Here is a 137,673-nt window from a genome sequence, read left to right as displayed (position 1 = left end):
CAGAATCTCAAAGGAACGTTTCCAACATCTTGTGGAATCCATGCCATGAAGAATTGAGGCTATTTTGAGAGCAAAGTCAGGCCCTAACCAGCTTTAGTATAGCGTTCCTAATAAAGTGTTCAGTGAGTGTATTTCTATGCCTCCTCCACTAGGTGGTGAAATCAGTGGTTCAATGATTGTAGGATTTCTGTGGAATTATCATCGTAAACTGCAGATAAACTGATTAGATTGTAGAATTGATCCAAACAGAGTCAATATAACAGCAAGGTCAAATTTGCAGTGAAAGAACTCAAGTGTCCTGCACAGAACCATGACCTCAACCCCACTGAACACCTTTGGGATGACCTGAATCCCCACAACCACACTCCAAAATCCTTCCCAGAAGAGTGGAGGTTATTATAACAGCAAAAGGTGGACTAAATCTAGAATGGGATGTTCAGAAGCTGATATGGGTGTGATGTTCAGGTGTCCACAAACATTTGGTCGTATAGTATATGTTTTCATTTTCATTTTTATATTACTTCATCACATATTTATTACATTAATCTCACTTATAAACAATGTATTTCTGCCACAGAACTGCTGCTCACCGTGTTTTTTTTTTTTATGTTTGTTTGTCTCACCAATCTGTGAAAAATACTAAAGACTGTTGTGCATGAAAATCCCAGGAGATTAGGAATTTATGAAATACTCAAACCAGCCTGTCTGGCACCATCAACATTGCCAAAAAATGTCAAAAGCACTGAGATCACATATTCCCCCACTCCGATGTTTGATGTGAACATTATCTAAAGCTCTTGGCCTGTTTCTGCATGATTTTATGCATTGCTCTGCTGCCAAATGATTGGCTGATTAATTGCGTGAATGAGCAGGTGTATATGTGTTCCTATTAAAGTGGCTAGTAAGTGTATATTTCTAATGTACAACACTTATAACACTATTAACCAAGCTGCATTATTACAATTTTGCTTTCATACAACTGGAGAATCCATGGGGGTTGATTGTGATAACAATTTTAAAATCATACTAGAAGGTTTTATGAGCTGAACCAGTCAAAAGACTTAGTCCTTTGACTTAGTATGTTGATGCTATTACATTCCAAGTGTTTGGAATGTAATAGTGTCAACATACCTATTGAAAGGAAAAGATGACGTGAATATGTCACACTGTTATTAATGCTAAAGTCCTGCATTATATAAGCATAGAACTACCACACTGAAAACAATATGAGAGGACTTTTCTGGCTAGTGCATACATGACTTTTTGTTGGTGTTACCCAACTTGATGTTTTATCCAAAATAAGTTCTAGTGAACTGTTTCTCAGGTCAGAAGGTCAGTATGTTTTCACTGCTGAATAAAATTTCAACATTCTGAATTGACATCGACTTAGCTATGTTTGGACAAAATGAAGCTGTTATCCTCAAACAAGTAATAAGTAGCCTAACAGTCACATGCCAGATGTCTTTCTTTGAGAATGAAAGTGTGTTTGCCTTTTAAACCACATTCACTGCAAAACGAAGCTTTTAAAAGCATTTTAACAGGTGCCAAGGTAAAGAACAAAATGGCGAGGTGGTTTGTGTATAAAACAGGTGTTACTGAAGCGCTTTAAGCAGTTAACGATCAAAGATGGTGTTTAAATGATTACTGATCTCAGGTGACCTTTCCTCCTCCTGCAATATCTTTCAGCCATGGGTTCCAGATGGTACTACACCTCCTGCATTTGATCAGATCATGATATACACTTTTAACATTTTAGAGACAAGGTCCAAAATGGCCTTTCCTTGTATCTATAATGCAGGAGGAGAAGTTCCTAGTCGTCAGTGTGCGAGGCTAGAAGTCCGTAAACAAGTACAGCATTATTCAAGCACACGCAAAATACAAAAAATAAACGAAAGAAATCCTTTCAATTCCTGAAGCCGATATTCTTAAGCAGCTGATAACTAAGGCTCCAGTTTCACTTGTGAAAACTTACACGTCTTAAAACACAATTTTCAGGCCTAATGGTCTGACGGTAAGATAACGGTTTCTCTTTGTCCTGCCTTGTAGTCTTCCTTGAATTTTACCTGGAACCTATACAAACTGATCTTTTTAATAAAAGTAGAAGTGGCTAATACCAAAACAGAACAGGAATTAAAACCTCAGAATAAACATACATAAATACAGAAATAAATACAGACAAATGTCAGTATTGCAGTATTAACTGCAATATATTTGTTGTATTTGTATGTATCAAAATACAAAATACCACTTTCAATTGAATGTTCTTTCAAATCAGTAACTAAGAAGTGTGTGTGTGTGTATGTGTATATATATATATATATATATATATATATATATATATATATATATATATATATATATATATATATATATATATATTCAGGAAAAAAATAAACACCCTCTCCCAAACAACTATTTTATTTATTTATGAGACATAAACTGAACAAGTTTTTGACAAACAGAAATTTCACTTATAATATATATATATATATTATACTACAATACTACCATATTGAATTGGGTACTACAAATATCATATATAGATATTAAATATAGTCTTTTTTTATATTAAATATCACATACATCAGCTGATCAAAGACTGAACTGAAAGCACCTTGTGTATCCTCTAATATCCTGTCACAAAGTCATAAACAATCATAATGTTTAAGAATTTTGACCAATAAATGTTACTAAAGCCCTACACTCTAGTTGGCAAAGGAAAGCAAAGTCAGGATAGAGTACAAGCGTAATACTGACTAGTTGAAGGATACGATTTTCCATAGAAATGTTTATCGTTGTAGTAGAGCCATAACTCTTTTTAATTATGTAAGCAGTAATTATCTACTTGATACTGAGTACACACATAATTCTTCTTGTCACTTATAAACACTGTCAAAGTGGAAGTTTGTACTATCCTCGTCTCTTTCAGCAAGCCTTCCCCCATAAATGATAGCATGTGGTTCTCTGAGCGGAAATGTGGCACAGCTATAGCTGTGGAAACTTAAACAACTGTTATCCCAACAAGAGAATAAGAACTCCGCACTTTGACAGCAATCCAAATGACATTTCCCATGATTGCATGTCTAACCTGGTACATGATGAATCCTTTTTCAGGTTATATTATACAGCATAAATATAAAGCATAATTTTTGGATATGTAAAAAGGAACATTTAGTTTTCCACCTTAAGCTAAGTATAATAATATTTGATAACCTGAATATACTCCATCATCACATCACCTGTCCCCATTGGAATTATGGGACTGAATCATGTCCAGTGTTCAATTTAAAAAAAAATATATATACAAATAATGTGGTATTTTTAATGTAGTATTTGAAGACAGCATTTTGGACATCCTAATCTTCCTTACAATATTGTCTCACTTTTTAAAATAGTAATCAAACTTTAGCAAAACATAACTATTAACGTCACTAAACCAAAGCCAACTGTATCCTCTAAGTAGTAGAAGATGAGGTCACAGATCAACAAGCTAACATATATATATATATATATATATATATATATATATATATATATATATATATATATATACCATGCACACACACCATGGACAATTTAGAGATGTCAATCAGCCTAAAACGCATGTCTTTGAACTGGGGAAGGAAGCCGGAGTACCCGGAGGAACCTAGCCCCCCCAACCCCCGCACCCCTGAAGCACAGGGAGAACATGCAAACTGGGAATGGAGATGGGAATGGAACCCCCAACCCAGGAGGTGTGAAGCAAATGTGCTAACCATTAATTCACCATGCCCCCCAGTCAAAAGTGTGTCAAAGCCAAATGAGACAAATAACTGGATTTAGAACAAAACAACCATAATGTTATAGTTAAAAAAAAAAAAAAAGCACTACAGAAACTGTTGTATTTCAATGGAACAACAACAACAAAAAACTGGCTTGTATGATTATTTTAAGCTTCAGATTTCTTGGTATTTTTTTCATATCTAGTTGACATAGAAACATCAGCTGGCAACATTCTCAAAGGCACAAGGACAGCGGGTGTGCAGTATTTGGAACAGTATTTTGGGTTCATAAGTGGACAGTGATGATCAGAAAATATCACTTCATATTTTTCTTTCTTGTATATGAAATTCTGTGCTATGGTGATCAACTGGTGCCACATCCATGGTGTAAAAAATGAATGAATATTTGTGCACTTATTGAAGAAATTGTGTGTGTGTGTGTGTGTGTGTGTGTGTGTGTGTGTAAAAACAACATTACAGTCACCTCAGTTATCACCATGATTTATAGAAACAACCGACAACTCTTTACATGCTTGTAGATCCAGGTGTGAGTGTAAATAATAGATGGAGGGAATGGGGCAAGAAAGAAAATTACCCTTTTTTTTCAAAGACTAATCATTTTAATACTTTTGCTTCACCTTTTTTTATGGTTATTACTTACGCAATCTGAAGACAAAAACGAAGTCTAATAGACAGCACGCTACTAATCAAGCACTAAATCTTATAATAGGCATTACATTACTGTCACCGTGCTAGTAATCCTGGTAGTATAAACAATATTAATACACACAGAGACACACACATACAGAATAGCACCTTTACTGATAAGTACCTGTCAGGAAGGTACTTGGTTAAATCATTAACCAAACGTGGGATCTTTTAGGGAATGAACACTTGTTGGCGGTTTGTCTGTGAAGGTCAGAATCAGGATCTGGAATGTTTGTAAAATGTCAGAAGACATGTTTTCTGAATTTTCAAAATGTGTAAGATGTTTATGATTCATGACAGAAGACTAGTTTAGGGTAAAAATAATTCAGTTCAACCTTTTATTAGTGTACTTTGTATAGTAGTATTTGTTGTTTTGATGTATCTGCTAACAATAATCCAAAGTCCATGGACCATATTCTACCGTTCATACCTTAATTCATCATCCTTACTGTAGTCATCCCTCATTAAAAAGGTTCTCATCTGGCATGTTTTTGCTGTGTATGTCTGTTTAAACAATAAAACCTACTATGTCAATGTACACTCTAGCATTCAGTCCATTAAAACCACAGCTCTGTGGAAAATGTTAATTAGATGGAATAACAACTTTGCGAAAGCCTTTAGTAACCACGATTTAATCGAGTTTATGGAAAAACCAAACATCGCCTCGATAAGATAAGACTTTATTACTCACATTACAATCAGAAGCCTAGTCAGAGTGTGTACATTCATTTCCTTTGGGGCATAACCAACAGATTATTAAGAGCATATGTACACTTTTATGACACAAGGCAGAAGCTTAAAAACTGAAGAACATACTGAATTTCACAGACAAAAAAAGAGAAATTAATAAAAATGTAGGTCTGTTTTAAATGGTAAACACTAGGACACGGTTCAGGACATTTACACAACACTGAATATAATTGTTCGCCAAATTTAGTTAGTAAACGTTTCTTTTGAATACGAATGTGATGTAAACGATGCCTGTGAGTTCAAGCATGGGTTTATTAACATTTCACTGTACAACAAAACAGGTTCCGTGCGCACACACACGTGTGTGTGTGTGTGTGTGGGTGTGGGTGTGTGGGTGTGTACACCACTAGTGAAAATGTACAATATATACATATTTAGTATTTTCAAATAACATCCAAACTTTTCAGTTCACGTCTACGGTGTTAAAGTAGCAATAAGCAATTTATACAAGTCAGTGTGGACACAAATGCGCACTGCGCGTGTTACTCTGATAAAAAAAATAGACTGAATGCTTTTATGTGTTAATTAAGAGCATGTGTGTGCTGATTGGCCACACGGGCCTCTTCACTGGAGGGAGTAGATCTAATTACAATATAGTAAGTGTTAATTCAATACTTTAACACTGCACGTTTGCATGCACACAGGACGCAGTAGCCAAACTGTATGCCTGTAATTTCGATCCTTGTGCATTATTTTACCTTTATGTCACAGCGAGCCATTAACTGTAGGGCTGGTGTCGCACTGAGCATTAAACAGAGACAGTCTGTACTGCTCGCGATCTACTACATTGAGTGGAATCACTGCCTGGCTGTCCTCGCGCTCTCCTTTACCACTACCGGAGAACGGGCGAATCTGGCAGCTGTTCGACATCGACGGAGAGGAAATCCTCCAAAACAAGTCTTTGAGCATTTTCCTAAACTCCCTTCTCGTGAGGCAGTACAAGACCGGATTTAAGCAACTGTTGGCGTGCGCCAGGCAAGACGCCACTGGGAAAATGTACGTCTGGACAAAGTAGTACGCACGGTCAAAGTTCACGACGTCCAGCTTTACCAGGACGCCCCAGAACGTCACGGCTTGGTTTGGCATCCAGCAGATGAAAAACGACAGCACGACGACTGTCACTGACCGAGTGACCCTTGATTTGCGCCTGAGAAGGTTGTTGTTCATGCTGCGGAGACTCAGGAAGCGCAGGAGCAGCACGTAGCAGACGCACACGATCAGCATGGGGAAAACGAAGCCGATTAAAATTTTCTGGAGGTGGTACAAACCGAGCAAGTGGTTGCTGGGGAAACTTATCAAGCACAGGTTATCACCGAACACTTTCTTTTGCGCGGAGAAGATGATGGTCGGTGTTGTGGCGATCGTGGCGAGGAGCCAAAGCAGCGCGCTGGCCCAGCGGCCTGGGCACGCACAGTGCCGACTGCGGTCCTTCAGTGCCGACGCGACGGCCGAGTAGCGCGTGATGCTCATGGCCGTGAGGAAGAACACGCTCGCGTACATGTTCATCACCGTGACTGATTGCACCACTTTGCACATGATGTGTCCGAACGGCCAGCTGAAATCACGCGCAATTTCCACGGCCCAGAATGGCATGACCAGCACGAACTGGAAGTCGGTAGCCGCTAGGTTCATGATGAACAGGTTGATCGTGGACGGCCTCCTTCCCTGACGCGACCTCATCAGGAAAAACACCAGCACGTTGCCCACCAGACCCAAGGCGCACACAAACGCGTAAATGAGCGAGATCAAGAAGCGCAGCGCCTGAGAGCCGCCCGAAGACCCGGAGTTCTCCTGCCTGGAAAAGTTGGAGAAGTTCGCGTTCATAAAGTCCTCCATCGTCTCCAACCGCGCCAGTCTGTGTACGAGTTACGTATCACCATAAAGACTGTAAATAAAAAGTAAGAAAACGAAATAAGTGTGAAGACCACGGTTTGGTTATCTTGGAAAACGCATCTGGACATCGCACATCTGGTTTCTTGTCGTGTCCCTCAGCGGCTGCATATTTCAGTCTACAGGTTTCCCCGCGGTCAAGTTGGTTTTATATTGGACAGTTGCTGGATATTCGGGCTTCTCTCTCTCTCTCTCTCTCTCTCTCTCTCTCTCTCTTGTGTGGCTGCTGCTTTGTTGCGCGCGACTCCTTAACGCGTGCGCGCGCCCGCGACATGCAGCAATCGGTCAAAAATCATTCGGCTCACGCGCGACAGCGACAGCAGCAGCAGCAGGGGTTGGAGGAGAAAAAGAAAACATTTCCTTTTATTGCAGTTTTCATGTCCCGTGTATAAGCAGAGCTCTGACTTTCTTATAACCCAGATGTACTTCGACCCTTACTGATTGAGGTGACCCACTAAAGAAACCCGCCCACTGTTTAATCATTGATTTCTTCACTACTTGTTTCTAGTTCAGTTACTATTCTGAAGACCAAAAAAAAAGGAAAGAAACATTCCTGGAACTGAGTGGCTCTCAAAGTGGGGTCTGTGAGGGTCCACAATGTTTTATTTTTGTTACAGTAGTGCAAAATGATCTAATTTTATCTTATTACAACAGCCTTTAGGGCGCATAGTGGTTTAGTGATTAGTACGTTCGCCTCACACGTAAAGGGTTGGGGGTTCGATTCCCACTGCGGCCCTGTGTGGTCAGAGTTAGCATGTTCTCCCCCTGCTGCGGGGGTTTCCTCCGGGTACTCCAGTTTCCTCCCCCAGTCATGGATGGTAGGCTGATTGTCATGTCCAAAGTGTCCATAGTGTGTGAATGTGTGTGTGATTGTGTCCTATGATGGATTGGCACCACGTCCATCCTGTAAGATAAGCGGCATAGAAAATGGATGGATGGATAACATCCTATAATATTGTAACACTATCTTATTATATTTAGTATTGATTTCTTATTAGTATATTTGACTAGTCAAATATACAAGCAAGCAAAGGGTTTAAGTCAAACCTCGAACTCAAAAACAAATAGACCTATAAATGTATGTCACTTTGGACCCTATGTGCTCTGTTAGAGAAAAGTTCAGGTATAAACAACTGTATGGCTCCACTGAATAGCCAGAATATTATTGTACAAATGTAAATAATGAGCCTAATAGAGTATATGAATAGATGAATTCCATCCATCCAGCCATTCTCTGTACCACTTATCCTACACAGGGTCATGGGGGAGCATGGAGCCTATCCCAGGGAACTTGGGGCACAAGGCGGGGGACACCCTGGACAGGATGCCAACCCATCACAGGACATAATAACACACCCGTTGACACTCTACAGACAATTTGGAAATGCCAATCAGCGTACAATGCATGTCTTTGGATTAGCGGAGGAAACCAGAGCACCCAGAGCACAGGGAGAACATGCAAACTCCACGCACACAAGGTGGAGGTGGGAATCAAACCCCCAACCCTTCAGATGTGAGGCAAATGTGTTAAACACTAAGCCACCGTGCCCCCCTGAATAGATTATTTATGTTCATAAAGTGAATAAGTGCTAAATGGGTCTGTTTATTTTAAATGGTTCCCTGATTTGCATAACTGACCGTAACTTTTCAGAGATGATGTAGACTGAAGACTGTATGGCCAAACTGACTAACAACCAAAGAGCATAGGGATCTCGTTTTTCATTTCATTTATATCACAATAATTAGCATGCTACATATCTGTAGGCGCCCTATAAAGATGTAGTGAATTAGGGTATCACAATGTAAATGACTACACATTGCATAGACTTTGTAGCTTATCATTATTATGACAGTTCAGTTCATTTCACTTAGCAACAGGGGGAAAATAACTTCATTATCTTATGCTGAAGATATATAGTATGCCACTGATTAGGTGTGATTCACTGATTTAGGAACATGGGCATGACAGGCAAATAACTACTAAGTAACTACTATGAATTATTCAGTAAATACCGTAAAAAATAATAAGAAAAGTATGTAGTTACAAGAGTAATGCAAGTCTGGTCCCTTTAATGGGTCCTGGGAGTTTAGTGTGTATATGATCTAAAGGATCAGATTCATGCATCAAAAGCCAAATGGAGAATAAGTGAGTTGAGAATAATGTATCTTCTCAACATATGCATTTAGGAAATATTCTCTAGTAATACATGGGCATGTAAAAATGAAATAAAGAACATTATTTTTTAAAAAATACTAGATTTCAAGATACAGATACTAAGTTCAAAGATATTGAAAGTATTCCTGTTTTACCTATTGAATTGTGAATTACATGGCAACACACTCTATCCAGCTGTGGCTTCTTGGGGAACTATTTTATTGATGGAGCAAAAATAACAAACAAAATATTTGGCCATATCGGGTATGAAATTGGGTCAGCCTCTCAATATAAATTTTTTGTTGTATAAAAACCAAATCACACTCCTCACAATCGTGTATTACCTACAGTCGAATTGATACACAGCCATGTTGATATTCACTACAACAGCACTCTTGCTTGTGTAATATCGCTTAATTATATTCATCCATCCATTTTCCATACCAGTTATCCTACACTGGGTTGCAGGGGAGCCTAGAGCCTGTCCCAGGGAGCTCGGGGAAGCGGGGACACCTTGGGAAGGGTACCAACCCTTTGCAGGGCACAATCGCACACACACTACAAAACATTTGGAAATGCCAATCAGCCTACAACAGCAGCACGAGGAGAATATGCAAGCTCCACACACACAGGGTGAAGGCGGAATTTGAACCCCCAACCCTGTAAGTGCAAGGTGAACGTGTTAACCACTAAGTTAACCACTCTTTATCAGTCTCTGGGATCTCCATGAGAGGCAGGGATTATGAATGGAAATGCACCGAACTATGGAGTTATAAAGGGATTTGGTGACCAGGAATGTAATGCAAGTAGAATGGAGACGTCTGGTGTGCACGGTTATGGGAATGGTGCTCATCACTGCTATTCATTGCCCAAGGGTTCATCATCTGTATCATGAATACTAAAAGGGTGTTTAAAAGGGATGACAGGGAATTTCATTTGCTTGCCTACTTCCTCATCTGTGAATTTATCAGCTGCCACAGAATCTACACTTGACTTAGAGTACCATGACAAATAGTCTGGTGAAGTGCATTTTTTAAAGAGACAGGCAATGGGCATGCTCACCTTGTCAAAGGTATTTTGGGGACAATATTGATACTAATGTCCTTTTAGTACTCTTAGTTCTCTTTACTACTCTTAATGTAGCTTCCCCTCCACTGATAACATTGCACAGCAGCATAAACAAGCTCTATTGCATCCCTCTCTAATTTCCAATTTATCTCAATTAGTTGAGGGCTGGTAATTTGTTGGAGTTTTCTGGTCCTTAGCAGACTATTAGTTTGTATGGGCGGATAAATGAATTTATTTTAGGGGCATTTGCTCATCCTTGCAAGCTAATTTAGTTTGTAAACTCTCATTCAACCCACGATGAAAGACAGTACTCATGATGGGTTAGCAGCTTTCCCTGTCTTGACTGATAATATCTGCTACCTGGCATCTCTTCCATAAAACAGGCTGATCAAACACTTCCCAGAATGCCCGTTCAAACTGTTGGAAGGATAGTTGTAGGATCCTGGGTATAATAAATGATGGTGGTTCAATCAAAAGCACTTCCAGTGAGTAGTGATATTGGTAAAGTTATTTTGTTGATGTCCCAGGTGTAGAGTGAGTAGGAGTTGGTGAACAGGAGCGAGAACCAAAGGAAGAACCCTATGTGTTCACCCAGGGCCCATTGTACTTTTCTGGTAGGGTTACGTGAGGCTTGGACACGTTGATTTCTGGGTTAGTTGCCTGTACTTGGTTACTCATGTTTGCCTTTAGAACTTAGGAGGGAGGAGCATTGCATTGACCAACGTGGATTAACTCCTCCAAGGAGATAAAAATATGCTGTAATTGTTGAGCATGAGCTCCCAGGCATAGACCTTGCGAGGCAATGGCAGACCATAACTCCTGAACATCTGCTGGATCCATGTGAAGTCTTCTGTAGTGAACCAGAATGTGGAGGTAGGTTAGGAGCCATGCGCAGAGAATTTTGGATTTATTTACAAATCCAAAACACAGCCCAATAATCAAAACTGCAGAACAGGCAAGGGTGAAAACATGATCAGGCATGAAATATCAACATGATGATGATCCAAGAGTTATATAGGCAAAGGGTCAGAACTTGCACAAGAATATTAGCAAGACTTTGTAATGAGTAGCTAAACTTGTAAGCTTAAACACATGAACAGGAAGTGAATGCCAGAGGTCTTGCCATTAAGGCTCTTCAAGTGCAAAGCTCAGAGATAATATGTGAAAAGATAGGATTATTAGGATGTAAAATAATAGGCCTGTGCATATGATGCAGAAGGTTACGTTATGAAGCAGGATTGATAATTAGCAAGCATATTCAGAGTTCAACTTAAGGTAGCTAAAAGTTCAGCAGAACAAAATAACCTAAGGCTTAGCTCAAGCCGTTTGCTAACCTATGAATGCACCTCAAACCTAAAGCACTTTTCCCGTGTTGCTATCTTGGTCTTTTCTCTAACTCACACACACTCAAATGGTGGAAAGTGGAAAATAGGCATGGGCATGTTTGTGTTAAGGGTTCAGAGTTATTGTCTGCCACTGGTGGAGTTGATTGTATTTGCAGAGCTGCGCAGTCATTATTCGATGGGGTTAGAATTGTTTCATAATTACAAATAAATAGATTATGATCCATAAATGAACGCAGTGAGATTTATAACATTTACAAATGCGTTGAATGAGATCCATAAATATATGTTAGTAGTTTCACAAAAAGAAATTAAATTGACAAATAAATCAAATGAGATTTTCAAATATATATATATACATTTTTTTTTACAAATATGTTTTTATGTCACAAACACAACTCTGCCCTGCATTCATTTGTGGATCGCGTCCTGTGCATTTGTGGATTTTGAAACATTTCTAGCGTCAAAATAGTGCACACAAATCCACAAATAGTTGGACTCCGCCCACCGTCTACTCAGGCCAGTCGTATAACGGCCACATTGCACTGACCAATCATAGCACGTTCTCACTCCAACCAATCACGTTTTGTTTTACAACAGGACAGGAACAAAGTCATACTGCACCCATCTCGCATACTATGAAGGCTCTCCGACATGGCCAATCAGGAGGAATGACGACAGGAGAGTGGATCTAACCATCTAACAGCATCACTGTAACAACATCTGAAAGAAAACCAGCACCGTTATGGGTCATAAATGCACTGTTATTATAGATGAGTGGTCTGATGGGTCAGTAATGATTGATTCACTGATTCAGTAAGGATTCGTTAGACTCATTCAACTCGGTAACTCCTAAAGTTAGACTCCTGTCGTGACTGTAAAACAAAACGTGATTGGTTGGAGTGAGAACGTGCTATGATTTGTCAGTGCAATGTGGCCCTTATCCGATTGGCTTGAATAGATGATGGTTGGAGTCCAACTATTTGTGGATTTGTGTGCACTTGACACTAGAAATGTTTCAAAATCCACAAATGCGTGCAGCGATCCACAGATCCACAGAGTTGTGTTTGTGACACAAAAACATATTTGTAAAAAAAATAAAAATAAAAATTGCGAATCTCATTTGATTTATTTGTCAATTGAATATATTTTTGTGAAATGACTAACATATATTTGTGGATCTCGTTCAACGTATTTGTGAATTTGTTTAATTTTTGTAAATCTCACTCCATTTATTTATGGATCGTAATCTATTTATTTGGAATTATGAAACAATTCTAAGCCCATATTATTCTTGTAAAACAACAGATACAAAAGGAGGACCTTTTAAACTGTGAGAAAATAATAGGAGATAGAAAGTATGTGCTATTTTTTTGTTCCTTGGTCAATACCATAGGAATTTTGCATGTGACAAGCAGTGATTATCAATCCCGGATGACTGACTAACCTCTCTGTCATTTTACTCACTTACTCTCCATGCTCTAAAAATATTACTCTTTCTGTCTCAGGCTTCTATTTATTCTTCGAAGTGACTCCTTGGCTAAGCAAAAACCCTTACATACAACTACCACACACAAACACACACACACACACACACACACACACATCCTAATCCCTTCTCTCTCAGACAGATGGAGACAGTGCTTATTCCTGTGCCATCATTGCATCTCGTTTCCCACGGAAAACAGATTAATGCACTAATATGACAACAATCAGGATTATTAGCCCTCACCCAACCTCCTGTTTACATACACAGAAAACAGATGAATGCTATTTTAATTCAATTTTCGTATGCTTTCACGCTAAGCATCAGTGGGTGATTGGAAACACAGGAGTGTTGGCTGTGAGATTTATTTTGACTAATGCACAATAACAAGTGCAAGTCCAGCAACCGTAATTCATTTTGAGTTGTTCTTCCCATCCGACATTTGTCACTGACCAAACCACATAAACAACTTTATACACTGCTGTTGAATACTGTTCTTTTTGTACATTTGGTACATTTGGCCCCTCACCTTTACAACAGAACTACAAATGTAGAAAGCCTCTTTTTATATAATGTCAAATGAGTAGTCATGCAGCTTTATCAAGCCTGGAGAAGATATGATTACAATATGTCAGGATCTAAATTTGTCCAAGTGTAGCTATTGAGAATGTGACCATTTATACAACACCTAGAGCTCCCCTCCCACAAGCACATAGAAACCACATTAGAAATGTGTTTATCTATAGAGCACTCAGGAGTCTGCTTGTTGAGCCATGCCCGGCTTATTTTTCACTTACTTACCTGCTTTGATTTCCTTTTAATGGACTCGAATAGGGTACATCTCCTATTATCCAGAGATCTTTGCCACTGGTTTTGCAGGAGCTGTCTTTAGTTAAGCTGGTAATGAAAGCTTCCCCTAGCTTTCACTGATGGAATAGGAGATATTCTAAAGACTAACATTTGCAGACACCTCTACAGGATGAGAAATAACTGGACTAGTGGTCAGTAAGAGTAGACCATTGAATGCATTGTGCAGAACGCAGCACTGCTCAAATGCAAATTCCTCCACAAATTGTGTCTCAGGCAAATTTAGAAGTTAGTCTTGTCTCCAGATATGGTGTGCATGTGAAACCACAATGAATCACAAAGTGATTGTTAATAATATTTAGGATATACAGTTATAATAGTATAATAGCTTATAATAGTATAATAGACACAATTTGTGGAGGAATTTTCATTTGAGCATTGCTGTGTTCTGCACAATGCATTCAATGATCTGCTCTTACTGACCATTAGTCCAGTTATTTCTCAGCCTGTAGAGGTGTCTGCAAATATTAGTCTTTAAAATATCTCCTATTCTGCAATTATGCAATGTAAGCATATGACCTCAACTGTAGGTGCAATTTATCTTAGCCAAACCATATACTGCCATGTTTTTAGGAGGTGGAAGGAAACTGGAAAGAGCAGAGGACATGTGGAGAACATGCACAGAAGCTCTACGCAGACAGTAACCCGAGCTCAGGACCAATCATATGCCCTGGACCTGTGAGGCAACAACACTGCGCCATTGCACAGTACTACAGATGTTTAGTCTGTTACTAAACATATTGATGTTTCTTAGATCTTGGAGAGAAAAAAATAAACGTTTGGCCTTTAGTATACAGAAGCCACGCAAGACTAATTTAGACACCAACCAGATATTAGAACAGTTGAAATTCTTTGAATGTTCTTCCACTAAATTCATCCCCTTTTATCACCACCTTTTTTGACTTTGTGTCACGATTCCCCCTTTAAGCAGCGTGCTCTAAGCGCGAATGTGCGAGCACCTGCTTTTCCGTTGTTGACCGTAATGACATCTGGACACGTGTGTTTTGTTTATGTTTCTGTCATGTCTCCTCCCTGTTCTGTCATTGGCTGGGATTTCACGTGGGTCTGTATTGCTCTCAGCTGCTAGCGGTTTAGACGCTGATTATGTCCGCATATATACCGCGCGCCTCCCAGCACACAACGCGGAAGATTAATACTTTAGAGTTAGTTTAGTTCGTAGCGTATTCATAGTCACGGTCCATGTTTAGAGTTAGTTTAGTTTGGATCATAGTCATAGTCACGGTCCATGTTTAGAGTTAGTTCGCGCTGGATTATCCGCTTCCAGTCCCTCGTCATAGTTCGTTTCTTGTTTTGTTTATCGACCTAGATTCCTGCCTTGCCCCGTGTATGCCTGTTTGCCAGTCGCCTGACCTCTTGCATGTTTGTGGATTACGTTTTGGATCACGTTTTGGATTTGTCTGCCTGTCTCTCTTTCTAATAAACAACTGTTCATCCGGCACTTGCATCCGTCCTATCTCTGCTCCGTCACGATTCGTGACAGAATCTTCCGCCAAAACATGGATGCAGCAGGAGAACGGAGGAGACGCAGAACCCGGAAGTCGACGCCAACCGTCCCCGCTATGGACTCCGTCCACTTCCCACAATGGACATTTATGGAGCTTCCTGATCCATTTGACGGATTTTTCGGTGCCCCTGAATATTTTCTGGTAGACTGTCAATACTATTTCGCCAGCCTGTTAGACCCTAAGCCAGAGGAGAAGCAATGGCTCTGATTCATGTGGTCCCGGTTCTTTGGACCGGCCTGTCAATGGGTGCAGCTCAAACTGGATAAGCACTGTAGGAACCTGGACGGTGTAGAACAGTTTGTGGGGGAATTCATGGTGCGATTCAGGAGTCCGGAGGCGAAGGACGAACTAGAATAACTTCTCAGGGGGGTAAGTCTGGCAGGCGAACCTGCCCCGCCGTTTACCTACTACTACAGGCAACTTCATGCAGAGCTCAACTCTGAAATCCAAGTCAAGTCTCAAGTCCCTGAGATCCAAGTCAAGTCTCAAGTCCCTGAGATCCAAGTCAAGTCTCCAGTCTCTGAGGTCCAAGTCAAGCCCCCAGTCTCTGAGGTCCAAGTCAAGCCCCCAGTCTCTGAGGTCCAAGTCAAGCCCCCAGTCTCTGAGGTCCAAGTCAAGCCCCCAGGCTCTGAAGTCCAAGTCAAGCCCCCAGGCTCTGAAGTCCAAGTCAAGCCCCCAGGCTCTGAAGTCCAAGTCAAGCCTCCAGGCTCTGAAGTCCAAGTCAAGCCTCAAGTCCCTGAGGTCCAAGTCAAGTCTCCAGTCCCTGAAATCCAAGTCAAGTCTCAAGTCCCTAAGGTCCAAGTCCCAGTCAAGTCTCAAATCCCTAAGGTCCAAGTCCAAGTCAAGCCTCACGTCCCTGAGGTCCAAGTCAAGCCTCACGTCCCTGAGGTCCAAGTCAAGTCTCCAGTCCCTGAAATCCAAGTCAAGTCTCAAGTCCCTAAGGTCCAAGTCCCAGTCAAGGCTCAAATCCCTAAGGTCCAAGTCCAAGTCAAGCCTCACGTCCCTGAGGTCCGAGCCAAGCCTCCCGTCCCTGAGGTCCGAGCCAAGCCTCCCGTCCCTGAGGTCCGAGCCAAGTCTCACATCCCTGAGCTCACGTCCAAGCCTGCTGATCCAGTTGACCAAGCTCTGCTAATATCTCAGCCTAATGACCAAATGCTGCTCACGCCCAAGTCTACCGACCCGGTCGCCCAAGTTCAGCCCACGCCCAAGACTACTGACACGCACAGCCAAGTTCCGCCCGCGCCCCAGTCTGCTGACACGCACAGCCAAGTTCCGCCCGCGCCACAGTCTGCTGACACGGCCAGCCAAGCTCCGCCCGCGCCACAGTCTGCTGACACGGCCAGCCAAGCTCCGCCCGCGCCCGAGTCTGCTGACACGGCCAGCCAAGCTCCGCCCATGCCCAAGGTTCACCTGGTGACCCCAGAGCCTCAGCCTCCCTGTTCAGCTGAGGACGTCGCTCAGCCCGCCTGTTCAGCTGAGGACGTCGCTCAGCCCGCCTGTTCAGCTGAGGTCGTCGCTCAGCCCGCCTGTTCAGCTGAGGTCGTCGCTCAGCCCGCCTGTTCAGCTGAGGTCGTCGCTCAGCCCGCCTGTTCAGCTGAGGTCGTCGCTCAGCCCGCCTGTTCAGCTGAGGTCGTCGCTCAGCCCCCCTGCCCAGCTGTGGTCGTCGCTCAGCCCCCCTGTTCAGCTGAGGTCGTCGCTCAGCCTTCCGGCTCCATGGCAAACGTCGTTCCCCCCTACTGCTTCGAGGACACCCACGCTCCTCTCCCTGGCCGCACGGAGACCCACGCTCCTCTCCCTGGCCGCACGGAGACCCACGCTCCTCTCCCTGGCCTTACAGGGGACTTCGCTCTGCCTTCCAGTTCAGCTGGGGTCGTCGCTCCGCTTTCATGCTCCGCCGAGGACTTCGCTCAGCTTGCCTGCCCGGCTGTGGAGGTCGCTCTGCCTTCATGCTCCGCCGAGGACTTCACTCAGTCTGCCTGCCCTGCTGTGGTCGTCGCTCTGCCTTCATGCTCCGCCGAGGACGTCGCTCCGCTTCCCTGCGCCGCCAAGAACACCGTGCAGTTTCCTGGCTCTGCCTGGGACATTCAGTCCAGGGGGCCGGGTCCGCCAATTAAATGGGATGACTCATGGCACTCCGGGAGAAGTGCCTTTGGGGGGGGGGGGTTCTGTCACGATTCCCCCTTTAAGCAACGTGCTCTAAGCGCGAATGCGCGAGCACCTGCTTTTCCGTTGTTGACCGTATTGACATCTGGACACGTGTGTTTTGTTTATGTTTCTGTCATGTCTCCTCCCTGTTCTGTCATTGGCTGGGATTTCACGTGGGTCTGTATTGCTCTCAGCTGCTAGCAGTTTAGACACTGATTATGTCCGCATATATACCGCGCGCCTCCCAGCACACAACGCGGAAGAGTAATACTTTAGAGTTAGTTTAGTTCGTAACGTATTCATAGTCACGGTCCATGTTTAGAGTTAGTTCGCGCTGGATTATCCGCTTCCAGTCCCTCGTCATAGTTCGTTTCTTGTTTTGTTTATCGACCTAGATTCCTGCCTTGCCCCGTGTATGCCTGTTTGCCAGTCGCCTGACCTCTTGCATGTTTGTGGATTACGTTTTGGATCACGTTTTGGATTTGTCTGCCTGTCTCTCTTTCTAATAAACAACTGTTCATCCGGCACTTGCATCCGTCCTATCTCTGCTCCGTCACGATTCGTGACACTTTGCTATCATGCTTTCCACACAAATACACCTCGGCATTTGATAGCATCCTTATTGTGTTTAGTGTTAAACGATTCTAAATGTTTATTTATTTTACATTAAATGAATATCAGAACATTTTGACTCAGAAACATGCAAATATACAGAGAGAGAGTGATAGAGAGATCATATTGACGCAGATAGCACATGAAAGACTACTACTTGAGTCTCATGTCAGACATGAGAACAGAATAGTAAGAGGCATCTTCACCTCATACTAACCTCTCCTCCAGACCTCCTGAAAGCGGTGCCTATCTAACGCAGGGTTTAAATGTCATGGCCGATAACAGGAGCAGCAGATCAGACCTTGTAGACTGCTTCTCTGATAAGAGATGAAATTGACTTGTGGCCCCTATCTTCTCTGTTCCTGTTAGGAGTGATGGCCACAAAGAGCTCTGATAACATTATATTGCTGAAAACAACCCAGCCAATGAGCTGATCTCCAAATGTGAATGTAAATATGCTGATTATTATGTCACTGTATATGACAGAGCAAAGCAATATATATATATATATATATATATATATATATATATATATATATATATATATATATATATATATATATGTGTGTGTGTGTGTGTATGTATATGTAAATAGGATCTGATGAATGTTCATACTGTTTCAAATGCAAACCTTTCGAGTGTTAAAAATCTATTTTTCTTCATTTAGCATCCCATGTTTTAAGCTACATACAGTGTATTTACACAGCATTTTGCTCCAATACTCCCGTTTTCACCATCCATTTCTCTTTCAATTTAACTATGTGTCCAGAGCTAAAGTGAATTATGCTTGTGGTGACCTTGTTAATGTCATTACGAGAAACAGCCGATGCTGCATTGTGGTCCCGCGAGAGACATTTGTGACTGTGTTATTGTGTGAAGTTTCCCATTTTTTTAGTCTGATGTGACCTCTGGTGTCATTCTCTCTCTCTCTCTCTCTCTCTCTCTCTCTCTCTCTCTCTCTCCTCTCTTTCTCTCTCTTTCAGATGATCTCAATATACAGTTGCAATCAAAAAATTCAACCCAAATTGCAAATCAGGTTTATTGTCAAAATATGTACAAAATAGTGTACAGACGTTCAGCTGTTTGCAATGAACAAATCCAACAGAAGCAACTGCAATATTTCAACACAACGAATGCTTCAAGTGGTTTCCCCAAATTCAACTGCACTGTAAAACCGGATAAGTTCATTTAACTCAAACAATTTGAGGAAACTAATTGACTCAAGTTGATAAATCAATTTCTTTAAGCCAAGTACACTTAAATATAACAAAAATTTAACTCAAACTTGTTATATTTAAGTGTATTTGGCTTAAAGAAAGTGATTTATCAACTTAAAAAAATTTGAGGTAATTAGTTTCCTCAATTTTTTTGAGTTAAATGAACTTATCCGGTTTTACAGTGTGAAAATGCAACTTATAATGATTTTTCCACCTTAAAAATTATTCAACCCCTTCATGGCAAGCATCTTTAGTACTTAATAGAGCACCCTTTTTTGCTGTTATGACCTGCTGCGAACTAGACGCATCTTAGCCCATTCCTCATGAGCAATGGCTTCCAGTTCAGTAATGTTTGGACATTGTCAAGTAACTAGTAAATGTGGAATGGGAAAATACGTTGTATATACATTGCAAGGCTACGACTCTTTTACATAACCTACATACAGTAATCCAGCAGATCTCAGCAGAATTGTACTGTTTCTTTAGTGCTGCATACCACAATATCACAATTGCTTCATCAGCTGTACCTTTCATACTAAAATGAACTTTTCTATACCAATATATTGTATTGTACTCTATCGTACTGTCCTGACCTTTACTGTATGTGACACAGCACAAGAAAGAACTGCTTGTACACCTTGTACTTGGTGAATAAAAACATTTACTTATTCATTCATTCAGGTGACAGAGGAAGAGCAGTTCTGATCTTCTGGGTGACAGAAATGCTGTCCTCTCTTGTTCCCAATTTCATCATTCTCTCACTTAGTCCTTTTATCATTACCTTTCCATGGACTCTCTCTCTCTCTCTCTCTCTCTCTCTCTCTCTCTGTCTCGCTCTCTCTCTCTCTCTCTCTCTCTCTCTCTCTCTCTCTCTCTCTCTCTCGCTCACTCATCATTTGAGAGCAAACTTCTTTGATTTGAGTAGCTCTGAGGTACACATGAATGGTTCCAGGTACATCAAGGCATCAAGGTTGTCTTTCTCAATGATGAAAGCTATGTAACAGCCATCTTGTATGTCCTTGAGGACAACAATAACCGAGACAAAAAATGACCAGTTTTAGCACAGAATACCATTATCCATGACCTTTTATCACTGTGACCCTTCTAATGGTTCCTACACACTGACTGAATGGGGATGAAGCTTATCCTTCATTTGATGCTAGATTTAATGCTTGGATGTGAAGCCCTGATATCTCTCACATTTTATGTCCTCTTATCCTTTTTTCTATTTCTCTTTCAGAATGGGAGCTTAGATATTCATGAATCTGAATGAGATTCAAAGTGGACGGTCTTACGAGGAGCCTAGCTACACAAGAATCTGAATGAGATCGAAAGCTTCTTTAAAATCCTTACACTTGAAATGACACTAAACAGTTTAGTAAACAAATCTTACCATAATCCATTCACTGGGGTCTTTTATCCAAATGTTGCTCGTGCTAGCATTTTACACAAAAGAACGTTATGTCCAAAGCTATACAGTATTTAGTCTGATTTTTTTCATAGATCATTTTCAAACATGCATTTTTTTTTTCCTCAAACGCTCACTCACAATTACCAGGTTTATCCCCTTTAAATACTACAACCATGAAACAGTTTTGTTGAGTGCTCTTAATCCAAGAAGATTAAAAACATGCATATTCATTAAAATGAACCTGTCAGTTTCCATTTATAAAGTGGATTGTTTCTTATTAATATAATTCCATTAAACAAAAAACTTCCCACATGGAGGAGAAATACAGTTGTGACCTCTGGTATCATTCTCTCTCTCTCTCTTTCTCTCTCTCTTTCACATGATCTCAATATACAGTTCCAACAAAATTATTCAACCCCCATTGCAAATCAGGTTTATTGTCGAAGTTTACTGACTTTCAGCTGTTTGCAATGAACAAATCAAACAAAAGTGATTGAAATAGTTCAACACAATGAATGCTTCAAGTGGTTTCCCCAAATTCAACTGAAAATGCAACTTATAATGACTTCTCCAGTTTCAAAATTATTCAACCCCTTCATGACAAGCCTCTTTAGTACTTAATAGAGCACCCTTTTTGCTGTTATGACCTGCTGCAAATGAGTTGCACAGCTTCTGGCAGCGTTCCTGTGGAATCTTAGCCAATTCCTCATGAGCAACGGCCTCTAGTTCAGTAAGATTCTTGGGTTTGCGTGCTGCAACCGCCTTCTTCAAATCCCACCAGAGATCTTCTATGGGGTTCAAGTCAGGTGACTGTGATGGCCCTGTAGAATCTTCCAGGACTTCTTTTGCAACCAAGCCTTGGTGGAATTTGAGGTTTGATTTGTTCATTGCAAACAGCTGAAAGTCTGTAAATTTGGACAATAAATCTGACTTGCAATGGGGGTTGAATAATTTGGATTGTAACTGTATCAGACACAGAATTCTGTTCCTTTTTTATATTTTTATTTGAATAAGAATCAGAAAATTAGACTGAATGAAACTGCTTAACTATACGTCACACTTCACCTCAGTGCTCAGTGCATGTCCAAGGACGTGTTTGTTTTCTATTTGTTTTTATTTATGTCTTTTGTTTTGGTGTGTAGTGCTGTATCTGCCCTTATCTCATCATTGGTCTTTTACCAAATACACCAATCAGCCATAACATTAAAATTACTGACAGGTGAAGTGAATAACATTGATTATCTTGTTACAATGGCACCTGTCAAGGGGTGGGATATACAGTTTTGAAGTTGATGTTTTAGAAGCAGGAAAAACGGGCAAATGTTAGGATCTGGGCAACTTTGACAAAGGCTAAATTGTGATGGCTAGATGACTGGGTCAGAGCATCTCCAAAAGTATACAGCATCACCAGTATGCAGTGGTTAGTACCTACAAAAAATGGTCCAAGGAAGGACGACTGGTGAACTGGCAACAGGGTCATGAGCGCTCAAGGGTCATGGATGCATGTGGGGAGCAAAGGCTAAGGCGCTACACTCCAAGTGACTGCCTACCGTAAGTACATCTTCCAATAATAACAACATTCAGTATAATCAATGTTCAATTAAAAATCCGGCACCGGTAGTACATACTATAGAGACTGTGTCTGTTCCCCGAGCTATACAAATATATAGAAAATCTCGGAAAGTCTATCTTCGTAACCTAATTAACATAAAATTAAATCATATTGAATGCACAGCCAGCACTTTTGATCTGAAGCTAGGACTATTAAACATTAGATCTCTTGCGTCTAAGGCTCTTATTGTTAACGACATCATTACTGATCAGGAATGTAATTTAATGTGTTTAACAGAAACTTGGATTAAACCAAACGAGTACATAGCATTAAATGAAGCCAGACCTCCTGGATACAGTTATGTACATCAGCCTCGTTCAACTGGTAGAGGAGGAGGTGTTGGTCTCATCCATAGTAAAAATCTAGTCGTCACACAAAAACCTAAGCATAAATTTAATTCTTTTGAAATTCTTTATACCAGTATAAGTTATGTAGCCACAAAAAATAAGTCAATTCCTCTAATTATTATTTACAGACCCCCAGGGCCATATACTGAATTTCTTAGTGAATTTGCAGACTTTGTCTCAAACCTGGTTGTGTCTGTAGATAAAGCATTAATCGTCGGAGACTTTAATATTCATTTTGATAACCTGGAAGACCCTCTAAGATTAGCGGTTGTGTCCATCTTAGATTCAGTAGGGATTAATCAGAACGTAATCGGGCCTACTCATAATGGTGGTCACACTCTTGACCTCATACTAACATACGGACTAAGTATAGAAAATATTATCATTCTTCCGCAGTCTGAAGTTGTCTCAGACCATTATCTTATCTCGTTCATAATACGAATTGATCATAATATTTCCACCTCGCCTCGCTACCGCGTAAAACGTACCTACACATCAGCTACTGCACCGAGCTTCATAAATAACCTCGCAGAAACATCAATTAGATTTGGATCACCGTCAGATCACATAGAACTCGATCAGGCGACTGAAAGCTTGGAGTCAACACTCCGCTACACGCTAGATAGAGTGGCTCCACTCAAAAGGAAAATAATTAGAGAAAAAAAATTAGCACCCTGGTATAACGATCAAACGCGAACCTTAAAACAGACAACTCGACAATTAGAACGTAAATGGCATCAAACCAAACTGGTGGTATTTCAAACAGCATGGAAGGAGAGCCTACTGAAATATAGGAAATCTCTTGGCGATGCTAGAAAAATCTATTTCTCCGCCTTAATAGGAGACAACAAAAACAATTCTAGATTCCTTTTCAACACAGTAGCAAAATTAACTAGGAATAAAACCACTAGAGAGAGAAACACTCAATCATTACATAGCAGTGAAGATTTCATGAAATTTTTCATCGATAAGGTTGAAAATATTAGACGTGAAATACAGGCCATTAAATTAAAACCGGACAGTACTGTAACAAACCCATTACATGACAATGTAGCAATATCAGAACAATGTTTAGAGTATTTTGCTTCACTTAGAGAGACCGAACTAGCTACATTAATCTCTTCAGCCAATTCATCAACTTGCATACTAGATCCCGTACCTACATGTTTGTTTAAACAGATTTGTCCAGGAGTAATTGAACCACTTCTAAATATAATCAATTCTTCCCTAAGCACTGGCTATGTACCTAAATCACTTAAATTAGCAGTTATTAAACCCTTGATTAAAAAACCTGATCTTGACCCGTCTCAATTGTCCAGCTATAGACCAATATCAAATCTCCCCTTCATCTCTAAGATTTTAGAAAAGGTTGTAGCAAAGCAGTTATGCTCGTACTTAGATAGGAATAACATTCATGAAATGTATCAGTCAGGGTTTAGACCTCATCATAGCACAGAGACAGCATTAGTTAAAGTAGTAAATGACCTTCTACTGACCTACGATCAGGGTTGTGTCTCTCTGCTTGTGTTACTCGACCTTAGTGCAGCTTTTGATACTATAGATCACACTATTCTCCTTGATAGATTAGAAAATGTTGTTGGTATTAAGGGAACAGTCCTCTCCTGGCTCAGGTCTTATCTGACCGATCGTTATCAGTTCGTAGATGTAAATGGTGAATTCTCCATGCGTACTGAGGTTACTTTTGGAGTTCCACAGGGTTCTGTTTTAGGCCCACTGCTCTTTACTTTATATATGCTACCCCTAGGTCAAATTATTCGTAAACATGGAATTAGCTTCCACTGTTATGCTGATGATACACAGTTGTATGTTTCAGCGAAGCCAGAGGACAGACAGAAGCTTAGTAAAGCTGAGGATTGTGTAAAGGACATTAGACATTGGATGTTAACTAACTTCCTTCTACTTAATTCTGATAAAACAGAAATACTTTTATTAGGCCCACGTGTAGCTAGAAGTAATCTTTCTGATCACATGGTTACTCTGGATGGTCTTTCTGTTTCATCATGTGCAGCAGTTAAAGACCTTGGAGTGATTATTGACTCCAGCCTATCATTTGATGCTCATGTAGATAATATTACTAGGATAGCCTTCTTTCATCTCAGAAATATTTCTAAAATAAGAAACATATTGTCACTACATGATGCGGAAATACTAGTTCATGCATTCGTCACCTCTAGATTAGATTACTGTAATGCCTTACTGTCTGGATGTTCCAGTAGGAATATAAATAAGCTCCAGTTAGTCCAGAATGCAGCTGCTAGAGTCCTAACTAGAACTAGAAGGTACGACCATATCACACCGATATTATCAATACTGCATTGGCTCCCAGTAAAATCTCGCATTAACTATAAAATACTTTTATTAACCTATAAAGCACTAAATGGTCTCGCGCCACAATATCTAAGCGACCTTTTGGTTTTATATAATCCGCCACGCCTACTTAGATCAAAAGATGCAGGCTATTTGACGGTACCTCGAATAGTGAAGGCTACAGCAGGGGGAAGAGCTTTCTCTTATAGAGCCCCACAGTTATGGAACAGTCTTCCTATTAGTGTTCGGGACTCAGACACAGTCTCAGTGTTTAAGTCTAGGCTTAAAACGTATTTGTTTACTCAAGCCTACCCTGACTAGATTCTGTTCTACTACTTCGCAGTCATAATAATCTTTTTTCTCCCTCTCTCCTTTCGCCGAGCCCCACATGAATTTATGGAGATACTAGAGATCCAGATCCTTTCTGCCTCTGGATGGAGCTCAAATCTTCTCTAATTCCAGACTGCTGGGACTACGGCTGCTCCTAAGGCCATACAGACTTCATATAAATCCATAATGAACTTTTTCACACTATCTGTTGTTACCCAGATGAGGATGGGTTCCCTTCTGAGTCGGGTTCCTCTCAAGGTTTCTTCCTCTTAAAACATCTTAGGGAGTTTTTCCTTGCCACCGTCGCCACTCAGTGGCTTACTCAGTTGGGATAAATTTGCACCTTTAATATCTGTATACCATGTTGATATTTCTGTAAAGCTGCTTTGAGACAATGTCTATTGTAAAAAGCGCTATACAAATAAAATAAATAAATAATAAAACAAAGGCTAGCCCATCTGGTCCGGTCCCACAGAAGAGCTACTGTAGCACAAATTTCTGCAAAAGTTAATGCTGGCTATGATAAAAAAAAAAAAAAAAAAGGTTTCAGAACACACAGTGCATCACAGCATGCTGCGTATGAGGCTGTGTAGCCATAGACTGGTCAAAGTACTTATTCTGTTTTAGTGGCACAAGGGGGACCTACGCAATATTAGACAGATGGTTTTAATGTTATGGCTGATCAGTGTATATGCACTTGTTCTCAATTCAATCCTTGATTAGTTTGTCTGTTTATACCATCCTGTTCCTTTGTTTCATCACAAAGTCTTGTAGAGATTATGTGTGAGCTACCGAGCCTTATTTCCCTGTTTTATTTTATTTTTTTTGTGGGGGGGGGGGGGGGGGGGGGTTGGAGTTTTTCTCTCACCTCTGCTTGGAACCACACTGTGAACAATTTACTGTAGATTTTACAGTGACTTAAATTAACCCGAGTTGCTCCGCCACCACGCCCCCCTAACCCTTAAATTTCCTGATAAAACCGCAGTGCTGTTTCGTGGAACATGTGTAGTGTGTGTTGGAGGATAAGCAGGAAAGTGTCAGTTCCAATAAGATGAAAATGCAGACATTTGATCAGTAAGTAAGTAACCTCAGTGATATTGAGAAGTTACACTGTGACGTTTATGATTGTGGGCTCTATCGAGTGTGATTTGAAATGGTCATTTTTTTCTTGATTTCGAGTAAACCTATAAGAAATATAGAAATATAAAGCAGGAAGAATGATCAGATGCTATAAAAAAAAGGGCTGTAAGGGCATCAGAATTAAAGTGGCGTGAGTTTGGCTCTACTGCAGTGATTGAATGTTAATCAGAGTACGATTAAACCTCTGAAGCATGCTTACACAAGGAACAGAAGAAAGGGAGAGATGGTGTAAATGGGGACAGACATATTTCTCTTTTATGATTAATGAAAGTGGCTACCTTACATCTTAAGTAGCTCCCTCACATGTCCTTTTTAATTTTCTTCATTTACCCTATCCTTTTTCCTGTAAATGGCTTATCACATTCTTTCCCTTCCTTCTCTTTATTGTACACTCTCCTAACATATTTCACTTCAGTGCATTCAGTGAATTTGTCTGTGTTTATGTGTGAGTGAATTAAGTTTTTTTTTCATCTGTACATTTTTAGGATTGGTGATTGCTATGATATGGTTCCAATTCCTTAATGAACTAATCTCATTAATCTGGATTACACAGCATGGTATAGACAGAGAAAAAGACAGAGACACAACATCATTATAGAACATTGTTCCGCACAGTAATTGCGTTATAATGATATTTTTAAACAGGTCAACATCGTCATCATTGTGAATGGATAAGTATTTGTCCCACACGTCAAATGATTGTGTTTCTTAGTTTGTTTAATCACATTTTACTGGCTAATATATTGAGAAATAGGATTATCCTATTGAAATACTACATTGTTTCCCATTACTGAAAGCCAGCTAGTTACACTCCTAGCTCAGGGATTTTGAGGTGACAGGCAATGAAGTTCTGGAGGAGAAAAAGAATGGCAGCTTCCTGCAGTTTCCTGCTTATTAATAGCATCTAGCATCTTAATTATTTTCAGTGGAACTGTCTTAAAGATATTTTATGGCAATGTTAGTAACATGGCAAGTTGTGGTTGAAGGTATATTACGCCTTAAGTGAATATGTCAGGGTTACATCGGAATCTGCACTTGACTATGTATCCCATCGGTCATTGCACTTCACTAGAACACGTCGCATGACTGTTTGCACCTGTGTCACGTTTTGGTTTAAGTCCTGTCGTCCAGTCCAGTCCTGCACCTCATTATTGTTTACCTTTTGTCTTACGTTGTTGTTTGTTGTTACGTTTCGCTCTCTAGTCTATGAACGTTTGTTTGCATATGTCATGTTTTGGTGTCTAATTCTGTGCTGTCTGTACTGTTTGTTTCTCATTAAAATTGAGATCTGCACTTGCATCCGCCTCCTCTACAAGATTCTTGACAGATTAAAATAACAACGATGTATCGTAATTACTCCTACTACTGTCTGACATCCGTCCAAAAGTATGAGCACATCCCACGAGTCTCAATTTAATCGTACCAATCACACTGGGATTTTATTTTAGTATACTTGCTCATTCCTACTGAAATTCATTCCTGGTTATGCCACAGCACATACAATACATAATATGCAGAGCTCACTAGGAATGGTAAGAAGAAGCCTGTGTATGAGAGACGATTTGTGATCATGTGGCTACAGTGCCCTCCACTAATATTGGCACCCTTGATAAATATGACCAAAGAAGGCTGTGAAAAATTGTCTTTATTGTTTAACCTTTTAACATTTTATTAAAAAAAATTCACAAAAATACTCTCCTCTCATGGACATCCAACAATAATAACTATAACTGTGTTTTCACATGAAGTCTATTTTGTTGAAGTTATCAGCTGTTCACTGATGGAGACTTGAGTTCAAAAACTGTTCATATCAATTGCAGTCCAAAGCCATCTTCATATACTGTACGTGCAATCCTCATAGTACATGGAAAAGATGGACAAGACCCCTACACTTATCTAAGGTCAGCATTTCTGTTTAAATAGTCTCATTTTGAGGACGGGTTCCCTTTTCAGTCTCGTTCCTCTCAAGGTTTCTTCCTCATATCGTTTCAGCCAGTTTTTCCTCGCCTCCTTTGTCTCCGGCTTGCTCATTAGGGATAAATTTATACATTTAAAATCTATATCCTGAATTTACATATTTCTGTAAAGCTGCTTTGGGACAATGTCCATTGTTAAAAGCGCTATACAAATAAAACTGAATTGAATTTTATTCTGAAAATCTAAGCCTGTGAATCAAGAAATGTTTAACAAATCTTTCCTGAACTGAAAAATTTTAGAAAATACTATTTTATTGAAACAATTCAGATCTAATCTAATCAGAAATGGCCACTTGTTGCACATCACATATTTATGTTGTACAATTATTACTAGCACTGTCTAAAAGCTCTCATTTACTCCCATTAGGATCTGCGAGGGACTAGTTAATAAGATTTCCTTTTCCTTATTCAATTGCTATTCTGTATCGTTTGGTTTGATCTGCGGTAATAATAGTCTTTAAACTGTAATAAAACATTTTAGTAAATCCTTCTGACTCGCAGGACACTGTTGAAACTATTAAAAATGTGGATAGATGGCTCACCATTCCTGTTGGCTCACTTGTTGCACAGCAACAAGCTTTAATTCAATTCCGTTTATTTAAATAGCACTAAGTTTTACAAAGCAGATTTACAGAAATCCAGATGTAGATTTCGGTCCCTGACGAGCAATCCAGAGGCAGCAGTGGTGAGGACAAAAACTGAGATGAGATGAAGAAGAAACTTTGAGAGGAACCAGACTCAAAAGGGAATTCATCCTCTTCCAGGTGGCACCAGATAGTTGGATTATAAGTTATTACTCTTCCACAGCTGAATAAAATACAGTTAAACAGTTCTGTGCGTTTAAAGGATCTTCACCATGAGCATGAGAGTCGTTTAGGATTATAGAAGTTTTTTAGTTTCAAATCTCCTGTCTCCAAGTGATAGTATCCACTAAATAATGTGTGAGATCTTTAGGGTGTCTATGTTGGACCATCCACAGAAATCTTTGTGGTATCCATTTGGGACCATCCTCAGCAGCAGTGACTGATTCTCAAAGGAAGGAAGCTGGAAGCAAAAGGGCATCAAGATGGGCTAAGCACCTTTGTTCTAATTGTTTAGCATCAAAACATCCCAAAACTCTCTACGCCCTACTCATGAACCCTCAGATCTGCCCCATTACCTAAGAGAAAATCTATTTAACAAAGAGCTTAACATTACAAACATGATTTCAAACTACAGGGTGTCCCAAAAGTCTCCATTCATCAGTGGATGTTCGTAGATGTCCACTTCTTCTCGGTTGGTCCACATCACTTCCAGTCTTTTTGAATTTGTTCATAAGTTTGGCAACTGTGTGTGGTGTGTGATGTGCTCGCCATGTTTTCTGTTAAAGTCTATCACAGCCTTGCGAAAGCTTCCCGATCCAGTTATGAGAATGATTTCAGTACTTCTTCTTTTGTCAAAGGCATTCTTAAAGGATATCCAGAAAAAATGATATATAATATATATAATCTATGCATGAAAACTTTTGGAAGACATTTTGCTAAAAAAAAAAAAAAAAAGTGTTCCCCCATGTATAGAGACTTTCAGGACACCCTGAAGTATCTCAAACACTAGCTTTATGCTCCCTGTCTGCAGGAGCTTAGTCAATGGCTTCTAGAACTAATGTAATTATACTATTCATGATAAGATTTAATTGTTTGGAGGGGGCACGGTGGCTTAGTGATCAGCATGACTGCATCGCACCTCTGGGTTTGCACGTTGTCCCTGTGTTTCAGGGGTTTCCTCCAAGTACTCCAGTTTCCTCCCCCAGTCCAAAGACTTATGTTGTAGGCTGATTGGCATTTCCAAACTATCCATAGTGTGTGAATGTGTGTGTGATTGTGCCCTGTGATGGGTTGGCATCTTATCCAGGGTGTCCCCCACCTGGTGTCCAGAGTTCCCTGTGACCCTGTGTAGGATAAGTGGTATGGAAAATGGATAATTGTAATCATTTTTGTGATTGCAATTATATAAGTTATATTTATACAAACAATGATATAATATATACTGTATTATATTTGCTTGTCCTGTAACAATTTAGGGACTTACGTCTTTGCAGACTCAACTAACATTTGTCTTAGAATCCAACGTCCAAGAAATTATTTCCACCTTGACTTCATAACAGCTTTTGAAATCATCATTAAAATTAGCCATGGACAATCCATTTTGTGAAATTAGAACAAAGCTCCATCCGGTTTAAACAGAGGTTCCAGACATGGCTGTCAGTTCAGTTCATCTCATCGTATGGTTGACTTTTTTTTCTGTGACTTTGACATTACCATAAGTTAATGAGGTTGATGGGTTGTTTGTTGTGATTTCTCTTGGTGAAGTGAACCTTCCCCATCCCCGTTTCTCTGTTTTAGTCAGGGTTTGAGTTCAGTGCAGCAATTATTCTCTAAGTCCCATCTGTCTGTATGAACTGTCAGAAACAGCAGTGCCTCTCTTTATCCTCCCTCACTCATCGGACTTTGAACTTTCATTCCACTGGCTCTTTTCAGATTTCAAGACTGTCAGTGAATTGTGATTTCTCTACTTCTTTCTTAAATCTCATTATTTTTGTCTTTAGTAATTTACCCTTGGAGAAATTGAGTACCATAATACTGTAGGTTCAACCAGCAAATACTCAAGAGTTCCAAAGCCAAGAAGACAAACAGTAAAGATTCTGAATAAGCGTCTGCCATTGCTCTGGGTCTTGTGTGTGTGTGTGTGTACACATGTGTTTCACTCTCAGGGTTCATCCCATTCACATTGTGTGACTGATTAAAGCTGGTGAAATCAATATGCTTCTGCATGTACTGTATGTGTGTGATTGTCTTGCTTAGTTATTGATTTGGTCAGTCCTCTTGAGCTGATAAATCAGGTAAATCAGGTGTATGTGTGTGTGTGTGCGCGTGCATATAAACGACACTGCTTTAAAAAAAAAACAACCAGAGTACCTATGAATTGTACAAATGAACAAATGAATATCCCATTTTCTTATCAATTTTTATGAGATAAAGATAAATAAAAGATAGTTCCTATGGTGCATGCTTAAAAAATAAGAAAAATTTAAGCCCAAAACGTGGCATTCTAGTGAAAAGTTGTGTTACAGAACAAGAGATTTAAATAAAGGTGAGCATGTACTAATAATTAACACCGAAGGCGACTATACAATTCTAATGTCTCAACTTTGGTAATTACATACATTGTCTGGAATTTACATTGAGCAATAAGTAATATACATGCATTTAGCCTTCACTGTGCCTAGTTCCATTGTTGTTATTATAGGTTTCGCAGAAGGAAAAGTTAATTTGCATAAGTCTTTTCAAGGTAAAATGTCATGGGCATGAAGAAGTGGGCTTAATGAATTAGTAAGTGTTTTTTTTTTTTTTTTTTTTTTTTTTTTTTTTAAGTCTTAGCTTGCCTTTGAAGCTTCATAGATGTGGGACATGCTGTGCCTCTTTTCTCTATAAAACCAAAGGCAATTTGCCATGACATAATTTGTTGTTTTTGAGAGCTTGATGTTTAGAAGAAAAAAAAAAGACCTATAATAAAGTCTTGGCTGAAATAAAGTCATACGAAGTATAGCAATCAAGCAAAACATAACCAACCCAAGCCTAAGTGGGCACCACCAAGTAAATATTTAAGTGACAGGACTTTGTCTTTCCACAGTCCACAGTTTTAGCAAACAACAACCTCGACTGATGTGTTCATGTATCAGAGGGTGGTTTACTGATTTGTAAAGCCAAACAGAAGAAATACCTTCTTTTTTTTTTTTTTTTTTTGGTTCCCTGAGGGACATGGTGGGGGGGGGGGGGGGTTGTCTTTTGGCACTACAAGTCTCTGAAGCAACACACAATCCCATGACCATTTCACCATTTAGTCCAGTGCAACTCACAGTTATGTACCGAGTAATATAGCCTTTTGCATTATTGTTCTGGGTCTGAAAACCTGCGATATAAAATAATGTATGTAAAATAATGCACGTACAAGATTTAAAACGCTGTAGTATGCTTTATTCTTGAAACCCTTTAAACTTTTTTTTTTTACGATAACAAATATATTTACATGTTATATAAAACAGGTTGAACAGAGATCAATAAGGAAGCTGATTTGATAAAATCAGAACTAGAGGTGGACGCAATGAAAGATGAGAGCTGACCCTTGAAATGGATAACAGGAAATTTCTCTCGGAGATGTACACAGACAGTAACAGCAAGCTATATAAAATTATGGCTGGGGAATTTCAATACTCGTGATACAATAAAGGCTGATGATGGTTAAGGATGATAACTGACTGGTTGGGAGGTTTACTCTGATCGCCGTCTGATAATAGGACAGAATATATTAAATAAAACTCAAATTCCCCATCAAGTTTTTAAATATTTGTTGAGATATCCTCAGACTGGAATTTTATAGTATTTCCACTACATGGTTTGATGAAATGCTGCTAAGAGAATCTGTCCATTTTCCACAAAGGGTCACGGGAGAGCCTGGATCCTATCCCGGGGAACTCGGGGCACAAGGAGGGGGACACCCTCTTGGGTGGGGTGCAAACCCATCACAGGGCACAATGGCGCACACGTTCCCACCCTACGGACAATACGCAAACACCAATCAGCCTACAATGCATGTCTTTGTACTGGGGGAGGAAACCGGAGTACCCAAAGGAAACCCCTGAAGCACGTGAACACACAAACTCTGCACACACAGGGCGAAGGTGGAATTTGAATCCCCATCCCTGGAGGTGTGAGGCAAACGTGCTAACCTTTAAGCCACCATGCTGCCCGCTTAACAGAGGGTTTTAAAAAAAAAAAAAAAAAGACAAGTAAATGAAATGGTATTCAAGAAGTGCAGATTAATCCTCAACCCTGAATATAATCTTAACATTCCTGGGAAATTAAACAAGCCACAGTTTAGTCTGCAGTCAAATCTCTCTGCCTGGCTTAACTCTCTGAAGAACTCTCTAAAACACAGCCATCACTACAACACAGAGCTTACCGCTCTCTGATATTGATCGCAGTGTTGCCTTGTCAGCATAGTAGTAGAAAACGTCAACATTACAGATCACTACAAATCAGCAGGACACTTATAATTCTGCACATTTCTAAAAATATACAGAAGTTTCACTACGTTTCAAGCCGTGGTTTTTAAACAAAATTGTGTAATGGACACTGTGTGAGATGAAGCTTTAGTCATCAGACTCAGTAACACACTGCTCCACTATTTCCCGCAGGTTAGGGTTCTCCATCGCTGCCGCTACCCGCTCCTTATCGTTGATCTGTTTGTTAACTGCAAGACAAAACAAGGCGGATGAATGAATTACATTAAAGCCACAGGCTCCAATGTATTAACACATTATCTCACAGTAAAATAAGGATTGAGAAGTGAGGAGGACAGATTTGTACACAAGCACATATTCACACATGCATAAATATACAATCTCTTCAAAAGAAAGGGATTACTTTATGTACTACAAAAAGTTACTTAGTTACAGTTATATTTACATAGCGCTTTTCTGGACACTTAAAGCTCTTTACATTGTGGTGGGGGGGGGGGGGTCTACTCAACCACCACTAGTGTGTAACATCCACCTGGATGATGCGACTGCAGCCATAGAGCGGCAGAACATCCACCACATACCAGCTATTAGTGGAGAGGAGAGAGTGATGTAGCCAATTCAGAGATGGAGCTTATTAAGGGGCTGTGATAGAGAAGGGTCAGTGGGGGAATTTCGCCAGGACACAGGTGGTATACCCCTACTCCTTTACGATAAGTGTTCTGGGATTTTTAATGACCACAGAGAGTCAGGATCTCGGTTTTACGTCTCATCCAAAAGACTGTTTTTTTTTTTAATTTTACATTATAGTGTCTCCGTCACTATACTGGGGCATTAGGCCCCACACAGACCACATGGTGAGCGCCCCCTGCTGGCCTCACTAATACTGTACCACTCCCAACAGCAACCTTAGTTTTCCCCAGGAGGTCTCCCATCCAGGTACTAGCCAGGCTCAACCCTGCTTAGCTTCAGCGGGCCACCAGGTGAGAACTGCATATTGATATAGCTCTGGCTAAAAACTATTTTTCTGTATGAATTACTTTTTAAAACGCCAGTTCAACAGCTACTAGTCCAAGCCAGCATGAGTATTTGCTGTTCTCTTTTCTCTCTTTAACTTTCGGTTAAAGTTACATTAACTCATGTCAGCCTGGACCGACCCTGAATAATGTGTGCGAGATGTGATGTTAATTATAAAAGTCTAAAAGTCCAATTGAGAATTTTTAAGCACACTATTCAACTCCATTTCCTTGCATTTTTACACTGGTACACACTTACTGTCTTCCTCAGTTGAATGTGTTCCCTCCGTAATGTAAATTTCGAGCTGTGAACAGATAAACACAATAGAAAAACAATAAATGTGCATAATAGTGGCTGTTAAAATGGAGCTCAAGCACTAGATGGACAATCCAATTTTGCACATCTTCATTAACTATTTCTATTCCATCTCATTAAACACTCACAGCATGAAGCCATTACTGTAATGTCATTACAGAACGCTAAACATAGCATGAATCATATGAGCCCCTGGAATTAGTCTACGTGATACTAGTTGAATTGAGATAATACCAAATAGAAATGTAAAGCTTTGAATCTGGATCAGTCTTTACCTTGTGCTTAAATGGAAGGCATCGCTGTAGTTTCACTTGTAAGCAGAGACCTGCAACACAAATCATTATAAAGAACCTAAACTGTTAATGTTGTCTGTCTAAAATAAAATGGCAGTTCAGCAGTTAAGGTTATGTGCTAGTAAAATGCTATACATTTAAATCCCAAGGAAGAGCTTTAAAAAAAAAAAAATGACACCACACAGGTGGGTGCTTTAGCTAGGCTCTGTTGTACTAAGAATAGCCCACTGCATTTTCAGGTCCTAGTTGAGGATTACTCAAGGACCCAACAGAGGTCTCTGGCAATCCTGGGACATGAACACAATCTTCGCTGCATTAGAACCTTAAAAGATAGAGAGAGCACACTGGTCATGTGATCATGTTTTTTTTCATGAACAGCCTGCTGCCATTAACAAAACTGGAATTGTATGCCCTTGTGAAGTGCCTGATACCTCTGGATTGCTAGGACCAACATGTCTTTTTATTTAAACTGTTATGTAGCACCTCATCAGAAGCTTACAAGTGACACCAGCCCCACATCTCTGCAATCTACAGTGCCCAAGACGGAGGCCGACTTTAGAGCTCGGTTTCCTGCTGGGTTTACCCTCCTGTCTCACCCTCACTGTAAACAAATGCTCGTGGTCTAAAACTCAATAGACCTCCGGAGTTGGGGGTTCAAATCCTGCCTCTGCCCCATGTGATCGGAGCTTGCATGCTCTCCCTGTGCTTCAGGGATCTCCTCAGAATGGTCTGGTTTCCTTCCCCTGTCCTAAGACATGCATTGTAGGCTGACTGGCATTTCCAAAACTGTCTGTAGTGTGTGAATGTGTGCGCAATCGTGCTGTGCGATGGGTTGGCACCCCTTCCAGGGTGTACCCCGCCTTGTGCCACGAATTCCCTGTGATAGGCTCCAGGCTGTGTAGGATTAAGTCAATGTTAAATATTAATATAATTCTAAATTATAATTAAGGAAATGTTTTAACTAATTAGTCTAATTTCATGGCACATCCCCTGGATGCATATTCTGCGGATGCATATTCTGCATCCACAATACTGTAGGGCATAGTTTAAAAACAGCTGAAATGCAGTGCATACAGGATTACACAGAGGTTTTTATTTTATTTTTATTGTTGTGGACAAAAATGCTTGATTTTCAAAATTTGCGATGCAAGTTGATGAGTTTTTTGTGCTTTTCTTAAAAACTACTCAAATTGGAGAAATTACAATTGCACAAAATTCGCAATTTCACTACAACTTCTGCAGTGATGTTTGTTGGTAAATGAGACCTTTTAACTGTACTCATGTCCGACATGTGAATCAAAGAGGGCCTTGGCTGAATGCACGTTGTGATGGCAGATGGCGCTGTGGTGACAACATGCACGAGCGGCTTCAGAGTGCGCACGTGCTTGAAATGCGCATCTACGTTAAGACTGTCAAGTGTTGCCAGCTGTCGGTAATTAAGAGAAGGGTGACTGGTTATTTAAACCCCTCACGTTGCTGCACACATCGCACGGTATTAAAGTAAAGAGTGTTTATGCCATGCCATAGTTGAGAGTGTTTATGCTATGCCTAGTTGGGAGTGTTCATGCCCAAGTTAAATGAGTGTTCTTGCCTGAGTTAAATGAATGTTTCATACCGGAGTTAAGCTAGTGTTTCTAGGTATAGGCCTGTCCTAAGTTTTGTGCTTCATGTCTCATCCCGAGTTGAGGGAAAGGTTTTCCGTTGTAAGTCCTTAGCTTAAGTTCAAATAAAGACGTCACTCCTGCGCTTACTTCCTGTCTTGAGTCCTGTGTCGTAACAGTGGCATTGCAGGGGGTTCGTGAGACCGTGACGGAAATCTCAATGTTGCATTAACTTAAATTTTAACAATATATATTTTTTCAAGTAAAAAAAAAAAAACTAAATGAATTAAAACCATTAATAATGTAGCATTTAAATGTGACCTCATAAGTAAAAAGTGACAGAGGTTTGCTGCTTGGTTACTCATGGTTCATGTCATGAGTTTGTAGTTCTTTACCATGTAAGAGTTAAACGCAAATTACAGTAGTAGTTAGCTAAATCATTCACTGTCTCAAAAAGCGTCTTCATCTTTAGAACCCGTTAAAATCTTTAAAAATGGGGAGCAAAAGAAAAACCACAAGAGGAGGAACATACAGGCTCAAGTTAGAGCTTCAAAGCAGGAAACGATATATTTAACGTTTGGATTTACACGCAGGGTCAGTGACGAGGCCAAGGCCTTTCCCCAACTGTGTTTTCTAATGAAAGAAATGAATATGTCGGCACAATTATATTTTTGTCTACAACACCGATTTCAAACATTTAATCACACACCTTCAGATCAAAAGGTTTTTAAGATCATGAGAAACATTTCAGTCGAGTGTCCCAAAACTTTTGATCGGTAGTGTATGTTTGACAAAAATAATCTTTGACCACATAAAATTATAATGGCCATTATTGGCTCACAAAAATCATAAAAGTCAGAGCAATACACCCAACTCAACTGCATGGATTGCTCAATTGCCACATCAAACACTTCTCAATTTCATGAGTGAGTCATTTCTATAAATCCACTACAATGGTATTTTTGCATGATTTATATTACAGGAACCAAATGAACTAAAGCTAAAACTGCATTCCAAATGGTTCCATGCTCCCTACAGACATGTCTATGGAGTGTAATATAGGTCACCATTTGGAATTCAGCCTTTGATTGAGTTTCCAGCTATAAATTTTTTTTAAAACAAAAACACTTACACTAGCATTTAGGTTGCATGTTTTGAGCTCATGAAGAGAGTAAAACAAATACACATCAAATTACAAGTACGCGTGTTTGACTTTCCCCAGTGAAATGTACAGACAATAAAGCCATAATCTCCACCTGTCTCAGGATTCATTTAGTGAGAGTCATTCAGTTTAATCAATCACAATTACTATTAAATAAACTGTATCTGTTATGCCAGGACACATAAGCATTGTAGTCTGGGGAAAACCCGCTGGATGCCTAAATTCTGGCAAACGGCAGAAAGACAAAAAAAGAAAAAAAGAAAAATCAGGTCTCGACCCAAATTGGGTTTTTCTGCCTATAACACACTTTGACTTTAAGAAATCCTATCAAATCACAGACTTCACCAAAGTGATGTTTTCCTCACTTTCTAAGCTGTAAAGATAATGTTGGTTAAGGAAAGGTGGTAAAAACAGTCAGTCTGCCTAAAGATGTCTCAAACCTTGCTACTTACAGTGACTCAAATGCCTGAGACTACAGTGGAAAGCTGGGATTTTTTTATCAGTTAAAATTGGATATAAACAAAAATCACTTTAAAATGTTTAAAACAAAGAAAGTCAATGCTCAATATCTTAAATACGTAATATTCAAGATTCTGCACTATTTCTAGGTCTCTGTTTAAATCTAAGCAGATGTCTGATACTGACCATGTTAACTGCTTTGTACAAAAGGTCAGATTTTCCTCATGTCTAATCTGCTCTATTGAAGCACGTGTTCTTACACGGTGAATGTCAGGCTTTCCCAACGACATAAATATAATCCTAATCAATGCAGTTTGTAATCAGAATTTGGCTGTCGAATTTGCCATCATATCATCAAACTGACAAAAGCACTTATGTACTCTGTACAGACAACGGTTTTACCAGTCAAACAGAAATCACTGAATTCATCTGCGATCATTTCAGCACTTTTATCAGTTGAGTAACGTTTACGTCATGTCAGGTGATAATACTAGAAAGAGTTCTGTAGTAGTGCTAGCTGATTGAAATGCTACAACTAAACATTTTAAAATACCTCCCCCCCCCCCCCAAAAAAAAAACAAAAACAAATAATCTATAATAGGATAATTGATTATTAAAATAATTCTTAGTTGCATCCTTAATTATTATGTCAATCTGAAAGACTTAGTGAAGTCTCTGTGAAGTGAAGACTTAGTGAAGTGAAGACTTAGTGAAGTGAATGTTCAAGCATTACAGGAGAGAAGACAAGGCTCTGTGCTAATGACTGGAATGTAGGGCTGGGTGAGATATATGGATATAATATTGCTAGAACACTTTTCTGAAATATTGTTGGTATAGTGATGTATTTTTTTTAAATGTACATTTTTATTCATTGCAAATTAAATGGTACTGAATTTGATGTAAAAATATTTGTTACTTAATCTTCTTTGTTTTTGTAGGCATTAAAGAATAGTATCATTTACTATGAATGGTATCTGTTTATTTTACTACTTTTTTTGGTTGTTAGCTAAATTATATATATATATATATATATATATATATATATATATATATATATATATATATATATATATATATATATATATATATAGTGATGCGCATCGCGTATCGTAGAAATGTCCTCAAGTATCGTGATATGATATTTTTGTCATATCGCCCAGCCCTACTGGATCGTTGTGAGTTCAAGTCCCAAGATTGCCAAAGAGCCACTGCAGGGATACTACAACAGCGACGTGCTTCACTCGGATAACAGATTTCAGCCGTTAACTGAACATTTTCTTTATCTTTTCACCCACCTATCAGCGTGGCCAGAGAACAGTGTGGCACTGTAGGGGAGAACTTGATAATGATGAGGTACTCATCGTCTCCTAGGTCTTGAACTTCCACGCATTTTTCAGTCACCACGTCCAGCTCCTCCAAAGTATTGGGTTTCTCCGGGTCCCGAATGGTGCGAATAACATCTAAAAAATAATAATAAATCAAATTCAAGGCCTTGATACTCACATACAAGACCTTGTCTAGAACAGCACCCCCTACCTCAAAACTCTCCTTAAGGCTTACGTTCCCTCACGCAATCTGCGATCGGTAGTGCCTACTCAGCATGGCTCGAGGTCCCTTTCCAGAACCTTCACACTATCTGTCCCTCAGTGGTGGAATGAACTTCCAACCTCAATCCGGACCACAGAATCTGTCAGTACCTTCAACAAAAACTGCTAAAGACCCACCTCTTCCATGAGCACTTAACTAACCCATAAAACGAAGCCTACTCTGGATCTTACACCTCTACTCTGCACACTTTGCTTCTCTAGAACTCACTTATAAATCTTGTATAGTAGCACTACTTGTATTGTCCTCCGCTTGATATATCGCTTTGCTTGAATTTCCTCAATTGTAAGTCACTTTGGATAAAAGCATCTGCTAAATGAATAAATGTAATGCAGATAAAGTAATTAATTAAAATATATCTTCTTTTACTGCTTTAGTGTATCAACCCACACACTGACATTTATCATGCAGTAATACTGTCCAGAGACTATAGTGTATTTAAGTAGGGTTAAGATGCTGGACTTCTGATCAGAAGGTTGTGTGTTCAAATCCCAGCACCACCAAGCTGCCCTTAAGCAAGGCCCTTAACCCTTATACACCTACTGCTGTAGAAATAAGCTGAATGTAAGTCGCTCTGGATAAGGGAGTCTACAAAATGCCATTATTTATTTATATTCACGGTTTCGAAGTAGCCAAAGTAAATTAAACATTAAACTTTACCAGTGAAGACTCCAACACTTCCTGGTTAATCAGGAAACGGTTCAGCACTGTTTCACTGTTAGCCGGTTAACCCTCCTGCCCCACTTACCATACACTTCTAAAGCCTTCTCCTCCATTTTTTTGGACCTCGGTACATTATTTACGCTAGTAAGTCTGGAGAGCTGAAAGACCTTATTTAAAACGCTGGAAATTATCTCCATTTTCTAAACGGCTCCATAATCGCGCTCTGTGACTTTGACACTGGAGAGTCAAGCTGCATCTGACTGTGCTGGTGGTGTCGTCTCAAAACACCTCCCTGTCCGCTAGATAAGCACACTTTATAGGCTACGACACAACGGAACACTAGAACACTATCAGTCCAACAGGGAGCGATTTGGAATTCGACCTTAATAGTATTTACAGCCGTACCTTTCACTTCCGTATTTATATAAGGCTCGAGTAGATGATGACTGACTTGGAGGCGCCAATAATAAAAACGAAAACATAAAAATAATACTTGTAACGTATTGTTTAGTAAATGTGTAGCACAGACTAAAAATATTCATAATTATGATATTTCTTTAATCGAACTTGTCACCGTTTGTTCAATCTGTTATTTGTTGCTCTTGTCTAGCGTCCCTGAAACCTTAACTAGCTGTTGTTTTATTGGCTAAGCGACATCACATGACGACACATGGCACGTGATTGTCAGCTGCGTTATGTTTGTTTCGTGTAAGAATGGTTTTCATGTTTACTAGTTTACTAACACCAGAGGGATTTCAGTTTTCTGAGTTCCCCTAAAGCTTACACAGGAGACATTAGTTTGTATAGGTTATCGCGCAGTCTCGGCAGTGTCAGGTTTCTGAATAAATATATATAAACAGATGTTGCAGTGTATAGTTGTGTTATAAAACGTTAGACCATGTTAAGCAGGCCTGAAGCGCGTGCACAGAGTGCATTAGAAGTTGTTCTCGTACCTGACAGTGGATTATGTCGAGACGTCGAGCTGAGTGTTAAAGCCGGAATGGCCGCTGGCTGTTCACTGCTTTGCTGTCTGAATGTTGACGGGAAACTGATGCTCCGTGATGTTTCTCTACCTGGCAGTCCGGTGCACGTGCTTCAGGACTCATACACAGAGTGAGTTAATGTCTTTTCACAAATCTCTAGCTTTTCCCTTTATATGGGCTGCCTCCTCTTCTTATTCATTCATTCATTCATGATCTATCTTTATGTCTGCCTGTCTGTCTGTCTTTCTATGTATCTATCTGTTTATCTATCTGCCTGTCTGTCTGTGGATCTATCTACATATCTGTCTGTCTGTCTATCTATCTGTCTGTGGGCCTGTCTGTCTGTCTATCTATCTATCTATCTGTCTGTCTGTCTGTCTGTCTCTTGATCTATCTGCATATCTATCTGTCTGTGGATCTATCTATCTATCTATCTATCTATCTGTTTGCCTGTCTCTATCTACTTATCTGTCTGTCTGTGGGCCTGTCTGTCTGTCTCTTGATCTATCTGCATATCTATCTGTCTGTGGATCTATCTATCTATCTATCTATCTACCTATCTACCTATTTGCCTGTCTCTATCTATTTATCTGTCTGTCTGTGAGCCTGTCTGTCTGTCTGTCTATCTGTCTGTCTGTCTCTTGATCTATCTGTATATCTATCTGTCTGTGGATCTATCTATCTGTCTGTGGATCTATCTATCTATCTATCCATCTATCCATCTATCTATCTGTTTGCCTGTCTCCATCTACTTGTCTGTCTGTGGGCCTGTCTGTCTGTCTCTTGATCTATCTGCATATCTATTTGTCTGTGGATCTATCTATCTGCCTATCTACCTATTTGCCTGTCTCTATCTATTTATTTATCTGTCTGTCTGTCTGTCTGTCTATCTGTCTGTTTCTCTCTCTATTTATCTGTCTGTCTATCTATCTGTTTGGCTGTCTGTCTGTGGATCTATCTGTATTTCTATCTAGACAGATCTGTCTGTCTCTATTTCTCTATCTATTTATCTATCTGTCTGTTTTGTAATATATCTATTATTCTATCTATTTATCTGTCTGTCTCTGTTTCTCTATCTGTCTGTGTGTCTGTCTATTTCTCTATCTGTATCTGTCTATCTGTCTGTCTGTCTTAAATGAGCGCTTTGTCCTGGTCAGGGTCACGGTATATCCGGAGTACAGGGTGTCCCATAAATTCAGCATCATAAGAGACCACTAAAACACAGCAAAATATACGCATTTATTCACAATACTCACTCAATATGTTCACTTTGAGTAAAATCATTTGGATTTATTCTTCCTTGCCCAGATACATCATGGACTGTAAAAATATATTTTTTAAAAATATTATTTATCCCTGTGATGCTGGACTTATGGGACAGCATGTATATCCTGGGAACACTGGAAACTAGACAAGCTGGATCAAACCCACGAGGACACAGGGACAGAAAGCCTAGAAAGTTTACACAGGCTGTAACGCAAGCTCCGGATTCATCAAAAGTTGCCCTCTTTTGCTCATCTACACTCTGTAAATCTCTTGTAAATCTTTTTTTCTAAACAAATCCTCAGCCATGATTGCAGTAAACATCATATTTTTTTTTTCCTTATCTTGTTTGATAGCTTTCTCTGGGAGGTGTCCACTGAGCAAAATAAATTCGACAAACCCAGACTCCTGACTATGACACCAGGCTGTAATCTTAGACTTCATGAGATTCATTCAGAAAGGCAACCGACCTCAGTGTCCGAGTGTGCTACAGACCGACTCCTGCAGCTTGTCAGTAAGGAATTAAGTGAGTGTTGAAACATGTTTTATATAAATATTTATATACATAGCTGGAATGTTATGGTTCATTTATATTTTTCTTAATTGCTAAACAGTTAACGTCCTGCATGCATTTCACTGGTGTAATGCGAGAACGTTAGCCAGAGCCCTACAGGTTTAACTTTATGCTGTTTAACCAGTGGTCGGTAATGGATTTTTTTATTGGGTAAATACTTCCAGAAGGCTATCTACTTACTACTTAGATCCAGTTTTAAAGTATTAGTCTTGAGGAAGGACTTGGTTTACTTCAATTAAATTGTGAATCATTATGTTGTGAAAACATTTCTGCCTTCTCAATAGTAATATCAGACTTTTAAATAATCACGTCTATTATACTGTTGCTGCTGGAATAGTATTTAACTTTGTCCTCTTCAACCAATCACCGTTACTGTTCCAGATGGGAGTAAGCTGGCCTCTACAAAACTGCTGTCATTCATGGACGGCCTCTGTCACTTCCTGCTGAACGGATGTGTCCTGGTACATCTTCAGTGGCAGGAGGGCTCTGCTGAGCCAGAGTTGCTGTCTTCTTGTGTCCTCAGCCTGCCTTCTGAAACTCAGGAAATGTTCACTGACTACCAGATCTGCAAAGGCATTTTATTTATCCTAACCAGCCCTGGGTTCATATGTATCCTGTTTATTAACTGACATGTTGAGCAGATGTCAAACTGTGGTGTGTTTGTGTAAAACATTGTGGGTCTGTCGAGAAAGTAACTGATCCAGTGACTGATTGTAATTCATTTGCTTTTATGTACGCTATATGGCCAAAGGTTTGTGGACACCTGACCATTATATCAATATACAGTTATGGGCTTACAGTTGCCTAGAATGTCTTTGTGTGCTGTAGAATTTAAGGTTTTCTTTCACTGGAACTAAGAGGCCCAAACCTATACCAGCATGACAATTTGAGCTCCATGAAGTCATGGTTTGCCAAGGTTGGTCTGGAAGAACCCTGACCTCAATCCCACTGAAAACAATTCGAATGAACTGGAACACTGACTCTACCCCAGGCCTCCTCACCCTACATCAGTGCCTGACATCACTAACGCTCTTGTGGCTGAATGAACACACATCCCCATAGCCATGCTCCAAAAGCTAATAGAAAGCCTTCCCTGAAGAATGGAGGTTATTAAAGTAGCAAAGGACGGACAAAATCTAAAATGGGATGTTCAACAAGCACATATGGGCTTGATTGGTCATGTTCCACATACTTTTGCCCTTATAGCGTACAAATAGTACACTACAGGACCACCACTGCCGAGATATTTTTTGAGTCGTGAACCATTCTCACCACAGCATTGACATGGTAGCGACATGTTGCACTGGTACTAGTGTACCGCACTTTTGCTGAGATCAACATAAAACCATCCAGGCAACAGCAGTCCTGTGGACAGAAACTGATCACTACTGGAGGCTCAGCAGCACAAATGGCAAGGAAAAAGGACCTATATTCTATAAATATAAATCTACAATGTGCTGCAAAAAGACAGGTATTTCTAATAAAGTGGCCAATAAATATTCTCAGTATCACTGTTGTGCCTGATGTACATGTACCAGCACCACACATGCTACCATGTCAATGCCACTGCTGTGCTCAGAATGTTAAACACTCAAATAATATCTTGTCTTATGATTGTGCCTTTTAAATGGTAGAGTGGGTCTGAGTCATTGTGCATAGAAGCAACTGGGCTACCATCACTAATTACAAAATTTGCGATGCAAGTTGCTGAGTTTTTTGTGCTTCTTTGTGGAAAACCACTTGAATTGGCGAAATTGTTTTGCACAGTCTTTCGCAGTGATGTGTTTGGGCCTTTTAGCTGTACTCATGTTCGACGCACATGAATCGAAGAGGGCTTTGGGTGAATGCGTGCTGTGATGACATCACACGACGTGTCTTGGCCCAAATCTGCAGAAAATCTGCCGTAAATTTTAAAAATCGCAAGCTCCTCCGAATATTGAGGAGTTCGCTCGATTTTGCGTTCATTTCTGCGATTGCAAAATCCTGGAGGGACCGATTATAGGCTTTCCTGATAAAATGGCCAGAAGTGCAGGTACCTGGACAAGTTTTAAGGCTGGATTATATTTGCTTTTAATTATGTGTACACGTACATAAGATGGCTGCTGTACCTGTCCTGCAGCAGCTACTTGTCCACGTGGTGCAATACCAGCGTAAATAACGGGGGCAGTATAGCACCATGTGACACTGTGTCCACAACTGACTAGCACTGGTGTATCAAATCGCATACTTACTGTACATACCTGTACAGTGTCCTAGACAGTTATTGATCTGATTTTTCTATTACGTTTAGTGTTTGAATTAAAAATAAATAAATAAAACCACTTACATACCTATGAAATGTCTGTTTTGCTAACCAGTTTTCTGAATTTTCTAGATTAATAAGTACTTTTCAGTCTGAGGTCAGAGTTTTCGATTTAAGAAGCCGATCGTGACAACAATCACGATTTTTCAATCGGGCCTTTCCTTAACTGTATCTGTCAGATGTCTTTGACAGTGCAGATGGGAAGCACCTTGCTACAGTGGATCTCGCTGCTTACTACATATCAGGACCGAGAGATGCAGAGCTTGTGGAATCTCTCGCTTCCTTCTGCCTTCTCCACATCTCACAAGACCTCAGCATAGCTGTGGCTGCCACCAGACAAAACCAAGCACTGGCAGTTGATCTCAATGATTATTTCAGGTGTGTTTAAGTCCGTTTCATAATGCTTGCTTGTCTTCCATGTCGTTTCCCTAAATGTTATGGGGACATTTTTTTAATGTTGTGTTTGCTGGCATATAGAGTAAATCTGCTCTTGCTAGATATTTTTGATAATGATATGAATGTGTAAATGTACTCACTTTGCATTCAATTCCTTCATTATGAATTTATTTATTTATTTATTTATTTATTTATTTATTTATTTATTTTACAGGATTCACATAAATCACTTGCACTGTCAGCAGGACCCCAGACCTCTTCCTCTCATACCCACAAAACCTTGTGATCAGGACAGCGTTGCCAACTCAACTTACAGTCAGTCTGTACTGGGTACCCACTTCCAAACCGATCAGTAAGGCAGTATATACCGTCACCTTTTGCATTCTTTCTTTCTTTTAAACAACTCCATATTCAGTGTGTGCTATCAGATCTGGTATTAAGTGCCAAATTATTATCATTATCCTGTTTGTGTGTTGGTACTGATCTACTGGTGGTCTCCGATTGGCTGAAACCATTCCTTGGTAGACACCCCTTGGTACTATTCTTTCCTGTGCTCTTTCGAGACCCAACTGAAAATATACCTTTATGTATGCAGAAATATATCATTCTTCGAAATCCTTAACCCTTTTCTTTGTTTGTAAAACTGTAAAGTGATTTAGAGTGTCACTATGTAAAAGATGCTTCATAAACAAGGGGTACATTTTACTGATAAATAAATCAGTGCTCTTTGATGTGTTCGACATGGTTTACCTTAGACCCTAACCACTCACTCAGTCTTAACGCTTTGTGTCCAGCTCATGGGAGGCAAGGCTGGCATTGCTCTATAAGCAAGCTAAAGCTCCAGTTCCTCCAACTCTACAGCTGCCGTGGTACAAAGACCTCCCTCGCGTTGAGTGCCGTCAAGGAGCGGCCACCGCCAAACTCAGTCAGTCCATTCTATCACCAGGGGGTGCTGTAATGTCTTTCAGTCTGCCTGAACGGACCACACCAACCGTGTTGACTGTCTCCGGATTTTCAGCAGTGCTTAGCTTTACCTCAGCTGGTAACAGCAGCACAACCCTGGCCTACTGGGACCTGGAAACTCAGAGTGTTACATATCATTATATCGATGTTCCAGCTTTGCCTGTTTGCTGGTCAGAAGAGGAACACCTCTCTCTGATTCTGAAAGGTGAAACGTGTGAACGTCACCATTTTACACATACACGCCAGATAAATGCTGTTTTGTCATAAAGCATTGGTCTGACTACTGCTGCCTGTGATTCGTTCTAATCCCTTTTGTTTGCACTTTTACTGGCACTTCCTAAGCAAGATGAAATGTTTGAGATTACAAAAAGTATGACTAGTTTGTGACGTGTCTGCGTGTGTTCGTTTCAGCATCAGGCATGTCTCTAGTGCTGTTCACGGTTTCTCAAGAGGAGCTGCTGAACAGACTGATGGTGTTTGGAAGTGCTGGGATGGTGGACTCACTGTGCCATCGTAATGCTTGGGGACGCTGTTCAATTCCTATCCATTCGCTGCAGGTGCACATAATCATCTCAGTTCTAACCATGAAAACAATGATTAAATCTGAAAGAGAAGTTTTTTTATCATAGGCTGTAATCTAAAAAAGTATGTGTATTCAGTGTTTGTGTTTGAACACAAATCCAACAATTTTTATTGTAATGGAAAAAACAACAATGTTTTATTGCATAATAGCATTATAGTATAAACAAATAGCTTTTTTGCCCTTTTTTTTTAGGCAGGACTAAAGAACCGGCAGCTGGACATGGTGGATTTCTTCCTGAAGAGTAAGGAGAACATTCTCTGCCCACCCACGAGCTACAGTCTGCCTGAGCACTCAGCCACCGCTACACAGATACAGCTGAAAAGTAAGACCTCTGTGGTCTTTTGTAAATTCAAAACTTTTTTGTGCATAAAATGAAGCTAATTTTTGGAACTTGTGATTCTCTCCAAATGCTAGCTTATGTTTATGAGCTTCTACAGAATCCAGACTGCAGTTCAGCACTCTCGTATTTGAAGCTTAAAAGTCACCAATTACCCACATTATAAACCGTTGTAATTTCTAATACTTCCAAATACAGCATGTGTGGTAATTACTTATTGAAATAGCTGTGAGATTCAGACGAATTATCACAATTAACGTTCCTGTATTTCTCAGTCTCAGAATTTCATAACACTGTCGCAGTTTATATTTAGAAGAATATCCTTCTAAATAATGTAGACTGAGTAAACATAATGTTCATTTTAGCATGTTTAAAATGTAAAAGTATTGGTGTACGAAATATATATGTGCATGGTGTACAAAATAATATCTTACTCCAATTAGCTCCGATGCGCTGCCTAGGTCTATGTTTTAGCTGCCCAGAAAATTACTAGGCTAAGATGTTGTAGCTAATATAATGTAATAACATAGAACAAGCTAATTAATTGCATCAATACAGCTTATGCATTATTCATTCATTCACTGATCTTCATTAACCACTTTATCCTGGTCGGGGTCCTGGATATGGATTCTAAACAGTTTTTGAACAGAGAAATGATTTCTGACAGCCTAAATACATACTACTGAGTGTGAGTAATGAACAGCTTTGATTGGAAAGAGCAATGGTAATTACTCACATGATTAAGCATACAAACCTAATCATAATATACTACAGATGATTTGATTAGACGGGCTGCACATTGAGGTAGAGGGAGGAGGAGTTGTTTGTTAAATGAGAGAGGAATAAAGAAAGCTGTGTACTCGGATGACTGACTCTGTGTAGACATAGATTGTGTACTGAAGTGATGCATTCTGACATTGAGCTAGATTAACTTTGTGCGTGTGCGCTCGTGCATTAGACTTCATATTAAACTATAATGAACTTTCCTTTACTTTCACACTATCCGTTGTTACCCAGATGAGGACGGGTTCCCTTCTGAGTCCGGTTCCTCTCAAGGTTTCTTCCTCATATCATCTTAGGGAGTTTTTCCTTGCCACCGTCGCCACCGGCTCGCTCAATAGGAATAAATTCACACACTTAAAATCTATATCCCGTGTTTATATGTTTCTCTAAAGCTGATTTGAGACAATTACCATTGTTAAAAGTGCTATACAAATTGAATTGAATTGAGCTAGATTAAATTTGTGTGTGTGCTTGTACAGTATTCTTATTTATTTTTTATTTTTTTTCCTTTTTGCTTTTTTTGCTCTTTTGTGTTTAGGGCGTAAATATAATTTTTCCTTACTTCATGTAATGTTTATTTGATTCTTTGTCACCTTGCCTAAACATGTATTACATAAAAAAACCTGGACCTTTTCATCTATAAATAGATAGATAGATAGATAGATAGATAGATAGATAGATCACGCGTCACAATTGAGGAACTCCGGTTTCATTCTGCCTTTAATGATTAATCTTAAATGAAGTGATACAGAAGTTTTCATTATTTAACTCTGGAGTAATGTATTGTATAATTGTATTCGGTATGTATTTTAGTTGTAGGTTGACATGATAAGCTGTAACTTGTAACCACAGTTGCATGAGTCTATACGTTATTGATTTATTTTCGTGCGTAATAGATGTTCAGGATCTATGTCCAGCATTGGATCTGCTTCAGTCTGCTATCCGAGACACAAACATCGAGGCTCAGAGTCGGCAGTTCTGCGAGCAGCTGCTCAGCATGACGCTAAACTTCCTCAATACACAAATCAGAGTCATCCTAACCAGCTCTCCAGGTAACATACACGCGCAGTTTATTCACAAATGTTTTTAAGACTCCTACGTAGTGGTGTTACTGATTCGTTCAAAGTATTCTCAATATGGTTGATGTGTAAAAGACAGAATCTGTACTAAGCTGAAATGTAATAAAGATGCAAAAAAACATATAATGTCATGTCTAGTGATATTTGTCTGTACAAGTTCTTCATTCTGCTGTTGCAGAGCTGGATGCTAACTTGCACGAGTGTGTGAAGATTTTGAATGGATATATCTCTGAACTGCGTACCTATTTGAGGAGGTACCCGTGGCTGGAAGGGGGTGAGAGTCAGACTCCTGCCTCACATGCTGCCTCTGCCTCTGATACCATCATTGAGAATGAGTGGGAAACATGCTCCATTGAGGTATGGGCCTCTATAGATAAAACATATCTATTGCCATGAATGTAGTAGTCACAAGCATTTCAGAAGTTGCTTTGATTTATATTATAGTCATAAACATGTTTCCTGTCTCTGTGCTGGTTCTAATTCTGGATTATTAGACGATTACTTGGATTGAATTTAGAAGTAATTCTAAATCAATATTTCTGATTTATTGGACAATTTAGAGCAGCAGATTTATTAGCGAATGTGTTCAGCCTGAGACTTATTACATTTAAACCACCATATAAACCACCTCAGATTTCCCGTACATATAGTTAATAATAATAATATTTACATTTAGACAATCTATATGCAGTTTTAATTCAAATGGAATGGAAAATCCTAGTATTAGTTTGAAAAGTGTCTGACCCGGATACACATTTTGCACGTTATTTGATTGATTCAATGAAATTAAACATATGCGTATGTTTCATTTTTAACATAATGAGTCTTTATTGGTCACATATACGGTAGAGCAAAGTGAAATTTTTTTCTTCGCATACCCCAGCCTGTCAGGAAGCTGGGGTCAGAGCGCAGGGTCAGCCATGATACAGTACCCCTGGAGCAGAGAGGGTTAAGGGCCTTGCTCAAGGGCCCAACAGTGGCAGCTTGGCAGTGCTGGGGCTTGAACCCCCAACCTTCCGATCAGTAACCCAGAGCCTTAACCGGCAAGCCACCACTGCCCCTGAGTAGTAACATGAGTAGTATCCCTCAATAACCACTACATCTGAACTTCCATAGACTACTAAGGGGCAATAGTTTGATACACCAATCGTGTTTTATAACAGCAGGACAAGGGTAAGCCCGTCAAATGCCTTCTGAATGCTGACTGGCTGGTGGTGACCACAATTTTCAAATAATCAGGTTATCCTAAGAAAACCCCTTACAGGCTAAATCAGAGATGCAGGAAACAAAATGTCAACCTATTCTGACAAGCAGTTATAAGAGAGTTATTTCACTGTTCCAGGGCCCCCTATTGACAGACACATCCCAAACTTGATGTTCGTCCTTCAAGTTCAAGTTTTATGAAATCTAAGCATTCACACCAAGCTTATTGATAATATATGAAAGCATTGTAGAAACATGGCCTCAGTTTCTTGCAGTGACATGATATAAGGTGTCAGAACACACAGTGTGCTGCATATGGGGCTGCATAGCAGCAAACTGTCTACCTCCGAAAGTGCCTACAATGGGCACGTGAGCATCAGAACTGGACCTTGGAGCAGTGGTAAAAGGTGGCCTGGTCTGATGAATCATGTTTTCTTTTACATGATGAATCATGTGGTCAGCTGGGTTTATGTGTGTCACTTACCTGGGGAAGAGATGGCACAAGCATGCGCTATGGAAAGACAGCAAGCTGGCGGGGGCAATGTGATGCTCTGGGCAATGTTCTGCTGGGAAACCTTTGTCCTGTCATTCATGTAGGTGTTACTTTGACACATACCACCTACCTAAGCATTGTTCCAGATCAAGTACACCCCTTCATGGCAACGGTATTCCTTAATGGCAGTGGTCTCTTTCAGCAGGATAATGCACCCTGCAACACTGCAGAAATTGTTCAGGAATGGTTTGAGGATCATCACAAAGAGTTCAAGGTGTTAAGTTGACCTCCAAATTCCCCCAGATCTCAATTCAATCGAGCATCTATGGGAGGTGCTGGACAAACAAGTCCAATCCATTTAAGGTCCCACCTCGCAACTTACAGCACTTAAAGGAGCTGCTGCCCACGTCTTGGTGCCAGATACCACAGCACACCTTCAGAGGTCTTGTGGAGTCCATGCCTCGATGAATCAGAGCTGTTTTGGTGGCACAAAGGGGACATACACAATATTAGGCATGTGGTTTTAATGTAATGGCTGATCAGTTTATGTGACCCCACAATACCAGTTTGTTGTGAGGGATATATTACACCTTCCTGCCTAATTTGGTGTTTCTGCACCTTACAATTCCTACTCTCCAACAGAAAAAAGAAGAAGAAACAAAACAATATGCTTCCAGCACAATCTGCTTGGAACACCAGTTAAAGTGTCATTAATAAGTATCTGGTTTGGTGTCTCAGAAATACAATTACATTTATATAGCGCTTTTCTAGACACTCACAGCACTTTACATAGTAATGGGAGGGGGTCTTCTCAACCACCACTTGAGGTGGTACCCACCTAGATGATGCGACTGCAGCCATACTGCGTCAGAATGCCCACCACACACCCGCTATTAGTGGAGAGGAGAGAGTGATGTAGCCAATTCAGAGATAGGGATTATTCAGGGGCCATGATAGATAAGGGCCAACGGGGGAATTTCACCAGGGTACCGGGGTTACACCCCTACTCTTTTATGATAAGTGTCCTGGAAATTTAAATATCCACAGAGAGTCAGGACCCCGGTTTAACGTCTCCTCTGAAAGGCGGTGCTGTATTTTACAGTATAGTGTCTCCGTCACTATACTGGGACATTAGGCCCCACACAGACCACTGGGTGAGCGCCCCCTGCTGTCCTCACTAATACTGTGCCACTTCCAGCAGCAACCTTAGTTTTCCCCAGGAGGTCTCCCATCCAGGTACTGGCCAGGCTCAACTCTGCTTAGCGAAACCAGGCAAGAACTGCAGGGAGATATGGCTCTGGCGAGAAATAAGTGTACACGTGTCTCTTTGTGTGTGTTTTGTTTGTGTGCATATTTTAGGAGGTTGTCCAACATGCAGTTTTAAACAGGGAGCTCCCACGTGCACAGGCTTATCTCCGCAGGCGTAACTGTCCAGAGCAGAAGCTGGAGGAACTGAAGAAAACAGGCCTGAGACTGGCCTTCACTTGTCTCACACACCGAGACCTGCAGCAGGCCACAACACTGCTCACTAACATGGTACACATGTTCATGGACCATTACATATACACACTCTGGCAGACAGTTTCAAAATACTATTTGAAGTTTATGTGTACACATTTTTCACTTCTTGTTGTCTGGGTCTCTCTCCTACTTCCTTTCTGTCTTTTCCCCTGTCACTCTTTTTCAGGGATTTAATGTGAAAGAGCAGCTCCACAATATCTGTGTTTACACGGCCGATCGAGACCTCAGGGCTTTTATGGTGAGTAAGCATGTCCTCAAATTATGACACAGACTGCAAACCAAAGCTGCCAAATTCCTTTAAAAAAAAAATTCATAAGTTGATAACACTGCAGTCAAATTGAGATCCCGGTTATAATTATGGGATGTAAATGGCCTGTCTGTTAACTGTTTACACTTGTAGCTCAGTTTGAAGTTTGAAATTATTGAAGCACTTTTGCTGATTGATTTTTTTTTTTTTGCTAATTAAACAGGTAGAGGAGTTGAAAAGACTTAATCATCTCTCCACTGAGGACTTGAAAAAAGTGGAGTTCATTAAACAGATTGAAAATTTGTGCTCCAGACCAGCAACAAGATGTTCAAAGACTTTTGACAAGAAAAGGTAAGGCAATTCATTTCGCTATGCCTTAGGGGTTAGAAATAAATCACACTATGATGTGAGTCATTTAAATGATTACTGTCCCAACCTATATATATTAAATCATACTATTTTGTGTTTTCTGACACAAATAAGAGAAGTATGTAGGTATGAAAAGAAGAGTGTAAATCTGAACCCACAGATTGTTTTTTTATTGGTAAAATCATTTAAATCAGGCATGTAAGCCAGCTTTATTTGTATAGCACATTTTATATATTAGTTGCGTATGCAAAATCATAAATTAGGCAAGAAAGTTAAATGATGAAAAGCAGATAAAGAAAGATGATTATCGTATGTTAAAAGAAAATTAGAAACTATTTAGAAAATTTGTCAGTTGTCAGCTAGATATTTAACCCTTTCTCGCAGTAAACTGGCGTTTCATTCCACCAGCAGAATGGAAATCAACTTATCGGACATTTGCAATCAGTGTAAACGGATGAATTATTTCACCGCTGCAAGTCTGTTATAAGATTAGTCAGGACACTGTTGGGTTTCTGTGTGTAGAATATCATGTCTCTGTGTTTAGCTGGGAGATGGGAAAGGGGAGGGGTATGATCCCCCTGCTAGTCAAACAATTCACAACTTTCCACAATAACATTGGTACAGAGATAAAAATGGACAGCACGACTAAAGCTTTTTTTGACAGTAAGAAACCGTATAAAACTGCCACAATAAAATTCTAACATTTCTACCTAGTAGGCTAGGTAAAAATAAATTTAAAAAATTCTTTTGAAAAACAAACAAATTCAATGCCGGACATGAGCACCCCCAAAACAGGCAGAAATTCCCATTTGTGGCCTTTGGTAAAAAGAGTTAAACTGGTACATGTTGTGCTGTATAAAACACGAACAGAACAGTACTCAAATTATTCTTTGTTAACAGTTTGAAACCTGCCTACAGTTTCAATATCTCAGTGATCATTTCCGGTCTGTTCAGTTTGTTATGAAAATAAACGAGAGCACTGTATATAACTTGTGGATGTTGCATGTCCTGTGTATAGGGTTCTTCAAAAAAGCCAGTCGGAAGCTGAGAGCAGAAACCTGCTACAGGAGATATTGCATGAACCTGTGTCTTGCTCTATCCAGTCTCTGGTCGGCTCAGTGCGTCTGGACTGGGTCAGGCACTGGGACGATGATGCACAGAAATCTGTGCTGCTCTCCCGACTCCCAGACCACTGTGAGTTGTATGAATTAATGTTACCTCCTGATAATTTATTACATTATTTAAGCAGCAGCAACAGAGCTTTTAGGAGAGAATGCATGATCTACTTAGGAACTAAATCACAAAAAGCCCTTCTGTTGCAAGTTCAATTTGGACAATGACCTTGTTTGTTTTGTGGAACCAGGGCCCATGTGTAAATCCAGTATAAAAGCTGTTTCGTTGTTTTATTGCTTTAATGCTTCTGCCGTCATGCTTTAGTGTTGGGCTCACATGATCCAGCTGTGCTGTGGTCCTACCTCACGTCCCTACATGACCAGGACAGAGTTACTGCATGGCTGACACACACAGCCACACAAGACAGCGAGAACACTGCTGCCTCCAAGTGGCCTGCGCTCACTGCTGCTGTTGTGGATGGAAACACCTACTGTAGTGATTATATGAAAGACCAAATTCTGGACATGCTTGCCAGGTTAGAATAATTAGCTAAACTGTAAAAGTTACCTAAAAGTTCAAGTTAAACTTCCTGTAAGATTTGTGTCTTTTGTATTTTCTGTATAGAATAAGTTCTGAAAAATGTCCCCTTTCCACCCAGAAACACTTTAAACACTTTATGTATGATACGCTTATGGTTAAACACTTACAATGTTGTTTAATAGGAGAAAACATTTTACTAACCTCAAAGATCAAAACAAGCGATAACGACCAGGTTTCACCGTTTGCTGCGAAAAACAGAAAAGCAAGAGCTTCTTTTCTCACTCACGATTTTTTTTTTTTTTTTAGTGACGTTCAGTGTTACGTTAAGGAGAAATCTAACATGGAAGTAGTGAGAATAGAAGTTCCACGATGCTATATGACGCAGTTGTGATTTTAGTTTGCAATCTATGAGATGACTAGCTTGGTGAATAGCCACACCTGATTTTGTTTGACCAGAGTACAGATAAGAAGGTGAGAGAGCCGGACCGTTTAAAGGACTAAAGCACTGCTGCATCGTTTTCTTTAAGTAGAGATGAAGTCCCACAGGTAGTCGAACAGCATTGTGGGTGACATAGGGAACTGTTAGAAATATTGTAAATGGAGCAATTTATTGATGAAAAGAAGAACCAAAAATGTCGATTCGGCACCCAAAAAAGTCAGCAGAATTTCATCATAAAATAAATTTTGTACACATTTGAAGATCACATATTAATTCTAAATATTCATATGCAAATCATTTAGGGTGGATCTTTCCATTAACGTCTTTTTTGTGAAGTGTGCTGGCAAATTTCTATCCTGCTGAATTAGAAGAAAACGAAGCTTTTTGTTGTTTCTGTGCTCCACAGACAAGAAGTGTTTGTGCAGTCCGAGATGTCTGACTTTGAGCAGCTGCTGTGGAGGTTAGGTCAGGCCAGAGGTGTTATGCAAGACATCAATGGCTCTCCTGTCCCACAGTTCCATGCTTCCAAAGGACAGGATTTCCACACATGCTTTATTCAGCATTGTCTTGAGAACAACCTACATTATCTGCTCTATACCTACCTGCAGCATTACAGGTAAGTTAGTAACCTGTAGTTGGGCCAGTTTATTACAGTGGATTACAGCGTGCATTTAAGTACAAATCAATAGCATGTTTTGAATATGTATATTCAGAAAACATAGATTTACCTGGAGTAAGATCATCACATCAAAAACCTGATTGAGTAACTGTGTACAAAAGTTTGTTTACCTGACAGAAGCCGGTGTATGTAAACTCAGCAAAAAAAGAAACGTCCCTCTTTCAGGAGACTGTATTTTAAAGATAATTTAGTCAAATCCAAATAAGCTTTACAGATCTTTATTGGAAAAGGTTTAAACAATGTTTTTCATGCTTGTTCATTGAACCATAAACAATTATTGCACATGCACCTGTGGAACAGTCCTTAAGACACTAACCGTTTACAGGCGATAGGCAATTAAGGTCACAGTTACAATAAGTTAGAGACCCTAAAGAGACCTTTCTACTGACTCTGAAAAACACCAGAAGAAAGATGTCCAGGGTTCCTGCTCACCTGTGTGAACATGCCATAGACCTGCTGCAGGGAGGCATGAGGACTGCAGATGTGTCCAGAGCAATAAACTGCAATGTCTGTAATGTAAGCCGCCTGAGACAGTGCTACAGTGAGAGAGGAAGGACAGCTGATTGACCTTGCAGTGGAAAATTACACGTAAACATGTGTCCCCCCCCCCCCAGACGCGATCGAGAACTTGCAAATGCCTTGGTGGAAGAGTGGAGTAACATCTCACATCAAGAACTGACCAATCTGGTGCAGTCCATAAGGATGAGATGCACTGTAGTACTTAAAGCACCTGGAGGCCACCACATACTGACTGTTACTTTTAATATTGACCCCCCCATTTCTGTTTGTCAAATGTTTGTGAAACTTGTTCAGTTTATGTCTCAGTTGTTAAATCTTTTTATGTTAATACAAATATTTACACATGTTAAGAAATTTGCTGGAAATAAAAGCAGTCGATTGTGAGAAAACGTTTCTTTTTTTTGCCGAGTTTATGTGCACATGTATGTAAGTGCAGATAGCCAATAAGATAGCAGCATAAAGCGTTCTAAGTGTAAAAGACACCAGTCCAATTGGTGTTCATTTTATTCTACATGTAAAAGGCTGATGTAGTATTACTCTAAACTTTTTTTTTCTGATTTCTCCCTCTCTCTAAATCAGATTGACTCCCAGTAACTGCCCTGCAGTTGGAGACAGAGATTTATTTGAGAGTCACCCCTGGTTTGAGATGATGGTCAAAATGCAGAGCATTACAAGAGATCTCAAAAGTAAGTCTTAAGTTTCTAGAATAGCCACTGTATTGTGTTCAGTTTACAAGCTTATTAAAGGTAAAAGAAAAAAAAAAAAAAACAACTCACATAGTGAGACTTTGTAATACTATTTATTGCAACATTGGGGCAACTTCCTTATTATGAGCATGCTAAAGTGTAAAAGAAAAATAATAATAAATAAAAAAAGAATTAAAACTCACACCCTGATTTATTGTCAAGATGTAAGGTGATAAAACAATATTTGATTTGATCAATTAAGATTAGGTAAACAGTAAGAAAATAGGTTCCTAAGCCCTAATAATTTGAGGCATTTGCTACGTCCCAATTCACCTACTTATACTATGCACTTAAAGAATGTACTCTTTTTGTGGAGAAAAAGTACATACATTTGAGTGTGTAGCAAAAGAGTATGCAAGTACTCGGACATACCAACATGTCATGTAACAAAAGAGAATATTGTTGCCTGGAAGAGAACACTGTCACCGTATACACTCCTCGTTGCATTTCAACTAGTCATTCCTTCTATAATTTAGAAGGATATAATTATATACTATATCATTTAATTTACCGTTCCCTTGATTTATTTTTCCACGTTTCATTTACACCTCTCTAAAATACACCAGCATTACTCTCGTCAGCCATGTTTGCAGGTTGAATTCGGCTAAGCAAACCGTCACAAAACTCCTCCGCCTCACTCACACAAGGAGTTGTGGTCAATATTAGCTGAAAAAGTGTCCCCGGATCCACACTACAAAAATCTACCGGAAATCCATCGAGGTACATTTGAGATACTCATTTGCACGTACTACGATTTGGGACACAGTAATTCTAATCTCGGATACTGTTTAGGACGGGTAGTAGACGAATTGGGACGCGGCAATTGTGTGCACCTGTTATTGATTTTTGTGTATGTTTTGTGGTTTTTATATCAGCAAAACAGTTTGTTGTTGTTGTTGTTGTTGTTGTTGTTGTTTAGATCCAGAGCGAGTGTTTCAGGCGAGTCTGACAAGTGCACAGGTGCTGTTACCAGGCAGTCAGGCTAGTGTTAGCAGCATGCTGCTGGAGGGGCACAGCCTTCTTGCTCTCTCCACTATAATGTTTGCACCTGGGGGCATTGATCAGGTAGGGGCACTTTAGAATCTTCCAGCCCTTACCATTTAACACGCAAGTAATTGGAAATTGGAATTGAATTAACCGTTAATTCTTCACACTTTCACATAGGACTTTTGCTGATTAGGTTTCTCCTCCCCCCTACTGTTACTCTGTTTTATAGCTTTCTTAAGAAGCCGTCAGCCTAAGGAAGGAAACATTCAGAAATTCTGGACGAATAGTATTCTTCTTAACTTTATTATATGTCTGTATGCAGGTGGTGACAGAAGGCGATAAAGGACAGAATGTCCTGTCTAGAGTGGACCCACAGCTCCTGAGGATGGCACTGAGTGCATACCCCAAACTCAAAGCTGCTCTTTTTACCCAGACTGCCCCAAGAGTCACTTCAGTTTGTGATGTATCAATATACCACCTCATGCAGGTACGTACAGCATATATTATTATGCCTGGCCCATTTATTAATACTTTATTTCAAACAAGTTATGCTCAGCAGTGTTAATAAACAACCCTAGAGTTACAGCACAGAGCAACATGCCACAAATGAGTTTAACCTCAAATGACCCAACACATTACTTACGTAAACTACTTTAGAAGTTGGCAAAGTTTTTATTTTGTTTTATTTTTTCCATTTAATTAGCAAGAAAATCCCTCATCCTGGGAGTTCTAAATGAATGGCTGTTGTCAATTCGTGTTTTGTGTGGGAAAAGGTCTACTAATCGCCTCGTCAATGATCATGACACACTTGGACAAAACTGAACCGTCTGTCCACTGAGGTTCTTCAAACATCTGACAGGGTTGTACATGTTTCAGAGTAATTAAAACAGTCTCGTGTTGGAGAGAATTAGCATTCAGTCTTCAATACTGCCTTTCATTAGGTGTCTGTGTAATTGCTGTCCTCAAACACATCACGCTCTTTTATAATTAGCAGTTCTACCCTGTTTGTAGGACTCAGAGACTTCTTGCATTTTTGGCAGCTTACACCCTCAGGCTAGTGATGGAGGCTAACGAACCGAACAGCCTCTCCAGATAATGAACGTCTCAGCTATTAACTTGTAGCAGGTTAAGTTAGGACTCCACTTTTTGCTGCCATGAAAGAAAGAAAAACTGTATTAAGATAAAGCGGACTTCCAGAAGCACTGCTGTCTGATTTCTCATTAAGATTGTCTTGTCATTTTCAGTTTGAATTGTGCCTGTGTGTTCGGATAATAAGCTAGAGGCAAGAAGATGCTGTTCAGGTTGAGCTTCATGTCTTTTGCTCGTGGGAAAATGATCTTGACAAGCCATTATTGTCTGAGACAGACAATGCATCATTGCAGCCCTCAGAAAAATGCTAATTTTCCTAATCCAGTTCAACTTTGATTTTGTGAACAAAAAATGCAGAATTCAGAGGCTAACAAATGGTCAAATTCTGAATGCTATACACCCTGTAGTGCCGCTGTACCCAAATCAGCACAGACACAGTTCATAAATTTTTTTTCATAATTAGCAACCACATTAGCAGTATGTGATATTCTAGCAAATTATGTTTACACCTACCCAGAAATAAAACCCTAAGTAGTTTTCTTCCGTTGATCAAATCTGGCACGTTTCACACACCATATATGAATAAAAAGAACAATAAATATTCCAATTTTATTGTAAAATGGGGGAAACTGTAAACTCTCAGTGAACACCAAGAGAAAGCAATCAAAAAATAAGACTATATGCTTGAACAGTAAGTGTGAATATAAGAGAAGTTATAAATGTTCGATTTTTATCACCTTTTGTATTGGCTTTTATATTTTTTTATTCATTTTTGTAGAGTGCTTTTATTCTGGCTCTATAAATGACCGCTTGTTTTCCCCAGCATTGCCCACTAGTAATTAATATTCATAAAACAGATCTCTAACGTTTATGAATATTTATTATCTAGCTAATAATAGTGTTCTCAATAGTGAAGGGAGAGGTGTTTTAAATGTCAGTACAATATATTTATATAACAAACCAATCTGGCATAACATTAAAACCACGTGCCTAATATTGTGTAGGTCTCCCTTTGCTGATAAAATAGCTCTGACCCGTCGAGGCATGGACTCCACAAGACCTCTGAAGGTGTGCTGTGGTATCTGGTACCAATACGTTAGCAGCCGATCCTTTAAGTCCTGTAAGTTGCGAGGTGGTGTCTCCGTGGATTGGACTTGTTTGTCTGGCACATCCCACAGACGCTGGATCAAATTGAGATCTGGGGAATTTGGAGGCCAAGTCAACACCCTGAACTCTTTGCGATGATCCTCAAACCATTCCTGAACAATTTCTGCAGTGTGGCAAGGCGCATTATCCTGCTGAAAGAGACCACTGCCATTAGGGACTACCGTTGCCATGAAGGGGTTTACTTGATCTGGAACAATGCTTAGGTAGGTGGTACATGTCAAAGTAACATCTACATGAATGTCAGGACTCAAGGTTTCCCAGTAGAAACAATATAAAGGATTTAAAGGATCTGCTGCTAATGTTTGGTGCCAGATACCACACGTCTTGTGGAGTCCATGCTTCAACAGGTCAGAGCTGTTTTGGCGGCACAAGGAGGACCTACACAATATTAGGCAGGTAGTTTTAATGTTATGGCTGATCTCTCTCACACTCTCTCTCTCTCTCTCTCTCTCTCTCTCTCTCTCTCTCTCTCTCTCTCACACACACACACACACACACACACACACACACACACAAGCACATTATTTAATGTAGTGAAACCTAGAAATAAATGAAATGTTGCAATCATTGTGACCTGTGTATGTGTAAAAAGTCAGGAGACCACTTTAAGGATCGCTAACAGAAAATCCATTTTTGATGGACCAATCATAAGACAGCAGAGTTTTTCCTGAGTGTTTCATGAGCATTTTTTTTTTCCGCGTACAGTCATTGCATCCACTGGATCCCTCCAGACTGTTTGGGTGGCAGTCTGCTAACACACTAGGCACTGCAGGTGAGCATTTCAGCATTTCAGTCACTGCTTAAGAAATTCGTTATTACAAAGTTTCAAAGTCACTATTTGGCCACTTTGGAATGTTTTGTTAAAAAAAAAAAAAAAAAGATCAAGTTTTAAACTCTGACGCTCAATCTTTCTATAGAAACATCAGCAGATCTTCCTCATTTCTCCAGCCCCCACCTGGTTAATAATTATGCACTCATTGAGAACCTGGACTTTTTATACTATCTCCACCATGGCAGACCTTCCTTTGCATATGGGATTTTCATTATTCAGCATCTGGCCGATTCCAGTAGTGCCAAGCTACAGTGAGTGTTCTTTATGATCTGTTAACATGCTTGTTTGTTTTATACACAATTTGATTTATTATTTACAAGCTAATTAATAATACAATGATCTTGTATCCCCAATGTAATTTGCCCATTCAATGAGATCTATACATATATTGTGTCATTTCCTTTTTAACATCATGCAGCATGAGTCAGGCAGCGGAAGAGACGTACTCTCTGGGCCTCCTGAATTTCAGCTCTCCATCTATAGCTTCAGCGTGTGTGTGTTTCTTTGAGTTATTGGGTATCTGCAGTCTGAAATTGAGGGTGGACCTTAAGGCTCTCAATCTTATCCTCAAGCTCTGGAGTCAGAACTGTGAGGAGAGCAGCATGGCCTCACTTAAACAGTCTCTGGGTAAGGCAAAGAAGAAATGTTGGGATATATTTTGGGAGTGAGTATATGCATTCTTTGGGGGGGGGGGTGTATGTTCACATTTGTGTTTATTTTTGTGTGAGTGCAATAGTTTTAAATGTAATCAAGCATTGCTTTATTTCTCTTCCTCTCTTTTCTTCGTCTCAGTGGACAAGGTAAAAAAGGTGGTGGCAGCTGAGAGACAGACTCTAGAGGAATTACTGTTGCATCTGGAGGGGGCAGTGAGGGACAGTGTGGAGAGCAGAGGCCTCAGCAGGTTAGAAAGTTTTCTTTAATTAACTCTAATCTCCACTAAATTTGCATAATGTTTTTGTTATAAAAAACAATGCCTTGTGCAGAGAAATGTTGAACGTGCATATGTTCGATTCCTGCATAATTAGCAGGACTGTTTAGGTAAAACTCAAATGCATCACGTTCTCCTTTAATCATTTTAAGGTCTTCATATGAGGCAGGACAGGAGTGGGCTCTCCCTGTTCAGTTTTGCCACCTGCATGATTTGCCCCTAAGCACCCAGTACCTGCAAGAGTGTGCCACCGATGGCCAATGGCTTAACTTCCTGCTGTTTGTACAGATCCACCACTACCCTCCACAACAGGTGCCTCACAATTATTTCTAATTATAAGCCTTTGCAAAATAATCTCTTAAATCCCAGGAAACCTAAATTTACAGTTGATTTTTAATTATTTTAAGCCAGCTCTATGAAGTTGGGTATGAATGTTGGTCTGAATGAGGGTATAAATGAGGGTATGAATGAGTATATGAATAACTGTATGAATGAGGGTATAAATGACTATATGAATGAGGGTCTGAATGACGGTATGAATGAGGGTATAAATGACTCTATGAATGAGGGTCTGAATTAGGGTATAAATGAGGGTATGAACGAGGGTCTGAATGGTGCCTTGAAAAGGTTTGTCTCCACTTCGCACCCAGCATTCCTGAATAGGCTCCGGATCCACAGCAACCCTGATCAGGATAAAGCAGTACAGAATACAAATTAATAAATTAATGAACTGAAGTTTGGTGTCATACTTTACGTAATTAATTTTTAACTTCATCTCATAGTTAACGAAGTCTGTTACTTTGCTCTTTTTTTTTTTTGCATACATCATGCTGTTTTTTGTATGTAACATTTGCTTAATTGAAAGTGGTTCCTTTTGGACAGGTGAGATATCTGGCAACCAGCTTCAGCCCAGGTCTGAAGGCTCACCTCTTCCTGGCCTTCCAGGACCTTCAGCTAGTGCACTCTCAGCAAGCCCTGGAAGGCCAGAGAGACTCCCTGTGCCCACTGATGAAAGAGGAAAGCTTGGGATTCCCTAAGGATCTGTTTCAGTTCCTGTTTCATAGCCAGGAGCAGCCTAGCCCCTGGCAGTACCTGCTGGCTGAAGCTGTTACACTGCACAGTCCACCACTTACAGTGCTGGCTGCTTGTCACCAGGTATGTGAAATTCATCAGAAATTGCAAATGAAAGCATGTAATAATTACATTTGAAATTCCAAAGTGTACAGTTGTGGCCTAACTCTAGAGCAGGTACACTGCACAGTAGGTTCCCAGACTAGCTAGTGTGTGTGTGTGTGTGTGTGTGTGTGTGTGTGTGTGTGTGTGTGTGTATATGTATATATGTATGTGTGTATATGTATGTGTGTATATGTATATATGTATGTGTGTATATGTATATGACTGATGCATTTGGTTTTAATTTAACTGACAGGATGCTGAGCTACTTCAATGCCTGTGTGTATGGATCCTGACCTCTGTCGATGATGACATTGCCCAGGAAGCTACCTCCCATATCAACGAAAGTCCTGGCCACCACATATGGAACCTTTATGACCTGTCAGTCTTATGGAAGACCCTCTTACAGAAGTGCAAGATCAGACCTCTGCTTCATGGCTTCCAGCTGTTTCAGACGGTTAGGCACTTTGATATACCCCCATTAACATTAGGGCCTGTAGGAGCCACTCCTATCGATATATGGTCTTGCTGTTCTCCATAAACCCTTCAAAATATTTTGTTTATTACAGTCAATTGGTGTGTTCTGAGAGGATGATATATATTTTTATCTGTTATCTGTGGCATCACTTCCTTTAATCATCACTCAAATCCTGTTGCTGTGTGGATAACTTATAATGTCCAACTGTCTGACCTGTCTTTCATTTTCCTCCACTTAGGAATCTCCCCTGATCCACATGTTGCAGATGTATGAGCTCTGCTACGACTACAAAAACTACCAAGGGGCTAAAGACAAGTTACTGGAGTTCCAGAAATATCTGCTTAATGTGAGGGGGAAAAAAATACTGTTTTTCTCCATCGCTCTTTATTTTTGGGTTTCTGCCCACTTCATTTCATCCTTAGATCTCTCCTCTGAGTATGTAAATCTTTTTCCTTGCCAAGCTTTCTCTTCCACATAAATGAGCTCACAAGTGCCCACAATTTAGTAATTGACAGGGCAAAGACATTATGCCAGAACTCCCACCCAGACAGCATGACCAGTTTTGGACTCCCACGGCAGATGGCTGTGGCATTGTCAGGAATAAAACTTGCAGTTTTAAACTAGATTTAATAGCATTCATTTTAGTAAAAGAAGATAATTGCATAAGAGAAACCTCTTGGACCATTCCTTTCTCCTTGAAACTGTGCTTACTTATTGATTTTGTTTTATTTTTATTTTATGTATTTTAATGCAATTAATCAACTGCGCTCAAATCACTTTTGATGTCATATGATGGGTTCATGTATCAGACACGGATTTGCTCATTCATTATTATGTGCAGTCATTTCTGTGCAAATTAAGGCCAGTGAGCAGGGCTGGAGCTGTGGCTTTACATGACATCCAACTCCACATAAAGAGACTGCTACATTTGTTCATTTCCAAGCCTTTAATGGTCTTCTCACTCTCTTTCTAGCTGAGGAACAGTGGTAGTATCCTGGGTTCGGAGTGTCTCCCAGTTCAGTGGGTGGAAGCTCAGGCCTCTGTGCTGCTCATCACTCTGCTGCAGCAATGCGGGACACAGTATGAGCTGTGCAGGCTGCTGCAACTACTAGCTGATATGGAGCGTATGCTTAAATCTAATGGTAAGTATTAGACATCATAACCAAGCTAAACTGTAAATACAACAAAAACAATGCTACACACTTGAATGAAACAGAATGAGTGTTGAATCAAACCGAGGATTTTAATGGGCTCACAACTCACTCCTGTCTTATTCCATCAAGGTCCTGACTTTAAAAAGCTGAGCCTGTTGAGCCAAATCCTGGCTGACACACCAGTGCCTCTGTCCCCATGCCTTCTGGAGAACTGTACCACTAAGAGCCTGCAGAGAGAGTGCCAGAGGATGCTTGAGGAGCTGCAGGACCTTGGTCTCTTCCCTCAGGCCAGGAAAGTGGCTGAGCTGGCAGGGCTGCCCATTGACCACCTGATAATAAATGAGGTGATATAATATTGATGTGAGGAATCTCGATTGAATTTCTGTTCTGGATTGTTTGGAGTCTGATTGTTTTGGGGGTTTTTTCTTCATTTTCTGATTTGATTCCTGTGCTGCTTTTTGTCTAGTTGATATAGTCAATTAAGACTTAACAACTCGACAGCATATTTGTTTTTAATAGGTTGTTATACTGGTATTTTTCTCATCTTATCCACTTCCATACAGTCATGTACAGTGCTGTGAAAAAGTATTTCAAAATACAGTTTTTAAATGATATTATTTATTGAAGCAAAACGTTATCCAATACCAACTGGACCCGTGTGCAAATGTATTTCTGGGGTTCAGCTGGACTAGACACAACCAGGCCTGATTACTACAAACCCTGTTCAATCAAATCAGCACCTCAATAGAACTTTTTCAATAACATGAAGTTGGTTAAAAGGTCTTACACAGTAACACACGATGCGAAAATTGAAAGAAATTCCAGAAATGATGAGGAAGAAAGTGATTTGAATTAAATCAGTAAAGGAAGGGTTACAAAGCTATTTCAAAGGACCTGGGACTCCAAAGAACCACAGTGAGATCTCCAAATGGAAAAACTCGGCACAGTACTGAACCTTCCCAGAAGTGGCCGACCTTCCTAAATTCCTCCAAGAGCACAGCAACTACTCATCCAGGAAGTCACAAAAGAGCCAAGGACAACATCAAAGGACCTACAGGCCTCTCCTGCATCAATAAAGGTCACTGTTCATGACTCCACTATCAGAAAGACACTGGGCAAAAATGGCATCCATGGAAGAGTGGCGAGGTGAAAACCACTGCTAACCCAGAAGAACATTAAGGCTTGTCTGAATTTTACCAAAGCACACCTTGATGATCCTCGAACCTTTTGGGAGAATGTTCTGCGGATTGATGAGTCGAAAGTGGAACTGTTTGGAAGACAGGGGTCCCATAACATCTGGTGTAATCCAAACACCGAATTCCATAAAAAGGACATCATACCTACAGTCAAGCATAGTGGAGGGAGTGTGATGGTGTGGGGATGCTTTGCTGCTTCAGGGCCTGGGCAACTTGCAATAATTGAGGGAAACATGAATTCTACTCTCTACCAGAAAATCCTAAAGGAGAATGTCCGGTCTTCAGGCTGTAAGTTGAAACTCAAGCGCAGCTGCATTATGCAGCAAAACAATGATCCAAAGCATACGAGTAAATCCACCTCTGGTTTAAAAAAAGCAGAATTCAAGTTTTGGAGTGGCCTTGTCAAAATCCTGACTTGAACCAATTGAGATGCTGTGCAGGACCTTAAACTGGCAGTTCTGCAAAGAGGAGTGAACCAAAATTCCACCACAGTGCTGTGAAAGACTGGTCTCTAGTTATCGGAAGCGTTGGTTACAGTTCTTGCTCCTAAAGGTGGTACAACCAGATTTTAAGTTTAATTAGTTTTTCACTTGGGTGATAGGTGTTGAATTACTTTTTTTTAATTTTTTGCTTCAATAAATAAAAACTGTATTGTGTGTTAACACAGGTTGCCTTTGTTTTATGGTGTATTTCATTTGAAGATCTAAAATTATTTAGTATGAGAGCTACACAAAAATAGAAAAAAATCAGGATGGTGGCAAATACTTTTTCACAGCATTGTCCAAGTTTCCTTTACCATTTTCTCTGTCACCACTTGAAGCTGTTGAGGGATTTGAAGGTGTTAAAGACGACGCGTCAGTGGGACAGACAGGAGACTCATCTGGCCTTCTGGAGGAAATGTCAAGAGCAGTTTAAGGCAGACTGCATTGGAGCAGAGTCAGCCTACCAGTTTTTTCTGTCCCAGGCTGAGGTTAAATTCTATTCTATTCCATTATATTATATTACAGTGTCTTATTTATAAGTTTTATTTCTGAATTTATTTCCTTTTTTCTTCCTTTTTATTCATAATTTTAAATGTCGGTTCTGTTTCATTATAATTTTTAATTTGTTTTTGCAGGATCCTGTGCAGAGAGCCACAGAGCTCCTTCAGGTACAGGAGCGATGCCTTCTGCTGGCTTTAGCTGCTCATTGGCTTTGCCAGCACAGCCCCCCTGCATTGGAACGTTTAGCGGAGCTGGAGAAGCGCCAATGGGAGTGGCGCATCCGCCGGATGGTCCTCACCACAGCCCTGGAGCAGCAGAGCCTGTTCACTCCAGCCACTGGACCAAATGCTATTGACAGTCTCCTCAAAGAATACTCCTTTTCCAAAATGGCCATCCTGGACGATCGAGCATATTTGAACATTGAGGGTCTTCCAACGACAGACGAAGCTTGCTTGCTAGAGGAGGAGGAGGAGCGAAAGGCACTGTCCACTCTCATTGGTCAACTGTTAGACGAGGGGAGTGTTCATGAAGCGAGTCGAGTGTGTCGATATTTTGAGCTGCAGCACAGAGATATTCGGCTGGTGTTGCAGTGTCGGGGTTTGGCCTGTGGAGAAATCCAGCCAGGACTGCAGGAGCTTCTCAGCTCTGACCAAGAGTCCAGGAGAAGCTTACCCAGCTGTAAGGATATTGTGCTCAAACTGTCATTAAATTGTGGTTGTTGTGTGGAAGTAAATGCTAGTACTGTTTATGTGGTGGCCTGGGAAAACCCGTCAGATGTCGCTGCACATACTTTCTGGAATACAGTCAAAAATAGTGAAAAGTTTTGATCAAAATTTCTGCAATAGCATATTTGTCATCTGTCATTTAAGAAAATATAAAGATATTTTACCAAACTTTCTATTTAACACTGCAGTAAAAACAATCAGTCTGCCTAAAGACAAGCGTTTGTTAGCTAATTTTTGCTAGCTCGGTTTGTTATTAAATAAATGTCATGCTTTGATCAAGTTGTCGGATACACGCGATAGCAAAATGGAGAGAATGTTAAGAAATTTTTCGAACAGAACTCACTGAATTACTTCCACACCAATATCAAAGCCAAAGATGAAATCACACGAGTGACTTTTACCTCAGGTAACAATGAAATGATAATGAAAGTGATGGAAATTCCTTTCTGATTGTAAACTGTACTTCTGTTTGAGACATATCCGAAAGGGAAACATTTCTTTTCAGAACTGTATATACCAGAAAAGAAAAATAAATTGGACACTGTGAAAAGTTTTCCCATGCTGACACACACTTATGGTCAGTTTTGATAAAGTTTTTTTGTTTGTTTGTTTGTTTGTTTGTTTGTTTTTTAGGGTAAATCATACTTATGTATATCTATTTAAGAGGCTGTGCACTACTCAATATTTGGTTGCCATTCCACATGTTATGCTTTGTTTCTTCTCCCTTCAGGCTCCAGCACAGGAAGTCTGTCCTCTTTTGTGGTGGTTTCCTCACCTGAAGACCAGGCTCTCTCCCAGCTTCAGCTTCTAGTGGACCAGTGTCGTCACGGCAAGAGCTACTGCAAGCAGGTCCTCAGCCTGTACGAGCTCTCCAAGGTACGGAATAATTCTTTTGCTGCTTATATAGAAAAATGGTTTATTTAGAGATTTTATATATATATATATATATATATATATATATATATATATATATATATATATATATATATTGACAAGAGCATTGCCATCATCTTACCAAAGCCAGATTTCCACATTTGTAAATTGAATAAATTATGAAGAAGACATTTTACCTAAGTGTACAGTGCATAGTGCCCTCCACTAATATTGGCACCCTTGGTAAATATGAGCAAAGAAGGCTTTGGAAAAATTGTCTTTGTTTAAGCTTTTGATCTTTTGTTTAAAAAATTCACTAAATACTCTGCTCTTATGGATATCAAACAATTGCAAACAAAACACAGGTTTATATAAAAAAAAATCTTTGTTAAATATAGGTGGGCAACAATTATTGGCACCCTTTTAGTCAATACTTTGTGCTACCTCGCTTTGCCAAGATAACAGCTCTGAGTCTTCTCCTATAATGCCTGATGAGGTTGGAGAATACATGGCAAAGTGTTTTGTTTGCAAATGTTATATATGCATGAGAGCAGAGTATTTAGTGAGTTGTTTTTTTTTTTTAAACATAAGATCAAAACCTTAAACAAAGACAATTTTTCACAGCCTTCTTTGCTCATATTTACCAAGGGTGCCAATGTTGGTAGAGGGCACTGTATCTTATCTGTTTCCTCCTTGCAGGAGCTGCATTGTCCCTACAGTGAGATCTCCTCTGAAGAGCCTGGGGAAGTGCTACGGAAAGTTCTTCTGTCCCAGCAGCCTGAGCGCTATAAGAAAGCACAGGCTTTTATTAGTGTGCAGGGCTTACAGCCTGACTCTGTAGCACAGCTCATCACCTCCACAGTGTTTGATGACCTACTGGCCTCCTCACAGGACAGAGAGATGGGTAACAAATTAGAATGGGTCTCTCTCTCTCTCTCTTTTTCACAAATTTTAAAAAATATTTTTGAGATTTTGTTTTTACTATTTCTGTCTTGGGTATTACATAATCAGGCAAGTTTACAGATCTGCTGTAAAACACATGATTTAGGTTTATATTCAAACTACCTCTAATAATGTAAGGAGATTTCCAGCTACTGCAATCTACAGAGCTGGGACTCTTTCAAAGAGCAGTTTTGTTCCATTCACTGATTTTATATTTGCAAATCCAATTTCATAATGTTAGCATTTCAAATGGTTTGAGTGTTCAGATTTGTGTTAATTGCATTTCCCTTTATTGTTGCTCTTTGACCACTGCAACTTGCCGTGATGAATAATTTAAATAAAAATTAAACAGCTTATATTGTAATATCAGCTTTATATGAACGTAACCGATAACAAATGGAAAAAAAAAACATACTGTGAGTATAATCCAGATTTCATGTTTAATATGATGCTGATGCTTATTACCTGCTCATTTTACAGCAGAGCGGCATGTATACAGTCCATCTGAAGGCAAAGAGGCCTTCTTGCAACTGGCTAAACTGTGCGGTGACCCCAACTTGGTGGGCATTAAGTTATTGGATATCATCCCTACAGTACCTCTGGCAGAACTGGGATGCAGTAAGTTACACATACTTATGTCTCACTCACAGCACGTTCAGTGTCGAGTGTAATCCTTTAGAACAGGGGTGTCCAATCTTATCCAGAAAGGGCCAGTGTGGGTGCAGGTTTTCATTCCAACCAAGCAGGAGCCACTCCTGAGTCTACTGAAAGCGAAGATCAACTGATTAAACAAGTGGAATCAGGTGTGGCTCCTGCTTGGTTCGAATGAAAATCCACCTGTAAATGCCCCTTTTTGAGGTGAGAGCAAAAACACGCTGTTTTCGCGTGCGTCTCTTTAAATGCAAATGAGCTGCTGCTCCCCGCCCCTTTCTGGAAGAGGGCCGTGCCTTTACAGCTCGTGTTTTGGATACTCCGGTAACAAAAAATCAGGAGAACCAATATGACTGCAACTGTAAATACCCATGTTTAGCCTTATATGTATGATTATACAGACAGTAAGTGTTTTCAGGTTAAAAATAAAAATGACGACATAGCTCTGGTCTCTGTGAATACAATCAGAGACACTGCTAACTTTAGCCACGGAATCTGCTAACAAGCTCATTCGGAAAGGCGATTTGCAAACATTCACAATATGAAGCTGGATCACGAACAGCTGGTATTGATCCATGCCTGAGAATGAACTTTCCAGAAAATCCTGCTTTGTATTGACACTCGTTCACAAAGCAGTCTGGTGTAAAATGATTCTCACAAACATATACGAATGTAGCTATTTTTGGGGGCACATTTCCTTCAAAACTAAAACTACTCTACTGAGTCTTCAGTGGCTCTGATGCCGGGAGTACGTGAAAACTCTTGTGTTCATTAGTACAGCCAACAACAGAACACTTACAAAGCTTACGAAGCTGAGACATTCTTCTGATCACTATAGCTGCTCAAGCACTGAGAACATGGCGGACTACGTGCAGGGGAGGAGCTATGCTAATAGGGCAGATCTGTCAAAGCTGTGGGCGGGGTCTGTTCCAACATGACATCACGACTCATTTGCAGACACTGTTTATGATTTCGAGCGAATATAAAAAAAAAAAGGAAGGGGTGGATTTTTACCATTATAGGGTGGTTGTGTGCACACACTGCTCAAATGTTCAAACACCATGTAAAAGTCAATTTTGCATAATAGGTCTCCTTTAAATAGTGACCTAATAGTGAACAACTCAAGAAGAATCTTGATTATAGAGTCTTGAATTGTTTTAAATGGAAAAGAAATTAATGTTCCCAGATTTTCCATGTGGTCTCAGACATTTGGACCTCACTATGTGTGTGTGTGTGTGTGTGTGTGTGTGTTATGTTATGGAAAAGGTCATCCTAAATATTAGTCTAGAGGCAACATAAAGCAACAAAATCTGTATTTGCAGCAGTTGCAAAATTTGTAAGTGCGTTATGTTTTTTTATTTATTTTGTTTAGGTGACATTTCACATGCAATTCATCCTGTGCTTAAAAGTTTGAACTGCTGAGGGTGTGATGTTTGTTTCCTTTAGCTGTGGAGCTGCTTATCCTGGCACATGACTGCTTCAGTCTCACCTGTAACATGGAGGGCATTGTCAAGGTCTTGCAAGCAGCCAGACACCTCAGCCACACACATCTGGCTCATGGGGAGAGATATGGGCTGCTGGTGAGGAAGTTCCCCAATTCTCACTGCTCAGTTTGTGCCATCATTATCTTCTGTGGCCAAAAATTTTAGCCTTCATTCAGTTTCAACTTCCAAGTAAAAACCTTAAGGTGGTTGAAATACTATAATTAATGTTTCGTCTTACTGGGATTTTTTATTTAACAGCTATTAGTCTGTTTTGATTTATTTATTTATTTATTTATTGTTTTGCAGGTCCGATTATTGACTGGTATCGGAAGATACAATGAAATGACGTACATCTTTGACCTTCTCAACCAGAACCATCGTTTCGAGATGCTGCTGAGAAAGAAAGTGGAGTCGGTAAAGTTGAGAGAGACATTTTTCAAACTCAGCCATGTACTTTTCATCTTTGAGTGGGAGTGTGACTGTGCATATGTGTTACAGAACACTAGATTAAAGACCGCGCTTCTGGACTACATCAAGCGCTGTCTGCCAGGGGACAGTGAGAAATACAACATGGTGGCTCTTTGTTTCAGCATGCGCCGAGAGATCGGAGAGAATCATGAAGGAGCTGCCCGAACACAGCTGAAACTTATCGAGTCCCAGCCATGGGGTAAGCAAGGCGTGTAGTATTAATACGATGCAGACCTCGGAATATACGCACATTAGTTTAACATATTTATTAAAATACTCTATATTTTATGAAATATTGTTGATAGTGTGTTTTTTTGTTTTTCTCTTTGAAATAAAAAGTCACATTTGTCCATTTTTTTTTTTCTTATATCAGCAGTTACCCCAGAGCTCAAAAGTGGCTTAGAGAAGGTCCTCTTTTTGCTGAAAGATGCGGCAGAAAGTTATTCAAAGGTACTGGTTAATCCGAAAACTTTGTTTAGCCTTGGGTAGTCTTCATGAATATATCTGACTGTGTGTGTGTGTGTGTGTGTGTGTGTGTGTGTGTGTGTGTGTGCGCGCGCCCCTGTAGGATTCATGCATGCGACAAGCATTGAGGTGTGTAAAAATGGCTAAACTCATCACTCTGCAGCTTCACTTCCTCAATCATGGACAGGACCATCGTGTAGTCAATCTCCGCCCATCAGAACTACTCAGTGCCATGATTGCACTGCCACGGTGTTATCAGGTCTCCTGTTTACTCATCATTTTCTTAAAGTTGCACGTATAATCAGATTATTTTATTTATTTATTTATTTTTTTTAAGCTCTTGCTCTAGTAATTTGAGGTTTTTTGTAAATTGACACATAAACTCCTGTAAAATAATCATATATAATATACTAATTAATATTATATGTAAGGAATAAAACACAAGGGGGGTGTACTGTTATAGGACAATAATAAATGACAGGTGTTGTGGGCAGAGTTACTGTTACAACCACAAAGCTGATTTATTTTCCTATAACACCACGTCCCAAAGTGTTTTGTTCCTCTTATTCCGCAGCAATTTACCAACAATTGCATTTTTTATTTATTAATGAACGAGATATTAATTTTTTTTTTTACAATTATGAAAAAAAAATGTCTGTAAGAGAAGTTAGTTCCTGTTATCACTTACATTATAATAGCTTTTCCTCTTTACATTAATTTTTTTTAAAAATCGTCTTACCAAGAATCTGCAAAATGGAAAGTCTTCCGTCCTGAAGACCGCCCCATGGCAGAAAACTTAAAGGAACAGCTTCAATTCTCACTCTTACAAAGCACTGACATTGGAGACGTCTTCCATAAATGTCCCCCGAGCATCATTACATCAACAGTTAGATGTTTTTCTTTGTTAAATAGCAGTTTTTAAATCCGTTTATTAATAGTATTAGGTTACATGGAGCTTCCACCATGCATTATATTAACTGTTACCATAGAAAGTTGTTCACATATGAACACGTGAAGAATGAATCGTGAATGTTTAAACGACGCAAGAAAGATATACTACATAAGAGATGGATTACTAAAAAAAACGTGGATTGGTAATTTCTTGAACTGATCTCGAGTCTGTTCTGTTTTGTGCCACTCAGTCATTTGTAGTAGCTGAGGCATACGACTACAGTCCTGACTGGGCCGAGATTCTGTATCAGAAGGTGATTCTGAAGGGAGATTTCTCCTACCTGGAAGAGTTTAAGCTGCACAGACCACTTCCAGCGAGCCTGTTTGAAGAAATCTCTAAAAAGTAAGCTTCATTTATTTGTACTGCAATTGTAATTCACTGAGCTTGTAAAAGCAGTTACACAATTCTTGTTTTGTGTAATGAAGAGAACATAAATTTGAGTCTCTTGATAGTTTTACTAATTTAACTTTTGTCTCTCCCCCCCCCCCCACCCCCACCCCCCACCCCAAAGACTGTTAGTTAACAAGCTGCCGAACACTGTGAGTCAGAACCTGAACCTGAAGAAGCTTCTGCAGTGTTGTGAAAACGTCCATACCCACTACAAACTGGCCTTTGATCATAATTTTGTCGACGTGGCCAACACACTCCTACAGGACTCCAAAACAAGCAGTTACCTTAACGACCGATTAAGCAACTGACTATATCCTTAACACAGTTCATGTCAACATTCCTCTACTTTGACTTAGCATGTAGTGCTTTGAGCCTTGTGCTATGATTTTGTGGCAAGCCTAAAAGAACAACATTTTGTACACATCTTGCAGTATTTTCAGCCATACTATTATTTAGAATTTTTTTCAACTCTTTTTTTTGAATTAATTCTGTAATGATTTCAATGAAATTATAGAGCTGATGATAAAAATGTACATATTTCAGAGATTAAATCTAACTTTGCTAATTTATTGGTTGTTCAATGCTCTGTTCTTCCTTGTACTGAGCCCATGAGTGAGGTTTGACTTTGACATTAATATCTTGATCTATGTTTAGCAGCAATGCAGAACATCTGTCTACTCCCTAGATGCTGTGCTTAATGTTTATATTACCAAGCAGTGAAATGGTTTCTGAAAATGCGGCCCAGAGCCAGGAGTGGGTTATTCATTTTACTTTCACGTCCTGTCAGTATTTACGTAAGTGACGATGTATTTTATATTGAAATGTGGCACAGTGTCTCATATTATGATGTAAACATCGTAGCTGAAAGCACGAAAAACTAGAAACAAAGTGATCGCGCTGATCTTCATGTTTTGTTTCACCAAATTTTCATCGTTTGAAATGGTTGCTGTATATTTGAGGAATTTATATATTTGCTTCTCTTACATGGCCCATCATAAAAATATACATTATGTTGATCCATGAGATATCTAACAACAAATTTGTTAACATCATGATTCAATGTCAATGTAGAATTACTTGAGACGGTTTTGTATATGGCTGGAAACTATATAGTGTATTACAATGAGATGCCATCTGTGCCCCTGAAATAGCAGGAAATAATAATTTTTTTTCCCCCCATTTTAAATATGACCTATGACCTTGTGCTCAGTTTGCCAGCAGTTATAGTATTTCCTCAGGTGTTGCCAAGTGGTACATGATCTGTCTTAAACTGCTATGTGTTTCACAATAGGGAAAAAAAATTAGTTCATGATGATGGACATGTGTATGTCCGTTCATACTACAATATATGGCCAAAAGTTTGTGGACACCTGATTATCACACCCATATGTGCTTGTTTTAGTCCCCTTTGTTGTCATAATGACCACCACTCTTCTGGGAAGGCTTTCCACTAGATTATGGAGCGTGGCCATGGTCAGGTGTCCACATCATTTTGGCCATGTATAAAACATGCCTTTAGACATTTAGCAAAAGAAAAAATCTTGATGTAAAGTGGATTTATTTGTGGTAATACTATTATACACTCACTAGATAATACTAGGTAGGGCTTCCCTTTGCTCTCAAAACAGCCATGGCATGGATTCCACAAGATGTTGGAAACACTCATTTGAGATTGTGGTCCATGTTGACATGATTACATCACGCAATTCCTGCAGATTTTTCAGGTGCACTTTCATGCTGTGAATCTCCCGTTCTACCAGGTCCCAAAGGTGTTCAACTGGATTCAGATCCCAAGTGTCCCAAGAAAACATTCCCCACACCATTACTCCACCTCCACCAGCCATGCTGTTGTCACCAAATTCTACCCCTACTATCTCTGTGCCTCAGCAAAAATTGAGATTCATCAGACCAGGCTACGTTTTTCCAGTCTTCAACTGTACAGTGTTGGTGAGCTGTGCCCACTGCAGCCTCAGATGTCTGTTCTTGGCTGACAGAAGTGGAACCTGATGCGGTCTTTTGCTGTTGTAGCCCATCTGCTTCAAGGTTTGATGTGTTTTTCTGACGATGCTTTTCTGCTTTTCTGTTGTAAGGCGTGCTTATTTGAGTTACTATAGACTTCCTGTCAGCTCAAATCAGTCTTGCCATTCTCCTGTAGTCTCTCTCATCAATAAAGTGTTTCATCCTGCAGAACCTCTGCTCACAGCATGTTTTTTGTTTGTTTGTTTGTTTGTTTTTCACACCATTCTGTGTAAACTCTAGAGACTGTTGTGTGTGAAATTCCCAGGAGATCAGCATTTTCTGAAATACTAAAACCAGCCTGTCTGGTACCAACATCCATGCCACGATCAAAGTCACAGAGATCAGACTTGTTCTTCATTGTGGTGGTTGATGTAAACTTTACCTGAAGCAATGATTTTATTCGTTACGATTGGCTGATTTAGATAACTGTATGAATGAGTAGGTGTACAGCTGTTCCTAATAAAGTGCTCGATGAGTGTGTTGCACTTAAAGTCTTACTAATGTAAGCTAACTAGCCACTCATGGTATCTTCGGAAGTTGTTTATGTGAGAAAGTATTGCAATTTCTGTATGTCATACAGCTATATCTTGATGTTTTATATTTTCTTATGTGTTTAATGTGTCCTTTGTGTTTCAAAGCACATAGTTGTGGTTTAGAAATGTATTTTACAAACAATTAGCTTTACTACTCTCAGGAGGATGTACATTTGAAATGTCTTTCTCTGCACGGGGAGCCCTGACGGGATTGATCTCGGATCAGCGTGATGTGAGTTTGGCTCTGCAGAAAGAACAGAGACCCCCATGGCTCCAAGAGGATCATTACAGGGGGCTTGACTGGAATAATGTGAGTTGGTGAGGAGAAGAAATTAGCTTGATATGAGTACGTCTAGGCCCCTCATGAGTGAAATTATACCTTGCTTGTTGATTCGATTCTTTTACTGTATTGTTATTTAGAATAATGTGGATATTAACACTATGAAGTAACACATGGGATTGTGTAATGACCAAGAAAAGTATTAAACAAATCAAAACTTCTTTATATTTTAAATTTTTATCAGTATTTCTGATTACAGTTTGGACACTCTTGACCTCTTCTCAACCAGCTTCATGAGGAAGATTTAGGTCTCCTAACTTGTATACAAAAACTAAGATTTTTTTTTTTTACGTTAAAAACTACTTTTTAAAAAAAAAAAATGGATGTGGTTCTTCCCCAAAGTGTTGGCACAAAGTTGGAAGCACAAAATTGTATAAAATGTCTTTGTATGCTGTAGCACTACAATTTCCCTTCACTCGAACTCAGAGACCCAAACGTTTTTCCACCATCACAATACTTTTGTACACAAACCAAGCACAAAGAAGACATGGTTTGCCAAGGTTGGACTGGAAGTACTCGAGTGCCCTACACAGAGCCCTGATCTCAACCCCACTGAACACCTTTGGGATGAACTGGAACACTGACTGCACCCCAGACCTCCTCACCTGACATCAATGCCTGGCCTCACTAATGCTCGTGTAGCTGAATGAACGCAAATGCCCAAAGCCACGCTCCACAATCTAGTGGAAAACCTTCTCAGAAGCATGGACAGAAAAGGGGCAATAAATCTGGAATGGGATGTTCAATAAGTACATCTCTGCTGGGGGGGGACCCAATGGATACCCTCAGTGAATTTGTACTGGTTTTAATTTTTAAAATGGGAATTGTAGTGTTTTTAATGGAAACTGTAATGGTCCCTGTGGATCTCTATTGGTTATTTCTTGCCTTCGATTGGTGGCATGTTATGTCTAGTGGATACCATTAAGGACCAATAATGGTAATGGTTTTAATGGTTAGCTGATAGTTTGCAATGGTATTTGTAGTGGAAACCATTAGATTTTCTGCGATGGTTTCTACTGGGTTTTTTTTTCCCCTCAGGAGGAGTGTGTGTGTGTGTGTGTGTGAGAGAGAGAGAGAGAGAGAGAGAGAGAGAGAGAGACATTCATTCTGATACACGTTTATACACAGTCAGTAACTTCATTATTTACATTATATAGCCGATTTCAATTTGAATATTTATCTAGCGTATTCTAAATGCTCTAGTACCAAATATACATCTAGTGTGTCCAAACTTTTGACTGTATAACAGTACTAATTTACTGTATCCTACAGTTCAATTCACTTCACTATGCGGTTCCATTCATTCGTGCTGCGAATCGATTGGAGCGAATCGTTTAAAAGAGTCGTTCAAAAAGAACCGATTCCTTCACTACTCTCCCGTCATTACTACCCAGGAGCGTGTAAAAGCGCCACGGCTGAGTTTCCCTTTCTGCAGACTAACCTGTACGGTGTATTCTCTCAGTATGAGGATGGGGAGAAATCATTTCACAGTGTATTTGGTGACCGCTGCCTTCCTGGTTCACGGTAATATGCGCTCAAATTCATCTTCAGGTTTAGTCTTGACATGTAGCTTTGATTATAGTGTGTTGGACGCAGATCTTAGACATATGATATCATGTCAGTGGTATTCACTTGTTCTATAACATATTCGAAGTGGTGTTGCAGAGATCATTTTGTATTATGTCTGGTTTTTAACCACAAAAAAAAAAAAAAAGAGTTGGCACTTTTTAAATGTGTGTGTGTGTATATATATATATCTATATATATATCTATATATATATATATATATATATATATATATATATATATATATATATAGAGCTACTCACATAGGGTTGAAAGACACATTGTGATGTTCAGAAGTTCTTCTTGACAGCATTTCTTTCATTGATTCAGTCCTTGTTTCTGGTAACCATCACCAACAGTGATATACAAATACCTCAAGACTGTTATACATAATTCAACACTGCTTAAAATAATTTTAAAAAAACTTTCGTAGAATTTGTAATGGTTTTAATGGAAAGTGTAATGGTCCCTGTGGGTCTCTACAGGTAATTTCTTGCCTTCTATTGGTGTTGTAGTGGATATCATTAAGGACCGAGTGGATATCTAGTGGATATCACTGAGGACCGGTAATGGTTTTAATACTTTGCTGATGGTTTGTAGTGGAGACCATTAGAGGTGATGGTTTCTATAGTTGTTTTTGTTTGTTTGTTTGTTTTTCAGCAGGGAAGCCTGTGTCTTTTATTATTCACTTGGTACTGCGCCCACTGAGCTGATGCAAATGACTGTAACACTGCTGTAGGACTGATGTATCGGTATTAAATAAGGATATTGTCCTTTTTATCTTTCGAACAAACACGCTGCCTCTTCATACGTGGACATATTAGGATCTGGTTTTATGGGGCACAGGTTAGTTCCCTCAGCTTGCCTTCTAAGGCACTACAGGGAGGAGAGGTGAGCTCTGTGGGGAGCTGTAGTGCTGCTGACGCGCAACCCATTGTAGAGGATCTTAATCTAAGAGCTTTTGAGCTCTTAGTAGTTACAAATGCAGTTTGGAACAACAAACTGAAAGATGAGCGAGAACATATACATACAGAGTATACAGTATACATAATATACAGAGTGGTAAGAGAGGGTAATTGTAACAGTAAGTCAATTTCAAAATGTACACCTTTCCTTGCGCTTGGGCTATTTTGAGGTTTGAGATATGATCTCTATAAGAGACAATCATATATATTGTATATGCAGCCAAGTGTACAGATGGGAGATGCTTGATGAAATTCTCAGATCAATATGTTGCCATCTGGGCTGACTGCAGAAGATCTGATCTACCTCGTCTGATTTGTTCGCTCCCTTTCGCTCCCTTGCATTCAGAACGTTTACTCAGGGTCAATACCTTGCGCACGGTAATTTCTAACAGTTTACCGGAGAATTTCTGGTTTGCCTGTTATAGAGATTTTGGAGCTGTGGAGGTATTGAACATAAAGTTATTCTAGCTTTAAAATTCGATTATGGATTCCGTGTTTTTCTTTTTGTTAGTTCAGTTTTTTTTCCCCCCACTCTTATTTAGAAATGTAATCTAAAGCAAAACAAGATTGATGTCTGGATTTCATTGCTGTCTTGATATGTCTGCTGTGGGTGTGTGACCTTAGTGACCTTGCAAGGTGAGCACCAGCGGCGTCTTTATAAGGATCTCATGCAGAACTATAATCCTTTAGAGAGACCTGTGTACAACGACTCTCACTCCCTGACTGTTCACTTTAGTATCAGCCTCATGCAGATCATGGATGTGGTGAGTAGCAGTACACACACACACACACACACACACACACACAACCAACCATCTGTTTATGCGTTCCATTACTTCATACAAATCACATAGTAAACATGTGCTGTGCATGACATGATGAAGCACCCACAGTCAGATGCTGTGAAAAATATATGACTGAATTAAATTGAAGGCCATCAGAAATCTCTCGCACATAAAATCATCTCTCATACAGCCAAATCATCAAGCCAAGTCTACAGTTCAGAAATACAAAAGGTTAACACAACATGTGGGTAGTTATATTATATTTAATTGTAATAACTATGGTGGGGCATGGTGGCTTAATGGTTAGCACGTTTGCCCCGCACCTCCGGGGTTGGGGGTTCGATTCCTGCCTCTGCACTGTGTGGCTTGCCTGTGCTTTGGTGTACTCCTCCAGGTACTCCGGTTTCCTCCCCAAGTCCAAAGACATACGTTGTAGGCTGATTGGCATTTCCAAATTGTCCGTAACGTGTGTGCGATTGGCTCTACGTTCAAGGTGTGCCCCACTTCATGCACCCTGGGATAGGCTCCAGGCTTCCTCATGACCATGTGTAGGATAAGCGGTATGGAAAATGGATGGATGTAATAACTAGACAAAACTGGGCTCCAGGGTCTCAAGTCCAATCCTGAGCTCAATGTTATTGTCTGTGTGGAGATTTACCCATATCCAAGTAGGTTTCCTCTCAACTCTCAAAAACTTGCTGGTAGGAGGATTGGTTACGCTAAGATGTGAATGAGTGCGTGAATGAGTGTGTGTGTGTGTGTGAATGGAATCCTGTGATGGAATGGCATATGCCATCCATGATGTATAACCACCTCACACACAGTGTTCATGGGACAAGCTCCAGATTTACTGCAAACTTGACCAGGTTAAGTTTGCAGTAAAAAGGTAAATGGTCTGCACTTATATAGCGCTTTTATCCAAAGCGCTTTACACTGTGTCTCATTCACCCATTCACACACACACTCACTCACACCCAATGATAGCAGAGCTGCCATGCAAGGCGCTAACTTGCCATCGGGAGCAACTTGGGGTTCAGTGTCTTGCCCAAGGACACTTTGGCATGTGGAGTCACGTGGGCCGGGAATCGAACCACCAACCCTACGATTAGTGGACAACCCACTCTACCACCCGAGCCACAGTCGCCTCAAAGTGCGGCGCTTGTACCACATGATCTTATGCACTCACTTTAAGCATGACGAGTCTACACTGGAAAGCTGAGAAGTTGAGAAGAGAAAAAATGGCCCTAAACAATATAATGCACTGAATGTTACATTTCCTAATACTAAACAGTTGACAATGACATTTATGAAATGAACAAATAGATCGAGTGAGTCATGGCTGCATGGGCTCAAAACTTTGAAATGCCCAATGATGCCTTACACTTCGAGCATGTTTAATCAAGACCGATTTTCACCCACAAGTCGTTTATGAGCTGCTGTCAGCAGAAGAAAAGAAACATTCCCATAACTAATTATTTAACCAGCCAGTAAATTTGCTTCAAGTGCTGGGGACACAACAGATGACGGGTCAAAAAAAAAACATTATTCTCAACGAAAGTGTTTTTACTTCTGTATCAAGCGCAATCCAAGGAAAAGATAACCTTTCCGTTTTTAACCAACAGCCTTCTAACACTGCGCAGAAATAATGACATGACACACGCTTTGGAAGCTTTTTAAAATTTGGGTGTTATGGTTTACATGACCTACATTGTGTTGCACTGGGAGGTTGTTATAAAAAAAAAAAAAAAAAAGTAAACTGAAAGCCACACCTGGAGGTTGATTAAATTGGCCATTTAAATGAATGCTTCAATCTGCTACTGCTATATGAATATGAAAGCAGGAAGAGAACTGCTGTAAGATGCCTGGCACATTAGTAGCCATTCAAATGTGTGAGCTTGATCATAGAGGACACATTTTATTATGGATTCCAGCGTCACTGTAAACAGAGCTACAGTGAAGTTTTTTTACAAAGTATTATATTAAGTATTTTAACATACTATAGACTTTCAGTAAGTAGTAGGAACATCAAAAGTGGTAGGGTGTATCAAAAAATGGTGGGGACATGGTGCTTCCCAGCATCCCCAGTATAAGTTATGTTTATGTTGGTTTAATTTTTTTTAAACTTTTTCTTAAACTGCAACGCTCTTGGCTTCAGTAATTCAAATGAGTCATAATTTACAAACAACCACAAGGAAAATGTAGCTACCATGCTCGTCTAGAGTAATGTAAGAATTTAAGAATAGTGGTTAGGAGGTTTGCCTCACACCTCCAGTTGGGGGTTCGAATCCTGCCTCCGCCATGTGTGCGCAGAGTTTGCACGATCTCCCCATGCTTCGGGGGTTTCCTCTGGGTTTGCATGTTCCTCCCCCAGTCCAAAGACATGTGCTGTAGGCTGATTGGCATTTCCAAACTGTCCTTAGTGTGTGAATGTGTGTGCGATTGCGCCCTGCGACGGGTTGGCACCCTGTCTACGGTGTCCCACACCTTGTGCCCCGAGTTCCCTGGGATAGGTTTCAAGCTCCCACACAACCCTGTGTAGGATAAGTGGTACAGAAAATGGATGGATGGATGGATACATGTTGTTCCTTATAAAATTGGTATCATTATTGATAAATTGTGATCTCAAAGCCCAAAAAAAAAAATCATGATTTCAATAATCCACCACTACAGGAACTTACTACACAGCCCATCAATGTCAAAAATCAATTGGCTCATTATAGTAAAAAACACACGGCCACAATGTCAGTGTAGTAAAGAAGGACGTGAAGGACAGAGGAAGCACTTTTTTTCCCCAATCTCAGGTACAATAAAATAAATTCTCATATGAATACATATTCATATATGGGAATTGAATCCTCACTTCTCATCTCCACGCCTTATATGAGCACCAATGTACTTTTGCACAACTGCGCATAATTATCTTGCGTATCCTATTAATAGTAGTGACAGTTCATCTCTGTGAATCTCTCATATGCCTCGTTGAGGTATTTTGATAATATACTAATAATAAGCTGTAATATATTGTATGGAAAGTAAATGAATATACATACATGCATATGTACAAGTGAACTAGCCTCAGAATTTCACAACCGATATTCTTCTTTAGATGCGTGTGTATGCACAGCTGTGTTGTGGTGGAAGGGACATGCTGCTGTAGCTGTCTCCTGATAGCAAAACAAAGCGTAAAGTCTGACCTGAATCAGATGCTGTTAGACACAATTAACCCACCACGAAGCTCCTCTCTTGCAGCTGCTCGCCGTCTTATATGATGTAACTGACACTAACATAACTGCTTTGTTTACATGATGGGTCATTCTGTAATATTTTTCTAAATTACTCTAGTAGAATAATGCATGAATCACAAATGAGCTTTCGACTAAAGAGAAAAAATATCACCCAATTTCAGTTAGCGTCGTGAACCCTCGGTTCACAAAAACAGTTCCCTTTTTGGAGGCATTCGCACGGTCATTACTGTAGTATTGTTACCTGGAAGCTTCATGAATGAAACACCAAAAAGCACCCAAGTTTCTGCCACACTTATCTCACTGTTGGTCTGATCAGAGTCAGCGCCATGATGGACTGACAGAGGGATACAAGTGAAGGTTTTATTAAGAGAAATCAATATTAGTTGAGAGGAGAGAGTGATGTAGCCAATTCATGGATGGAGATTATCAGGGGGCCATGATAGAGAAGGGGGAATTTCGCCAGGACACCGGGGTTATACCCATACTCTTTTACGATGCTTCTGGGATTTTTAATAACCACAGAGAGTCAGGACCTCGGTTTAACGTCTCATCTGAAAGACGGTGCTGTTTTTACAGTATAGTGTCCCCATCACTATACTGGGACATTAGGACCCACACAGGCCACAGGTTGAGCACCCCCTGCTGGCCTCACTAATACCACTTCCAGCAGCAACCTTAGTTTTCCCAAGGAGGTCTCCCATCCAGGTACTGGCCAGACTCAACCCTGCTTATCTTCAGTGGGGAACCAGGTGAGAGCTTCAGGGTGACATGGCTCTGGCACATTAATGTAAAAATGGTGTAAAAGCAACATTATAACAGTTACTACTACTACCAAGAAGAATAAGAATTGTACAAGTCCTTAAGTCATTAAAAAAGTTAAATTAAAGTTAAAATTAAAAAATAAGGTTCTCCTCACACTCATTACTGTTTTGCTCTCATGGGAGTGCTGTGTGTGTGTGTGTGTGTGTGTGTGTGTGTGTGTGTGTGTGCGTGTGTGCGTGTGTGTGTGTGTGTGAGAGAGAGAGAGAGTGAGAGAGAGAGAATAAATGGTATATCGATTGAAAAGGCAAGGATAAAAACTAGCAAAACAAATGGCTCAGTAGGGTCACAAGCTGGGTTTCTATTCAAAAGCTGGGTTTCTAATGTTTCAGATGTTTTGTCATTTTGAAATGAATTTCCAAAAAGTCCACAGAAATACTAATGAATCTGTGTTTCCATCAGCTGCAGTAATGTAATAGTGATTAGGGACAAAAAAAAAAAACCTGCATTACCCAAAGTTTTTGTCTATCTATGAAAAGTAAAAATAAATAAATAAATAAATAAAAAGGCAAAACATTAGCGAAATGTGTCGTTTGATGCATAAGTCTCTGGAGCCTTGTTTAGGTTTAATGCACTGAAACATTACATACATCACCTTTTCCTAATCTCATATTTATTGTTAGATATTTTTCACCTCAACCGAACATAAAGAATTTTTTAGTGATATATATATATATATAGAGAGAGAGAGAGAGAGAGAGAGAGAGAGAGAGAGAGAGAGACTTTTAAATTTATTTGCATTTTTAAAATTTGCATAAAAGAGCTGGATGGAAAACTTCATACTATGTGTGCTTACTGAGATGAGGTATGTGCAATAGGAAGTCAGGGCACTATGAATGAGAGTAGGTTGCTTGTAAGTCTTGTGACCGGGTGCAGAGTTGTTCAGCTGGCATTGCGTTGGCTGGGAATCATCAGCAACAATATGTTACATGACTATATAAAGAAAAATTCAGCTGGCATGGGTAAAAATCACTGGTACAAAGGCTTTGGTTTATGAAAATGGCTGGAACACTATAATTCCATTATTTTTGAACAATATTATTTCTGCAATGCTTTTAGGAAACTAGGCCCAGATTGTTGCTGCTTATATTGTGTTACAATAATCAGTATTTGATTTATTTTTATCTGGAGTTACTTGGCATCTAGCATCATTTATTTCCTTTTAGACTGACAAAACTGTCTAAATGCAAGTCCAGTGATTTTTTATTTGGCACTGAAATTCAAATTACACATCTAATCTGAGTCCAGCATTTATTACACGAATATCATGCAGGAATATCAGCTGGATTTTAGTACCATAGACAAGCTATATAATATGTAATAAGTGTCTGAGTCCTTTAAACTCCAATCTGAAGAGCTAAATCATCAGAATGTAATTCACTGAGGTTAATACTTCCATTCAACACCATCAGGTCAGTAAGAATTTATAGTACCTGACATCATCTTGGCTTAGCCTTAATAAACCCACTTGTAGATTGCATGGCATTGAACAATTCTAAAATGACAACACATTTTATTCAGTATGTGTATTGCATACATGTGTGTATTATAATGCATGGTTGTGTCTTCCAGGATGAGAAGAATCAGGTTTTAACAACCAACATCTGGTTACAACTGGTAAGCCTACTTACTCACACAAATATCACACAGAGAGAGAGAGACAGAGAGAGAGAGAGAGAGAGAGAGATCTGCCTGTTCATTCATGTAATTATCCAATCATGTGGCAGCAAAACAATGCATAGAACCATGCAGATATGGGTCAAGAGCTTCACTTATTATTCAAACATCAATGGGCAATGGGGAAAAGTCTGATCTTTGTGGGGGGGTTGTGTCGGCCAGGCTGGTTTGAATGTTTCAGAAACTGCTGATCTCCAGAGGATTTTTCATCCACAATAGTCTCTAGTTAAAGATTGGAAAAAAGACCAAGCGATGTTTTTTTCAAAATTTAATCGCGCTGTTTCGGTGAGCATGTGCCCATGTGGCTGGAAAGGAACCTGATTGCTGTCTTCTGCTGTTGTATCCCATGCACCACAAAGTTCTGCATGTTGTGCCTTCTGAAATGCTTTTCCCCTCACCACAATTGTAAAGATAGGTTATTTGCATTATGAGAGATTTCCTATCAGCTCAAATCAGTAGGGCCATTCTCCTCTGAACTCTTTTATCAACATGGTGTTTCCACCTGCAGAGGTGATGCTCGCTGGATGTTTTTTTCGTTTTTCACACCATACTGTCTAAACTCTAGAGACTGTCATGTGTGAAAATCCCAGTAGATCAGCAGATTTTGAAATACTCAAGCTAGCCTGTCTGACACCAACAACCATGCCACAGTCAAAGTCACTGAGGCATATTTTTCTCATTCCGATGTTTGATGTGAACATTAACTGTGAAGCTCTTGACTTGTATCTGCATGATTTTATGCATTGTTCTGCTGCTGCCACTTGATTGGCTGATTGGATAAATAAGCTGCTGTACAGGTGTTCCTAATAAAGGTTTTGGTGAGTGTATATAGGAACAGCCTCTAAACGGGACAGTTGTATTATCAGAAAGTTCTGTATCTTTAATACTTGTGCAACTCACGTTTTGTCACTTTGAAAGTGAGCCTTCGTTTACGTGTATATATCCTTATATGTGTTTTGACTTTTACATATTGATATTTTTATATATCGTAACATGAAATATTGCTTAGTGGCCTAGAGGAGAAATCGATTGATTTAAAGAGATCGTCTTTGTCCAAGCCTTAATGGCCAAGTATGAGTAGCTGCATTCAGAACATTAAAGCTCTTAGTCTGAGATCATTACTCATTACCTCAGAAGGAGCATGGTCCCGATGCTAAAGGCGAAATGAAATCTTTTAATAACTGAATGGCTTCTCTTTGTGTACAGTTTGGCTGTTTAATGCTGTCTTCTTTTTGCTTGACCCAGTTTTTTTGTGTGTGTGTGTGTGTGTGTGTGTGTGTGTGTGTGTGTGTGCGCGTTTTCAACCTCCTTATTATTCTGAAATTCATTGTTCTGATTGAGCTTCTTTATCATCGAAGGGGGGAATGTGTGCAAATGGAAATTTGAGGTGTTTAGATATTTTATTTGAGGTGATTTGGGCCACTGTGAGCATTAATTATTCCTACAAGCACGGTTTCACACATACCAGTATACATACACACAAATGGCAGAAGTTTAGTTCATAGTTGCTGTTCTTAAATAATGCAATTGATTGAATTTAATTACTTTATTATCAGTGGTTCCTCTGAGTGTGGATACTTACACATTTAAAAGGTCCTGTCAAAATTAAGCTAATGTGACGGAGCTTCTGTAATATTCTCTCTCTCTCTCTCTCTCTCTCTCTCTCTCTCTCTCTCACTTTCTTTTCTCAATGTTCTTTCATTCGTAATGCCTCCCTCTCCATCAGCCATTTCAATGAATTCAATGCAAAGATTTTTTTTTTTTTCTTAAGTGAATCAGTGAATTGATTGCCCATGAATATTTGTGGCCTCCTACTTTGTGAATATGGCTTATTTAAACCTAAGGGTTTCTATTTCTTGCTTAAATGCTACAGTTACTGCTGTAGTATGCTGGGTTAATTATCCAATTATAACTACTACTGCCTTGTCCCAAACCCTGCAATAATGTCCAGGTACAATGGCTGTGTTGGCGCTCCACAGCCTCAGGATCCCAGTTTCAAGCAGCGTGGTACAGTAATCCACTAAAACCGTTTACTTAAGAGAACATGGTAGCAAAACAGGAAACATACAGTATCTCACAAAAATGAGTACACCCCTCACATTTTTGTAAATATTTGATTATTGTGAATTTCTCCAGCCCCGTTTTTCCCCAGCAGAACACCAGATGCACATTATGTAATTAGGCACGATATTAAAGAAATTGACTTGGACCAGACCACTGCCTAGACTGATCTTTCAGCCTGATTACAGTTGATGAGGGTGGAGTGAGTTCGTGTTTGAGGTCATGCTGCACATGATTTGGAGGTTTAATATGATAACCATCAGCCCGATTGCTGACGCAATGTTGCACTAACCTACACAGGACTGCTCAAGCCACCGTACAGTGATTCTGATTTCTCTATTGTAAAATGAACATCGTATATTTAACCTTCACTTTAGAAAACCGAATCTCCCCAAATCATTTATTTCTTCTGTGAAAAAAAAAAAAATCCTTACTATGGAATTATGACAAGGTAATGAATGAAATCAAGGACGTCATGTGTATAGATACATCTGCAGACTTTTTGCTGTTTTTTTTTTTATTGATACTAATCATGAATTTACTGATTGATTTTTATAGATTGTAATTATAACCCCCTCTTTTTGCCCCTTCAGTACTGGGTGGATTATTATCTACAGTGGAACCTGAGTGACTACCCCGGAGTGTCCAATGTGAGGTTTCCTGATAATCAGATCTGGAGACCTGACATTCTCCTCTATAACAGGTAGAACTGCTTAGCATAGCTAAGAAAACATTGGTAAATCTGGAAAAGAAACAAAACAATTCTAAACACACTGTTGTTGTTTGTTTGATAACCAAAGGAAATATTAATAGTGTAAAGAGTTACCGGGAAATTGGATATAGCAAAAAATGGGCTACACTGGGTAATTGTGCACGTAAAATCACGGTAGTTGAGGCATCATGGTTGCAGTGACAGCTGTGTATGAGTTTTGTGGTACTTCATGCAAAAAAATAAATAAATAGAAATGCTGAAAGAGGTTAAGCATTTACTAAAATGTAATATTTTGTGTGTTTACACATAGTGCTGATGAGAGGTTTGATGCCACTTTTCATACCAATGTGTTGGTCAACTCATCTGGCTACTGCCAATATCTACCCCCAGGTAAGCTATAGTAGATGACCTCTCACATCTCTTAAAGAAGAATTCTTTGTTCTTTTAGCTTGTTTGATTGTGTATCTGTCTGTCCTGTAATCTTCAGGTCTGTCCTGCAACCTATTCATACCGTGAGGACAAATAAGTATTCAAAGACTTTTGCTTTAGTTATTTAATATAATTCCAGTGCATATATCCCCTTCAAAGTTACACCCATAAATATGGACAGAAAAATATGGATTCGCAAGTGAAAAAAAGATACAGTCCATATAAAAAATTAGCTAGATGGATAGAAGCAAGCAAGCAAGCAATTATGGTAAAGGCGGAGGAGATAGATTGATAGATAGATGGATAGATAGATGGATGGATGCAAGCAAGCAATTATGGTAAATGTGGAGGAGCTTCCTTGTGTTTTTCAGGAAAGCATTATCAAACAACACTTAAACGGAAGAACCTACAGAGCCAGAGCAAAGATCTTAAACATCCCTGTCAGTAGAATTGGTCTGATAATATGTCGGTGGCAAATTTGTGGAAACGCAAGGTGCACCATGTAAGATTTCAAAATGCGCTCTCAGATTACTGATAAAGACAGCAATGGCTCAAGACGAGTTGCAGGACAACCTGAAAGTAACAAGAGCAACAGTTACAACAAAGAACCATAAGCAAAAAAACTGCAACAGAATCATCTCCATTTCTACACCCCACACAAAACTCTTCTACTAAAAAAAAATGAAGCACAGAGATGTGCGTCTGAAAGCATTTAGACAAATCTAAATATCTTTTGGAGCAATCTACTCTGATCAGACAAAACAAAAATAAACCTCTGGCAATAATTCAGGACGTCGTGTTAGGAGAAATACGGGTTGTGAGAATAATATGATCTCAAGAATACCACACCCCCAGTGAAGAATGGTGGTGGGAGCATCATGATATGGGTCTGCTTGTCTTTAAATGGTTCTGGGGTATTACACATCATCAAAGGACACAATGTACAGAGACATACAGTATTAGAGGAGAATTTAATCTCATGGGCCAAGAAACAATCTGGGGAGAAGATGGATGTTTGAACAAGACAGTGACCTTACAGGCGAAATAGCTCAAGAACTTCTTGCATGGCCTAGCCAATATCCTGCCTTTAATCCTATTAAAAGTTTTATGGAGAATTTTAGTTTTGCAAGTCCGTCAGAGGGAACCTCATAACCTTGGGATGTTGAAGTAATTACTTCTTGGTATAAATGTCTCAAAGCTACTAGTACTAGTGTTGGTAATTTGTAGTGATTTAATTTTTTTAATGTACTGTATCTTATTTATTCTTTATAAAAACATACCTTTTTTTTGTTCATATTTATGTCAGTGGGGGGGTTGGGGTATGGGGGGGTTGCCATATTGTAGCCATGCCCAAAAATATAGTGAGAATATGTAGTTCCCTCATGAAATCCCACAATACACTGCAATAACTTAGTGCCCAAATAAAGAACTCAAGGGTAGAGAATACCCATAATGCACTTATAGGGAAGGGAAGGGAGTATAACACCAATTTGGGATACAGCTCATCTTATCTCTCCTAATTCCTATCTGAGAACACTACAGAATGTACCTTGGCCTTTTGGTTGTGCATTGTGCATTGTGCATCGAAGCCTTCTATGGTCATGCTGGTGTTTTTCTAGTGCGTTAACCATAGAAATATATAAATGCTTTCATATCAGTAATGCATGATGGGATGCATGCAAATGAGTAATGTTGGCAGTAGATGTGGAACACCAAGAGTGTTTGGAAACCTTTATAAATACCTTTGGGAAAACACTGTGATAGAGCAAGAATGGCTCAGAGAATGCAGAAAGAAGACAAGCCTGAAACACTGTGCAGCTGCCTTGTGTTTGGGAATAAATTAGATTTATAAGTGTTTGTCTTCTAAAGACGGTGACTGTGAACGTGAATGAGACACTTGGATGCTGTATTTCTTGCTGGCCGTATTTGGTAGATGGAGTTTGACGCTGATTCTGGTGTTGACACAACATAACCTTTTAATTTGACTTGACAAACACTATGATTATGATATGATGTGAAACATTATGATTGGTGTGGGTTTTTTTCCCCTTCAGTGCCATCCTTCTCAGTGTGCATGGTAGGCAGCATGTTCATGGATCTCATTGCTGGCAAATTATTACAGTTTTAGACGGTATTTTAAGTGTCTGAAAATGTTCATTAATACATAGTTTGACTGGAAAATGCAGTGATTGTACGTATTGTCTATTTTGTACAATTAATTTCGATCATAAAGGGTGCCAATAGTTCTGAAGGGCACTATACTTGTTTCTAACTCTTATTTGCCGTATTAATTCTTCTTATCTTGGTTGTGTAGTACTATAGTTCTAATGGCTAGTTTGTTCTTCCATCCATCCATCTTCTATACCGTTTATCCTTTCTTCAGGGTCACGGGGAAACCTGGAGCCTATCCCAGGGAGCATCGGGCACAAGGCGGGGTACACCCTGGACAGGGTGCCAGTCCATCGCAGGGCACAATCACATACACACTCACACACCCATTCATACACTACGGACACTTTGGACACGCCAATCAGCCTACCATGCATGTCTTTGGACTGGGGGAGGAAACCGGAGTTCCCGGAGGAAACCCCCGCAGCACGGGGAGAACATGCGAACTCCACACACACAGGGCCACGGTGGGAATCGAACCCCCGACCCTGGAAGTGTGAGGCGAACGTGCTCCAGTTTGTTCTTCCATCCATCCATCCATCTTAAACCGCTTACTCCTTTTCAGGGTCGCGGGGGAACCTGGAGCCTATCCCAGGAAGCATCGGGCACAAGGCAGGGTACACCCTGGACAGGGTGCCAGTCCATCGCAGGGCACAATCACATACACACTCACACACCCATTCATACACTACGGACACTTTAGACATGCCAATCAACCTACCATGCATGTATTTGGACTGGGGGAGGAAACCGGAGCACCCGGAGGAAACCCCCAAAGCACGGGGAGAACATGCAAACTCCGCACACACATGGCCCCGGCGGGAATCGAACCCCGGACCCTGGAGGTGTGAGGCGAACGTGCTCCAGTTTGTTCTTTTCATTATATAAATTGGTTCAACTGACTCTTTGAAAATTCGCAGGAATTTTTAAGAGCACCTGCTATATTGATGTGCGCTGGTTCCCCTTCGATGTTCAACGCTGTGATTTGAAGTTTGGATCTTGGACTTATGGAGGCTGGTCTCTGGATCTGCAGATGCTGGAAGCAGATATCACAGGCTACATAGGCAATGGAGAGTGGGATCTAGTGGGTAGGTTTATACACACTGATTGATTATAATGTATAAAGGACTGTTAGAAACACTGGAAAATGTTAAGATGTTTATGAGGGAAACCTGGCCAAAGAAAGAATCAATACCTAAGGAGCTTGATGCTCTAACAAACCATTTTCCTAACATGTAATTAAGGGGGGGGAATCTTTTTTTTTTTCTTTCCCTGAAGATCACAGATGTAGTTTTTGTGTACTGTTTGGAAATAAGCCTGCAGAATGTCTTGTGATGATAACAGCAGTCATCAGCTGTGGATGCTGTCCCTGTAGAGTGATTTGAAAATAATGAAAAGTTCTTGCTAGCAGATTGAACTATCAGCGGACCTGGAAATGAATAGATTCTTTAGTCATTTGAATTTGGCAGTACTATTTGCGTACTGTCATTCACAGTTTGCCAAAAGGGAGAAAACTATGCATTTAAAATAGAAAACAAGACAAAAATCTATTTTTGTGTTTGTACTAGGGTCACTAAAAATCCATGTCTTACAATAAGTATTACTAATTGTTCAGGAAAAGTCAAAGACAAGCGGAAAATTTGTCCTTAAACACTGATAATGAATTAGTTTTTCTGGTCATGGCTACAGTCATGAGGCTTTGAGAAAGCTAATGCCAGGGTAATGAGGATTGGAGTCCTGCTTCGTGGTCAGTTAAGAGCTAAAGAACCCCTATTTCTTCAGGGAAATAAAGGAGCATATGAGGGAGGAAGAAGGAACAAGTGCCCTGAGTCAATGGGCCATAGAACACCCCCATAATTGAAAATAATTTCGAGATACAAGCATCCACTGGAGAAAATTGGATTATTCCTCTTTTTTATTGTTTTTATGTTGGAGTGGTGCTTTGATGAATTTTACTTAGAGTAAAAGTAACTGTGGGAGCTCGAACCTTATTTTCCATCGAGTTGGACAGTGTAAGTGGGCAACTAATAGACGTCTAATGTGTCTGGTATCTATTCATTTACATCTTCAAAATGAGGTACCTACTATATTAGTATGTGACAGGCATAGTAATTGTGCTTTTTTACTAAGAGTTCTAACTCATCTTAGAGGTTCCTGGACGGAGAAACGAGAGGTTTTATGACTGCTGTAAGGAGCCGTACCCTGACATTACCTTCACGTTAGTGATGAGGAGGAGAACGCTCTACTACGGCCTGAACCTGCTCGTCCCCTGTGTGCTCATCTCCACCCTCGCACTACTGGTATTCCTGTTGCCTGCTGACTCAGGGGAAAAGATCTCTTTGGGTAACATACACACGCACATCCAATGTAGAAATTTTGTTAAACACATGGCTATATATAGAAATTTGCTTGATATACAGTATAGACATATTGTAGGTATTCTGTTTCTGGGTCTAGAATGTTTTAACAGTTGATTATTTAGTAATGTCTTAAAGAAGGAGTTGCAACGCTAGGTGTGTTGACTAGAAAAGAATATGCCATATTTCTGGGAGCATTAGGTAATACTACATGACTTGTGATTGAATGCAGTATCATGCTAGCAATGTCGACCTGAGTGTGGATAAACTACCCATGAAGTGATCTACTTGGTCAGCAGTCAGATGTTTTTGCTGTTCAGATGTTCTTCATTGGGTATCTGGGGTTTAATTTGTGTTAGGAGAACATTCTCCACATCATCATACCGCCACTACTGGCCCACAATGTTCACACCAAGCGTGGCCTCTTCATGGACCTACTGTATGTTGCATGAAATTCTGGTCATTCTAACAGTATAACACAAAAGTAAACTATGATTTGTCTTATCAGATTTTTTTACAGTCCTCAGCTGACCAGTTCTGATGGTACTGGCAATTGTTCTCAGCACCTAACATGATCTTCAGCTTTAGCCCATTCCAGATAAAGTCTGATATGTGTTGCATTCTGACACACACACAGATGCTAAATTCATACTTCAAACCATTCTTCAACCCCTTTGACCCTAAAGTTCTTTTCATCCACTTGATTGCCGATCACTGTGAGGTTTTTTGTTTGTTTGTTTGTTTGTTTGTTTTTTGCACCATTCTTGCTAATCCCTTGGAACACCTGTGTATAAAATTCCCAAAATGACAGTCATTTGGCTGGTACTAGAACCGACACGAATATTCTGCCACGTCCAGATTCAATCGGTTTGCTCGTTATAACACTCAACTGAATGCTACACATGTGCTCTGTGGTATAAACAAGGCAGGCAATCAGTCATGTGATGTATGACTTTGAATATACAATTTATGTAAAACTAGAGGTTGTAACTAATAAACCAGCAGCTCAAAGTGGATGTAATTATGCAAAGGCAACAGTGACTAAAAAAATCTGTCCAGATTTCATTTAGCTTCATTAAGCAATGACTATTACCTAAATTTGGTTGGTGTTTGTTTGTTTGTTTGTTTAGTTTCCAATAAGGTGAAGACTAAATCATAACTTCTTGCAAGAGATTGTGCGGTGTGTTTGATCAGAAAATTAGAAGTCTAATAGCTTGGAAGATTAGTAGGCAAATGGGTTTGGCCTTTATGAATCAACTTTAGTGCAATGTGACTTTGGAAAATCTTCTTTAGAACAAGAGCTATGCATGATAACCTTCACAAATGACATTTTATATTATTCGAGCCAAGTTAAAATTTCCAAACTGCTGGAGCGCCAGTACTTGATCCTCAACGTTTCAGTTTCATTATATTTGAATTGTTCCAGGTGAAAGTTACTGTGGATAAAAGTATCTTCCAAAAAAAAACCATTTAAAGGATGTATTGCTTCACTTCAGTTATATTTTGTTGTTAAGTAGTCATGTGATATTGTCCTATATGTCGAATTTCACTGTGTACTGACATGAAGATCATTATATTGCTATTTTAAAGCATTTTTAAGGCAGTGCTGCTAGACTTCAGTCCATTTTCCAACACCTAAAATTCATCCCATGAAGGCAGTGGTCTTTAGATGATGAGTTAACACAGGTGTGTAAGATGATGGCATGCAATGCAGTGCTCTCGCCTTCGGATATTGCAGGCTGACACCCTGTTTTTTGGCAAGTGAAGATTCATTTTGTGCCATAATTATGTGTTCACAGTGGCTTAACTGCATCATGTATAAATGCTGTGCATTACAGTGATTGGGAATTTAATGGGTACAGATGTGGCCAGGGTAAAGGGGATGGGGAAGAGAAATTCAGCTCATTAAGCAGCAGCCGGGAAGCATCTCACTAGAGAGTTTATAATCTGTGCAGACAGGAAAACACAGTGTACTTTACCAAGAACAGGCTGTAAACGCCGGGGGAGAAGAGCGCTGGATTTCTGTATGAGGACATGAATGTTTTGTGCTAGTTCAGAGAGTTACAGCAAAATGCTAAATGCACACAAATGGGAACACAATCGAAGCAACAAGGAAAAGTGCTTGTGTGTGTATTTACACTAGGGTGTGTGTATATTTTGTATGTTGGGGTAGGGGTTTCTTTAGGATCAAAATGGCAATTTAAGTGAAATGGATAAGTGCTTATAAAAATTGTGTTTCACAGTGCATGTATGCATTGTGTCATGCAGTGGACTTGTGTTCCCGCCTCACGCCCAGTGTTCCTGCATGGGATAAGCTTCGGAACTACCACAGCCCTGACCAGGATAAAGTAGAAAATCAATGAATGAATGAATGTGTTTTTGGTATTATTGTTGATTTGAAAATAATTTGTTTTCAAAATTTATAGTATGAAGCTATCGGTTTATTTATTTATTTTGTAAACCCTTCTGGGTTTTTTTTTTCTTTTTTTTTAGCATTGATATAGTGTATATACTTTACCTAGGTATAGTATATGTTGGTGTATCCTTATGTGTGTGAGATGGGAGAAAGAGAGTATTTGTATGTCTTTGACCTTGCTGCCTTGCTCCAGATTATCTTGTAAATGAGCTGAAATCACTCCATCAGATTCATCACTTGGACTTCTAGAGCTTTATTGATCCACAGAGCTCATTAAAGATCTTTTCACGCGTCTCCAAAAGCAGAAGTTCAACCTTTGCATTCTGTTGGGGATAAACCTGTGAGGTGTCTGTCTGATGCTGCTGAAATTTTGAAAACATCATCAGTTCGAATCCCACTGCGGTTCTGTGTGTGTGGAGTTTGCATGTTCTCCCCGTGCTGCGGGGGTTTCCTCCGGGTACTCCGGTTTCCTCGCCCAGTCCAAAGACATGCATGGTAGGCTGATTGGCATGTCCAAAGTGTCCGTAGTGTATGAATGTGTATGTGATTGTGCCCTGCGACGGATTGGCACCCCGTCCAGGGTGTACCCCGCCTTGTGCCTGATGCTCCTTGGGATAGGCTCCAGGTTCCCCGTGACCCTGTAGGATAAGCGGTATAGAAAATGGATTGATGGATGGATTGAAGGTGAAATTTCAAGTCAGGTGTTTTCAATCAATGAGATGACAATCAGGTGTGAGTGAGCGCCCTGTTTTATTTAAAGAACCGGAATCTGTCAAAGTCTGATCTTCAGAACACATGTTTGTGGAAGTGTATCATGGGCATTAACAATGAACAAAGGAGATTTCTGACACCCTCAGAAAGAGAGTTGTTGATGCTCATCAAACCTGTTGCAAAATCATCTCTAAAGAGTTTGGACTCCACCAATCCACAGTCAGACAAATGTACAAATAGAGGAAAATCAAGAACACTCCAAGAGCAAAATGTGTAAAAGTCTGCGAGGACACAAAGGAGCCCAGAGTAACTTCTAAGCAACTAAAGGCCTCTCTCACATCGGCTAATGTTAATGTTCATGAGTCCACCATCAGGAGAACACTGAACAACAGTGATGTGCATGGCAAGGTTACAAGGAGAACAAGGAAAACAATGCATTACGGCATAAGAACCTTATCCCATCTGTGAAACATGGTGGTGGTAGTATCGTGGTTTGGGCCTGTTTTGCTGCATATGGGCCAGGACGACTTGCCATCATTGATGGAACAATGAATTCTGAATTATACCAGCAAATTCTACTGTAAGATGTCAGGACATCTGTTTGTGATCTGAATCTCAAGAGAAAGTGGGTCATGCTGCAAGACAACGACCCTAAGCACACAAGTCGTTCTACCAAAGAACGGTTAAAGAAGAATAAAGTTAATATTTTGGAATGGCCAAGTCAAAGTCCTGACCTTAATCCGATAGAAATGTTGTGGAAGAACCTGAAACAAGCAGTTCATGTGAGGAAACCCACCAACATCCCAGAGTTGAAGCTGTTCTGTACTGAGGAACGGGCTAAAATTCCTCCAAGCCGATGTGCAGGACTGATCAACAGTTACCTGAAATGTTTAGTTGCAGTTATTGCTGCACAAGGGGGTCACACCAGATACTGAAAGCAAAGCTTTACATTCTTTTACCACTCACAGATATGTAATATTGGATCATTTTCATCAATAAATAAATGACCAACTATAATATTTTTTCCTTATTTGTTTAACTGGGTTTTCTTTGTCCACTTTTAGGACTTGTGTGAAAATCCGATGAAGTTTTAGGTCATATTTATGCGGAAATCTATAATATTGTAAAATCACAAACTTTCAAGCACCACTGAATGTATGTACTTTGGTGGAAAATAATAGTAAATGAGCAGGTTTGCTTTCCATTTATAGTTCTCCAATGGTTTTATTCTATATATTATTTTTTCAGGAATCACTGTGTTGCTGTCACTGACTGTCTTTATGCTTCTGGTGGCTGAAATAATGCCAGCGACATCAGATTCAGTGCCTCTGATTGGTAAGTAAAATAGTCCAATAGATTCTCAATGAAACAGTTGGGAGTGTGGAAATGTACGTGAGAGAGAAGGCGGATAAGACAGCTTTTCAGCCTCTTTTGTCGAGACGCGTGATTCCCCACTGGCCTCATTTGTCATCTGAAGCACTGAAAGTCAGCCTCTGTGGGCCATTTTTAAAGATATACACATTCAGTCACTCTGAGAAGGACCTAAAGTCATTGCTTTTTATGAGACTTAATGAAGTGAGCTGACTTTCTGGGAGACACGATCAGTTTTCTTTTCAAGTTCAGGTTTTTAATTTCAAGTCATTACCATGATTTCAGGATCCAAGAGCTTCCCAGTGATCTAAGAATGCACTGATTATTTCATTGACAAGTTTAGTTCGGTGAGACGTTTAAAAAGCATTCAATAAGAGAAACAGTAAGACTGAAATTCCTTGAGCCCTTTAAAAGAATTCCTGCCTTGCACCCAGCATTCCCAGGATAAGCTCTAAACCCAAAATCTACTAAACCATGACTAGAATAAAGCACTTACTGAAGAATAAGTAATGAAATTCCATGAAAGAGTAGCAGAACATGCTGCTTTAAAACATTGCTGTATCATTATTGTCTACTCCATGGACAGGGTTAACCAATCAACAAACCTCTGTTTCTCACTTTCAAATAGCATCTTAGTAACGTCTTTAGAAATTCTTCATTCTTATGAATTTTATTTCACAGATAATTTTTTATTCTTTTATCCTGTATTTGTGTTATTTTAGGGGTGCTAAAAGTGTGTGTGTGTGTGTGTGTGTGTGTGTGTGTGTGTGTGTGTGTGTGCATTCTAGCTCAGTATTTTGCCACCACTATGGTGATTGTTGGACTCTCGGTCATTGCTACAGTGCTTGTGCTACAGTATCATTACCATGACCCAGATGGTGGCAGGATGCCAAAGTGGGTAAGTATTTTTCTTTTTTTTTTCCATCTTCCTCTCTCTCATACACACACACACACACACACACACACACACGCACACAGACTCACACATTCAGACCTGCTCACACTCACAGGCAGTGTACTCTGGGTATGGGGGCAATTTTATCCCAGATGAATTGGTTACTTCTCCCCAAACAACTTGTACTGATTCAGAATTACCCTGTACTGAATCAGAGTTACCCTGTACTGATTCAGAATTACCCTGTACTGATTCAGAATTACCCTGTACTGAATCAGAGTTACTCTGTACTGAATCAGAGTTACCCTGTACTGATTCAGAGTTACCCTGTACTGATTCAGAATTACCCTGTACTGAATCAGAATTACCCTGTACTGATTCAGAATTATCTTGTACTGAATCAGAGTTACCTTATACTGATTCAGAATTACCCTGTACTGATTCAGAATTACCCTGTACTGATTCAGAGTTACCCTATACTGATTCAGAGTTACCCTATACTGATTCATAATTATCTTGTACTGATTCAGAGTTACCTTGTACTGATTCAGCGTTACCCTATACTGATTCATAATTATCCTGTACTGATTCAGAATTGCCAAATACTGATTCAAAATGAACATGTACTGACTCAATACAATATTTAAGTTAAACACAATACATATTTACCTTGTATTGATTCAGATAGATACAGCATGGTCTTCATGAAGCTTCAAATATTATTGTTTTAGCTCAGAATCAAATGTATGTTTAAACTATTCTTAGAGTTTTTTAAATTGATTTTAATGTAATACTATGATACTATCATTGCACAGTTAAGTTGCTCATACAGTGTACATTTGTTTTTATTATCATAAAATTTAATGTAGTGCAAATTATTTGTTACCTATAATAGAGTCCGTCATGCCTCATGATTCAGTTCCTGTGTTATCTTGCTGTTGTTTGTAGACCCGTGTGGTGCTGCTGAACTGGTGTGCCTGGTTCCTGCGTATGCGACGCCCGGGTGAGCATCACGTCCACACAGCCTGCCACAACAAACCTCTACACAGAGGCAGTGTGTCCAGTGTGGAGCTGTGTGTTGATCAGGGGACACTCCAAGCCTCGAACACCAACACACTCTACATCGGCTTCAGAGGCACAGACAGAGTTAACTGCTCCAGCTCAGCTGAGTCGGCACTGATTTGTGGTCGCTTCATGCAAGCCAGTGAAGAGGAGGCGTTGCTGTCGGGGGCCACAGTGGCGCCGTTAGGGGCCAGAGGCGGGCACCCCAGAGGTATGGTAGGAGGATCTGCAGTGACTGATTTAGCAAAGATTCTAGAGGAAGTGAGGTACATCACAAGGAGATTTCAAAACCGGGATGAAGACGCAAGCATGTGCAACGAGTGGAAGTTTGCAGCAGCAGTTATCGATCGTATGTGTCTGATGGCTTTCTCATTCTTCACAATACTCTGCACTTTTGGCATTCTCATGTCCGCTCCTAACTTCGTCGAGGCGATTTCTAAAGATTTCTTCAGTTAGTAGAAAGAGCCGTATACACTCACATAGACATATTTGGTGTTGTTTTTTTATATATATACACACGCTACTGTATTTCTGCCATAACACTAACAGGAACAGTCAGTGACAGTGTTTCTGTGACCTGTGGGTTAATACACACAGGAGAAATAACATGCAGGTTTAAATGCAGTATTTTTCAAACTGATCTCTATGTACCACATCTGTGAATATGTACCAAAGGCAGTATTTTTGAAGCAGAGACTGACAGTTGTACTGTATGTGACTGTATAGCAGTCCTGCAATGTATAGCAGTCCTGCAATCCCATCCAGAGCGTTTTCCTGCGTCACACCCAATCTTTCTGGGATGGGCTCTGTAAGCCCGCCGCAAGCCCGAGGAGAACATTCAACATTCCAACCCCAGGGGTGCGAGGCAAACGTTCTAACCACTAAACCAGATGATGTTTTACCCAGATGAGGACGGGTTCCCTTCTGAGTCTGGTTCCTCTCAAGGTTTCTTCCTCTTAACATCTTAGGGAGATTTTCCTCGCCACCGTCGCCACCGGCTCGCTCAATAGGGATAAATTCACACACTTAAAATCTGTATCCTCTATTTATATATTCCTGTAAAGCTGCTTTGAGACAATGTCCATTGTTAAAAGCGCTATACAAATAAAATTTAATTGAATTGAATTAAGCTACCATGAATAATACAGATTTAGAGATTAATATGTAAACACCTTTATAAACAACAACGGCCCTTATACTTGAATTAGAAATGAGCTTTGTGTAATCATACACACACACACACACACACACACACTACAGATGTGGTAAATAGAGATTTTGTCGAAGAACGCTTGAGTGTTCATTTTAAAGGAAGCATAATACTACTTCCCAGTCACATAAATAGTAAAGTATCACAGTGCTGTTAAAGTGTTCAATATTAATGTCACTGTGTGTTGTAGGTTTGCAGAGACATAATGGTGGAAATAGCTGACCTTCATCGCTCTGTCAGTTACTGTATATAAGTTCACATGAGTTAGCACAAATTCTCTGAGTATCTTTACACATCTGAGATTTTCATCATTTACGAAGCACACCAATAGGAATTTGCCATATACATGCACAGTCCAAACTTGTTGAACTCCTGCAGTCTGATTTGATCACTTTTATTGCCATAGGTCAGTCAGAAATGACACAGAATAACAATTAATAAGGAAACATGAATCTTAGTATTTAAGGATTTATGCACTCTGAGATTCTAAATAGCTGATGCCCTCGTTCACTGAATTACTTACTCACTATATATAAGTAAGTAAGTCACTGTAAACCTAGATTTGTCTTAAAGTTGATATTAGATCGCGGTTATATATTAGACAAATATATGTTGTGCCTAATTAGAGTGATCCAGATCTGTGTTTTCCAGTTAGAGCTAGAATTTTTTCCAATAAAAAAAAAAAAACACTTTTCGTATAAATCCATTTCTTATTTAGATTCCGTATTTTATACTTATGTTATTGTAGAATATTTATTAAATATTATTTTAATAATGAAAAAGGTTTATACGGGATGTTTAAAAATATTTGGCACATGCATGCACGCACACACACACACACACACACTCACACGCACTAGGTATATACTGTATAGACCCTTTTCGACTTATCATGCTATGTATTTAACTTTTTCCATCCTTTTTAGCTCTCTGTCTAATATTAAAATAATAAAATGCCTTATTACACAATGCAGATGCACATTATTATTTTACTCGTAATTGTGTGTCTACAAATCCAATCTGGAAAAGAAAGAAAAAAGGATCCTGGCTATCAGAGACTGTTATGAGAACATTCACTAATGTATTTGGAAAGTCTGTGAGTGTTTGACTGTAATCTTATTAAAAGAACATTCCTGTTATAAAGCCGTGTTATTTATCTGTGATAATCTTTCCTGTTGTTGGAGAAATACTAATCATATGGAATTGTTTGTTTTAATACTCATATAACTAAAAATGTTGTATTTTCTGAAAATTTTTTTTTTCAAAGTTCTGCTAACTTAAAATCAGTTCAGACCTCATACATCCCAAATACATTATTTGCTTTCTTCTTTCTTTTTTCACTTCATGGGTTTAGAGATTTGTCTATTGTGGTTTTGTGTGCTCTTTACAAATAAATGTATTTTTCTAAAAGTCAGATGCTATGCTTCTGTGAACTGTTTGCATTTTTTTTTTTTTTGTATTACAAAGCCTTGCTAAAAGGTCATGCTTTCTTCACTATGGTTTATAGTAATATTCTTGTGTGTGACTATATTTCCTATGTCTCTAGTACTCGTGTCCAATAGTGCAGCAGTGTGGAGAGCTGGAGAATCTGGATTAGTGCATTCTTGAAGACATCTTGCTCAAGTATTCATTTCATCTACTGATCGTCTTATTTAATAATGCCAGAGCCAGTGAGGTGTGACCTCTTCTTGTCACCCTGCCCCTGTTAAGAACACCTCAAAACAACAGGGCAGATAGACAATCAGCAGGTAAACACATACTGGGAAGATGCTTTTATCAGTAGTAATGTATAAGGGGTAACAGCAACAGCCTTATCAGTCTTATTGTAGATTTACATTCAGGCGCATTTAGTCACGTTCCATTCAGCCTTATAATCTGTACTTCACAATACACATTATACACCAATAAAATTAAAACTACTCATAGGTGATGGGAATAACATTGATTATCTCGTTACAGTGGCACCTGACAAGGGGTGGGGTATATTAGGCAGCAAGTGAACAGTCAGTTCTTGAAGTTGATGTGTTGGAAGTAGGAAAAATGGGCAAGCGTAAAGATTAGAGCGACTTTTAACAGGGGACAAATTGTGATGGCTAGACGACTGGGTCAGAGCATCTCCAAAACAGCAGGTCTTGTGGGGTGTTCCTGGTTTTCAGTGGTTAGTACCAACCAAAAGTGGTCTAAAGAAGGACAACCTGTGACAGGGTCATGGGTGCCCAAGGTTCATTGATGCGTATAGGGTGCAAAGGCTAGCCCGCCTGGTCCGATCCCACAGAAGAGGTACTGTAGCACAAATCGCTGAAAACATTCATGCTGGCTATGATAGAAAGGTGTCAGAACACACAGTGCTATGGAACAATGAAAGAAGGTGGCCTGGTCTGATGTCTGCATTCCAGCATAAGAACCTTATCTCATCTGTGAAACATGGTGGTGGTAGTATCATGTTTTGGGCCTGTTTTGCTGCATCTGGACCAGGAAGGCTTGCCATCATTGATGGAATTTCTGAATTATACTAGTGAATTCTGAAGGAAAATGCCAGGATATCTGTAAATTAACTGAATCTCAAGAGAAAGTGGGTCATGCAGCAAGACAACGACCCTAAGCACACAAGTAATTCTACCAAAGAATGGTTAAAGAAGAATAATGTTAATGTTTTGGAATGGCCAAGTCAAAGTCCTGACCTTAATCCAATAGAAATGCTGTGGAAGGACCTGAAGCAACCAGTTCATGTGAGGAAACCCACCAACATCCCAGAGTTGAAGCTGTTCTGTACTGAGGAATGGGCTAAAATTCCTCTAAGCCGATGTGCAGGACTGATTTTGAGTTACTCGAAATGTTTAGTTGCAATTATTACTGCACAAGGTGGTCACACCAGATACTGAAAGAATAGGTTCACATACTTTTGCCACTCACAGATAGGCAATACTGGATCATTTTCATGAATAAATAAATTACCAAGTATAATATTTTTGTCTCATTTGTTTAATTGGGTCCTTTTTTATCTACTTTTTGGACTTCTATGTGAATCTATCTATTTCTATCATGATGTTTTAGGTCATTTATGCAGAAAGCACCACTCAAGCACTACTCTACATAACATACATGATTGTGTTTCATTTCAACTGAATCTCATATGACAAAAACAACATCGTAGCGAGCAGGTCTAGGATGAGAACCTGTTGTGAATTTGTAGTAAAAAAAGGACTCACTTATATGTAACAGTTGAAATTCTGAGAAATTCTACCTGCCTTCCAAGTCATTTTAATTAACAGACTCTTGAAAGCCCGAAGTTGTTCAATTCACTAGAAATAAAGTATAAAGTGTTTACTGCAGATGAATGAATAACGTTATTCTAAAGTATTATGCTGCCACCCACTGGCCACCAAACACTAGATATGAAAGCCATCAAGATTTAGGAGCATAGTGGAATAGTGAGAATGTCTTCCTATAGAAATCCAGATGTTCCTTTTAATCCTGTATATACATTCATGGTCTTAATGTTCTGAAGGGTACCATGTCATTGTCTAGTTAGTGGTGGTAGGACACTGGAAGAATGAGTCATCACTGATGTTGGAGATCTTCGTCTGTGCTTTCGCCATCTTCTGTTCTACTGGATGAGCTCAGCGTCCGGCCTGGTGCTCCTCCCAAAAACTTGACACTTTTCTTCACCTTCTGTGTAATGTAGAAGTCAAGATATTGTCTGTTACTGTGCATCTAAGATTGTTAAAGACACCCTCAAATTTCCTGCATTGAGGCATACATTTAGCATCTACTACTAAAATGACCTTAATCATACATTTGGAGATTTTCCAAGCTCATCTAGAAAAAGTGTTTCAGAGAATTGGACTTCTGCAGTCTAGCCATTTTGTGTCAAAATAACAAACAATAAGTCAACAGCAGAAGTACTTAATGCTGAACACATTACAACAATACGTCATGTCGTACAGCCCCAGAGGGTCCTAATCATCGTCATGGTCCTAATTGCAGTTGTCGATGGGGCCATGAACAAGTCTAGATGACCAAATTAATAGATATAATCAAAATGCAAACTGGCTAGCAATAATCTTAACAAGTGACCTAAATTACATAAGGTACCTGGTGTGGTAAATTAATTTGTACAACAGTTAACACCATTCTATTTAGATTACAAGACCAAGCTAGCTGACGAGTGACAAATTAAAGAAAAAGCCGAGATAAATTGTCTTAGTAAGTTCCCGGTCCACCACAAGACACCAGAATAGTTTTAATGTATGTTGGTGTAGATTCTACATGTCTGTGGAACTGTACAGCAGGGATGAACACCCGTCTTCGTAAAGATATTCCTATCATTTGTGTTTTAATGATGGTGGGGGAGAGCGTTAGATAAAATGTTACTTCAAAAGCTCACATCAATGTTCAGTTAAGTTGAGATCTGGTGAATGGGATCATTTTCAATGTCATCAAACTATTCAGCGAGACCTCATGCCCTGTGGACGGAGCTGTCATCCTGCACGATACCTCTCCCATCCCGGATAGAAATGTTTATTTATATATATATATATATATACGTGTGTGTGTGTGTGTGTGTGTATATGTATATGTATATATATATATATATATATATATATATATATATATATATATATATATATATATATATATATATATATACATACATACATATACACAGTATCTCACAAAAGTGAGTATACCCCTAAGTGAAAATGTCCTCTATATATAGGGGACAAGTGGACCCAAACCATACAAGCAAAATGGCTCCCACAGCATAATAGAACTACTAGTTAGAACTACCTTTACTTTGTCACCCATCTGTAGGTTTAATTTAGATACGTATGACTTTCTCCTCACAGTGAATAAATATGTAATGAGGTCCAGCTTGTTTGAAATAGAAATTTATCAGTGTTTCTGACCCTAAATGGAGAAACATTGTAGTGTTTATATTAAACATAATGTTTTCAAACTTAATGTACTGAAACAAAATCTGGCAGTGTTTTAAGATATATACTGACCTTAAAGTTCAAATGATTTTTAAAGACAAAAAAATAAGCGTCCTCTGACTCTGTGTTGTTTACCTGCTTATCAGCCACTCCCCGTGGATAGCACGTAATACCATCTCGCCTTTGCTCGGTCTTTGCCCAGTTCTCCTCCCACAGTTCCCGTCTGTATTCAGATTCCTGTGCTGTAATCCGCTCATAGATGGTCTGATTCTCATGAGTCACCTGCAGTAGCTCGGCCCTCCTCCTCTCAGAGTTCAGACTGGATGAACAACATTGCCACTGACAATCTGATTTTATTACAAACTTTATTACAATTTCTAAGAAGCATTTTCAGTACTAAGTTCTCTTCCTCTAAACTCTTTACACAGAACAGCAATGCTCTATTTGAACCAAACAATGAGCAATGTTTTCCTCGTTTGAATACAATAAGCATTCAGTGAACACTACTTCAATTCAATTCAATTTTATTTGTGTAGCGCTTTTAACAATAGACATTGTCTCACTGTCTATATGTCTTTACAGAAACATATAAACACAGGATACAGATTTTAAGTGTGTGAATTTATCCCTATTGAGCGAGCCGGTGGTGAAGGTGGTGAGGAAAAACTCCCTAAGATGATATGAGGAAGAAACCTTGCACTATTTCCAAATTTCTTTCATTCAGTTCTCACTCAGTGTCAATACTCAGCGAAACAAAACTAAACTGGAAATCAGTTTACTAAGTCACAAATCCTACACTCAAAGCCAGCAAAATACAAAGCAAACAATTGTTCACTCCATACCTTCCATAGATTTATGTAATATAGTGGATCTGCATTAACGGCAACAATTTTGAGTGTTTCTGAGGTAATTGTGATAAAGTATTCTTGTTACAAAAACACTACTGTCGACGTTTTGGTGGAACGAGATGTGAATGCAGTGTTTTGATCGCTGTAGAGCATTTTTGATCAATTGTTGCATGTTTCAGCGGAGAGTTGTGTGAAAATGCCATAAAATTTTAAATGTGCTACTGAAAAATACCTCTAACTCGATAAAATTACCCCAAGCTCAGATGGCTGTGTGAATTTGATTACGCTAACTTACATATTAATAACAGCTTGTGTGAGACCGCAGTAAGACCTACAAAGATACAAAGGTTAGAATTCGACAGGTTTAACTCGACACTGGGGAATCTGCCTCTCAGTAATTCATGAGCACCCTGCTAAAGAAACATTAACAATTTACACCTACAGCTCAGGGGTGAAGTGAACCCACATAAAACATGCTGTAAACAAAGCTTTAACTAAGGCACCCCGTTCAAGTTCTGCAAATTTGTAGGCCATACACCTACACCTACACTTTACGTATTAGACTGTTTAAACTAATGCCCTGGCAGCCAAGCAGATTCGTTTCAAAATATTTTACTTTACACAAAAAAATGACCTGCCTCAATGTCTGTTTGTTTTGTTTTGTTTTTTCAGAGAAAGAGCTGAAAAGAACGCTATTTTAATCAGCAACTCTGACCCTTGCAATCTGGTGACAATAAGCCAACTGCAAAAAACACGTCATACTAAACACAGTACAGAAAAGACACAATAAATAATAAATATTGTTCAGCAAACGCTTTCAAATGATGCAGTCAGGGGTCATAGACCTAAATGTTGTTGTTAGTGAAGAGTGTGGATAAGTCTAGCTGAACCAACCAAAGAAATTTAATTATTAAGTGCTAAGTATACAATGACATTAGGCAGGAAGCTCTCAGTAATATGAATAATATCCATCCGTTTTCCATATAGCTTATCCTATACAGGGTCACGTGAATCCTGGAGCCTATTCCAAGGAACTCGGGGCACAAAGCGGGGGACACCCTGGACGGGGTACCAGCCCATCGCAAGGCACAATTTTATACACATTCATACACTACAGACAATTTGGAAATGCCAATCAGCCTACATGTCTTTGGACCGGGAGAGGAAATAGCTTCAGTGTTAGTATAGAGGGATGTATTCATTACACACACAGAAATGTTACTTACCTACGCACTGGATAGAAGTTCCTGTGGTCTATGCGCCCTTTAGAATGCTGAATATCAGCTAGTTTAGATGCTAGCAGTTGGTTATCTCTGTCGATGATGGCTTGCCGTTCCTCTTGAACCTTATACAAATATGACGATGTTATATTGAAATCATAAGTAACCATATTAGCCATCTTATCAAATAAATATATCTTGAATACAGTCACATTTATCTAATATTTCCTACGCTAAGATTACCATAAACCAAAGAATATTATTTAACTCTTAGATATCTTCACTAATTGCAAGTTTTGAATGTTCTTATTCTATTGGCAGATAATTTTGCTTCTTTCAGAATGAATGCTTAAAATTAGAACAATTATCTGGCAATAGAATAAGACGGTTTCAAAAAATGACCAGAAATAGGTTTAGTAATCTTATATTTGGTTAATTGTAATGTTATAATAGGAAATACTAGATATATTTATTTATATTCCAGATATTTTCACTTTTTAACATGTTTTGCGGTGTAGCCGAGGAGATTTTGTTGAGCACACCCCATGTGGAACGTTCATGCTTCTAAAACGCTACAGAACGCAAAGTACACACTGCAAAAAATGACATATTGAAAATTATATTGTAAATCTCTTGAATTTGGGCAAATTAATACATTTTTTAATAATATGAGATTATTATACATCAACTACAGTCCCCTCTGAAAGTATTGGAACAGCAAGGCCAATTCTATTGTGTTTGCTATACATTAAAGACATTTGGGTTTGAGATTTAATAAAAAATGAATGTGAGACGATAGATCAGAATTTCAGCTGTTCTAAGTTGTGTTAAACAACTTAGAACATGGCACTTTTTGTTTTTTTGAGTGATCAAAAATATTGGAACACGCGACAGGTGTGTCTTGCTGCCCAGGTGTGCCCTGTTAAACTGATGGTTTAAAGAATGAACAGCTCTGAATGTCTGCTCTTGGTTTGAGCCCTAGGTTTCATTTGTTGTTAAAAAAAAATAAACCAACATGAAGACCAGAGAGCTGTCTATGGGAGGAGCCATTTCGAAGCTGACTTGTTATGATTATTCAGCCTGTTTTTAGATATGTTTGCTCAATTCAGTTCAATTCACTCACTCATTTTCTTCTCATTACAAGCTTGAAATAGTCGTATCCTATTCTAAATTTCTAAAATGCTTTAAAATCGGAAAACTTTTATTCTATCTGCCAATAGTATAACACTATTTCAAGCTTGTAATTAGCAGAAAATTTCTCAAAAATGTTTTGTTTATTGCAATCATATAATGCTAGATAAATATGACAATATTCAAAATATATTTCTTTTCTTTAATCAATATATTCACTTGCTAAGGTTTAATTGTTTTGCAGGGTTTTTTTTGGTTTTTTAAAAAATTTTTTAGCACAAATAGTATATAAGCTAAATTAGAAATAATTTAACACATTATGTGTACATACCTGTGCTTTCTTTAGCTTTACTTGAATGTGGGTTGGCGTTCGGATCCCTTTGGTGTCTACTATGGGTTTGGCTTCCCTCACCTCATGGGTAAACAAAACTATTTTATTTAGAGCAGAACAACCAACTTTCAAAGGCCTCTTACTGATCACGTACCACAGTTATCTTCTTACACTTCCCCATTGCATTTTAACAATCAGTTAACAATCGGTTTTCAAAGAACATTCCTCAGAATCCTCTAGAATTTGGAATACATCCTTAATCATTCACAACAAAATCAAGCCTTTGACAGGAAAACAAAAACACAAGCTGTTACACAGCTTTAAAAATTCCGAAGCGCGTTTAGACCAGATAGATTGTTTTATATAATTCATTAATAATTAATTTCACTCATTAATAAGTAATGCGGAGACAATGCCGGACGATTCCAGACCATGCTGATCATGTTGTTGGTTTAGTTTTTATTAATCATAGCAGTAGTTAGCACAAAAGAAACTATAGAATAGAATAGTAGTCACTGTTTTGACTGGTGTGACATTGTTTAACCAGTTATAATTACATGAGCTAGTGTGAAGTTATCATCATTTAATACACACTAATCAGATAATACATACTCCCATAATACATGATGATACAGTACATATTCCTTTATTCACACCACAATTCCAAATCCTATATGAATAGGTATGATGTCCCATTGCATTTTGTTTGACAGTCTGAAAGTTAAGGATGGAAGAAATGTGACATGTTTCTTGAATGCATTTAACAATCAATGGTCTTCAGATCCACACTGAAAAGGATTCAACTCAAACAGGAATATTTGCTCTCTGGATTGCATAAACACCGCTACATACCTTCTTTCGATGCTCATCATAGTGCTCCTGGTCCCATTTGTTCTGCAGATATTTATTAGCAGCAGGTTTGAGTGGCTGGTATGCTTTATGCATGCCTGTTACAGATGCAAAGGAAAATTGTGCCGTAATTTAGCAGATTTCTCAATCCTATATGCTTTTCCTTTGTGTTCGTTTTTCTGAAAATTCTAAATATTCGTGTAGTTTTGGGTTAAAGGCATTGCAGTATTTGAATGCTTTTCCAGTAATAGTATTCCAAGATGATGTGCGTGTGGGAGACTGTAATGGCTCTGCGGTATATGCTGTGCTGTGTGCTCATGTGATGGATGTCCTTTAGAGCACAGGCCAATCGACCTGTAACAGACTCGGCGTGTGACTGAGAGAGCATCAGATGTCAATAAATTATTAGTGTTCACTCGCAGGACATCATACTCGGGCTTAGTACAAGGACGGGAGGAACTGTAGAGGTCTCTTTATGTTGCTAAATAGTTCGAATATGTTATTGATTCTATAGTAACAGCTCATTCAAAGGTATTGCACTCGACATAATTTAAGATGAATAATAAATAGACTTTTTTAAAATAAATAAATAAATAAATAAATAAAAAGGTAAATGAGTAAAATGCCTAATTTATAAAGAATGAGATGTTTATTTCACATTTATGGAAGGACTGTCCAGTATCAGCACTTACACATTTTTTTGTAACAGTACATTTGTCTCCAAGGGACGTTGTTCAGGACAACTAACAGGAACTAATTTCAATTCAGTTCAATTCAATTTTATTTGTAGAGCACTTTTAATAACACATATTGTGAAAAAGCAGCTGTACAGAAATATATACATTCAGGATATTAATATTAATTGTATAACATTTTCCCCAAAGACCAAGCCAGAGGTGACGGTGGTGAGGAAAAACTCCCTGAGACGACATGAAGAAGAAACACTGAGAGGAACCAGACTCAAAATGGAACCCGTCCTCATCTGGGTGACACCGGATAGCGTAATTATAAATAATTCCCTTCTATAACCGTGTGCTACATGGTCCAAAAGTGCAATTGTGTAACCAGGAAAATTCATCTGATCTCTAATCAGAAGTAGGATGGAATAACTCGTCTTGTTCCGCTACATTAAATGTAACTATAAGGGTTAAAAAGAATGACGTGTGATTGTTATGATTATTAAAGTTAAACACTGTAATTTGTTGTATAAGAGGAATAAAACACTTTAGGGTGTGCTTTTATAGGAAAATAATTAACTTCCACTCTTGGAGTGAAGTGTCTGATGGGTAAGCAGCCTCTATGTAATGCTCAGGCCAAACTCATACTGTATATTCACACTTACAGCATATTTAGGCTAAAGCGTTAGTTTAATATACATTTTAAGATTAAAGCTAAGAATTGCCCTGTTGCATTTTTGTACAGGTTTCACCGGGCCACCTAACATATTGGTTACCTCTTATATAAAGTATTCATATTCAGTATTTTCATCATCATTTTGGACCTAGGAAATTATTAAACAATGGATTAGTCGTCCTTCCCCCCCCCCCCCCCCCCCCCCCCCCATGGTCAGGAGTTAATTCCAGTCTGTACATCCAACTGATGCCAAATCATTTCTTGCCACCAGATGGCATATTTGCTCCTTTCTTCACTGAGTGACTGGCGGCCATGTTTTGCAGTGCAGATAGGCAATTCTTAAGATGTGAGAACGTGATGGAAACACAAATTTTTACACCAATGGCCGTTTCTCTCCTAACATAATTATTAAGTCCCACTCTCTGGGTAGTATCACAACCAGAGGGATTAAACGCACTTCATCCAAGACACAAGAATGTTTTCGACCTGCTGTTCATACAATGTGACATAGCACTGGTCAGTGACAGAGGTGAGTGTAATGCCAACCCTCCCAACCAGACAGCAAGGACCTGTATATGCTCTTCTGGACTCCTGGCAACATGATGGATGGCTTTGCCATTAGGATTTCAGTATCTCTCAATGATAGGACACTCATGAGCCTTCTATCTGGTATAGTAAGATTCTGACCAATTTGATCAAAACTTGGCTCCATGTGGCTCCACATACAATCATGTATGCAACCTGAGTGACTCATTCTTTTATGTATGTTGCAGGGGAGATTTGGTAGTTGGTACGAGCAGAACCTAGGGCTAATTTTGTGCCTGAGAGAAAATCGTTTAATTCTGTTCATCGTTCTTGCTGTCTCAAAAATCTCCCCCCCAACCTCCTCTGTCTCTTTCTTTCAGCCGCTCATTCAATTGGAAAATGTGGCTATGACAGCTTTAACATCTGCTCCCGTCACACAGTACACACAACCCCTCCCCAGCATTCTCCTCCTCTCTTTTCTCTCTCTTCTGTGTATGTGTGTGTGTGTGTGAGCGCTACTTCACATTAGATTCAATAACAAATTGACCCGGAGGGATGTGTTTAAAGGTTGCACACTGATTTTCTGCTGGCAGGGTGAAGAACTCCTGTTTAAACATGATTACTCCTCTTTACATTGTAGCCAGATAATTCCTGGGGTGTGAAGGCTGATTACAGCTTGAACAGATCTTGTTCGGCCATGAAGGTGCTTTAGTAAACACTCCGACCCTGTGCTCTTTAGGTAAAGACCTGTATCACGCTCTTTTGAAGCCCTCGAGTAGATGAGATTAAAGAGAGGTGCACTGGGTAATTACCATTGGCTCATTATTATTATTTGAATGAGATTACTGAAGGCTGTTCAGCACATTCTCTCGGTGTGTCTCAATCTTTCCTCGCTAACACAGCGTCACTCAATTTTTTTCCCATTCTCATACAATAAAATGAATTGTTGGGCTGCTAGGTCTCTTTGTAGGGTAAGTGTACTTGTGTGTGTGGAAGGGGGTGGTAGTGCATGTGTTATATCTTGGTGGGGATTTCAGCAGGAAAGAAATATCTGAGAGGTTTGACCTCCATGAGGAAAGAGGTTTGACCTCCATGAGGTCTCTTTTTTTTTTTTTTTTCCAGCAAAAGGCAGATTTATTTATTTATTTTTAATTAATAACCAAAAGGTTCCTTTTTGGTTACTGAGGTTAAGATTAGGGTTAGCTTCAGGTGCCTCATTGAAATAATTAGCTACATTAATAATTAGAAGGTCCTCACGAGGATAGTAAGACAAATGTACGTGTGTGTGCATGCTCTCAAGTATAAACTGATAATTCCCCCTGAGCACAGATCTCACCCACCCACGCTTGTCTCCTAGCAGCCATCCTTGTCTGTAGTTATCTGTGTCTGAGTCTCAGTGAGTGGAGTGTGTGTGCCTGGCCCTTAAGTGCCTTTTGTTGCCGCGCCTGTCAGGCTTGTTCTGGGCAGAACAACACAAGCGAATGGGAGAAAACCAAAATAAGTCGGCATTTATCCAGCCTTCTTACAGTACTGAAAAAGGTCAGCTGAAAAGTACTGATAAACAAGATGTTTATATGTAAATAAGCTCAACACCACGTCCTTGCTGCCTTGTTGCTTTACATATTGCTGCATTCTCATGGAAACTTGTAGCTGGATGAGGATTTCTGTTTGCCTGTGTTCAAATCCGGGTGTGCGTTTATGTGTGGAAATCACCTCCTCTTTCTCACTCAGAGTCTTATCACGGCTTCTGTGTTTCATTAATAATTAGTCTTATCCAGGTGAAGGGGGGAAATTCAATTAGAACCCACAGCTGAGTCACACTGGGTGGCCATTTAAAGATAAACGTCAATAATTACGTGCTGAAAATAAACACTGTGATTTGTGTCATCTTGTTTTCTCCCATGTAGCTCTTGATAGCTCCGAGTGTGACAGACACACACACACACACACACACACACATACAAAGTCACTCTCTCTTTCTTGTATAATCACACACACACTCCTCCTCACACCTGAGATCTGAGCTCCAGTGATTGTCTTAAAGCATCTGTCTCCACTCCATTCCCGTGTCATGCTTTATTGTAATGTTAAACGATAATAAATGACTAGTTATTCTGGTCTATAATCTATGTCCTCAAATCAATTCCAAACTACTACAGTCTTGTCTTAACAACATGAAGTCAAAGGTCAGGGCTGATATTGAAAACCAATCCTCAAGACAATTTGCTTGTGTTAGGAGGCTGTGCAGATTCTCCATCTGTCCATTAGGGCTCTCAGGGGAGAAAGAGTGTTACTCGTTCATTCATTTTTATTCATTCATTCATTCATTCATTCATTCATTTCTCGCTTTAAAATAAAAAGGAATTACGCCATTGATTAAACACTTACAGTCTTACAATTTTGCTGTGTTGTGCATAATTTAATCCATCATAGCAAATCAAACGGGGTCACGTCCGAATCGGCTACAGAACAGATTTCCTCTCGTATCTACGCGTCACAAAAGCAATAACATTTCCGCTGTTGAATTGATTTGACCTTTGGGACAAATGCCTCAGTAATCTAGTTTGGAGGAGTAATTTCAGAAAGGTCTGATAGTAACCATTTTATGTTTCAGTGTTCTTCATGCCTCATAGGACGCTGCTTTGTCTCATCCTGTAGACGTCCACTGTGGAGATGGCCTTGTGATCCCCTCTCTCACCAGTGGCTGAATAATTTCCTGCTATGAGAAGTTCTGAGAACTTCAGGCTTTCCTGAACTGAAACATGTTTCTCTTTTGCATGTATTTGCTTTAAAAAGAAAACAATCCACGACAGGGTTGTGTGAGATATCCCAATGCAAATCAAAGTAGATTATTTTCCTATAACATCATGGCCCAAAGGGTTTTATTCTGCTTATAATACACAATGATTTACCAACAGTGACACTTTTTTATTTATTAACGAACACCACGCCTTGAGTTTTCATTGTTTATAGTTACTTGTAATGTTATGGAACATCTGTTAGACTCGTTAGTGCCTGTTATCACTTATGTTATAAAGGATGTAATCAGTAATTGTTTTACCAGCCTCTCTCTTTTCTCTCTCTGGAAGTTAGAGAGCAAATTAGCTAGCAAATTAAGCCATTCATTTTTTTTTTTAGACAGACTTTTATTTTCCTAATGTGATCTCTGGAGGTAGAAAGCATTTTATAACCGTTATAAAATAAACAAAAACATTTTTACTACAATTTGATGATTTTTTCCCCCCCTTAAAGTAGCTATAAAGTAGTTATAAACAGGAAAATCATTTGGATCAAAACATTATTTATTTATTTTTTTTGTCACAGCAACATCTAAAAGGTTTTCCCAGACTCCCAGACATAATTATTTTTCCTTACTTATTCCATATGAATGAATTATTAATTCAATTCAATTCAATTTTATTTGTATAGCGCTTTTTACAACGGTCATTGTCTCAAAGCAGCTTTACAGAAACATATAAACACAGGATACAGATTTTAAGTGTGGGGATTAACCCTAGTTGCGCAAGCCGGTTATTAATGAAATGTATTTAGATGAGGGAGTCTATGAGACATACTCAATACACATTCATAATGAAGTATTTTTTCCAGATGACTTTGCACCTAACTGCAATATCTCAAAGAACTAGAATAGACTAATTATTATACAGTTGTTGACTAGGCGTTGTATTTCAGTCACGCATTTCATGCTGAAACTTCTGTTTAGGACTGTAAGATAACAATGAAGGAACAATCTGAAATACATAAATATGAAATAATTTATTAATTAATCATATTGTCCCTGTAAATTCTAAGGAAAGTTGTTGGGTTTTTTTTTTTGTTTCAAAGAAGAGAACAAAAAAGACAGCATCTCAATCAGAGACACTGGATAAAATTAGGCTATGAACTAGACTTGTAAGCTGTAAGTGTTCCTGCTTTCAGCCACTATGGTTCTAGTTCATTTTGCAAAATAAAGTATGTGCTGTTTTGTAAGCTGATAAATAATGAGACAAAGTAGCAGTGATTGAAGTAATAATTACAACTAGGACTATTCATATGACCACAATACAGTACAAGACTCCTATTAGATGTTTATTTGAATAATTGCCATCTTCCTCATTCATAAAAAGATGGCAAAACTTTGTGGACACCTGACGATCTCACCTATATGTGCATGTTGAACATCATATTACAGATTTAGTCCACCTTTTGCTGTTGTAATAAGCTCCACACTTCTGGGAAGGCTTTCCATTAGAGTTTGGAGCTGTGGGGATCTGTGTTCATTCAGCTACAAGAGCATTAGTGAGATGTCGGGTGAGGAGGTCTGGGGTGCAGTCGGCGTTCCAGTTCACCCCAAAAGTGTACAGTAGGGTTGTGGTCAGGGCTCTGTGTAGGACACTCGAGTTCTTCCACAACTTTGGTAAACCATGTCTTCATGGAGCTCGCTTTGTGCACAGGGGCGTCGTCATGCTGGAACATGTTCGTTCCAGTGAAGGGACATTTTAAAGCATATAAAAACATCCTACACAGTTGTGTGCTTCCAACAGTTTGGGGAAGGAACACATATGAGTGTGATGCCCAGGTGTTCACAAGCCTTTGGCCATATAGTGTATACTATCATATTATGTCTTTTATTTATTCATTTTTTCATTATAAAGTGTCTTTTGTTTTTATGTTATGTCTGTTTGCAGGTGATAGCATGGAAACAAATGTAGTCTTGCTTTGCATGATCTATTCCCTGATTGTTTTTCAAGCCTAATGGCAAATGTTTGCGTTGGCTACCTCACAGGTGTGACCCAAATGCAGGTCATTTTAATAATTTGAATGGGCGCCTGCATAACCTGACTCTGAATAAAGAGAACTCTCCCTGTGTAAATACTAACTTTGAATACAACCTTAAGTACATTGGTGTTGTGAAGGCTTCTTTAAAAAAAAAAAAAAACTTAAAAAAAAAATAAATAAAATAAAAAATTCTCTTTTAAGACCATAAGCCATAAAGTTGACACATTGCTATGGAAAAAAAACACACATCAAAACTCTACGATCAGAAAAAAATGTATTTAGTTATAAAGTACTATAAAGATTGCATTGATTATTGTAATGATATGATTATTTACCAATTATCTGGACCCTCTGGCAGATCCTGGAGTTTAAGGGCAACAGAGACATACCGTATATATGGATTCAGCATCCTCCCTTTTAATCATTTTTGTTGCAACTTCCTATTGAGATGTAGCGTAACCAAACTGAGCAAATATCCATGTATTTCTACCAGGCTATTAAGAAGCACAGCCCTGAATCGAGCTTGAACATGTACTGATCACCAGTCTGCTCATTCTACTGTCATTCTACTCCATGTTTCATGGAGCATCCTCAGAGAGAGCGGCTTTCTCTCTGTCAACCTCCCCCCATTTCTCTCTCTCTCTCTCTCTCTCTCTCTCATTTTCTCTCATTCACTCTCTCCTCTGATTTTCCCTGCAGTTGGCTTCATTATCTGCTGTGTGCAGCAGTGAAGTATGGCCACCCCCCTCCCCCTCTTTTTGCTGTTCCTCCCTCCTTTTTCCTAGGCATTTTGCCATGAGGAGGTCACTCAGCGTGTTATTTTGCAGCACAGTAGAGGAGAGAATTGGGCGAGGGCTGCAGTCTGCAGGCTGTCTGACAGAACGAGCCTGCCACAAGCTCACAGGAGCGTGAAATACAACCAAACGGAGACTATCTGCCTCAGCCAGTGACTCAATTACTGTGAATCATTCAGAAAGAAGGCCTTGTCTTTCACTTCAGTCTCTTTCATTTGATGTAGTCAAGTTTCATATCTTCTGGAGAACACCCTTAAGTGTGCATTTTTTTTTTTTGAATGAATGAAGTGCCAAATGTTGAATCCTCCAGTGTTTTACAAGTAGGACTCTATCTCTCTCTCTCTCTCTCTCTCTCTCACTCTCTCTCTCTCTCTCTCTCTCTGTTTCTCTGTCTTTCTCTCTTTCTCACTCTGTCTCCTCTGCAGGGATGGAATTAATGGAATGTCTGTGTCTGCCAAGCATTTCACAGCAAACCTGCACTGAATTGAGGTCATGCAGATACTCAAGTCAGAAAGCTAGCACCACACTATGAACTTCATTTTTCCAAAAGCCAAAACACAATCACATACTAAGGCCAAGCAGGCAGTAAAACTAATACACATCTTCTAAATATAAAGAGAGCAAATTTATGGCAATCATCTTCACACATTTCACTTTGAAAATTCATTTTCAACACCATAAAATGATGACATGGTGAAGGTCAGTAGGACATGTTTTGAGCTGAGCTCTAGTGCTCCTGCTGTCATTCCAACACAAGCCCCTATGGCAGCTGAGTAAAAAAATAAGTCGGAGAGAGGTGAAAGCACAGCAAGCTTATGTTACTAATAGGTTTTTTATCTGTATTTCATATACCTTATATAGATTAGTTTGGAAGATTTTTCATTTTAATTGACTTGGCCTTTATGAAGCATTTGGTCATTTTGAAGTCATTAAAGCAGAATGTATCTCATTTGTTTCTGTGAATACAAGTAATTATAATGATTATATATGAGTATACAGTTGATAAAAAAATCTACATACCCCTGTTAAATTGGCAGGTTTTATAAAAAAAATAATAATTGTAATAATAATATAATAATAATAATAATAATAATAATAATAATAATAATAATAAAAATTTAACCAACATAGATCATGTCAGATCTTTCTCCACCTTTAATGTGATTATAGCAGCCAACAAAATTCAAGTGATAAAAACAAATAGAAATGTTCTACAGGGAAAAGAAAAAACAATAACCTGGACAAGTGTTCCACACTTTTATAATGGGGCATTGACTCTGTTCAAATTCATGTTCAAAGTAATCACCATGCACCTGTTACTAATGAAGTGATTTTGATTAACCCCAAATAAAGATCAGCTGTTTTAGTAGGACATCTTCTTGGTTTCATCTGACTGCTGAAGCCATGGTCAGCAAGGAGCTTAGAAAGCATGTACAGGATCTAATTATCAAAAGGTATTGATCAGGAGAGGGGAACAAATGAATTTCAAACGCATGTACCATACCATGAAGGCCATCATCAACAAGTTGTTGATGACATTATCAAGAACAAGATGTCCCTCTAAAACTGACAAAAAAAACCCACAAAGAATACCTAATGAGAAGCTGCCAAGAGACTTGTGCCAACATTAAAGGATCTGCTGGGATATCTGTCAAGTACTGGTCTCCCCCTGCATGTGACAACGATCTCTCCTATTCTTCACATGCCTATGGAGTAGGGTAGATAGACGGAACATCCAAGCCATCCTAAATCACCCCAGGCCATGTGGAAAAATGTGTTATGGTCTAATGAGATCAAGGTAGAACTTTTTGGGCATAATTGTTAGGTGAAAAAAGCAAGACAGCTTATTGCCCAACGAACACCATACCCACAGTGAAACATGATGGTGGCAGTATCATGCTATGGGGCTGGTTCACTTCAGCTAGGACAGGGACTCTAGTCAGGATAGAGGGAATCAGGAATGCTCTAAAAAATCAAATCTGCAGGCCATGGCAGATTTCACCTTCTGGCACGATAATGACCCAGAGCACAAAGTCAACAAAGGAATGGCTTCATGAGAAAAGATGAACAGAATGGCCCAGTCAGAGATCTAAATCCTATCAAAAACCTGTGAAATTATCTGAATGCTGCTGTGCACAGGAGATTCCCTTACAATTTGATAGCTCTGGAGCATTTTTGCAAGGAAGAGTGGAATGAAATGGCCAAATCCAGATGTGCATTGTTGGTTGTGCTAAGAATGTATTACAAGCAAAAGGTGCTTTAACCAAGTATTTGTTAGGATTGTGCAGTTTTTTTCCTCTTTCCTTTTTTCCCTTAAAATGTTTCTAACTGTTTTTCACTTTAATTGTGTTGGTTGCTATATCACATTAAAGATGGAAAAATATTATTTAGCTTGGCTTCATTTCTACATCACAAAAACCTGCATGTTTTTTTTTTTTAAAGGGGTATGTATACTTTTTATATCTACTGTAAAATGTCATAAAAGAGAAGTTCAAAAATAGTTAATTGTGTTGTCCTATACCCGTATAAACGATATCACAAAATATGCACCGAAATATGTATCTTCCCAAATCACATACATTTCAGATTAAACAGCATTTCTACATAAAAACCACAGGAGCAGTACAAGGGAAACCACTAGAATATATCTTTTTTAAATTGGTTTTCCTTGTAATACTGTGGCAGCATTATATGTCATTATTTAAAAAAAGAAATACAACCCATAATATCAGGTATAGCACGCCTAGCTATTTATAATAAAATGAACATAACAGTACTTTCTCATTTATTGTACTACACCAATTAGTATGTACCCATGCCAGTTATCCCACACTGGCGTGCTTATACAGAGTGATTATGGCTGACTGGGCCCACGTGCGTTTCCTCAACCTGTCTGTAGTTCTGGACTTCTGTCTCTTGTGTGAGAACTGTTCTACTGAACTGATTACATACTGAACTGCATTAGGACACACAGGAAAAGTCTGAATGAATTAGCAAGTGATCTGGAACAACAGCTGGAAAAGAAACAGTTTGACTATTTTTAATAGGCAAAGAAAGAAAACACAGATTCCACTGTAAAACAAAAACCCCTTTTGCCTCTTTGAAGAACATTACTGTAAACTGACTTAATGTTACTAACAAAGACACAAGCATATGTACCAGCACTCTGACTGTCAGGCTTTGTTAAATTATGTACAAGCTTTTGCACAGAAATTGTACCCTGTTGTATAATTTATATGCATTGTGCAATTTTAATTGAGTGGTTTTGATGCATAAAGGAGAATATTGTGGTTTTTGGTACGGGATCAGTATTTGGGGAATTTGACACTGGGAGAGGATTGCTATTTTGGCGTTGTTATATGCGTGTGTTTGTGTATGTGTTGACCTCTGAGTTAATGTACGTTAAATTGAGGTTACTAAGAGACTTCTTTCCTCAGTGACCAGTGACCTCTGAGTCTTTCTATGTTTCTTCCAGATTAGTGGAGAATCAATGGCCCTCCCCTCCTTCCCTTCGCTGTCCCTCTTTTGCTGTCTCTTTCGTTCCCTTTCTCTCTATCCGCTCTCTACAGGGGTTCATTTGCACATCTGCATGTTTGCCATTCAGTCCCAGTCTCCATGCTGACAGAGGCCCCTTTTCCACACTCAGGCTTTTTCTGCTCTTTTTTCTTCCCTGTTATTTCTAGAAGAGGGCCTCCTCCTTCACAGTCTCTCCCTTGAACCATGAAGGCCAGTTGCCAGAGGCGCTTTTATTTGCCTGAGATTGAGTGCAGCCAGGCAGGCTGGCTGGCTGGCCGCACAGCTTCATAACAGCAGCCCCATAGTGGGGAGATTGCCTGTCTCTAGCCCGTAATTGCAGGGGGCTTGTGGAGCTGCTGTGTTATAGTGTGTATTAGGTGGGGATCACTGGCTCTGTTCTGCTGAAACCATCCTACACTCATCACTATCAGGTGTGTGTATATATCTAGTGTATATATCCCTAGTCTATTTACAGCCTGTGTATGTGTGTTTGGGGTGGGGGGGGGGGGTACTGATTGTATGACCTCTACCATATGGATTTTTATGTTGCTTTGCTGTTGCTGCTGCTCTGTCTTCCCTTCTCCTTCAATAGAACTGATGGAAACATGAGCGTAAGTACTGCTGTGGAAAACAAAATCACAGCAGAGTTTAATATTTCATAAGAGGCACCATGTGGAAAACTGCTCAAACAACTCAGCCTTTCAAAACTGATCTTAAGTTAAGCTTTGAAAAACCAAAACTGATCCACAAATGGCAAGCTTACTCTCAAACACAGTGAGAGTGTTTGTGGGACTAAGAGGGCTCGTTGCCATTTGGGTTATAGTCTAACCACATCGTGAACTAACGAAGTGCTGTGTGTGTGTTTTAATTTACAGTGATGTTTGTTTATTCTGGGGCCCAGGCATGTAAGGTGTAATGTAAGTGGAGAAAGATCTCCTTCCACACAAACACACACACACACACAACCACACAGATCTACAAAAATGTGTGATGTCATAGGCAGATGCCAGTTGGTTAACACGGTGTGGCAACTAATAAATAGACAGGGGTAAGCCAGAGTGATCTGCATAGAAGCAAGATCACTCAATGTGGTGCGTTTAGTTGATTTATGATTGAAGAAATTGTCTGCTTTCACGCTGTTTCAATGTGTGAGAACTATGAGAAGTAAATATACTATGCTCGTAAATCAAACATGGGAAGATGTGTTTGCTACTTTAGACGCAGAGCTGCACTTAGCTATAGAAGCTAATGAACTGCTTCTGCCGCTCTCTCTTTCTGTTTCCTCCTCCTCCTCCTCCGTCCCACGTTAATGCAAGTGTCTAGTTGTGTCTATTTGTGTGCTTGTGTGTAACATCACTCTTGTCTGTCTGTATGAATGTTTAATTTTATTTAAATACAGTTTAAAAATGTATTGCAGATTTTATTATAATACCCAAAATGTGCTTCAGAGTCAGGTATTGCACTCCAAAACTTTTCAGCAGTGTGGTTATGTAAGCAACTGAAGTTCTTTGAACAATGGATAAGTGCCAGGGGCGGTGAATATCAGCTGTATAACTTCTTGTGTTACTGTCATACAGACGTTGTTTCTCTGGAACCCAGGCAGTCATCTATTGTTCATAGAACCACAGTTATATATGTAACTAGCATTCTATTTCACCAAATATGTCACAATAGTTGGCACACTCATACTACTGGGAGGGGTGATGTTAGCCTTGTAGAAGGTGCATGGTGACACCCAGGTAGCAAAAGTGCAGATCTCATGCAGTGTTAAGTAGTGGTCATGAGAAGAAGGCACTCTTCGTTAAGTGGCATGTCATAGTACAGGCCAGGCACCTGGCTTGCCTGTAGGGCAAGGTGATGACATTCATCACCATGTGGGCTATCCTCTGTTTAGATAGGGGAGTTCCTTGTGACTTACCTCTGTGGCAGTTGCAATCCCAAGGTTAATCAATTGGTTAATAAATGGAGGAGATATGAATTTAGGCAGAAACCTTGGGTTCAACCACAAGTTCATCTGCCCATCAAAGCCCACACATGTCTTGACAATGAGTCTGCTCCACTACTGTGCTGTCAAGCCAACTTCCTAAGGCTAACTGTCAGTGAGCCCACCTGCTGACCTTTTGTGCAAATCAGAAAGCACCATCTGACCTCATCCTGCCCTGGTGATTGACATATCCAACTGCCACAATATTGCCCGAATGGACCAGCCATCCTGAGAACTAGTAAGAACAATTTGAGGGCTAGATAGTCTGCCCTCAGTTCCAACTGGTTGATGAGTTATTCTCCCAAACAAGTGTTCCACATGCCTCCTATGCGTCTGTGGAAACACACTGCACCCCAGACTGTGAGGGAGGCATTTGTAGTGACTATCTCTCTCCAGTGGGGCACTGGTCTGAGGTGGGCCACTTTTGTGAGAAAAGTCTCATGTATCTGGCTGAATGTTTCTATCTGTGGTATTTGAACTTTAGCCACAAGCTGATAAACCCACTTAAGAAATCTTTAATTCTTTAATTCCAACTGACCCAAGGGAACTACTTTTGCAGTTGCAGTTAGAAAACCTAGCATGCTCAGCAGGATCCAGTTCCATACACAGTGACCTTAGATGGGGTGACAAGGTGGCTAGCATTCTTAATTAATCTTGCTTCACACCAATTAATTTTGTGTCCTGCTCCAGGATTAGTGAGACCAAGCACTGTAACCTGTGCTCAGAAGGTGGGTTTGTCCTGAATGGCCTGCTCCATGGTGGGGCCATATAGGAACCAATTATCCAAATATGACAGTATCCTTATTCCTCTGGCAGTCAGAGACAACGGGGCTCCTTCATACATTTCAAAACACCCATGGTGCTAGAGAGAGGGTAAAATCTAGGACTGTGAATTGGAATGCATGTATATTGAAGGCAAACCTCAAAAAACCTGGAGTAATTGGAAAAAAAATGCCCTGGAGTATTGAGAGCATGAAAATATGCATTGACTAACATGAACCAGTCTTGTGGCTGCACAGCATGAGTAACATGCAAAATAGGAAGGCTTTTTGGAAAAAGTTGAGCCGTCTCCAATCTAGAATCCAGGCTGTGGTGATTTCAGGGTGCTTACGGCCGGTTTGTTTAGCTCTGCTGGTTTTTAGTCTTTGAAACATGCACACTTCTGTCCAGGACTTCTTTGGCATAAGGCCCAAAGAGTGAACCTGGCAGACAGGGTACTTTTCACGGGGTTGATTTGCACATGTCTACCAGAATAACCTATACCAACCATAAACTAGATTGGTACTCGAGTTGTATTTGTAGCTTATTATTTTGAAACTGGATAAAACCCCTGGAAGGAGGGTCACTGTATCACATTTCTGGGTGTGCAACTGGACACACTTCCTTGCCTCAACCAATCAGCATTTGCCAGGTTTCCCAGAGTGACAACACATCTGCTTGGTCCAACCCTGTTTCTGGGAATCTGTGCGGTCTGACATGTGGGAAGAAAGTGGATAAAGAATTTGAAGGGAAGAAGGTGAAGGACAACAAGGAAGCTGAGCACAGAGGACCATTTGAATAAATGGATAGCCAGTATATGAAAAGGGCAGCTAATGGATGTAGAGAGAGAGAGAGTAAGAACAGGGTGTCACCTTCTACTGGATATGGCTCCAGGTGGTCCTTCAACCACTGGAAGTTGCCCGCCAGTGACACTGGACCCACAAGTGCCACTAGGTCCACAACCTCTCCGGTGTTGCGCTTATCAACCAGTAACCTCAGTGAACAGGTGTCTAAAAACTGTTGTACAAACATGAACAGGAGGCCAAGTTTATTGAGGGTGAAGGACTGAGTCATCTGCCGCTGTTACTCATGGGTACAACCAACCGTTTGCAAGATGACTTTTTTTTGGATCTTCTGGTTTGTGACAGGCAGCTGTTGTGCCATGAGATGGGTTTCTCCTGACAACAGGAGAAGCAGACAACTGGCCCATTGTGGTTCAGGGCATTCCCATGCCACCTCTGTACAGGCAAAGAACTCAACTAACAACTCAGGGTCCCGCTTTAGCACCATTTTTGTCAGGTGCTCAACTATGTCGGCATTTTGTTCTACTTGAGGAAGAACCAGTTCAAAAAAATGTCTCAAATGCATCTGCATTCTGTACTTCTGTGGATTCTGTGCTAGGCAGCATATGTCTGGAGATAACACTTCCCTTGTGAAACCATGAGTGACACAATGAAATTGTCAGCAAAGGTGTTTGCCATGTAGCAGACAGTCCAAAACCTCCTTTAATATTCTCAGTATAGCCTTTACACTGTGGCACAGTGAAATCCATACAGATGAGAGTATTCTGTGAAATGTGCTGCATATCAGCATCTAGTCTGATTTGGGCTGCCACCATTTTGCGGGTGGCTGTCAAAGCCTATTAAGAGTCTGCCAGCAGTGCATGCAAGCTGGTTCAGCCAATTCAGATTCATTTCTGGACACTGCCAAAGCTGGAGTTAAACATCACAGTTCAACTGTTGGATTGCTGTCAGACTGTCAGTCTCGGAGATGCAGCCATAGACAATTTATTCTCATATTCTTTGTGTAAGGAACACAAGAGGGATTCGGATTTTGGTCTATAAGGACGACAGAAGCTTCCTCTGTGTGTGGCTTCAGGATTAACGATTTCAACTGAGCCACATCTGTGACTCCTGTCTGAATCCTGTAGTATGGCTGGTTAGTCATTCAGTGGCAAAGCTGTGTACAGTGGTGCTTGGCTAACTTGTTAGCCTTCCATGAAAAGTGTGCATTATGGCAGGGGGGAAAAAACACTCAAACAGAATGTAGCCATAGGCCCACTAGGCTTTGGATGGCAGGGGATATGGAAGCTGGGGAATGAACCTCTGAGAGAGAGGAAAAAATGGCCTGGCAAAGAGAATGAGGAGTTAGCAGGGGAAACTCGACACTAGCCCCAGTGTGTTGTTACCAATCCGGCTTGGGGAAGATGTTAAAGGAGCATAGTGGATAACACAGCAAGCTCAAAAGCAGGCAGTAAATTAAGTGAGACCATTTAATTATGTTAGCCATGCTTAGCCACAAGCACACTAGTCAGGAGACTGCTGAGACTGCGGGACTGAGTTGAAGTACTGAGGGAGATGGATATACTGGGAAAACAGGGACAGTCAACGTATTGACAGGACCGTGGGTCGCCAGGCAGTGGGCAAGATTTTTAGGACCGTTAGCACTGTGTATGGTAGTAGAGCATTGATAGAAATGTGAGGTTCTTGTAACTTATTAAACAACCAGCTAGTTTATTCAGTACCCAAATGCTTATTTAAATAATAATACAATGGTCTTTCACATTGTTCTCAATTTTTCAGTGATCTTTATTTTTAAAAATTGAAAGAAAAAAAACCAGCAGCTTAAGAATTTCTGTGCTGGTGAGCCAAATACAGCAGAATCCACATTGTTACACAGCAGTAAAGGTTTATTTCTGTTTTATGACTTAACAAGAAAAGAACAATATAATAAGACATTAAATCATAAATCTGGTGAGACAAATAAAAGACTCGGAACACTGAGACAAAAAGCTTTTTGCTTTATACAGCCTGGACACCCACTTATAAAAGTTGAAATGGTTATGATGTGGGGAAAATTGCAAGCATAAAACACTTTATCATATTAGACTGGTAGGAAAGTGTTTGAGGTTTGCATATATGCATTAAAGGTAATGTTTCTTATGCAGAGCTGACCTGTTTAGGCAATCACAATTTAATTATTCCATTATATATTTTGTTTAGAGTGAAATTTGATAGTAATTTCACATATCTAAGCAACGGTTAGAATTAAGTTCTCAAATATTTGTCTTGTTACGTGACAGGCCATTTTCTGAGAGATGTAAACAGCATGGTGACTGATCCGCTCACTAGGTTGCCTCCATTAAAAGTTACAGTATCTCTATCATGTAATAACTTGTTTCAGTCTCATAAAAAGCCATCGTGTTTCAGCAGTCTTTTCATAAGTTCTTCCTTATGTTCAGCACAGAGGAGATGTTTGACAATTGTAGATGTTATAAGTGACTATGGAAGTAGTGCAGTTTGAAGGGAAATTAGTATGTGGCAAAATATTTTTTTTAAATACTTTGTTTTATATATATATATATATATATATATATATATATATATATATATATATATATACACACACACACACACACACACACACACACACACAGTTATGTGAAAAAAATAAGTAGGCCCCATGGAAATCCTCTTTGGAACAGTGCCTATTAATAAAGTTGTTACACTCTATCAAATGACACATAAAATTGATATTTTGTGGCAATTTTTACAATTGAAATTAACACAACAGATCAGTCACATGGAAAAAGTAAGTACACGTCCACATTTATCACACCTTCAACTCCATAAAATTAGAATCAGGTGTAGAAGACTGGGTGCCAGTGATTAGAACCTGCTTAGGGAGTGCAGGTGGAACTTGTCTTATTTATACCCCTCTCACATCTAGTGTCTGGTGTTCCCTTTGTTATTGAGGTGTGTGGTGTCATCATGCCAAGATCTAAAGAGTTCTGTAAGGCCTTCAGAAAAAAGGTTGTGGATCCTTATGAGTTTGGCAAAGGATTTAAAAATATCTCCAAATTATTTGAAAAACATCATTCCACTGTAAGAAAAATAATCTACAATTGGCACAGATTTCAAACAACTGCCAATTTGTCCTTCCTAGCAAATTTTAGCCCAAGAGCAAACTATCCAATGCAAAAAGAAGTCTCCAAAAACCCTAAAATTTCATCACAGGATCTGCTAGTATGTCTTGCAACTGTTGGCGTCAAGGTGCATGCTTCTACAATCAGAAAGAGATTGCACAAATTTGACCTGCATGGGAGGCGTGCCAGGAAAAAGCCTTTGCTGTTTAAAAAGAGCATTAAAGCAAGAATCAAGTTTGCCAATGAGCATATAGGCAAGACCAGGCCTTTTGGAATAATGTGCTCTGGACAGACGAATCAAAGATAGAGTTGTTTGGCCATAGTAACAGCAGACATGTCAGACCAAAGACAGTTTTTCAGGAGAAGCACCTCATACCAACTGTGAAGCACGGTGGTGGAAATGTTATGGTTTGGGGTTGCTTCACTGCCTCAGGAACTAGACAGCTTGCATTCATTGATTCAACTATGAATTCTGCATCATATTAAAGAGTGCTTAAAGATAATGTGAGGCCATCTGTCTGAAAGTTGAAGTTGAACCGAAAGTGGAATTTTCAACAGGATAATGATCCTAAGCACACTAGCAAATCTACCAAGGAATGTCTCAAAAAGAATAAATGGAGGGTTATGGAGTGGCCTAGTCAAAGCCTAGATTTGAATCCCATTAGAATGTTGTGGAGAGGTTTGAAACGGGCCATACATGCAAGAAAACCCTCAAACATCTTGCAACTGAAAGAATATTGGAAGAGTGGTCTAAAATTCCAGCAAGCCGATGTCAGAGACTGATGGTCAATTATGCAAAACACCTACAAGAAATTATTTCTGCTAAAGGGGGCAATACTCGCTTCTGAGGCCAAGGGTGTACTTACTTTTTCCACAGAAGAATATCACATCTATTGACATTTCTGTTGAATAAATGATTGAAAAAAGCTATTTTTCCTTGTGGTTTTGTTCAAGTACTAGTAATAATAGTGTCAATAGGCACTGTTTCAAAAATGATCAAATGTTTAGTAGTTATTTTATATATCTACGGAGTGTGAAGTAGTGTGTTTTTCATATTCAATACTGGAGACTAAGCATCCACTTTCAAACAAGGTTACATTCTCCAAATCACTGCACCCCTGAGATTTTCTGGTAGACAGAGTGTTCATTTATTAATCTTTGTGTTGTGATGCTTTTGGAAAACTTGCTCTGATATTTTTGACTATGAAGTTATGCAAGACATTTTGTCTGTGAGTCTTCACTGGGACTGTGGCTTAATGAGGTGTACAATTTTACCCTGTGTGGGTGAGACACAGCTAGAAAGACACTGGTAGGGCTAAGAAAGATTAGTGGTGGTATGGAGGCGAGCCACTGCAGAAGAAGCCCACAGAGGATCAAATTTGAATGCTTCTACTGAACCTTTTTTTTTCTCACTCCCTCTCTGGCACTGGCACATTGTGATGAGCAATTCTTCCTAAATACAGGCTTTTACACACACACACACACACACACACACACACACACACACACCACCCACTCTACTCCTTGCTTGTGACTGCAGGGAGTGCATTAGATAAGTCAGTCCTCTATCTCCAATGAGACTAGTGCAACAACTCCCTGTCATCATGAAGCTGTCACGGTGTTGTTTGGCCTGAACCTTCACACACATGGGGGTGTTTGCTCCCACACCTACCTGCTGTTTGTGCATGTGTATGCTAATATTATATAGAGACAGTTTAAAATTGCTCCATCTCCATTTACCCCCTTGTTCTGTTTTTATATCTGCCAAAACATGTCTGAAGTAATTCATAACAGCATTCGTGGCGTTATTTCGATCAGTGTTGCAAGCCTACCACGATGCCACTTTCCCTGGCAGCCTTTCTTAGCCATTTTATTTGGAGACCAGCCTTTGTGCATTGTGCACTGCCAGCTGGAGCTGCTTGTGTGCCATTAGTCAGGACAGCTGCTGCTCTCTCCCTGGGAGGAGGACACTTATGCACTAACATGCAGCCATACAGACTACTCTCCCTCAGCCTCAATCCATCAAGCTGAGAGAGGCGAGGAGAGGAAGAATAAAAAGAGGTCGCGGGCGAGTACTATGGGAAATATGCATTCACTTGTTCAGTTAGTGAGGCCAAATGGAAGGCCTCTTACAAAGAACCCTATTACATTTACGATTCACATTTATTTAGAGATTACGGTTATTGCAATAAGATGTTATTACACCCACATGCTGTTGTTTCTTGTGTAAAAAAAAAGTGCTTAGTGCAAAACAACAGCTTTTTAATAGGGTAGAAAATATACCTGACCTTTTGAGCCTATTTTTGGCGCTCGAGTCATAAAATGTTCTAATTAATTCTGCAGTGACTCTATTCATCCCTATTGTGTATTGCTAAGAACAAATGTTCTTTTCTAGAGCAATGGATTGTATGCAAGGCAGAATGTGCAGTCTAATGGGCAGAAAGGTGCAAAGTTAAGGTGTAAACATTGCAGTCAAATACCGTTTCGGTCGGAGGTTTACATACACTCATCGTGGACATGAATCTCATGGCCTTTCAATCATTTCTTTGAACTGTTCTTTTTCTGCGGCAGAATGATTGTACAACATGCATCTTTAATATACATAAATAAATAAATAAAGGTTTTGACCCTGTATATATAATTTTGGTCCTGTGTTGATTACAGAAAACCCCAAATGAATAAAAACTTATGAACCAAATGATTTTTTAAAATTATTATTAAAGATGTATGTCGTACAATCATTCTGCTCCAGAAAATGAACAGTTCAAAGAAATGATCGAAAGCCCAATATCGCCATGACATTCATGCCCACGATGAGTGTATGTAAACTTCTGATGCCAGCAAACAGGCAGTGCTGTAACTGTTAAAGAGCTGAGTGAAAACATCTATTTTGCATGCACTCATTTATTTAATTTACTGTAATACGCATATGAAAATTACAGCAACATCTAAAAGACGTGGGCTGAATCTATATCCCTGAAACTGTGCAAAAACTATGGCTCTATTGCAATAGCAGGTAGCTGATGAGTAGAAATAAAAACACCCACTCAGGCTCCATGTGTTTACTTCATTTACTGAAAATATAAACTCTGATTTGCTCTTTTTTTTTTTTTTGGTTTGTAATATGTTGCAGAGCTGCTGTTATATAGGTTAAGACTTTGGAAGAAGTTTCTACACAGAACATCACAAAAAAAAATGTTCGGGTCGCCTTTAGAGAAAGTAAAACATCCTCAACTGTGCAATTTCTGAGTATCTTATTTCTCCATTTATTCATCCCCAGATGGCATTTTATCCTGGTTAGGGTTGCAGTGGATCTGTAGTCTATTCCAGGAACACTGGGCGTGAAGTGGAAATGACACTCTGAATGAGATGGCAGTCCCCATCAACAGTCCCTCCAGGATTTTGCGATCGTGGAAATGAACTCAAAATCTAGGGAATATTCAGAGGAGCTTGCAATTTTTCAAAAATTACCACAGATTTTCCGCAGGTTTGGGCCAAGACGCGTCGTGTCATGTCATGTCATGTCATCACGACCCGCATTTAGTCAAAGCTCTCTTCAATTCATACGCGTCGAACATGAGTACAGCTAAAGGTTCTCATTTACTAACAAACCTCACTGCGAAAGACCGTGCAGGACAATTTCGTGAAATTGCAGTTTCACCAATTCAAGTGGTTTTCCGCAAGAAAGCAGAAAAAAACGCCGCAAATTACATCGCAACTTTTTTTTTAAAAAGCCATAGCAAAATTTTTGGCTGCAGCAATAACAAAAAAACTGTATGGACTGATATCAAGGCACTATACACACATTCATTCATACACCTACTGGCATGTTTTTGGACTGTGGCATGAAACCAGAGAACACAGAGGAAACCCACTCAGACATGGGGAAAACATGTGAAACCAGTGACCCTGGAGTTGTAAGGCAGAAACACTACCCACTGCGCTATCTTGTTTAATCCAGGCTATGTATATTTCAAATGGCATGTAGAATTATATGCATGACCTTTATGAACCCTGTTTTAACATCATTACTGGCATCATGATTGGCAATTTAACTGCATTTTTCATGTCTCGCAGACCTTATTGTTCTGACAAAGTGTATAAAGACAAAACATTGGAAATGAATTAAAGAATAAGTAGCTGTCCTTCACGTTCTGTTCACGCTGTTCTTTATAGGCTTGGTGTTCGGTGCTGTCAAATGACGTGTTTTTTTTTTTTCTTCTTGAGTTTCTTTTTTATTTATGGCATCAGAAAGCTCAGTGGGATTATTCGCTGCAACACACAGTCATGCCCAGAGGCATCCAGAGAAAACATAGTTACATAGTGAAACAGCAGAGCATAAGAAGAAGAAAGACAAAAGCTGAAACTCATTCATCTTCTCAAAGCTCCTAGAATAACATACATTGAAAAACATTCTGGTTTCTTTCTCCCGTTACTCTATTTTTCTTCCCAATAAATGTCTCAATCTGTCTTTCTTTCCTCTGCGCACCTCTTTCATACCCAAAGAGGTGATTATTTATTTAGTAGAGTAGATTTTTTTCTTCTTCTTTGAATGGTATGTGTGTGGAGATTCAGGCATGTGTTGTGGGGTTGGTTTTGATTTGAAACTAAAATGTCAATCATAGAACAAACACCAGTGCTGGCAGTTATTAGACAAAAAAATAAATAATAATAAATCCCCACAATGCTGTTATATCAGTATACATGTGTGAATTAGTACTAGTGGACTAATCTGTCTTTTAATGCATACTAATTAATTCTGTCCCATAATGTAGCAGTATATGCACGAGGTCTTCCATAAAAAGGCACTGACTGCAATATTCACACATTATGACAGCTTCAGTCTCATTAAAATTGATTGATATCTAGTGCCTCTGGAGAGGTTTGTGCTGTAAGTGCCATTGCACTGAGTGTATTATTTCAGTTGGATTAGGAAACACTTCATGTTAATTTATTTTGGCTGAACTGCAGGAGGACAAGCCGTCTGACCAACGCTCCTCATCACAGTCATAATGTATTTTATTTGCCTTGGCGTGAAATGAAAGTGACAGATTTATTTAGCACCTGATTAATCGGTAAAGACAAATGGAATAGTGTGTGTACATGTGTGAATGTCTCTGCAGTAGAGCTCCCAGAGCTCACAAAGCTCAAACATTTTTGTAGTCATTTAAGAGCAGTGGGAACAATATGAGCTGGATAGGAAAATTGAAAATATAAAAATAGTCTTGTATTTATACGAGTCCAAGGAGTTGTTTGATATTCCAGAGTATAAGCCTCTTCAGCTCTGGATGGTGTGTATGGATTTCCCTGCAGAGATCCAGAGATCTAGGACACACACACACACACACACACACAGACCCAGACACACGTTTTTGGCGTTTGGAACTTGCTCTGCTGGGCTGTCAGCAGATGTGTTCAGGTATATCATCAGTCCAGGTGGCTAATGGCTTTGGCTTTCCAACACACACTGGGTCTGGAATTTATATGAACATATCTAATAGCATGCAGGTTGAAAGGGAAAATGAAAACATGAGTTGATAAAATCGGTGTGAATTAAATCAGCACTGTTTAGTGTTATAGTTTAATTCCTGAGGGACCAGTATGGCTTGTATATTACCCCACATCTCGCTCTTTCTCTCGTTCTCCCACACACACACACACACACATCGGCTCTGTCCCTGAGCTTCCCCAGCTGTGCTGGCGCATTGTACTGGGAATAAAGCCTTTCAGATATAAGAGTAAAACAGCAGCCTCAGGGAACCAGACGTTCAAAAGTTCATGCACTCAACAACAGCACAGGGCTTAACAATAACAGCAGAGCAGAATGAGGAGTCCTTAACATGGACCACGGTGTCCTACCTTCTTCCAGTAAACAGCAGAAGGTTAAACTCAACCACCAGTATGAGGAACACATACAGTACTAATCTAAGTTTCTTTCTCGGAAAGAGAATGGTACTCTGACGCATGTAGTCATTACCGACATATTTACACTCATTGCCAATTGATCATTAACAAAAAAGTATCAAAAAGATGCATTTAAGAGATATACAATTACTCACTGTAGCCCATCTGTTATACTGCTGGCTCTGCTTTACTCATTCCCTCAGTAAAATAAATAAATAAATCAGTATATGACCAGCACTGAGCAGATGTTATTTGGATGGTGGACCATCCTCAGAATAGCAGTGACAGTGACTACGTTTACATGCACATCAAATTCCGTTTAAGGTCGACATTCGGGTTGCTGCCATATTCCGAATACAATGTTTATATGCGTAGAGGCATCGGAATATTCCTGTATACATGGTTGTTGTAAGTACAGTATGCCTGAGTTTACATTCTTAAACACCTAGCCTACAGATAAGCATCTGTTACAACCCACAATTCCGTGCGGACTGAGTACGTGCATATATCTCCTTTCAGTGGATTTTCTGAATAAGGTGTTTACATGGAACACATTTCCAACGAAAACCGGCATATTCCAGGGGTGGGAGTCAGAATTTGGGGAATCAGAATATTGTCTTAATCTGAATCGGGCAATCGTATTGTGGCGTTTACATGACTCAGTACTAATTAGAATACTGAATTTGAATTTTTTTATGAGAAGTCAAAAAAAAATCCAGCTAACAACAGTCCTGTGACCGAAAACTGATAATGATGAATTTAGTTAATAAATGATTATTAACAAACACTGCGCATGAAAAAAAATGGTCACGGTTAGCTGTAGACCTTACATCAAGTTCAGTTACAAACTGTAAAACATATTATTCAGTAAGTACAGTTAAAAACATATAGGATGTGGGTGAAACAGTGACACAGTGGGTAACGTCCTGGGTTAGAGCTCAGATTATTGTCTGTTACAGAGTTTTGCATTATCTCCTTGTGTTCGTGTGGGTTTCCTCTGGGTTCACCGGTTTCCTCCTGCTGTCCAAAAAACATGTAAGTAGCTGGATTGACTATGCTGGATTGCCCCTGGGTGTGAACGAGTGTACAATTGCATGTATACATGGCATCCCATCTAGGGTGAGTTCACTCGCCTTGTACTCATCATTACCATGATAGCCTCCACAACACTGACCAGGATAAAACAGTCACTGAAAGTGAGTGAGGGAGTAAGAGAGGGATGTCATTGTGGACCCAACAACACACCTTGAAAAATAAAGGCGTTCGAATCCTAACAATACCGATAGCAGCACCTAACAGTCACACACACTACACCATGCCACCACCATTTTCTGTACATGTATATATATATATATATATATATATATATATATATATATATATATATATATATATATATATATATATATACACTCAGCAAAAAAAAAAAAAGAAACGTCCCTTTTTCAGGAGACTGTATTTTAAAGATAATTTTGTAAAATCCAAATAAGCTTTACAGATCTTTATTGGAAAGGGTTTAAACAATGTTTTTCATGCTTGTTCAGTGAACCATAAACAATTATTGCACATGCCCCTGTGGAACAGTCCTTAAGACACTAACAGTTTACAGGCGGAAGGCAATTAAGGTCACAGTTACAATAAGTTAGAGACCCTAAGGAGACCTTTCTACTGACTCTGAAAAACACCAGAAGAAAGATGTCCAGGGTTCCTGCTCACCTGTGTGAACATGCCATAGACCTGCTGCAGGGAGGCATGAGGACTGCAGATGTGTCCAGAGCAATAAACTGCAATGTCTGTAATGTAAGACGCCTAAGACAGTGCTACAGGGAGACAGGAAGGACAGTTGATCGTCCTTGCAGTGGAAAATTCCATGTAAACATGTGTCCCCCCAGATGCGATCAAGAACTTGCGAATGCCTTGGTGGAAGAGTGTTGTAACATCTCACAGCAAGTACTGACCAATCTCGTGCAGTCCATGAGGATGAGATGCACTGTAGTACTTAAAGCATCTGGAGGCCACCACATACTGACACTTACTTTAAATATTGACCCCCCCCCCCCTTTGTTCAGGGACTTATTATTCCATTTCTGTTTGTCAAATAATAATGGTATTCTATAGCCCTGCGATGGGTTGGCAGCCCGTCCAGGGTGTCCCCCGCCTCATTCCCAGAGTCTCCAGGGATAAGATCCAGGCCCCCTGCGATCCTGTGTAGGATAAACGGTACAGAAAATGAATGAATGGATGGATGGATGGATGGATGGATGGTATTATTTATAAAATAAAATTATGACTATATAATGTATGTACTAGGTGGGTGTGTGATAGCGAGGATAAGTGAGAGAGAGAGAGAGAGAGACAGATAGAGACAAAGAGACTGGCTCACTTTGAAGTCATTTATATTAGCACATCAAACAGCATTGCCATTCAACTGCTGAGGAAAAAAAAATCTCCCATGCAAGACTCAAGCTGAAACACTCAAAATCCAGTGACAAATCCCTGAATCTCTCTCTGCCTCTCTCTCTCTCGCCATATCCTTTCCTCTCAAACACAATTTCAACATCTTC

At 39.5% G+C, this 137,673-nt stretch overlaps 5 protein-coding genes across 7 annotated transcripts; 2 read left to right on the top strand and 3 right to left on the bottom strand.

Moving 5' to 3' along the window:
- Positions 1 to 4,654: 4,654 nt before the first annotated feature.
- On the bottom strand, positions 4,655 to 7,561 carry rxfp3.3b (relaxin family peptide receptor 3.3b). Its single transcript, XM_053641763.1, has one exon. The coding sequence runs from the start codon at positions 7,053 to 7,055 to the stop codon at positions 5,925 to 5,927; it is 1,131 nt and encodes a 376-aa protein (XP_053497738.1). The 5' UTR covers positions 7,056 to 7,561; the 3' UTR covers positions 4,655 to 5,924.
- A 24,562-nt stretch (positions 7,562 to 32,123) lies between these two features.
- ciao2a (cytosolic iron-sulfur assembly component 2A) lies at positions 32,124 to 41,202 on the bottom strand. The gene is made up of 5 exons (XM_053642188.1): positions 40,929 to 41,202; positions 39,871 to 40,035; positions 35,336 to 35,385; positions 35,004 to 35,049; positions 32,124 to 33,961 (listed from the first exon to the last, which is right to left on the bottom strand). The coding sequence occupies exons 1-5, from the start codon at positions 41,038 to 41,040 to the stop codon at positions 33,861 to 33,863; spliced, it is 474 nt and encodes a 157-aa protein (XP_053498163.1). The 5' UTR covers positions 41,041 to 41,202; the 3' UTR covers positions 32,124 to 33,860.
- Positions 41,203 to 41,513: 311 nt separating this feature from the next.
- Positions 41,514 to 78,078, top strand: spg11 (SPG11 vesicle trafficking associated, spatacsin). 3 transcript variants are annotated; one of them, XR_008387623.1, is made up of 42 exons: positions 41,514 to 41,956; positions 43,446 to 43,615; positions 44,045 to 44,272; positions 46,145 to 46,343; positions 46,576 to 46,713; positions 47,156 to 47,529; positions 47,736 to 47,881; positions 48,100 to 48,229; positions 49,924 to 50,079; positions 50,285 to 50,463; positions 53,162 to 53,338; positions 53,490 to 53,561; positions 53,794 to 53,921; positions 54,958 to 55,133; positions 55,377 to 55,587; positions 56,438 to 56,647; positions 57,809 to 57,915; positions 58,895 to 59,040; positions 59,285 to 59,449; positions 61,924 to 61,990; positions 62,136 to 62,301; positions 62,469 to 62,677; positions 62,843 to 62,951; positions 63,131 to 63,290; positions 63,861 to 64,133; positions 64,408 to 64,608; positions 64,868 to 64,975; positions 65,603 to 65,771; positions 65,913 to 66,127; positions 67,800 to 67,949; positions 68,097 to 68,640; positions 69,418 to 69,563; positions 70,260 to 70,464; positions 70,983 to 71,120; positions 72,600 to 72,733; positions 72,944 to 73,051; positions 73,136 to 73,304; positions 73,482 to 73,555; positions 73,674 to 73,829; positions 74,713 to 74,864; positions 75,034 to 75,706; positions 76,673 to 78,077. XR_008387623.1 is itself a non-coding variant. In XM_053641094.1 (41 exons), the coding sequence occupies exons 1-41, from the start codon at positions 41,742 to 41,744 to the stop codon at positions 75,218 to 75,220; spliced, it is 7,170 nt and encodes a 2,389-aa protein (XP_053497069.1). In that variant the 5' UTR covers positions 41,514 to 41,741; the 3' UTR covers positions 75,221 to 78,078. The 3 variants fall into 3 exon arrangements, 1 of the variants encoding a protein (XP_053497069.1); XR_008387622.1 differs by having other exon boundaries at positions 73,479 to 73,555; XM_053641094.1 differs by having other exon boundaries at positions 73,479 to 73,555; positions 75,034 to 78,078.
- A 1,172-nt stretch (positions 78,079 to 79,250) lies between these two features.
- LOC128617883 (neuronal acetylcholine receptor subunit alpha-7) lies at positions 79,251 to 102,973 on the top strand. The gene is made up of 10 exons (XM_053641095.1): positions 79,251 to 79,328; positions 80,960 to 81,099; positions 86,757 to 86,801; positions 89,516 to 89,625; positions 89,945 to 90,024; positions 93,153 to 93,320; positions 94,381 to 94,575; positions 98,965 to 99,051; positions 99,876 to 99,985; positions 100,931 to 102,973. The coding sequence occupies exons 1-10, from the start codon at positions 79,268 to 79,270 to the stop codon at positions 101,498 to 101,500; spliced, it is 1,566 nt and encodes a 521-aa protein (XP_053497070.1). The 5' UTR covers positions 79,251 to 79,267; the 3' UTR covers positions 101,501 to 102,973.
- Positions 102,974 to 105,399: 2,426 nt separating this feature from the next.
- Positions 105,400 to 126,354, bottom strand: si:ch211-284k5.2 (sperm axonemal maintenance protein CFAP97D1). The gene is made up of 6 exons (XM_053640909.1): positions 126,153 to 126,354; positions 111,574 to 111,668; positions 110,722 to 110,802; positions 109,266 to 109,384; positions 107,327 to 107,510; positions 105,400 to 105,926 (listed from the first exon to the last, which is right to left on the bottom strand). The coding sequence occupies exons 1-6, from the start codon at positions 126,352 to 126,354 to the stop codon at positions 105,816 to 105,818; spliced, it is 792 nt and encodes a 263-aa protein (XP_053496884.1). The 3' UTR covers positions 105,400 to 105,815.
- Positions 126,355 to 137,673: the final 11,319 nt, after the last annotated feature.

The sequence above is a fragment of the Ictalurus furcatus genome, chromosome 14 (assembly GCF_023375685.1).
Source record: "Ictalurus furcatus strain D&B chromosome 14, Billie_1.0, whole genome shotgun sequence".
Classification (NCBI taxonomy): Eukaryota; Metazoa; Chordata; class Actinopteri; order Siluriformes; family Ictaluridae; genus Ictalurus; species Ictalurus furcatus.
The sequence above is the reverse complement of the archived record's forward strand: the minus strand, read 5'-3'. Positions and strand labels throughout refer to the sequence as shown.

What these genes read in the sequence shown, in the direction of transcription:
- rxfp3.3b (XM_053641763.1), bottom strand. Translation starts at nt 7,055, where the DNA reads ATGGAGGACTTTATGAACGCGAACTTCTCCAACTTTTCCAGGCAGGAG.
- ciao2a (XM_053642188.1), bottom strand. Translation starts at nt 41,040, where the DNA reads ATGGAGATAATTTCCAGCGTTTTAAATAAGGTCTTTCAGCTCTCCAGA. An exon ending in GAAGGCTTTAGAAGTGTATG is followed by an intron (nt 40,036 to 40,928) that starts GTAAGTGGGGCA and finishes ATTATTTTTTAG; the next exon opens with ATGTTATTCGCACCATTCGG. An exon ending in GCCTTCCATTTAAGCACAAG is followed by an intron (nt 35,050 to 35,335) that starts GTAAAGACTGAT and finishes ATCTGTTCACAG; the next exon opens with CTCGAAATTTACATTACGGA.
- spg11 (XM_053641094.1), top strand. Translation starts at nt 41,742, where the DNA reads ATGTTAAGCAGGCCTGAAGCGCGTGCACAGAGTGCATTAGAAGTTGTT. An exon ending in CTCACAGGACAGAGAGATGG is followed by an intron (nt 70,465 to 70,982) that starts GTAACAAATTAG and finishes CTCATTTTACAG; the next exon opens with CAGAGCGGCATGTATACAGT. An exon ending in GGGAGAGATATGGGCTGCTG is followed by an intron (nt 72,734 to 72,943) that starts GTGAGGAAGTTC and finishes ATTGTTTTGCAG; the next exon opens with GTCCGATTATTGACTGGTAT.
- LOC128617883 (XM_053641095.1), top strand. Translation starts at nt 79,268, where the DNA reads ATGAGGATGGGGAGAAATCATTTCACAGTGTATTTGGTGACCGCTGCC. An exon ending in CGCTGCCTTCCTGGTTCACG is followed by an intron (nt 79,329 to 80,959) that starts GTAATATGCGCT and finishes GTGTGACCTTAG; the next exon opens with TGACCTTGCAAGGTGAGCAC. An exon ending in GACATTCTCCTCTATAACAG is followed by an intron (nt 89,626 to 89,944) that starts GTAGAACTGCTT and finishes GTTTACACATAG; the next exon opens with TGCTGATGAGAGGTTTGATG.
- si:ch211-284k5.2 (XM_053640909.1), bottom strand. Translation starts at nt 126,354, where the DNA reads ATGACTCAGTCCTTCACCCTCAATAAACTTGGCCTCCTGTTCATGTTT. An exon ending in ATGATGAGCATCGAAAGAAG is followed by an intron (nt 110,803 to 111,573) that starts GTATGTAGCGGT and finishes TTTACCCATGAG; the next exon opens with GTGAGGGAAGCCAAACCCAT. An exon ending in AACTTCTATCCAGTGCGTAG is followed by an intron (nt 107,511 to 109,265) that starts GTAAGTAACATT and finishes TTGTTCATCCAG; the next exon opens with TCTGAACTCTGAGAGGAGGA.